Here is a 102590-nt window from a genome sequence, read left to right as displayed (position 1 = left end):
TTAACTTTTTATGAGCCAAAAAAGCCCAGTAGATTGTACCATTATCCAATAGGCTGTATTTTTCGTCGCTGTCTACATACCACCACAGACCGATGCTGGTACTAAGACCCCAATCAATGAGCTGTGTACGGCCATAGGCAAACAGAAAAACGCTCATCCAGAGGCGGAACTCCTAGTGGCCGGGGACTTTAATGCAGGGAAACTTAAATACATTTCTAGCAGCATGTTAAATGTGCAACCAGAGGTAAAAAAAAGAAAACTCCAGTCCACCTTCACTCAACACACAGAGACGCATACAAAGGTCTCCCTCGCCCTCCATTTGGCAAATCTGACCATAATTCTATCCTCCTGATTCCTGCTTACAAGCTAAAATTAAAGCAGGAAGCACCAGTGACTCGGTCTATAAAAAAGTGGTCAGATAAAGCAGATGCTAAACTACAGGACCGTTTTGTACGCACGTAAACTCAGCAAAAAAATAAAGGTTCCTTTCTCAGGACCCTGTCTTTCAAAGATGGTAGGCAATTAAGGTCGCAGTTCTGAAAACTTAGGACACTAAAGAGGCCTTTCTACTGACTCTCTACTGAAAAAGTGCTCTTAACTGACGAGTCAGGGTTTTGTCTCACCAGGGGTGATGGTAGGATTAGCATTTATCGTCGAAGGAATGAGCGTTACACCGAGGCCTCTACTCTGGAGCTGGATCGATTTGGAGGTGGAGGGTCCGTCATGCTCTGGGGCGGTGTTTCACAGCATCATCGAACTGACCTTGTTGTCATTGCAGACAATCTCAACCCTGTGCATTACTGGGAAGACATCCTCCTCTCTCATGTGGTACCCTTCCTGCAGGCTCATCCTGACATGACCCTCCAGCAAATGCTCGTTCTGTGCTTGATTTCCTGCAAGACAGGAATGTCAGTGTTCTGCCATGGCCATTGAGCATGTCTGGGAACTGACAAACTGACAAATCTGGTGCAGTCCATCAGGAGGAGATGCACTGCAGTACTTAATGTGGCCACACCAGATACTGACTGTTACTTTTGATTTGGACCCCCCCCCTTTGTTCAGGGATACGTTATTCCATTTCTGTTAGTCAAATGTCTGTGGAACTTGTTCAGTTTATATCCCAGTTGTTGAATCTTATGTTCATATAAATATTTACACATGTTAAGTTTGCTAAAAAATAAACGCAGTTGACATTGAGAGGATGTTTCTTTCATTGCTGATTTTATATACCCCAATCACTTTGATGCAAGTAACATTGAAACATGCATGAGAGCATCAGCTGTTCCGGACGAATGTGTAATCACACTCTCTGCAGTCGATGTGGGTAAGACCTTTAAACAGGTCAACATTCACAAGGCCGCAGGGCCAGATGGATTACCAGGATGTGTACTCCGAGCATGCGCTGACCAACTGGCAAGTGTCTTCACTGACATTTTACATTTACATTTAAGTCATTTAGCAGACGCTCTTATCCAGAGCGACTTACAAATTGGTGCGTTCACCTTAAGACATCCAGTGGAACAGCCACTTTACAATAGTGCATCTAAATCTTTTAAGGGGGGTGACTTTATCCTATCCTAGGTATTTCTTCAACCTCTCCCTGTCTGAGTCTGTAATACCAACATGTTTCAAGCAGACCACCATAGTCCCTGTGCCCAAGAACACTAAGATAACCTGCCTAAATGACTACCGACCAGCAGCACTCAAGTCTGTAGCCATGAAGTGCTTTGAAAGGCCGGTCATGGCTCACATGAACACCATTATCCTAGAAACCCTAGACCCACCCCAACAGATCCACGGATGATTCAATCTCAATCGCACTCCACACTGCCCTTTCCCACCTGGACAAAAATAACACCTATGTGAGAATGCTATTCATTGACTACAGTTCAGCATTCAACACCATAGTGTCCTCTAAGCTCATCACTAAGCTAAGAACCCTGGGACTAAACACCTCCCTCTACAACTGGATCCTGGACTTCCTAATGGGCAAGAACACAATTGCCAAGCTGATCCTCAACACGGGGGCCCCTCAGGGGTGCGTGCTCAGTCCCCTCTTGTACTCACTGTTCAATCATGACTGCATGGCCAGGCACGACTCCAACACCATCATTAAGTTTGCCGATGACACAACAGAAAAACATAACATTCCATAGATGTACCTAGCTATATGCTCTCTTAAGTAAATAGATGAAACTAGCTCCAGTAGGCTAATATTTTTGAGTGGGAACTGTATTACTGTATCATATGGACTGAAATTACACACCTCATTCAAACCTGAAAAAAGCTGAGAGAACATGCAATTCTGTTTCAGCACATGCTCCCTACAAAGTTACAGGTATAGGCTAGCGAATTTGATTTAAATATAAAAAGGCCTTGTATAATTAGTAAGCTGACACACAAAGTATATAGGTCTACCTTTCATAAGTTCCACTAATGTTATTAGCCTACCTCCTCTATCTTTCTCTTGTTGATTAATGAGGGGTCACTACAGTTCCTGGTTCGTCATTGTAAATAAGAATTTGTTCTTAACTGACTTGCCTAGTTAAATAAGGGTTCAATATTATTATTTTTTAAATAAACATTTTTAAAAAATGGTGGTCTACAGCTTTTCATGAGATACTCATCCTCAGGCAAGCAAAACTTCAAGGCTTCCTTAGATTTCGTGCACCAGCTGTTGTTTACAAATATACATAGACCACCAACCCTTGTCTTACCAGAGGCTGCTGTACTATCCTGCTGAAAATGCGTAAAACCCGCCAGCTGTATGTTATTCATGTCGTTGTTCATCCACAACTCGGTGAAACACAAGATATTACAGTTTTTAATATCCCATTGGTAGAATATACGTGATCGTAGTTCATCTAATTATTATCCAATGATTGTACGTTAGCTAATAGGACCGATGGTAAAGGCAGATTACCTGCTCGCCATCGGATCCTAACAAGGCACCCCGACCTACGTCCCGATATCTCCGTCTCTCTCTCCTGCGAATGATGGGGATGAGGGCCTTGTCGGGTGTCTGAAATAAATCCTTCACGTCCGACTCGTTAAAGAAAAAAAATCTAATTCCATTCCGAGGTGAGTAATCGCTGTTCTGATATCTAGAAGCTCTAGAAGCTCTTTCTGGCCATAAGAGACGGTGACAGAAACATTCTGTACAAAATAAGTTACAAATAACGCGTAAAAAACACACAATAGCAAAATTGGTTTGGGGACCGTAAAACGTCAGCCATCTCCTCCAGCGCCATTAGAAATTAAATGGAGGATAGAGAGAGTTCTGTTGATGCTGAAAACAGTATGCATTTTTAAATAAATAACATTCTCTGAATCTTACTAAAGTTTTCGTGTGGTTTTTATGGACATTTTTCTTAACGATCTCTGAACTATTTGAGAAAATGACTTTAAATAGAACCATGAAGAAACCTGTAGGAAACGTTATGTTGAAGTACTGACATTCCCATAGACGAACATTGTTTCTTAGCATTCTTAGAACAATTTGAGAACATTACTTTAAATAGAACTATGAGGAAAGTTGTAGGGGAGAGAGGATTGGTCTGCCAGAAGGCTTCTTTCTATTTGAGCTGGTCAGTCTGAGTTGGTAATCCTGTCGAACTGAGCTTTTTTTTTATGTATCGTGGAGTTGCATACATTTTGCTCTCCATTTTCTGGAGGATCAAGTTTTTAAATCAGTGGAATTAGAGTATGATAGCTAAAGAGATGGAGAAAACACCTGTCTCTGGATTACATCTTCAAATTTAAGGGCAACCGTGGCATGGCATCTGTGACAGCTTCCTGTCACGGATGCCATGCCACATTTGCCCTTAGTTTGAAGATGTATTCCGGAGACAGGTATTTTCTCCATGTGTCAATCATGCATGATGATGTATACAGGTAAGATTGTCTAGCGTTAGCTAGCTACATTTTAGGATATTACAAGTTTCTAATTTTGACAAAGTAGGTTTCATTTCAAGCTAAAGTGTACGTTAGCTGGCTGGCTCCCTAGCTGATGTTATTATTCATTTCCCAGAGCCGTTTGCTTTTCTAGCAGGGTAGTGCCGACGTGATTTGGCACTATTTTCATTGTTGTTTAACTAGCTAACGGTAGCTGACTGGCTCGTTAGCTAACGTTACGTGACGAGTGTGTTCTTACATGTTGTTTACCTAGCTAGCTGAATATGACCGGTGTCAGTAAACGTCAGAGAAAAAAAAGCGTAATGAAATTGTTGCCAGCAGTGCTGGTTAGGCTGTTTTCATGTTGTCCAGAGGTAAACAAATCTTCAGCCACAGCGTCAAGTGTGCACTCCGAGAGCGAAACGAGATGGGTGGGGCTAAAGCTTAAGAGGGTGTGAACGATGCTGAATGGGTGTAGACAAAGAAGAGCTCTTCACTAGATACCAAAACATTTTCTCAAAAGTGAGTTGACAAGTTTATCAACTTTCAAAGCAGAATTACTTTCCCATTGTTCCTCAAAGATGCAGTGTATGATATACAATTTTGTAGCTCTGAGTCTCTACTTTTATCCAATGTAAAACACACCATTTCAAATGTCGCTACATAAGACCGAATCCAGGTGGTGAGTCACAAATGTGCTGAGAATGTTCCAAAGCCAAGCAACTGTCCTGCACCATTCCCAGAAAGTTGTGGAAGGTTTTATGCAAAATAACCATAGGACAACCACGTTCTCACCAAGCTCTAAGAAAAATGTGGTTCTCTTTGTGTGCTGGGGGGAGGAGCAATGCAAATAGTCTGGCTAGACATTTGATTAGCTGTTCAGGAGTCTTATGGCTTGGGGGTAGAAGCTGTTGAGAAGCCTTTTTGTCCTAGACGTGGCACTTCGGTACCGCTTGCCATGCAGTAGTAGAGAGAACAGTCTATGACTGGGGTGGCTGGGGTCTTTGACAATTTGTAGGGCCTTCCTCTGACACCTCTTGGTATAGAGGTCCTGGATGGCAGGAAGCTTTGCCCCAGTGATGTACTGGGCATTAGAGGGTTACCCTCTGTAGTGCCTTGTGGTCAGAGGCTGAGTAATTGCCATACCAGGTAGTGATGCAACCAGTCAAGATGCTCTCGATGGTGTTGTTATTGTTGTTAAGAAGGCAGAGCAGCGCTTTATTATGGACAGACTTCTCCCCATCTTAGCTACTGTTGTATCAGTATGTTTTGACCATGACAGTTTACAATCCAGGGTTACCCCAAGCAGTTTAGTCATCTCAACTTGCTCAATTTCCACATGATTCATTACGAGATGTAGTTGAGGTTTAGGGTTTAGTGAATGATTAGTTCATATGATTTAGTTCATATTTAGGACTAACTTATTCCTTGCTACCCATTCCAAAACTAACTGTAGCTCTTTGAGTGTTGCAGTCATTATAGTAGCTGACGTGTATAGTGTTGAGTCATCCGCATACATAGACACACTGGCCTTACATGTTGTTAGTAAATATTGAAAAAAGCATGGAGCCTAAATGGCTACCCTGGGGAATTCCAGCTACCTGGACTGTTTGAGAGGCTTCCATCAAAGAACACCCTCTGTTCTGTCAGACCCTCTGTTCTGTCAGACATGTAACTCTTCATCCATCCACATTATAGCAGGGGGTGTAAAGCCATAACACAAACATTTTTCCAGCAGCAGGCTATGATTGATCATGTCAAAAGCTGCACTGAAGTCTGACAAGACAGCCCCACAATCATTTTATCATCAATTTCTCTCAGCCAAGCATCAGTATTTTGTGTAAGTGCTGTGCTTGTTGAGTGTCCTTCCCTATAAGCATCCTGAAATTCTGTTGTCAATTTGTTTACTGTGAAATAGCATTGTATCTGGTCAAACACAAGTTTACTAAGGGTTGGTAACAGGCTGATTGGTCAGCTATTTGAGCCAGTAAAAGGGGCTTTACTATTCTTGGGTAGCGGAATGACTTTAGCTTCCCTCCAGGCCTGAGGGGGCACACTTTACAGTAGGCTTAAATTGAAAATATGGCAAATAGGAGTGGCAATATTATCTGCTATTATTATTCTGCCCTTGAGTTGCGTTCCCATGCAAAACTAGACAGATAGCTAACAACTAAGTCTTCAATAAAACTCCCAAGGCGTGACTTTTCTTGAATGAATATATTGAAAACGTTTATGTTGTGAAACTGCAAAATACAGAAAAGAATATACTTTAGTATTCAATTCACACCGACATACTGTAGCTGTACATTAAACATTTGAAGTTGCATAAATACAAAGCACGCGCTAAGGTACCATGCATCTGGCATGATGCCAAACCATATAGCTAATTGTTACTCATATGGTAATTGGCTCCTTTCATTACTCTAATAATGTACAACCATCTATGTAGAATAACAAAGCATATTACACTAGCAACAGTAACAAAACTACAGTATTGTATATTTTACAATTAATTTGCATGACGCATAAGCAAAGTAATACAGCTAACGACATACATTAAAGGCATTGCAATTTGTGAGTAAATGCAACCAACATTGATATGTAAGCAACTCTATCAATAACAAGATTATCATCATTAGCTAAATGCTTGAATCGAACTTACAAACAAATATTTTCCAAGGCTGAAGCGTGACAAGAAATAACTACATTGAAAGACCTGCACCGTAGCGTTGTTTGTAGCTGCTTCTATGCGTGCAGAACAAATTCTGTACTTCCTGTTTGCGTCGTCTTTCTAAGTACCAGAAAGCTCCACTAGGGGGCAAATAACACCATTGAACACAATGAAAATCCAATTAAACATTGTAATAAAATAATCTGTTACCTTCTAACAGGATGGCAGCACAATTATCCTCAGTAATTTTCCATCCAGATTGTCAGACCCCGGTGGCTTGTCATTGTCGATAGAAAACAATACTTGTTTCTAATTCTTTTAGTCACATTCAATTCAGTTTAGTCACATGATTTCTCAATAGCAGTACGTTTTCCAATCGGTTGTGCAGCCAGACTTAATTGCGTTTTGTGCGTTTTGTTGCCAACCTTACTTTGCTACCTGACAACTTTACGGTTTTTACTTTTTAATTACCGTTTATATTTTTAGTTTTCCCTCACTCAACATTTTTTCATTCAACTTTTTCACTCTGGACGCTTTATCTGGACGTGGATTGTCCAACAGCCAAAGCTAAGTAGTAACATTAACATGATGCCTTCTAATTCCAGTCGCTGTACTCATAATATACAGGAGAACGATCGCCTTACGGCGAGGATAGCTGTGTTGCAAGCCCAGCTTCAGACGCAATCGTTAGGCAAGGGTCATTTCAGTGTAGGAAAGGATGACCACCAGTAACCACCAGTAAGTACAGATAGTAACGTTAGTATAAATCCCCTCGCACGGTCCCCGCTGCCGGACAACTTTCTTATGGCTTCTGGAGGGAAATGCTGTAGGAATGCTCAACCGGTGTTGCTCATTCAGCCGACAGAAACTTTCAACCGGTTTTCCCCATTAAGCAGCGAGTCGGAGTCAGAGGTCGAGCCTTCTCTTGTCTCTACTCCTCCCGTTACGGGTCTGAGACACCGACGCTTCCCACCATTAGCGCTGACAAATTGAAAACTCTAGTCATTGGCGACTCCATTACCCGCAGTATTAGACTTAAAACTAATCATCCAGCGATCATACACTGTTTACCAGGGGGCAGGGCTACCGACATTAATTAAGGCTAATCTGAAGATGGTGCTGGCTAAAGCTAAAACTGGCGAGTGTAGAGAGTATAGAGATATTGTTATCCACGTCGGCACCAACGATGTTAGGATGAAACAGTCAGAGGTCACCAAGCTCAACATAGCTTCAGCGTGTAAATCAGCTAGAAAGATGTGTCGGCATCGAGTAATTGCCCCTCCTAAAAGATAGAATATGTAGAAAATTGGCCCTCTTTCTGGGACTCACCCACAAACAGGACCAAGCCTGGCCTGTTGAGGAGTGACGGACTCCATCCTAGCTGTTAGATCCCTTACTTCAAAGGCAGTTATAGTCAATGAACTAATCACTGATCATAATCTTGATATGATTGGCCTGACTGAAACATGGCTTAAGCCTGATGAATTTACTGTGTTAAATGAGGCCTCAACTCCTGCTTACACTAGTGACCCCCCCCATACATCCCGCAAAGGCGGAGGTGTTGCTAACATTTACGATAGCAAATTTCAATTTACAAAAAAAAAGACGTATGTCTACTGAGCTTCTAGTCATGAAATCGATGCAGCCTACTTAATCACTTTTTATAGCTACTGTTTGCAGGCCTCCTGGGCCATATTCCTCATTGAGTTCCCTGAATTCCTATCGGACCTTGTTGTCATAGCAGATAATATTCAAATTTTTGGAGACCCACTCCAAAAGGCTTTCAGAGCCATCATCGACTCAGTGGGTTTTGTCCAACATGTCTCTGGACCTACTCACTGTCACAGTCATACTCTGGACCTAGTTTTGTCCCATGGAATAAATGTTGTGGATCTTAATGTTTTTCCTCATAATCCTGGACTATCGGACCACATTTTATTACGCTTGCATTTGCAACAAATAATCTGATCAGACCCCAACCAAGGAGCATCAAAAGTCATGCTATAAATTCACAGAAAACACGAAGATTCCTTGATGCCCTTCCAGACTCCCTCTGCCTACCCAAGGACGTCAGAGGACAAAAATCAGTTAACCACCTAACTGAGGAACTCAATTTAACCTTGCGCAATACCCTAGATGCAGTTGCACCCCTAAAAACTAAAAATATTTCTCATAAGAAACTAGCTCCCTGGTACACAGAAAATACCCGAGCTCTGAAGCAAGCTTCCGAAGCAAGCTTCCAGAAAATTGGAACGGAAATGGCGCCACACCAAACTGGAAGTCTTCCGAAAGCTTGGAAAGAGAGTACCGTGCAGTATCAAAGAGCCCTCACTGCTGCTCGATCATCCTTCTTTGAGGAAAAGATCATGATTATTAGAAAGCAAATTACGGACTCCTCTTTAAATCTGTGTATTCCTTCAAAGCTCAGTTGTCCTGAGTCTGCACAACTCTGCCAGGATCTAGGATCAAGAGAGACACTCAAGTGTTTTAGTACTATATCTCTTGACACAATGATGAAAATAATCATGGCCTCTAAACCTTCAAGCTGTATACTGGACCCTAATTCCAACTAAACTACTGAAAGAGCTGCTTCCTGTGCTTAGCCCTCCTATGTTGAACATAATAAACGGCTCTCTATCCACCGGATGTGTACCAAACACAGTAAAAGTGGCCGTAATAAAGCCTCTCTTGAAAAAGCCAAACCTTGACCCAGAAAATATAAAAAACTATCGGCCTATTTCGAATCTTCCATTCCTCTCAAACATTTTAGAAAAAGCTGTTGCGCAGCAAATCTCTGCCTTCCTGAAGAGAAACAATGTATACAAAATGCTTGAGTTATGTTTTAGACCCCATCATAGCACTGAGACTGCACTTGTGAAGGTGGTAAATGACCTTTTAATGGCATCAGACCGAGGCTCTGCATTTGTCCTCGTGCTCCTAGACCTTAGTGCTGCTTTTGATACCATCAATCACCACATACTTTTGGAGACATTGGAAACCCAAATTGGTCTAAACCGACAAGTTATGGCCTGGTTTAGATCTTATCTGTCGGAAAGATATCAGTTTGTCTCTGTGAATGGTTTGTCCTCTGACAAATCAACTGTACATTTTGGTGTTCCTCATGGTTCCGTTTTAGGACCACTATTGTTTTCACTATATATTTTACCTCTTGGGGATGTCATTCGAAAACATAATGTTAACTATCACTGCTATGCAGATGACACACAGCTGTACATTTCAATGAAACATGGTGAAGCCCCAAAATTGCCCTCGCTAGAAGCCTGTGTTTCAGACATAAGGGAAGTGGATGGCTGCAAACTTTCTACGTTTAAACTCAGACCAAACAGAGATGCTTGTTCTAGGTCCCAAGAAACAAAGAGATCTTCTGTTGAATCTGACAATTAATCTTAATGGTTGTACAGTCGTCTCAAATAAAACTGTGAAGGACCTCGGCGTTACTCTGGACCCTGATCTCTCTTTTGACAAACATATCAAGACTGTTTCAAGGACAGCTTTTTCCATCTACGTAACATTGCAAAAATCAGAAACTTTCTGTCCAAAAATGATGCAGAAAAATGAATCCATGCTGTTGTTACTTCTATGTTAGACTACTGCAATGCTCTACTTTCCGGCTACCCGGATAAAGCACTAAATAAACTTCAGTTAGTGCTAAATACGGCTGCTAGAATCCTGACTAGAACCCCAAAAATGTAACATATTACTCCAGTGCTAGCCTCCCTACACTGGCTTCCTGTTAAGGCAAGGGCTGATTTCAAGGTTTTACTGCTAACCTACAAAGCATTACATGGGCTTGCTCCTACCTATCTCTCTGATTTGGTCCTGCCATACATACCAACACGTACGCTACGGTCACAAGACGCAGGCCTCCTAATTGTCCCTAGAATTTCTAAGCAAACAGCTGGAGGCAGGGCTTTCTCCTATAGAGCTCCATTTTTATGGAACGGTCTGCCTACCCATGTCAGAGACGCAAACTCGGTCTCAACCTTTAAGTCTTTACTGAAGACTCATCTCTTCAGTGGGTCATATGATTGAGTGTAGTCTGGCCCAGGAGTGGGAAGGTGAACGGAAAGGCTCTGGCGCAACGAACCACCCTTGCTGTCTCTGCCTGGCCGGTTCCCCTCTTTCCACTGGGATTCTCTGCCTCTAACCCTATTACAGGGGCTGAGTCACTGGCTTACTGGGGCTCTCTTATGCCGTCCCTGGAAGGGGTGCGTCACCTGAGTGGGTTGATTCACTGATGTGGTCATCCTGTCTGGGTTGGCGCCCCCCCCCCTTGGGTTGTGCCATGGCGGAGATCTTTGTGGGCTATACTCAGCCTTGTCTCAGGATGGTAAGTTGGTGGTTGAAGATATCCCTCTAGTGGTGTGGGGGCTGTGCTTTGGCAAAGTGGGTGGGGTTATATCCTTCCTGTTTGGCCCTGTCCGGGGGTGTCCTCGGATGGGGCCACAGTGTCTCCTGACCCCTCCTGTCTCAGCCTCCAGTATTTATGCTGCAGTAGTTTATGTGTCGGGGGGCTAGGGTCAGTTTGTTATATCTGGAGTACTTCTCCTGTCCTATTCGGTGTCCTGTGTGAATCTAAGTGTGGGTTCTCTAATTCTCTCCTTCTCTCTTTCTTTCTCTCTCTCGGAGGACCTGAGCCCTAGGACCATGCCCCAGGACTACCTGACATGATGACTCCTTGCTGTCCCCAGTCCAACTGGCCGTGCTGATGCTCCAGTTTCAACTGTTCTGCCTTATTATTATTCGACCATGCTGGTCATTTATGAACATTTGAACATCTTGGCCATGTTCTGTTATAATCTCCACCCGGCACAGCCAGAAGAGGACTGGCCACCCACATAGCCTGGTTCCTCTCTAGGTTTCTCCTTAGGTTTTGGCCTTTCTAGGGAGTTTTTCCAAGCCACCGTGCTTCTACACCTGCATTGCTTGCTGTTTGGGGTTTTAGGCTGGGTTTCTGTACAGCACTTTGAGATATCAGCTGATGTACGAAGGGCTATATACAGTGCCTTGCGAAAGTATTCGGCCCCTTTGAACTTTGCGACCTTTTGCCACATTTCAGGCTTTAAACATAAAGATATAAAACTGTATTTTTTGGAAGAATCAACAACAAGTGGGACACAATCATGAAGTGGAACGACATTTATTGGATATTTCAAACTTTTTTAACAAATCAAAAACGGAAAAATTGGGCAGGGGAGGTTTCGGTCCTTTCTCGGAATGATAGTTTATTACCAGCAGTTCATTGAGGGGTGCTCCACCATCGCTAAGCCGCTGCATGGGATGACAACTGGGACGAAGGCACCACGCCATGGGAAAGGCAAGAGGAAAAGAGGAATACATAGAAAACTCACAGCAGCTGACTGGACTGGTGAGTGCAAACATGCCTTTAGTCAGTTGAAACAAGCTCTCCTCGATCAGGTCATGCTAGCCCACCCTGATTTTAGTAGACCTTTCTTGCTGTCTGTAGACGCATCTAGTAATGGATTAGGTGCTGTCCTCTCCCAAGTGCCAGAGGATGGGTCTGCAGCCAGGCCCGTAGCATTCGCTAGCAAATCTCTTACTTATGCATAGTCAAAGTATCCTGCCCATAGGTTAGAGTTTTTTTGCTTTACGCTGGGCCATCTGTGAGAAGTTTAGTCATTGGCTAAGGGGCAAGCCTTTTACTGTATGGACAGACAACAACCCATTAACGTACATTCTGTCCAAGCTCAAATTGGACGCCTGTGAACAGAGATGGGTTGCTAAACTTGCTCAATTCGAGTTTGACATAAAGTACATCCTCGGTCCCAAAAATGTCATTGCTGATGCACTCAGTAGACAGCCATTTGTGCAGCCGAGCGCTCTCCACCGTATCACAAGGGTTCCATACAAGGCCTTGCTGGAAGAAGCTGCGGGAGTACGTACTGAGAAGGTGCACGATGTGTTCCGCTGGTCGAACCACCCATTCAACTTCGAAAGCTGCTCACTGTCAATTGAGGCAGATGCCTGTGAAATTGTCATGGACTGCCAAACTACCTCCTATCCTTCTCCTGGTTCTCTGTCAAAGGAAGCGGTGTCAGCAGTCCTGAGGTCGCAAGAGGAGGCTGGTCTACAGAACTGTGCGCTGCTACTGCCTCAGCTCACTCAGTCACTGGTGCCATCTGAGATGTCAGATGTGAGAGTGCTGTCCCGTGACGACCTGATATCAAAGCAGCCGCCAGGATGATGCACTCGCCAGAGTTGTCTTCTACGTGGAAAGGGGACGTAGACCTTCTAGGAGGGAACGTGGCCATGAACCAATCGAGGCTCTGCGGATTCTGAAGACCTGGGAGAAGCTCACTCTGAAAATGGGTGTACTATATCGCGTTACCAAACGTTTGCTGTCAAAGAAGAAGACGTACCAGTATGTAGTTCCCACCTCCATGAGGGCGACAGTTTTGAAGGGTGTCCACGATGAAGCCGGTCATCAGGGGCAATAGCGGACATTGTACTTGACAAGACAGAGGTTCTTCTGGTATGGTCTGGAGTCGGATGTGAGAGAGTATGTCAAGACCTGCAAGAGGTGTGTTCAGTAAGGCCCCCGAGCCAGAGGCCAGAGCTCCACTGTAGAACATCATCACGACTGAGCCCCTCGAGTTGGTGTGTGTGGACTTCTGGTCTGCTGAAGACTCCAACAACAAGTCATTGGATGTTCTGGTCGTCACTGATCATTTTACTAAGATGGCCCATGCCTTCTTGTGTCCGAACCAATCAGCTAAAGCAGTGGCCCTTCAGCTGTGGAACAACATCTTCTGTGTGTATGGTTTCGTCGTATCCACTCTGACCAAGGAAATGTCCGAACTCTCTGAAGAAGAAAGGCATTCTGAAGATGCCGCTGGTGGCACAAGTTCCAGCAACAGTCACAGAACCCTTGACCTTGACTACCCATCGACTGTGGATAGTGACCCACCAATGTTGGTTGTAGTTGAACAGGTTAAACGTAATGATAACTCTGTTAGGCCAGGGGCTGGTCGGGTTAGGAAACGCCCAGTGAGACTCATTGAGACTATGCAGACACAGAGGGTTTTTCATACAGAATTCATTACAGTACCTGTGTGGGTGTAGTATTAGAATCCAAGTCTGTAGCCCCCCCCAACATTCTTTTTAACTTAACTTTCAAGAGACCCTATTGAGGTAATGGGTCAGAGGTCATGTAGGCCAAGGTTTTTCTGTCTGAGGTTCTTATTGTCACTGAGTGTACTGAACATGTAACAGGCATGTTTTCCTACGGGGTCTTTGAATTCCCCTAATTCTCTTTAGAGAATAGTCTTTGCACTGGAATGTTTGGTGAGATATGTATTGCAAGGTATTGCATACCTCATTTTGTTTCTTTATAGTATACAATTGTAATTCAGCAGGGGAGAATGTAACAGGGTTGGTTATGTTTCCACTTGCCTCTAAAGAAATGTGTATTTAATGTTCAAGCATTCTTATTGGTTAGTTCAACTCTGATGACAATAAGGTGTGTTGTGATTGGCCCCGCTTGCAGATAGGGGGAGATCGGGAACGTCAGGTCTCCCCAGTATGAAAATGTGATGCAAGGGGTAGTTCACGTTCTGAATACTGTTTTCTATTTTCTATTTTACAATGTGTACAAGTTTGCTGTACGTTACTGATTTATACATGTGTGGGTATATGGTACCTGTTAGGGATTGAGGGGCTTTCTGGGATGTGCTTTGGCATATGATTGCTGTAAATCAGTGTGTTAGCTAGCATACACCGATGTAATGGTCACATAAGCCACTGCTAACACAGTTGTCTTCATGCTACAGATTTTGCCATCGACAGCCATCAATAGCGTTAATCCCTGCACAACTAACGTGCTGTTTCCCATTTAACAACAGGTATTTACACATGTTATATTTTGTTTTGTATTTTTGTATTTTGTTCGCCCAGTATGAAAATGTGATGCAAGGGATTTTGCCATCTACAGCCATCAATACCGTTAAGCCCTGCACAACTAACGTGCTGTTTCCCATTGAACAGAAATAAATGCTCAACTGGGACCACTGGCCGAAGTGATTTATTTTGAGAAAACACAACGCATGGAGAGTACATTATACATCTGTTACATTTACACATCAGCAAAAGTGTGTCCCCCTACTCTACAGTCATAATACATGTTTACTGCTAATTAGAGTTTACGCAGTTCCAACATAATCCAAAGGATGGTAGCCTAAAATCCCAATCCTACTATATTGCACTACCCATAACATTATTTCATGCAAAACATTAATTTGTGGTCTAGGCTGCCATCCTTTGGATTATTTTGAAACTGCACAGTGTTCACGGCATGACAAGATCACATTAGTTAGCAGCAATATGACCAATATCAACAAAAGGCTCTTTATTGTCAATCAAATAGTGTAAATGGTTTATGAAAACATTGCAACAAAATAATGATTAAAAATACTTTGCCAACAATTTAGTTAATCTAGTTAAGCATTTGCAATTTGTACTTGCTAATAGATTTGTATAAACGTTATTATAACAGCAGTTACGCAATTACCTAACACCATATTATATGGGTTTATTGACCACAATCTACTGAGTTTTTCCAGGTAGAATAGTTCTCTCTACAACCCAATCTGTATCCCATGTACTGTATTGCATTTGGGCTGAAAATTTGCTGGGTTGAATCCCTGAGCAGACAAGGTAAAAATCTGTCGATCTGCCCTTTAAGTAAGGCAGTTAACACCCATACAATTGAGGCGCCCCCCTGCACCTCTCAGATTCAGAGGGTTTTGGATTAAATGCAGAAGACACATTAAAGTTGAATGAAATTCACATGGCAGTTTTGAAATGCAGGCTTTTATTTTGAAGGATTCCTTATTACCATACAAATACACGTCATAATTTGCGTTGCTGGCAGAATACTAGTGGATTGGAGAATATTCCTACTACGGTGTCTCGAGTCGGTCAGTTCCCCATTGTTAGGCGTTTTCATTATTTCCCTTTTCCTCAATGACGATGGGTGATATGATATATGAAGAACTGGAGGATTTGATGCATTTTTCAGTCCACGATTTACCAGGTCGTGGATATGCTGTTATGGAGGAGATCAGAAGGCAAGGGAAACTCTGCGATGTCACCCTGAAGGTATGTGTGGAGTTAGCCTAGTAGCTCGCCAAGCGCACTACAGTAACTTAATTTGAGAAAATAGCCAGCCGGCTAACTAGCTATCAATAGAATTGAGGCAAGCTAGCTAAATAACTTTAGCTAGCTAGCTGCAGAGGCTTCTATTTGTACATATAAAGCTCTAGCCTAGGTAAGTTATTGGCTAAGCAGCATAGCTAACTACTGACTGTAAATATATGAATGTATAAATCGCGATTATCGTGCCAATTAAGTAACGTTAGTTATCTAACACATTTAGCCCTTCCCTTTCAAATGTCATAGTAGTTTTATCCACGATTTGGCCGCCCAACTTGCTAGCAGACTCACCCTACGTCCGGAAGAACCAATAAAAGCTTTAGCCAGAGGGAGTTTTACTTCGTTAGTTATTGGGTTGTAGAGAGAACTACTGTTAGCACCTACTGAAGTCTACGTTAACGTTACTGCCAATGCTGCAAGTTAAACATTTTGTTTGTTTGTTGCTGTGATGGCGAAGCAGCACACTAATTGGGTGTACGTTTACCTAAAACGTAAAGGTCATCTTCACTTGACTGTTTGTTTTTTGGGAAACTCACCCCTGGTACCTAAGCTAGCTATAGTAATGGCCTCTCAAGCAAGACTTGGCCAACTGCTTACTAACGTATACAATACACAGCCCTGCTGAATTAGAATAATATAACGTAGCTAGTCAAGTATGCCTTGTTTTCAGACAACTATGGACTACTGACCATTGTTATCTCAGATTGCGGTATTCTTGAATCAAATTAACATGACTAACCAGCCATTGCCCGTATCTTCACAAACCTCGAGCTGACTGTTAATTGTCCTCAAATCTGTGGCTTTAACACCTGCAGCATCACCTAAACGTTCACATTGCATGTGGTCAGTTGGACCTTTGTCAGGGAACATGGAAACAGCAGTTATATATTCGCTCTTCAGGCCCTCCCACGTGATGCACCTGCCCTATTAATAAGCACCATCATTATGATAAGCTGCTGTGTACTGTCCTGTAGCCTAGATATCTACTGGACCATATTCTGAAGCCCTTGGGAATTTCATCTTTATCTGTAACGCATCACCTCCAGCGAGCGTTCACTCTGGCTTCCATTAGTGCACTTTCTCTTTAACAAGACCTGCACTGCATGCCCTACATGAAGGCGACTTCATGCCTTGACCTTGGTATTGGTTAGGCATAACAGTCAGTGCACCCACCTCATGCAAGATGTCTCTTTTGATTTGATAGTTTTTCATATAAAATAAACACACATTTCTCAAATAAGTAGCCCAATGAACAGTGTTAGGAAAAGTACCCAATTGTCATACTTGAGTAAAAGTATATATACACCTTAATACAAAGTTACTAATGTCAGTAAAATACTACTTAAGTAAATGTCTAAAAGTATTTGGTTCTAAATATACTTAAGTATCAAAAGTAAATGTAATTGCAAACATTTCGTAAAAGTGTAAATCATTTCAAATTCCTTATATTAACCAAAGCAGGCGGCACCATTTTCTTGTTTTTAAAATGTATGGATAGCCAGGGGCACTCTCCAACACTCAGACATCATTTACACAAGGTGCATTTGTGTTTAGTGAGTCCGCCAAATCAGAGGCAGAAGGGATAACCATATGTTGTCTTGATAAGTGCGCGAATTGGACCATTTCCCTGTCCTGCTAAGCATTCACAATGTAACGAGTATTTTTAGGTGTCACGCAAAATGTATGGAGTAAAAAGTACATTATTTCCTTTAGGAATGTAGTGAAGTAAAAGTTGAAAAATATAAATAGTAAAGTACAGATACCACAAAAAATTACTTAAGTAGTACTTTAAAGTATTTTTACTTAAGTACTTCATACCACTGATAATGAATACAATAGGCTATAGTCTTATGTTGGTGTCGCAAGGGGAAAGCAATGGTTAAAGGTGACATTAAGTTCTGAATACAGTTGAAGTCGGAAGTTTACATACACCTTAGCCAAATACATTTAAACTCAGTTTTTCACAATTCCTGACATTAAATCAGAGTAAAAATTCCCTGTCTTAGGTCAGTTAGGGTCACCACTTTATTTTAAGAATGTGACGTGTCACATAGTAGAGAGAATGATTTATTTCAGCTTTTATTTCTTTCCTCATTCCCAGTGGTTCAGAAGTTTACATACACTCAATTAGTATTTGGTAGCATTGCCTTTAAATGGTTTAACTTGGGTCAAACATTTCAGGTAGCCTTCCACAAGCTTCCACAATAAGTTGGTGTAACTGAGTCTTTTTTTTTTAGGCCTCCTTGCTCGCACACGCTGTTTCAGTTCTGCTCACACATTTTCTATGGGATTGCGGTCAGGACTTAGTGATGGCCACTCCAATACCTTGACTTTGTTGTCCTTAAGCCATTTTGCCACAACTTTGGAAGTATGCTTGGGGTCGTTGATTTTGAAGACCTATTTGCGACCAAGCTTTAACTTCCTGACTGACATCTTGAGATGTTGCTTCACTATATCCACGTAATTTTCCTGCCTCATGATGCCATCTATTTTGTGAAGTGCACCAGTCCCTCCTGCAGCAAAGCACCCCCACACCATGATGCTGCCATCCCCGTGCTCCACGTTTGGGATGGTGTTCTTTGGCTTGCAAGCCTCCCCTTTTTCCTCCAAACATAACGATGGTCATTATGGCCAAACAGTTCTATTTTAGTTGCATCAAACCTGAGGACATTTCTCCAAAAGGTACGATCTTTGTCCCCATGTGCAGTTGCAAACCGTAGTCTGGCTTTTTTTTATGGGGGTTTTGGAGCAGTGGCTTCTTCCTTGCTGAGCGGATTTTCAGGTTATGTCGATATAGGACTCGTTTTACTCTGGATATAGATACTTTTGTACCTGTTTCCTCCAACATCTTCACGTGGTCCTTTGCTGTTGTTCTGGGATTGATTTGCACTTTTCGCACCAAAGTACGTTCATCTCTAAGAGACGGAACGCGTCTCCTTCCCTAGCGGTATGACCGCTGCGTGGTCCCATGGTGTTTATAATTGCGTACTATTGTTTGTACAGATGAACGTGGTACCTTCAGGCGTTTAGAAATTGCTCCCAAGGATGAACCAGACTTGTGGAGGTCTACAATTGTTTTTATGAGGTCTTGGCTGATTTCTTTTGATTTTCCCATGATGTCAAGCACTGAGTTTGAAGGTAGGCCTTGAAATACATACACAGGTACACCTCCAATTGACTCCAATGATGTCAATTAGTCTATCAGAACTTCTAAAGCCATGACATCATTTTCTGGAATTTTCCAAGCTGTTTCAAGGCACAGTCAATTTAGTGTATGTAAACTTCTGACCAACTGGAATTGTTATTCAGTTAATTGTAAGTTAAATAATCTGTCTGTAAACAATTGTTAGAAAAATTACTTGTCATGCATAAAGTAGATGTCCTAATCAACTTGCCGAAACTATAGTTTGTCAACACGAAATTTGTAGAGTGGTTGAAAAATTAGTTTTAATGACTCCATAAGTGTATGTAAACTTCCGACTTAAACTGTATTACAATTCTCTCAAATGAATGCACTTAAGTGGGCTTGATTTAGCTCGGAGTATGCACCCTTTTGATGCTATTCTGTTTGTTCCATTCTACCGTATGGAACATTTATTTGAGCCATGTCTGGACTAAATCACTTGCTTGTATCGTCCTTTCAGGTTGGAGACCACAAGTTCAGCGCCCACAGGATTGTTCTGGCTGCCTCCATCCCTTACTTCCATGCCATGTTTACGAATGACATGGTAGAGTGCAAGCAAGATGAGATTGTAATGCAAGGGATGGACCCTAGGTAAGGCCTCTATAGCCTACTCACTCAGCAGCACTGAGAGTGGAGGCTGTTATAGCAGCAAAGGTGAAACATCTCCTCCATATTAATTAATGCCCATTTGGAATGAGATGTTCGAGGGGCAGGTGTATTGGCTGGACCAGAAACAACCCATCAACTTAGCCAATATTAATCATTCTAATAACACATTTAAAATCAGTTACAACGTTATTATCGCCTTTTGAAAATGAATCGCTGAAGTTGTGCACACAGGATGTTTCAAGTTATGTAAGTGCGTTATTTTGACAATTCACACATGTTCTGCTGATCACCTAACAATGCAAACCATGTTCCAAAATGTTCAACAAAGTAGGCTAAGTGCTTTTTCTGTAAAATGGACCTGTTTTAAAGATGCACTATGCAGAAATTGCTCCGCCATTTCCTGGTTGCAAAAATTCTAATAGTTCACCTAATTTCAGTCAGTGACAAAACAAGCTAGTATTATGTAGAGAATCATTGCACAATCTAAACCGCTGTGAAATATTGTGTTTTCAGCTGAATATTGTGTTTTCAGCTGTTTGAAGCTGGTGTACAAAACCGAAAGTAAAAGATGCAAAAACTAAAAGGAAGAACTGGAAGCATAGAAATAGAACATACCTACCACTTTTTAAACTTGCTTTCAATGTGAATGACAGATCTAACTTTAAATTTGGTCGGGTCACCCAAAAGTTACATATTGCAGCATTAAGTTGATTCGCTCCGCGAAGCACCTGCAACCCAATGAAAATGGATGCGTACCTGTATGAAACAAATAAAATCAAATAAAATTGTATTTGTCACCAGTGAAATGCTTACTTACAAGCCCTTAACCAACAATGCAGTTCAAGAAATAGAGTTAAGAAAATATTAACTAAATATGCTAAAGTTAAAAAAAATCAGATCTATCAAAAAGTAACATGACATTTACATAACAATAACGAGGCTATATACAGTGGGTACCGGTACCGAGTCAATGTGCCAGGGTACAAGGTAATTTGTAAAGTGACTATGCATAGATAATATACAGCGAGTAGCAGCAGTGTAAAAACAAAGGGGGGTGGGGGGTTCAATGTAAATAGTCCGTGTGGCCATTTGATTAGTTTAGTTGTTCAGCACTCTTATGGATTGGGGGAAGAAGCTGTTAAGGAGCCTTTTGGTCCTAGACTTGGTGCTCTGGTATCGCTTGCCGTGCGGTAGCAGAGAGAACAGTCTATGACTTGGGTGACTGGAGTCTTTGACCCAATTTTTAGGTCTTGGATGTCAGGAAGCTTGTCCTCAGTGATGTACTGGGCTGTACGCACTACCCTCTGTATTGCCTTCCGTTCAGATGCCGAGCAGTTGCTACCATGCGGTAATGCAACCGGTCAGGAAGCTCTCGATGGTGCAGCTGTAGAACTTCGGGGGACCCATGCCAAATCTTTTCAGTTTCCTGAGGGGGAATAGGCTCATCATTGTAGGTGATCAGGCCTACCATTGTTGTGTCGTCAGCAAATTTAATGATGGTGTTGGAGTTGTGCTTGGCCAACCAGTCGTAAGTGAACATGGAGTACAGGAGGGGACTAAGCACGCACCCCTGAGGGGCCCCAGTGTTGAGAATCAGCGTGGCAGATGTGTTGTTTCCTACCCTTACCACCAGGATCCAGTTGCAGATGGAGGTGTTTAGTTCCAGGGTCCTTAGCTTTGTGGTCCACTATGTTCTAGTCAATGAATACCATTCTCACATAGGTGTTCCTTTTGTCCAGGTTGAAAAGGGCAGTGTGGAGTGTGACTCCGTCATCTGTGGATCTGTTGAGGTGGTATGCGAATTGGAGTGGGTCTAGGGTTTCTGTCATGATGGTGTTGTGAGCCATCAAAGCACTTCATGGCTACTGACGTGAGTGCTACGGGGAATTAATCATTAATGCAGGTTACCTTCATTATCTTGGGAACAGGGACTATGGTGGTCTGCTTGAAACATGTAGGTATTACAGACTCTGCCAGGGAGAGGTTGAAAATGTCAGTGAAGACACATGCCAGTTGGTCCGTGCATGCTTTGGGTACACGTCCTGGTAATCTGTCTGGCCCTGCAGGTTTTTGAATATTGACCTGTTTAAAGGTCTTGCTCACATTGACTATGGAGACCGAGATCAGCCAGTCGTCCAGAAAAGCTTGTGCTCTCATGCATGCTTCAGTGTTGCTTGCCTCAAAGCGAGAATACAAGGGAATTAGCTCGTCCGGTAGGCTCGCGTCACTGGGCAGCTCGTGACTGGGTTTCCCTTTGTAGTCTGTAATAGTTTTCAAGCCCAGCCACATCCGACGAGCATCAGAGCCGGTGTAGTAGGATTCAACCTTAGTCCTGTATTGACGCTTTGCCTGTGAGGGTTCGTCTGAGGGCATACCGGGATTTCTTATAGGTGTCCGCATTAGTGTCCCGCTCCTTGAAAGCCGAAACTCTAGCCTTTAGCTCGGTGCGGATCTTGTCTGTAATCCATGGCTTCTGGTTGGGGTATGTACGTACAGTCACTGTGGGGACGACGTCGTCGTCGATGCATTTATTGATGAAGCCGGTGACTGAGGGCTGCATGGTCAATGCAGCACATGCAACAATGTTGATGACAACGTTGTTGCTTCTTAATGTAAGTCCACAAGTGTTCTATAATTACACTATTAGTTTGTTTCTTATGTTTGCAAACAGTTAGTTTGTCTTTTCTCAGCAAGTTTTAGCTAAATAGTGATAGCCGCTAGCTAATAAGTGGACTGAGTCAGAGCAAATGTAGCTAGATGTACAGCCTGATACCAGTGATGGTGTAGGCCTAAATCAGCATGTTGTTTGTGCAACAGTATCTTCTAAATGAAAGAGGAATAGGTGAAGCTTGAATATGTTGGCTACATGAAAAAACATTGACTGTAGCCAAACATTGTAGGGTCCCCTAGGAAACAATGAGCAACACTTTGGTACCTACCCTGTCACAATAACTCATCCGTGGCATTTTAATTAGTTGTCTTGTCAACTATTTGATTTATTAATCAAATGGCCTCCGGACAATTACTTTACATTTGTTTTGTACACTGCTGCTACTTGCTGTTATTATCTATGCATAGTCACTTCACCCCTACCTACATGTACAAATTACCTCAACTAACCTGTACCCCCGCACACTGACTCGGTACCAGTACTCCCTGTATATAGCCTTGTTATTATTTTTTACTTTAGTTAATATTTTCTTAACTCTTCTTTAGGGTTGCACATTTTGGGGAATATTCCGAGGTGGAAACTATTAATACCATTTAAATGTCGATGTTTTTTGCATTGGATAGATTTACAATATCATATGGAGACCAACATAAACCTTTTACCTTATCATGAGTAGACATAATTACAAATGATTAAATCCTTCCAATAGAAATAAAAAAAAGATTTAGTTATGAATTTAACTTGAATTACATGAATTGACTTTCACATGAGATGATTTCACTGAACAACAAAAGAAAGGGAATATTGAATGATCCTCATTGATCCATCGCATCTCCCAAAAACATTTTCAACATACATCTGTAAAATAATAGTCGAGGAACTATAGCTTTGTTTGTCTTCAGGCTTCCTTGTCTTCTCCCTGGACCTCCTCAATGTTCACTTCTTGAACATCAGACTCTGAGGCCTCATCTTCACTGTCACTTTCCAACCTGGATGGCTTGTTGTCAGGCTAAATTTGCCCGGATGGCCACCAATCTTTCAACCTTTGTATTGGTCAGCCTGTTGCGTGCTTTGGTGTGTGTGTTCCCAAACAAGGACCGGTTGCACTCTGAGGCGGCTCATGTTGGTGTGATTTGGAGGATGATGGAGGCAACAGGGGAAAGAACCTCAGCTCCACAAAGTCCCTTCCACCAGGTGGCTGATGAGATATGTTGGCATTACTGCTATATTGCATCTCCAAATCCCTTGCTTGGAAGTGTACAACGCCAGACTGCCAAGAACCTTGCCCTCATCGAGACCAAGGTGGTGAGACACGGTATTGATGACACCATAGGCCTTGTTGATCTCTGCACCAGACCTGATGCTCTTGCCAGCATACTTGGGGTCCAACATGTACGCTGTGGCATGTATGGGCTTCAGGCAGAAGTCTTCACACTTTTTGATGTATTTCAAACGGCTGTTTCCTCTGCTTGGAGTAACGGTGAAGTGGGCAGGGCAGTATGGATTTCTTCTCTTACATCTGCAAGCAGAGTCTGAACTTCATACAGGATGGCATTTTCTCCCTCAATCCGTGCAATGGCTACTGCTATAGATTTCAGGAGTTTTAAGCTGCTTACCACTCTCTCCCAAAATACATCATCCAGGAGGATCCTCTTGATGGGGCTGTCCATATCGGCAGACTGTGATATGGCCATGACCCCTCCCCCTCCAGGAGACTGTCAAACATGATGACAACACCACTCCAACGGGTGACCTGTTGCACCCTCTACAACCACTGTGATCATTATTATTTGACCCTGCTGGTCATCTATGAACATTTGAACATCTTGTTAATGTTCTGTTATAATCTCTACCCCGCACAGCTAGAAGAGGACTGGCCACCCCTCATAGCCTGCTTCCTCTCTTGGTTTCTTCTAGGTTCCGGCCTTTCTAGGGAGTTTTTCCTAGCCACTGTGCTTCTACACCTGCATTGCTTGCTGTTTGGGGTTTTAGGCTTGGTTTCTGTACAGCATTTTGTGACATCAGCTGATGTAAGAAGGGCTTTATAAATACATTTGATTGATTGTTGAACTCTTCATCCAGCAAATTAGTAAATAAAGCATGTCTGGTTGGAGGGGTGTATGCTAGGCGAAGAACATTCAGAAATCTCTTCCAATACACATTGTCTGTGAGCATCAGAGTTGAACCAGTTGCATACACAGCTCGAGCAAGACCTTCATCAGCATTTCTCTGACTACGTGAGCGCTGAGGAAACTTTATGCACTTGGCCAGATGATTCTGCATCTTTGTTGCATTCTTCACATATGATTTGGCACAATATTTGCAAATGTACACAGCTTTTCCTTCTACATTAGCTGCAGTGCAATGTCTCCACACATCAGATAGTGCCTGTGGCATTTTCCTGTAAAGATTAGAAGAAAAAAATATAAATTCCATGTACAGATATATAGTTAAGCAGTTAGATTAAACAACTACTTTGTAAGATACATTTAAAAAAAAAAAAAGAAACATGTATGGAAACAGGTGAATTAACACTCCTCAGTTTGCAGGCTCAAGCAAGCTAAAACCCACATGGTAGCAAAAAACAACTAGCAGAAATTGGTAACAAGTTAGAAATGATTTAAACACACTTTACTGTAGGCTACTATTTCCTAGTTAACCTGTAGTGACGCCCAGCCCGTGAACGGGACCGTTATCATCATCTGACACTAATTAGCACAACGCAACGGACATAAATCTTCCTTGAAAATCTTCCTATTCATGAAAATCACAAGTGAAATATATTGGAACACAGCTTAGCCTTTTGTTAATCACCCTGTCATCTCAGATTTTCAAAATATGCTTTGCAGCCACCGCTAGACAAGCATTTGTGTAAGTTTATCATAGCATTATGCCTTGCTAGCAGCAGGCAACCTTGTCACGGAAATCAGAAAAGCAATCAAATTAAATAGTTTACCTTTGAGTTTCGGATGTTTTCACTCACGAGACTCCCAGGTAGACAGCCAAAGTTCATTTTTTCGCCTGCAACATCAGTTCTTTTATACTCACAGACAATATCTTTACAGTTTTGGAAACGTTAGTGTTTTCTATCCAAATCTGTCAATTATATGCATATTCTAGCATCTTTTCCTGACAAAATATCCCGTTTAAAACGGGAATGTTTTTTTTCCAAAAATGAAAATACTGCCTCCTAACACCAAGAGGTTAATTAACAAAAAATCATGTATGTCATATCAAATATATTCACCCCACCCTGTATTGTAACCAAAACTTACCAGAAAGCATGTAGTCCTTGGCTCAGACAGTGTAGTAGTGTGGGCTCAATAGCATCTCATTAGTGTGCAAGATCTTGAGAATCAGCTGTGCGTGTGATGGAAGAATGCACTGTGCATGCAGAGGGTTGCAATTCCATTGAATTGGGGATTGTTTAACTAAAATATGCCACAAGACCTAGAATTGCCTTGTGTATCCCACAAAAAAGGTTCACTGTTATAAGCTAACTTTTTGATGAATTTCAGCAAAATTCCCGGGCTTAACTTCCCATGGAAAATTTGAGGTAAATTTCATGAAATTTACCGGCAGGTTTCCGACCCTTTGCACCCTTACTCTTCTTGAACTGCGCTGTTGGTTAAGTGCTTGTAAGTAAGCATTTTATGGTAAGGTCTACACTTGCCCACTTATTTATATTATTTTATGTATTATATAATTTACGTATTTACGAGTGTACTATAGAATTAGAATAACATTCCATTTCCATGATTCCAACAGTTCACCCAAGTGTTTTGATATAAATCGCAAGTCAAATTGCAAGTTGTACATTTGGTTAAAAATAAGGCCTTTTTTTGCCCATATTGTGCAACCCTACGTAGCAGTGTAGAAATTCTCAAATGAGTGCAGAAATGCAGGAAATTATTTTTCTTTGAAGTTGAATTGAACAGTATAAAACAATCAGAATGGAGAAAGGCTCATTGAAATCACTTACAATATATGTTGCCTCGCTAGGGTCACGCACTACTCATAAATAGTGCCCCTGTCACGAGTTGAAAAGTGTTTCCTCTGACACATTGGTGCTGCTGGCTTCCTGGTTAAGCTGGTGGGTGTTAAGGAGCGCGGTTTGAAGGTTCATGTTTCAGAGGACGCATGACTCCACCTTCACCTCTCCGGAGCCCGTTGGGAAGTTGCAGCGACGAGAGAAAAGGGGGGTAAAAGACAACAAAAAAACATGCCTATTTACTCTTTCATCTGACTGCTCATTCCACTGTCTAATAAGCCCAGCTAGGCAATTTATAAACTTGATCTCCACTATAAAAAGCAGACATTATCTCACATTTCTTTTAAACTAACATTTAGTTTTCAACAGCGGAAATATGTATAAACCCTGCTGTCTGTCTCCGACAATTGAAACATTGTTTCAATATTCAAATTCCATAGTAATGAAAGTGTCCTGGGAGTCGGGATGAGACTGACAGGAAGGCAGCTTTTCTCAGCCCATCAAAATCATGAATCAGTCAAATCTTTATGGTTATACATGGTTGAAGTCGGAAGTTGACATACACTTAGGTTGGAGTCATTAAAATTCGATTTTCAACCACTCCACACATTTCTTGTCAACAAACTATAGTTTTGGCAAGTCTGGTAGGACATCTACTTTGTGCATGACACAAGTCATTTTTCCAACAATTGTTTACAGACAGATTATTTCACTTAGAATTCACTGTATCATAATTCCAGTGGGTCAGAAGTTTACATACACTAAGTTGACTGTGCCTTGAAACAGCTTGGAAAATTCCAGAAAATGATGTCATAGCATTAGAAGTTCTGATAGACTAATTGACATCATTGGAGTCAATTGGAGGTGTACCTGTGTATGTATTTCAAGGCCTACCTTCAAACTCAGTGCTTGACATCATGGGACATTTTTTTTTAAATCAGCCAAGACCTCATAAAAACAATTGTAGACCTCCACAAGTCTGGTTCATCCTTGGGAGCAATTTCTAAACGCCTGAAGGTACCACGTTCATCTGTACAAACAATAGTACACAAGTATAAACACCATAGGAGCATGCAGCCGTCATATCGCTCTGGAAGGAGCTGTCTCCTAGAGATGAACGTACCTTGGTGCAAAAAGTGCAACTCAATCCCTGAACAACAGCAAAGGACCATGTGAAGATGTTGGAGGAAACCGGTACAAAAGTATCTGTATCCACAGTAAAACGCGTCCTATATCGACATAACCTGACCGCTCAGCAAGGAAGAAGCCACTGCTCCAAAACCGGCATAAAAAAGCCAGACTACGGTTTGCAACTGCACATGGGGACAAAGATGGTACTTTTTGGAGAAATGTCCTCTGGTCTGATGAAACAAAAATAGAACTGTTTGTCCATAATGACCATCATTATGTTTGGAATAAAATGGGGGAGGCTTGCAAGCCGTGAAGCACAGGGTTGGCAGCATCATGTTGTGGGGGTGCTTTGCTGCAGGAGGGACTGGGGCACTCCACAAAATAGATGGCTTCATGAGGTAAGTATGTGGATATATTGACGCAAATTCTCAAGACCATCAGTCAGGAAGTTAAAGCTTGGTCGCAATGGTTCTTCCAATTGGACAATGACCCCAAGCATACTTCCAAGGTTGTGGCAAAATGGCTTAAGGACAACAAAGTCAAGGTATTGGAGTGGCCATCACAAAGCCCTGACCTCAATCCCATGGAAAATTTGTTGGCAGAACTGAAAAAGCTGGTCTGAGCAAGGAGGCCTACAAACCTGACTTACACCAGCTCTGCCAGGAGGAATGGGCCAAAATTCACCCAACTTATTGTGGGAAGCTTGTGGAAGGCTACCCAAAACGTTTAACCCAAGTTAAACAATTTAAAAGCAGTGCTACCAAATACTAATTGGGTGTGTGTTAACTTCTGACCCAGTGGGAATGTGATGAAAATAAATAATTCTCTCTACTATTATTCTGACATTTCACGTTCTTGAAATAACGTGGTGATCCAAACTTACCTAAAACAGGGAATTTGTACTAGGATTAAATATCAGGAGTTGTGAAAAACTGAGTTTAAATGTATTTTGCTAAGTTGTATGTAAACTTCCGTCTTCAACTATATATACAAAATGATCAATAGAAAACAACAGGTAAAACAAAACAAAGTGCAGCTAGTGTGCAGTCTTTCCAGCTTCAGTTTGAAGTTGTTTTGTTGGCTAGCTCTCGAACAACAGTGTCCTGACGAGAGCACATTTTCTACACCAGGTGAAATCACGCCTCTTTAGCTCATTGTTATGGATGTATCCAAATATAATTAGAAAACAAATGCCAATGCAGCTACTTTGTTGTTATTCTGACTGCACTGTTTGACGTAATTGTCAGTTAGCTGTAGTTGGCTCGCTAGCAATCGAGGGATAAGAATGTTGCCAGCCAGTATGGCAATGGAATATTTAGAACAAACGACTTGGTTGCGTCCATAGATACAGATCAAAAAGACTGAACAACCTGGTTGCATCTTTGGCAACCAAACCAATAGAACGAACGACTAGCCGACTTTGGAAGCAACCCTTGATTTGTGTCGGGACTGTTTCTTCTGGAAGGAAGAACTTGTATTAATAACCTGTTGTATAAAAGTGATAATGCCCTCAAAGCTGGTGTTTGGAGGATATTTTGGTACGGTATGTCGGCCCTCGACATCGTCTCGAGCCTAACACCCATGCCAATATATCCTCCAAACACCGGCTTTTGGCATTATCACTTCATTATTCTATGGCTGCTTGTGACACCTACATAAGTGTCAACCCACATTTATTCAAATTCGTTTTTTCCTTGCCAAGAAATGTCCTTTCGTTTTGAAAGTTTGTTTCTTAAATCCTTTTTTATTGTTGTAATGATTTCATGTTTTTTTTTCATCAATATTTGAAATAACTTGTTAAATACACTTCGACACTTTCGTAAAGCACTGTCACCATCCTGTCACTTTACTTGGACTAAGAAAATACACTTTATGACCATGAAGTATTATGACCATGTAAGCCAGACAGGCCTAGAACATACAAACCTTGTATCAATCAAAAAGAGGGTGTCTTGCTGCGTTCAGCCCAGTCATCAGCAACAGAACATTGGGGTCGGGGCATGTCTGACATCAATGTGTGTGCAATTATAATGATGTATGAAGATTATATACACTGCTCAAAAAATAAAGGGAACACTTAAACAACACAATGTAACTCCAAGTCAATCACACTTCTGTGAAATCAAACTGTCCACTTAGGAAGCAACACTGATTGACAATAAATTTCACATGCTGTTGTGCAAATGGAATAGACAACAGGTGGAAATTATAGGCAATTAGCAAGACACCCCCAATAAAGGAGTGGTTCTGCAGGTGGGGACCACAGACCACTTCTCAGTTCCCATGCTTCCTGGCTGATGTTTTGGTCACTTTTGAATGCTGGCGGTGCTTTCACTCTAGTGGTAGCATGAGACGGAGTCTACGACCCACACAAGTGGCTCAGGTAGTGCAGCTCATCCAGGATGGCACATCAATGCGAGCTGTGGCAAGGTTTGCTGTGTCTGTCAGCGTAGTGTCCAGAGCATGGAGGCGCTACCAGGAGACAGGCCATAGGATGGCAACAACCCAGCAGCAGGACCGCTACCTCTGCCTTTGTGCAAGGAGGAGCAGGAGAAGCACTGCCAGAGCCCTGTAAAATGACCTCCAGCAGGCCAAAAATGTGCATGTCTGCTCAAACGGTCAGAAACAGACTCCATGGGGGTGGTATGACGTCCACAGGTGGGGGTTGTGCTTACAGCCCAACACCGTGCAGGATGTTTGGCATTTGCCAGAGAACACCAAGATTGGCAAATTCGCCACTGGCGCCCTGTGCTCTTCGCAGGTTCACACTGAGCACATGTGATAGACGTGACAGTCTGGAGACGCCGTGGAGAACGTTCTGCTGCCTGCAACATCCTCCAGCATGACCGGTTTGGCGGTGGGTCAGTCATGGTGTGGGGTGGCATTTCTTTGGGGGGCCGCACAGATTTTGTTGTCAGCACATTCAACTATGTAAAGATTTTTATTTATTTAATAAGAATATTTCATTCAGATCTAGGATGTGTTATTTTAGTGTTCCCTTAATTTTTTTGAGCATTGTATAATATAAACATACTGTTGACACTCAAGCTATGGTGTAATGGAATGTGTTGCCTTGTGTGGTAGGTTTTGGCATTCTAATATAGGTATCATAACCAGCCATAAATTAACGCAATATATATGTCACAAGTCTAAATATGTCAAGACCATGTTATGACCATATAACAGCTAGTGACAAGTAATGTCAGCTGTTATGACATGGTTATGCCAGTTATGACACGGTGTCAAGTAAAGTGTTACCAAAGTAACTAATGGGGGTGGGGTGTTTCTGTACTGGGCCACAGTGCTGCTCCCTTACGTCAGGTGTCCTTTCTTTTTCCCCCTTGGCAGTGCACTTGAAGCTTTGATCAATTTTGCGTATAATGGCCATGTGGCCATCGACCAGCAGAACGTCCAGTCCCTGCTGATTGGAGCCAGCTTTTTGCAGCTGCAGAATGTCAAGGATGCCTGCTGCTCCTTCCTCCAGGAAAGGTGTGTTCTCACATACGCATTATACACGCACACACGTTTAATTGGTCCTTGAAAAATGTAAATGCATGTGCCATGTGTTGGCTGATTTATATTGATTGATCAAGAGAGAACCTTGTTTAACTTTTTCTCCCTCACTTCATGTTTGGGCTGTTCAAACCACTGAGGCATTTAATCTCTCTGGGAAATGTGGGATGGTAGCGTCCCACCCCGCCAAAAGTGCAGGGCGCCAAATTCAAAACAACAAAAATCTCACAATTAAAATTTCTCAAGCATGCAAGTATTTTACACCATTTTAAAGATAGAATTCTCATTAATCCAGCCACAGTATCTGATTTAAAAAATGCTTTACAGCAAAAGCACCACATACGATTATGTTAGGTCACCACCTAGTCACAGAAAAACACAGCCATTTTCCCAGCCAAAGAGAGGAGTCACAAAAAGCAGAAATATAGATAAAATTTATCACCAACCTTTGATGATCTTCATCAGATGACACTCATAGGACTTCATCTTACACAATACATGTATGTTTTCTTCGATAAAGTGCATATTTATATCCAAAAATCTAATTTTACATTGGCGTGTTATGTTCAGTAGTTCCAAAACATGCAGGGATTTTTCAGAGAGCCACATCAATTTTAAGAAATACTCAAAACAAACATTGATAAGAGATACAACTATTATATAACTTTAGATAAACTTCTCCTTAATGCAACCGCTGTGTCAGATTTAAAAACAACTTTACGGAAAAAGCATACCATACAATAATCTGAGTACAGCGCTCAGAGCCCAAACAAGCCATAAAGATATCCGCCATGTTGTGTAGTCAACAGTCAGAAATAGCATTATAAATATTCACTTGCCTTTGATAATATTCATCAGAATGCACTCCCAGGAATCCCAGTTCGACAATAAATGTTTGATTTGTTCCATAAAGTTCATAATTTATGTCCAAACACCTTTTGTTAGCGCGTCCAAACTCATGACGCGCGTGCGTCCAGCGGAAAGGTCGGACGAAAAGTCCAAAGTTCCGTTACAGTCCGTAGAAACAAACAAAGTATAGAATCAATCTTTAGGATGTTTTTATTATAAATCTTCAGTAATGTTTCAACCGCAAAATGACTCTACAGACATTGAAAATTGGAATGGCAATGAGTTGAAAAACTACAAACCTCAGATTTCCCACTTCCTGGTTGGATTTTTCTCAGGTTTTCGCCTGCCATATGAGTTCTGTTATACTCACAGACATCATTCAAACAGTTTTAGAAACTTCAGAGTGTTTTCTATCCAAATCTACTATTATATCCATAATAGCAGGCAGTTTACTCTGGGCACCTTATTCATCCAAGCTACTCAATACTGCTCTCCAGTCACCAAGAGGTAAAAGCAGGCCTTAAGACTCACCTCTATCAGCTGGCCTGCCCTTCCTCTTATATTTGATTGTTGTGTTTTTTATATATATATATATATATATATAACACTAAACATTCTAAGCTGTGGAGGGATTTCCACCCTCCTACAATTTTTGCGCCAGTTTTTGGGCTCAAAAGAAGTGCGTCGTTCTCTTACGTCGGCTGGCCACTTCATAATCTGCTGTGTTTTGTCTTTTTGTTTACTGCACCCAATGTTCCCGGACAAAATAATTTGGCTTTATTTAGCCTACAGATATATATTTGATATACATCTTGATGAGGAATGCTTTTCCAACTGTCTTGCAGGAGTTCCCACATGTGACCGACCGACCGCCTTGATTCAGTCTTATGTAGTAAATTTTGAAGTTGTGTTACGGTTTGCAACTGCACATGGGGACAAAGATCATACTTTTTGGAGAAATGTCCTCTGGTCTGATGAAACAAAAATAGAACTGTTTGGCCATAATGACCATCGTTATGTTTGGAGGAAAAAGGGGGAGGCTTGCAAGCCGAAGAACACCATCCCAACCGTGAAGCACAGGGGTGGCAGCATCATGTTGTGGGGGTGCTTTGCTGCAGGAGGGACTGGTGCACTTCACAAAATAGATGGCATCATGAGGTAGGATAAGTATGTGGATATATTGAAGCAACATCTCAAGACATCAGTCAGGAAGTTAAAGCTTGGTTGCAGTCTTCCAAATGGACAATGACCCCAAGCATACTCCCAAAGTTGTGGCAAATTGGCTTAAGGACAACAAAGTCCAGGTATTGGAGTGGCCATCACAAAGCCCTGACCTCAATCCCATGGAAAAGGTGTGGGTGGAACTGAAAAAGTATGTGCGAGCAAGGATGCCTACAAACCTGACTCAGTTACACCAGCTCTGTCAGGAGGAATGGGCCAAAATTCACCCAACTTATTGTGGGAAGCTTGTGGAAGGCTAACCAAAACATTTAACCCAAGTTAAACAATTTAAAGGCAATGCTACCAATTATTACTAATTAAGTGTATGTGGCTGCTGTCCCTGTACAGGGATCAACATCAGCGGAAATTTCAGAGTGCCAACTAATAGTACTCGATACAACTCAAACTTTCATTAAAACACACATGCAGGGTACTCAATTAAAGCTACACTCGTTGTGAATCTAGCCAACATGTCAGATTTTTTTTTTTTTTTTTCGGTGAAAGCATGAGAAGTTATCTGATAGCATGCAACCCCCGAAATACCCAAAGGGGACATAAACAAAATAATTAGCGTAGCCGGCGCTACACAAAACGCAGAAATAAAATATAAAACATTCATTACCTTTGACGAGCTTCTTTGTTGGCACTCCTATATGTCCCATAAACATCACAATTGGGTCTTTTTTTCCAATTAAATCCGTCCATGTATACCCAAAATGTCCATTTATGAAGCCCGTCTGATCCAGGAAAAAACTGCTTTCCAAAACGCAACGTCATTTTTTTAATTAAAAAAGTTGCCTATAAACTTTGACAAAACACTTCAAACTACTTTTGTAATCCAACTTTAGGTATTAGTAAACGTTAATAATTGATCATGGGGCGATCTGTATTCAATAGCAGCAAGTCTTGAAATCATGGTCCATATTCTCCCTTTCATAACTTCCTCCGGTGTACCCTCTGACAGGAAGTGCCTATTTCTCATTTCACCAAGGATAAACTTCAACCCAATTGCCAAGACTGGCGACATCGTGTGGAAGCTGTAGGAACTGTAAACTGGACGCTATCTATTTTCCCTTGCCATAGACAACACAGAGACTGGCGGAGGGATATTTTTTGTGTGTTTTTTGTGAACAGTTTTCCTTGGGATTTTGCCTCCTACACACGTTCTGTTATAGTCACAGACATGATTTAACCAGTTTTATAAACTTCAGAGTTTTCTATCCACACATACTAATCATATGCATATACTATATTCCTGGCATGAGTAGCAGGACGTTGAAATTTTGCGCTATTTTTAACAAAAAGCTGAAAAAATGTGCAGCCTCTTTAAGATTAACTTCTGACCCACTGGGATTGTGATGAAAGAAATAAAAGCTGAAATAAATCATTGACTCAACTATTATTCTGACATTTGACATTCTTAAAATAAAATGGTGATCCTAACTGACCTAAGACAGGGAATTTTTACTAGGATTAAATATCAGGAGTTCTGAGTTTAAAAGAATCTGAGAAAATCTGAGTTTAAATGTATTTGGATAAGGTGTATGTAACCTTCCGACTTCAACTGTATACGCTACCGTATACGCTACCGTTCAAGTTTGTCACTTAAATGTCCTTGTTTTTTTTAAAGAAAGCTAATTTTTTTGTCCATTAAAATAACATTACATTTTTCACATTTGATTAATTACATGCGTCAAATACAACAGGTGTAGACCTTACAGTGAAATTCTTACTTACGATCCCCTAACCAACAACGCAGTAATTAAAGAGCAGCAGTTAAATAACAATAGCGAGTCTTATGGCTTGGGGGTATTAGCTGTTTAGAAACCTCTAGGACCTAGACTTGGCACTCCGGTACCGCTTCTCGTGCGGTAGCAGAGAGAACAGTCTATGACTACGGTGGCTGGAGTCTTTGACAATTTTTAGGGCCAGAAATTCAGTCTAGACATTAATATTGTAAATGACTATTGTAGCTGGAAACGGCTGATTTAAAAAATAATTATAATTTTTATTGGAATATCTACCTGGGCGTACAGAGGCCCATTATCAGCAACCATCACTCCTGTGTTCCAGTGGAACTTTGTGTTAGCTAATCCAAGGTTAATTGATCATTAGAAAACCCTTTTGCAACTATGTTAGCATAGCTGAAAACTGTTATGCTGATTTAAAGAAGCAATAAAACTGTCTGCCTTTAGACTTTGTTGAGTACCTGGAGCATCAGCATTAAGACACTGGACAGAGGAACTCTGCCTAGAAGGCCAGCATCCCGGAGTTGCCTTTTCACTGTTGACTTTGAGACTGGTGTTTTGTGGGTACTATTTAATGAAGCTGCCAATTGAGGACTTGTGAGCCGTCTGATCAATTTGATGTTATTTTAATGGACAAAAAATGTGCTTTTCTTTCAAAAACAATGACATTTCATTGACCCTAAGTGACCCCAAACTTTTGAACAGTAGTGTATATGAACAAAATGACCAAGTAGGAGACCTGGAAGGCAGGAAAAATAACATTCATGTACGAAATGGTCTGATATAAAACTCTTGGTTCAGATCTTTAGGAGACATGGTGCATAAACGGTGAATCCAATAAAGTTCTCTTCATAAAATATTATCTGGATCTTACCCCCTCCTAGGAGTCTTAACATGTTCAATACCGTTGTATCTTAGAGAGCTGATGTTTTGACGAGCCTCCATGAAATGCGCAGCCACAGGGTTTCTCTGGTCAAGAATCCTGATATTACTCCTGTGTTCTGCTATTCTTCTTTTCAGAGCTCGTTTAGTTTTTCCTACATAGCATAGACCACAAATACACTTGATCAGATATATCACAATTTTTTGTGTAACGGGTAAAGAATCCCTTAATCTTTTCAGCCTCTTGAGGGGGAAGAGATGTTGTCATGCCCTCTTCACTACTGTGTTGGTTTGTGTGAACCCAATGATAGATCCTTAGTGATGTGGACATAGAGGAACTTGAAACTCTCAACCTGTTCCACCACAGCCACGCCGATGTAAATGGAGGCGTGCTCGGCCCTCCGATTCCTGTAGTCCACGATCAGCTCCTTTGTCTTTATCACTGAGGGAGAGGATGTTGTCCTGGCACCACACTACCAGGTCTCTGACATCCTCCCTATAGGCTGTCTCATTGTCGTCGGTGATCAGGCCTACCACTGTCTTGTCATCTGCAAATGTAATGCATGTAGGATTTATGTAAATGTAGTGTAGGATTTATGGGTGAACAGGGAGTACAGGAGGGGACTCAGCATGCTATCCTGAGGGGCCCACGTGTTGATGGTCAGCGTGGTGGATGTGTTACCTACACTCACCACCAGGGGGCGGCCCATCAGGAAGTCCAGGATCCAGTTGCAGAGAGAGGTGTTCAGTCCCAGACTCCTTAGCTTAGTTATGAGCTTGGGGGCACTATGGTGTTGAATGCTGAGCTGTAGTAAATGAACAGCATTCTCACATAGGTGTTCCTCTTGTCCAGGTGGGAAAGGGCATTGTGAAGTGCAGTATATGTTCCCTTGGTGTTCTGCTTGAAACATGTAGGTATTTACAGACTGGGTCAAAGAGAGTTTGAAAATGTCAGTGAAGACACTTGCCAGCTCATCTGGTAGGCTCACTGGGCAGGTTGCGGCTGTGATTACCTTTGTAATCCGTGATAGTTTGCAAACTCTGCCACGAGTGTCGGAGCCAGTGTAGTAGGATTTGATCTTAGTCCTGTATTGACTCTTTGCTTGTTTGATGGTTCGTCGAAGGGCATAGCGGGATTTCTTATAACAGTCCGGATTAGTTTGCCACACGTTTACATTTTTTAAATAATAATACAATATATATATTTTATTTAAACATGCACCATACATTGAAACTGAATCTGGAAAGCTAACCTTTGTCAAGGTTTTATATGGACTATATAATTGGTTTCTCTCTTTTCATTGTCAGTATCCTTTTTCAGCATTATAACATCCATAGTATCTTAGCTTCAGAAGCTTGTGCATTCACCACATTTTGTGTGCTTGTTCTGGGGTGTAGGCTATTCTTCAGACTTTCTTTTTCAAGATATCAACAATTGCTTCAGTATGAGTTCTAGCTAAGATACTCTTGGGAAAAAATATGCTGAAATGCAGTATTTTATTTTTAGATGGAAAGATGAAAAGCGTGCTTATCATCAATCTCTGAATAGTCCTGAAGTGTCTTTTCCAATTGAAAGCCCACCACTGACTTCATCCAGTGTCCAGAAAAGTGGATTGGCAGTAAAGGCACATGTCATTTGCATATTTTCTTACAATAATTATTACAAATTGTAATACAAAAAATATTGTATTTGTGTCTAAATTCAACGTATGCATGTATGTATGTATGTACACTGCTCAAAAAACACTAAAATAACACATCCTAGATCTGAATGAAATATTCTTCAATACTTTTTTCTTTACATAGTTGAATGTGCTGACAACAAAATCACACAAATGATCAATTGAAATCAAATTGATCAACCCATGGAGGTCTGGATTTGGAGTCACACTCAAAATTAAAGTGGAAAACCACACTACAGGCTGATTCCAACTTTGATGTAATGTCCTTAAAACAAGTCAAAATGAGGCTCAGTAGTGTGTGTGGCCTCCATGTGCCTGTATGACCTCCCTACAATGCCTGTGCATGAGACCTGGACTAAAGCATCCGCCAACTCCTGGACAGTCTGTGGTGGAGCGAGACATGATGTCCCAGATGTGCTCAATTGGATTCAGGTCTGGGGAACGGGCGGGCCAGTCCATGGCATCAATACCTTCCTCTTGCAGGAACTGCTGACACACTCCAGCCACATGAGGTCTAGCATTGTCTTGCATTAGGAGGAACCCAGGGCCAACCGCACCAGCATATGGTCTCACAAGGGGTCTGAGGATCTCATCTCGGTACCTAATGGCAGTCAGGCTACCTCTGGCGAGCACATGGAGGGCTGTGCGGCCCCCCCAAAGAAATGCCACCCCACACCATGACTGACCCACCGCCAAACCAGTCATGCTGGAGGATGTTACAGGCAGTAGAACGTTCTCCATGGCGTCTCCAGACTGTCACGTCTGTCACATGTGCTCAGTGTGAACCTGCTTTCATCTGTGAAGAGCACAGGGCGCCAGTGGCGAATTTGCCAATCTTGGTGTTCTCTGGCAAATGCCAAACGTCCTGCACGGTGTTGGGCTACAAGCACAACCCCCACCTGTTGACGTCGGGCCCTCATACCACCCTCATGGAGTGTGTTTCTGACCGTTTGAGCAGACACATGTACATTTGTGGCCTGCAGGAGGTCATTTTGCATGGCTCTGGCAGTGCTTCTCCTGCTCCTCCTTGCACAAAGGCGGAGGTAGCGGTCCTGCTGCTGGGTTGTTGCCCTCCTACGGCCTCCTCCACGTCTCCTGATGTACTGGCCTGTCTCCTGGTTGCGCCTCCATGCTCTGGACACTACGCTGACAGACACAGCAAACCTTGCCACAGCTCGCATTGATGTACCATCCTGGATGAGCTGCACAACCTGAGCCACTTGTGTGGGTTGTAGACTCCGTCTCATGCTACCACTAGAGTGAAAACACCGCCATCATTCAAAAGTGACCAAAACATCAGCCAAGAAGCATAGGAACTGAGAAGTGGTCTGTGGTCACCACCTGCAGAACCACTCCTTTATTGGGGGTGTCTTGCTAATTGCCTATAATTTCCACCTGTTGTCTATTCCATTTGCACAACAGCATGTGGAATTTATTGTCATTCAGTGTTGCTTCCTAAGTGGACAGTTTGATTTCACAGAAGTGTGATTGACTTGGAGTTACATTGTGTTTTTTAAGTGTTCCCCTTATTTTTTTGAGCTGTGTGTGTGTGTGTGTGTGTGTAGTGCCTTGCGAAAGTATTCGGCCCCCTTGAACTTTGCAACCTTTTGCCACATTTCAGGCTTCAAACATAAAGATATAAAACTGTATTTTTTTGTGAAGAATCAACAAGTGGGACACAATCATGAAGTGGAACGACATTTATTGGATATTTCAAACTTTTTTAACAAATCAAAAACTGAATAATTGGGCGTGCAAAATTATTCAGCCCCTTTACTTTCAGTGCAGCAAACTCTCTCCAGAAGTTCAGTGAGGATCTCTGAATGATCCAATGTTGACCTAAATGACTAATGATGATAAATACAATCCACCTGTGTGTAATCAAGTCTCCGTATAAATGCATCTGCACTGTGATAGTCTCAGAGGTCCGTTAAAAGCGCAGAGAGCATCATGAAGAACAAGGAACACACCAGGCAGGTCCGAGATACTGTTGTGAAGAAGTTTAAAGCCGGATTTGGATACAAAAAGATTTCCCAAGCTTTAAACATCCCAAGGAGCACTGTGCAAGCGATAATATTGAAATGGAAGGAGTATCAGACCACTGCAAATCTACCAAGACCTGGCCGTCCCTCTAAACTTTCAGCTCATGCAAGGAGAAGACTGATCAGAGATGCAGCCAAGAGGCCCATGATCACTCTGGATGAACTGCAGAGATCTACAACTGAGGTGGGAGACTCTGTCCATAGGACAACAATCAGTCGTATATTGCACAAATCTGGCCTTTATGGAAGAGTGGCAAGAAGAAAGCCATTTCTTAAAGATATCCATAAAAAGTGTTGTTTAAAGTTTGCCACAAGCCACCTGGGAGACACACCAAACATGTGGAAGAAGGTGCTCTGGTCAGATGAAACCAAAATTGAACTTTTTGGCAACAATGCAAAACGTTATGTTTGGCGTAAAAGCAACACAGCTCATCACCCTGAACACACCATCCCCACTGTCAAACATGGTGGTGGCAGCATCATGGTTTGGGCCTGCTTTTCTTCAGCGGGGACAGGGAAGATGGTTAAAATTGATGGGAAGATGGATGGAGCCAAATACAGGACCATTCTGGAAGAAAACCTGATGGAGTCCGCAAAAGACCTGAGACTGGGACGGAGATTTGTCTTCCAACAAGACAATGATCCAAAACATAAAGCAAAATCTACAATGGAATGGTTCAAAAATAAACATATCCAGGTGTTAGAATGGCCAAGTCAAAGTCCAGACCTGAATCCAATCGAGAATCTGTGGAAAGAACTGAAAACTGCTGTTCACAAATGCTCTCCATCCAATCTCACTGAGCTCGAGCTGTTTTGCAAGGAGGAATGGGAAAAATTTCAGTCTCTCGATGTGCAAAACTGATAGAGACATACCCCAAGCGACTTACAGCTGTAATCGCAGCAAAAGGTGGCGCTACAAAGTATTAACTTAAGGGGGCTGAATAATTTTGCACGCCCAATTTTTCAGTTTTTGATTTGTTAAAAAAGTTTGAAATATCCAATAAATGTCGTTTCTCTTCATGATTGTGTCCCACTTGTTGTTGATTCTTCACAAAAAAATACAGTTTTATATCTTTATGTTTGAAGCCTGAAATGTGGCAAAAGGTTGCAAAGTTCAAGGGGGCCGAATACTTTCGCAAGGCACTGTATGTGTGTATATATATATATATATACACAGCAAAAAAAGGACAGTCTTTAAAAGATACTTTGATTTTTACGAATAATCTTCACAGATCTTCATTGTAAAGGGTTTAAACACTGTGTCCCATGCTTGTTCAATGAACCATAAACAATTAATGAACATGCACCTGTGGAACGGTCGCTAAGACGTAAAACAGCTTACAAACGGTATGCAATTAAGGTCACAGTTATGAAAACTTAGGACACTAAAGAGTCCTTTCTACTGACTCTGGAAAAACACCAAAAGAAAGATGCCAAGGGTCCCTGCTCATCTGCGTGAACGTGCCTTAGGCATGCTGCAAGAGGCATGAGGACTGCAGATGTGGCCAGGGCGATAAATTGCAATGTCCGTACTGTGAGTCGCCTAAGACAGCGCTACAGGGAGACAGGACGGACAGCTGATCGTCCTCACCATGGCAGACCACGTATAACAACACCTGCACAGGACCGGTCCATCTGAACATCACACCTACGGGACAGGTACAGGATGGCAACAACAACTGCCGAGTTACACCAGGAACGCACAGTCCCTTCCATCAGTGCTCAGACTGTCTGCAATAGGGCTTGTAGGCCGGTTGTAAGGCAGGTCCTCACCAGACATCACCGGCAACAACGTCGCCTATGGGCACAAACTCACCTTCGCTGGACCAGACAGGACTGGCAGAAAGTGCTGTTCACGGACGAGTCGCGGTTTTGTCTCACCAGGGGTGATGATCGGATTTCTGTTTATTGTTTAAGGAATGAGCGTTACACCGAGGCCTGTACTCTGGAGCGGGATCGATTTGGAGGTGGAGGGTCCGTCGTCTGGGGCGGTGTCACAGCATCATCGGACTGAGCTTGTTGTCACTGCAGGCAATCTCAACTCTGTGCGTTACAGGGAAGACATCCTCCTTCCTCATGTGGTACCCTTCCCGCAGGCTCATCCTGACATGACCCTCCAGCATGACAATGCCACCAGCCACACTGCTCGTTCCGTGCACAATTTCCTGCAAGACAGGAATGTCGGTGTTCTTCCATGGCCAGCGAAGAGCCCGGATCTCAACATCTGGGCCTGTTTGATCGGGGCTGTGTCCTCCCCCCAGAAATGTCCGGGACCTTGCAGGTGCTTTGGTGGAAGAGGGGGGTAACATCTCACAGCAAGAACTGGCAGACATATCAGTGTGGATGACGGATCACCACCTCAAGCTGAACCTCGGCAAGACGGAGCTGCTCTTCCTCCCGGGGAAGGACTGCCCGTTCCATGATCTCGCCATCACGGTTGACAACTCCATTGTGTCCTCCTCCCAGAGCGCTAAGAACCTTGCCGTGATCCTGGACAACACCCTGTCGTTCTCAACTAACATCAAGGCGGTGGCCCGTTCTTGTAGGTTCATGCTCTACAACATCCGCAGAGTACGACCCTGCCTCACACAGGAAGCAGCGCAGGTCCTAATCCAGGCACTTGTCATCTCCCGTCTGGATTACTGCAACTCGCTGTTGGCTGGGCTCCCTGCCTGTGCCATTAAACCCCTACAACTCATCCAGAACGCCGCAGCCCGTCTGGTGTTCAACCTTCCCAAGTTCTCTCACGTCACCCCGCTCCTCCGCTCTCTCCACTGGCTTCCAGTTGAAGCTCGCATCCGCTACAAGACCATGGTGCTTGCCTACGGAGCTGTGAGGGGAACGGCATCTCAGTACCTCCAGGCTCTGATCAGGCCCTACACCCAAACAAGGGCACTGCGTTCATCCACCTCTGGCCTGCTCGCCTCCCTACCACTGAGGAAGTACAGTTCCCGCGCAGCCCAGTCAAAACTGTTCGCTGCTCTGGCCCCCCAATGGTGGAACAACCTCCCTCACGACGCCAGGACAGCGGAGTCAATCACCACCTTCCGGAGACACCTGAAACCCCACCTCTTTCAGGAATACCTAGGATAGGATAAAGTAATCCTTCTCACCCCCCTTAAAAGATTTAGATGCACTATTGTAAAGTGGCTGTTCCACTGGATGGCTTAAGGTGAACGCACCAATTTGTAAGTCGCTCTGGATAAGAGCGTCTGCTAAATGACTTAAATGTAAATGTAAACTGGAAAATCTGGTGCAAGTCCATGCGGAGGAGATGTACTGCAGTACTTAATGCAGCTGGAGGCCACGCCAGACACTGACTGTTACTTTTCTAATTTTGATGTACTTTGAGATAATTTTTGTAATAAACATTTTCAAATGTAATAAATAATTATGTCCAAAGAGGGGCAGCACCACCTTGTTTAACATTCCTGGGGAGAACCCTATTACTAGCAGCACCACCTTGTTTAACATTCCTGGGGAGAACCCTATTACTAGCAGCACCAACCCTTGTGGGTGGTCAATCATTGACAATTTAATCATTTGATTCCTCATTTCTGCAAATCAAAAGTGTTTTTTTGTTAATCTTATTGTCTCTTTATATGCCAATAATATTCTCAACACTGGAGCATTTATAAAACTCCCTAAAGTCCTTGGAACTAAAACCAAATTATTTTATAACATTGCACAGAGCAAACATTTGCGTGAGCAAAATAACCATGTAATTTAAAAGTAACTGGAAGTTGTGAATAACTCATTTGAACTTTTTCTCACTCTCTCTCTTTCTCTTTTTTTTTTTCTCCCCCCCCCCACACCACCTCTATTTCACCCCAGACTTCACCCTAAGAACTGTCTGGGTGTGCGACAGTTTGCAGAGACCATGATGTGCACAACACTGTACGACGCGGCCAACAGTTTTGTCCACCAGCACTTTGTGGAGGTGTCCGTGTCTGAGGAGTTCCTCAGTCTCAGGCCAGAGGAAGTACTGGAGCTGGTGGGTTGTGACGAACTCAACATCAAAGCGGAGGAGCAGGTCTGTGGCTTTTATTGTCGTTAGGGGTTCAAGCAGTGATTAAGCTATACCAAGGGTCTTAGTATGCAAATTTGGAAAGCTCAAACCCCGCACCCTGTTTGAGATGGTCACACATTTGGTCAAATCCATTCAATTTAAATACATTGAAAAATAATTTCTCCAACTTCTTAAGAATATTTGCCATGATGAATTTTCCTTCATTTTGACTTTTGTGAGCAACACTTGAACATTTTTATCACTCGAAATCTGTATACAGTGCCTTCGGAAAGTATTCAGACCCCTTGACTTTTTCCACATTTTGTTACTTTACAGCCTTATTCTAAAACTGATTAAATATACTTTTTTTCTCAGCAATCTAAACACTATACCCCATAATGACTAAGCAAAAACACATTTTTAGATTTTTTTTGTGCAAATTTTGATATCTCTATATATATATATATACTGCTCAAAAAAATAAAGGGAACACTTAAACAACACAATGTAACTCCAAGTCAATCACACTTCTGTGAAATCAAACTGTCCACTTAGGAAGCAACACTGATTGACAATAAATTGCACATGCTGTTGTGCAAATGGAATAAACAGGTGGAAATTATAGGCCTTTAGCATGAAATGACTAACGTGCCTGAAGTAAACTGCCTGTTGCTCAAGCCCTGAAGCCCTAACCCCTAACCCTCACCCTAACCCTAAACCTGACCTATAACCCTAAGCATATCTCCAGTCCAGTCCCTTGCCATGAACGATAGTCAGTGTTACTAGCTGGCTAACACCTGATACTCTACCCTTCACCTTAGAGTCTGCTGCCTTCAAATGTTGACAAACTATGAGGCCATTTCTTTATATTATAAGTGCAGCAATGTGAACTTGGCTATCAGCGCAAATGTTCCATTAGCAGGAAAACACCACAGTAAATGCAATTATTAATGCTTTTATTATAAAGGTGCATTTTTACGGTGAAAATGATCTTCCCCAAGCTTGAAACTCACCTGCTGTGTATGAATGCCAGTTTAGTAATATTGCGCAACATGAGCTCGTGGGCTATCATGAAATACCTGATTAGATTTTCTAATACATTTTCATTGATGTCAGAGTGATTAAAGGGACAATAGAGAGCTGAGTACCAGGCAGTTAGCAAGTTTGGTAGGCTACTAATGACCATCAGCAGCATCAGAGCTTCAAGAAGCCTAATTACCGACTAAACGGTCACATGGAATTTGACTGTCATCATGACTCGTGACCTCCGATGTGGCGGTAATACGGTCACTGTAAGAGCCCTAGTAACACGGTCTAAAAAACACAGCTCTAAGCTCTAAGTCTGTCACCTTTCATTGCTGATGCAGAAGTGCAACATAGACGGATGCAGTATATTGAGGTAAATCCAATGCAAAAAAAAATCAGATATCTCTATAACATTAAATTTACATATTTATATGTGGATTTTTTACTATGCTAATTTCATTTCTTCTAGGGTTAATACATCAACCTTAGGGGTTTAAACGGTCCTTCCCATTACAAGTCAAAATACGATAGGTTCATTCCACTGTCACTCCAAAAATCTGCATCATCAGGCAAAAGCAGGGAGGGTGTAGCACCATTCTCAAATCGAACAGTAATCTGTGCCCTCTATCATTTTGGTGAATCTCATATCTCATGGTGAATTGTCTAAAAACATGTTTGAATTTCAGAACCAGTTTTCTTTGGAAAGGCAGATAAAGCATTTTTATTAAAAGCATCACTTTTACATGGGAAAACACAGAATCCTACTAATTACTACTATTACTGCTTAATTACGTCACTGTTTTGAATCGACTTTGCCATGGGCTTTGAACGGTGCACCTGACTCAAGCCCGAGAGTTAGCCCGGTTCAAAATCGAATGCCATCCACTTTCAGCCAATGCAAAACACGCCTACACATGTGCCCGGTGACTATTAATCGAACCCCTTCAATGGCAGAGGCCTTCTGTCCAGCTGTCCAGGTGGGACCACAGACCACTTCTCAGTTCCTATGCTTCCTGGCTGATGTTTTGGTCACTTTTGAATGCTGGTGGTGCTTTCACTCTAGTGGTAGCATGAGACGGAGTCTACAACCCACACAACTGGCTCAGGTAGTGTAGCTCATCCAGGATGGCACATCAATGTGAGATGTGGCTAGAAGGTTTGCTGTGTCTGTCAGCGTAGTGTCCAGAGCATGGAGGCGCTACCAGGAGACGTGGAGGAGGCCGTAGGAGGGCAACAACCCAGCAGCAGGACCGCTACCTCCGCCTTTGTGCAAGGAGGAGCAGGAGGAGCACTGCCAGAGCCCTGCAAAATGACCTCCTCCAGCAGGCCACAAATGTGCATGTGTCTGCTCAAATGGTCAGAAACAGACTTCATGAGGGTGGTATGAGGGCCCGACGTCAACAGGTGGGGGTTGTGCTTACAGCCCAACACCGTGCAGGACGTTTGGCATTTGCCCGAGAACACCAAGATTGGCAAATTCGCCACTGGTGCCCTGTGCTCTTCACAGATGAACGCAGGTTCACAATGAGCACATGTGACAGTCTGGAGATGCTGTGGAGAACGTTCTGCTGCCTGCAACATCCTCCAGCATGACCGTTTTGGCGGTGGGTCAGTCATGGTGTGGGGTGGCATTTCTTTGGGGGGCCGCACAGCCCTCCATGTGCTCGCCAGAGGTAGCCTGACTGCCATTAGTTACCGAGATGACATCCTCAGACCCCTTGTGAGACCATATGCTGGTGCCTTTGGCCCTGGGTTCCTCCTAATGCAAGACCATGCTAGACCTCATGTGGCTGGAGTGTGTCAGCAGTTCCTGCAAGAGGAAGGCATTACTGCTATGGACTGGCCCGCCCGTTCCCCAGACCCGAATCCAATTGAGCACATCTGGGACATCATGTCTCGCTCCATCCACCAACGCCATGTTGCACCACAGACTGTCCAGGAGTCGGCGGATGCTTTAGTCCAGGTCTGGGAGGAGATGCCTCAGGAGACCATCCGCCACCTCATCAGGAGCATGCCCAGGTGTTGTAGGGAGGTCATACAGGCACGTGGAGGCCACACACACTACTGAGCCTCATTTTTACTTGTTTTAAGGACATTACATCAAAGTTGGATCAGCCTGTAGTGTGGTTTTCCACTTTAATTTTGAGTATGACTCCAAATCCAGACCTCCATGGGTTGACAAATTAGATTTCCATCAATAATTTTCGTGTGATTTTGTTGTCAGCTCATTCAACTATGTAAAGAAAAAAGTATTTCATAAGAATATTTCATTTATTCAGATCTAGGATGTGTTATTTTAGTGTTCCCTTTATTTTTTTGAGCAGTATATATGTGTTGTCTGAATACTTTCCGAAGGTACTCTGTGTGTGTATATACTGTACCAGTCAAATGTTTTTTTAACACTTACTCATTTATGTTTTTTTTATTTGTAATATTTTCTACATTGTATAATAATAGTGTAGACATCAAAACAATGAAATAACATATATGGAATCATTTAGTAACTGAAAAAGTGTTTGCCTTGATGACAGCTTTGCACACTCTTGGCATTCTCCCGAGTGGCACGGTGGTCTAAGGCACTGCATCTCAGTGCTAGAGGCGCCACTACAGTCCCTGGTTCGAATCCAAGCTGTGATTTGGAGTCCCGTAACGCGGCGCACAATTGGCCCAGCGTCGCCCTCGGATTTGGCATCATTGTTCTTAATTTGTTCTTAACTGACTTGCCTAGTTAAATAAAGATTACATTTCAAAACATTCTCTCAACCATGCATTCCAATTAACAGGTGTGCCTTGTTAAAAGTTAATTTGTTGAATTTCTTTCCTCAATGCGTTTGAGACAATCAGTTGTGTTGTGACAAGATAGGGGTGGTATACAGAAGATATCCCTATTTGGTAAAATACCAAGTTCATATTTTTACAAGAACAGCTCATATAAGCAAAGAGAAACGACAGTCCATCATTACTTTAAGACATGAAAGTCAGTCAATTAAGAACATTTAAAAAAAACTTTGAAAGTTTGTTCATGTGGAGTCGCAAAAACGAACAAGCGCTATGATGAAACTGGCTCTCATGAGGACCGTCACAGGAAAGGAATTTTTGGTCACAACCAAAAATTCAGAGTAGGTGAACAGATGATCTCCACATGTTATTTCATAGTTTTACTGTCTTTACTATTATTCTACAATGTTGAAAATAGTACAAATAAAGAAACTGTTGAATGAGTAGGTGTTTACAAACTTTTTGCTGATACTGTATGTGTATAAATAAAAATATATATAATGCGCACAAAACAAATTTAGGCAAGAGGGGATTGGTAGTCTGCTGTAACCAAGAAGCTTGAGACGTATGTGTGTGTGTGTGTATAGTGCGTATGTTATTGTGTGTATGCATGTGTCTGTGCCTATGTTTGTTGCTTCACAGTTTGCTCTGTTCTGTAAATGCGTTTTTTCCCTGTGTTTTAAATGTGTAATGTGTAATAGAGTTCCATGTATTCAGAAAACAATTTTTCTGTGCCGCCTTGATATTCCCAAACCAGCAGGTCAAGCAGTAGGACAGAATGCTTTCAATTAATGATTTATAAGAGTGCAGTATCCGTAGGCCAACAGACTGTATTTCCTTTCTTAAAAATAGTGTCAGTACACTGATCCCAGGACAGCTTGTTGTCAATGACTAGCCCAAGGTATTTGTACTCCTCCACTATTTCAACGGGCTCACCTTTTATCAGTGATGGTGTGTGCATGGTAGTGTTCCTTCGAAAGTCAATCTCCATGTCCTTTGTTTTTATGTATTTAATATTAGATGGGATGACAACACCAGATAGTAAAGTCATTCAGAGCCTGTCCGTGCTCAGTCTTATCCGCTTTGAGAAGACTGACCTAAGCAGTATTTTCAGCATATTTGATCAGGTGGCGCCTTGGGAACCACTCCGGCAGCTGTCTGTATACAGTATGTATAGTATTGGTGAAAGAACACTGCCCTGTGGGGTTCCAACTGAAGTAGTGCGCACCTCAGTGTGTTGCCAACTCGTACCTGCTGAGACCTATCAGTTAGGAAGTTGGTGATCCGTGTGATAAGCATCAAGTCTGAAGTCTCCTCTGTCTGTCTGCGAGGACCAACGTAATAATTGTGTTAAATGCTGAGGTGAAATCTGCAAACATGATACGCACATGTTTTTACTGCCCTTTAAATGCATGTACAGCAGATATAAGAGTGAAAGGATGGCATCATCTGTCCCTCTCTCTGACCGGTATGCAGATTGGAGGGGGTCAAGAAGGTGTCTGGTGGTGTTGATGATGTATGCCTTGATGATTTTTTTCAAGAGATTTATTCATGAGAGAGGTAAGAGCGACAGGTCTGTAATCATTTGATGCAGATGGATGAGAGGTTTTTGGGACTGGTAAATCAATAGATTGTTTCCAATGTATTCAGGGACCGCTGAAAGAGAGAGCAGAAGACACCGCTCAGCCGAGTGGAACAGTATTTCAAGACACGACCACTTATGTTATCAGGTTTTTTCATGCTTCAGTGCTTTTGAACAATCGTTGTACGATCCCCTAATTGATGACATCCTGCTCCAGAGAGGCCGGGAGAGCGGGGGCGACCCCTGTTTCAAAATGGGTGAAAAATGTGTTTAGTTCATTAACCTCTAGCGTCGAGCAATCCCGTATCCGGGAGCGTAATTATATCCTCAAGCTCATTACCATAACGCAACGTTAACTATTCATGAAAATCGCAAATGAAATGAAAGAAAAATATTCATTCACAAGCTTAGCCTTTTGTTACAACACTCATCTCAGATTTTCTAAATATGCTTTTCAACCATAGCTACACAAGCATTTGTGTAAGAGTATTGATAGCCTAGCATAGCATTAAGCCTAGCATTCAGCAGGCAACATTTTCACAAAAACAAGAAAAGCATTCAAATAAAATAATTTACCTTTGAAGAACTTCGGATGTTTTCAATGAGGAGACTCTGTTTGATCGCAAATGTTCAGTTTTTCCCAAAATATTATTTGTGTAGGAGAAATCGCTCCGTTTTGTTCATCACGTTTGGCTAAGAAATAAATCCAAAAATGCAGTCTCTACAACGCCGAACTTCTTACCAAATTAACTCCATAATATCGACAAACATGGCAAACGTTGTTTAGAATCAATCCTCAAGGTGTTTTTCACATATCTATTCGATGATAAATCATTCGTGGCAGCTGTGTTTCTCCTCGAAGCAAACGAAAAATACATGCAGCTGGAGATTACACAATAATTGCAACGGAGGACACCAAGCGGCCACCTGGTAGATGTAGTCCCTTATGGTCAATCTTCCAATGATTTGCCTACAAGTACGTCACAATGCTGTCGACACCTTGGGGAAATGACAAAGTCTAAGCTCATTAGTGACCCATACACAGCCATATAAGGAGACATTGGAACACAGCGCATTCAAAATCTGGGGCACTTCCTGTATGAAATTTCATCTTGGTTTCGCCTGTAGCATTAGTTCTGTGGCACTTACAGACAATATCTTTGCAGTTTTGGAAACGTCAGTGTTTTCTTTCCAAAGCTGTCAATTATATGCATAGTCGAGCTTTTCGTGACAAAATATCTTGTTTAAAACGGGAACGTTTTTTTATCCATAAATTAAAAGAGCGCCCCCTATATCCAAGAAGTTAACTGAAGAGAGGCACACCCTCTTATCCAGGCAGGGATCGATACGTTTCCTCCCTTAGAATGGTGAGTTTGCCATATTCTTAATTCCCAACCAGGCAGACCGAGAGTCTCCCTGTGACATTATCTGTTGCACCTTATCCTTGTACTGACAACATGCCTTTTTTATCTCTTTGTCCACCTCTCTCTGTACCTCTTTTCTTTCCAGTGGACTCCCGGAGGCGAACACACTTTCTTATTATTTAGCACCACTTTCAATTCTTTGGTCACCCATGGTTTGTTGTTGGAAAATACCAAATCAAATGTTACTGCTCACATACACATGGTTGGCAGATGTTAATGCAAGTGTAGCGAAATGCTTGTGCTTCTAGTTTCGACTATGAAGTAATAACCAACAAGTAATCTAACCTAACAATTCCACAACTACTACCTTATCGACACAAGTGTAAAGGGATAAAGAATATGTACATAAAGATATATGAATGAGTGATGGTACAGAACGGCATAGGCCAGATGCAGTAGAGTACAGTATATACATATGAGATGAGTAATGTAGGGTATGTTAACAAAGTGGCATAGTTTAAAGTGGCTAGTGATACATGCATTACATAAAGATGCAGCAGATGATATAGAGTTCAGTATATACACATACATATGAGATGAGTAATGTCGGGTATGTAAACCATATTAAGTGGCATTGTTTAAAGTGGCTAGTGATACAGTTGAAGATTGATGTAAAAAATGTAAGTGGGCTTCAGAGATATAATGAATATTAATTTGGTGGGTTGAGATTATAAAATATATAAGCACTAAACCTCTAAAACCTTTACTTATTCAAACATCTTACTTGAACCCTAAATGGTTCTCAAGTAGATTACTAAAACAAGCTCATCCATTGCCATGTCTCATTTTCGGATTAATTGAAAATGATACTTTTTCAAACAAGCATTGCAGAGCTGGCTACAATTTCAATTTCATCCCCCTGAAAAGATGGAACAAATTATTATGGCTGAACTCAAATGTGCTGGTTGATAAAATACCTGTATTTATGGGAAAGGTGTTTGAAAATTGTATTTTATTCCTAAATCATATTGTAAATTAGAATGGTAGAGTTATGTCCTTCATGGAGTTATCAGAATTGTACGGGAAGGTTTGCTCAATCCAAGAGTACAACTAAATCATTACAGCATTACCCCATAAGTGGAGGAGGCACACACACATTTAGTTGATTCCCTGCTAAGATCAATACATTTTTTGAATATTGTTGATGCCTGGATTCTGTGATGGCCCTAATTATCATTTTTGGACCAGAATGAGGCTCTCATTACCTATTGTTCTTGCAGTGATGATTCGCCATCTTCATCGATTTTTTTTTTATAGTTTATCTGCAGATAAGCATCAATAAGCCTACCAGTAGCCTCTGTAAATTAGGGAGCCAAATTAATGTACACGTGTTTACATGGATATGCTTCTTAATAAAAACCTATTTGAAACGAGCCATTACACTTCTTTATCATGGCATTTCATTATTATTATTCAGGTTATTACTTAAATATTAATCAACTAATTATGAAATGCCAGATCGGAGAGGATCTGTCACATTTTTGGATTGGCACATTAATGGAGTCAGTGTCTACCTTGTCTGTTGACTTTTCTGCATTTTTTTTTTAATACAGTTTCTATTTCGATGCACAAATCCATTCAAACCAAGTCGGAGGGGTTTTCTCTCACTTTTCCCAAAATATTCCCATAACGTCACAAACCCTGCTGCTACAGTCATTCGACCATTCTTCAAATAGGGGACGCGGTAATGAGAGAAATAATGTAGCTTAAGCTATTTCTGCTTACCTGACCTGTGTCTGATTACCTGGCTTCCAGCTAACGTCACCCGTATCTTGCCCTGCTTCCCCGTTGAGTAGCAGTGTGGAGTAGCTAGCCGTCATGGCAGGGGGAGGGAAAGCAGCGGAAGCCTAGCAAGGCTTTCCCCTGCAGTTGCGGCCATTTCGTGTCCCAGTCTGATTCACATTGTGTTCAGCTGGGACCCGGTGTAGAGCATGGTAGGCCTCGTTCTTGCTCGAGGAAGACGTTGCAAACAAAGTCTCAGAAGAGGGACAGCCATCTTCACCTCAAGCTCCCAGCATATTCGGAGGACGCCTATCTGTCCCGGGGGGCGGACCTTAAAGATGAATCACGAAGTGAGGATGACTGCATGTCTCTTGCTGCATCAGGCAGCGCGCTCTCTGACCATGGGAGGTATTATGCCCCTGAGGAAGAGTTCATCTCCTCTGCTCAGCTTATGCTGCCCAGCCAAACTGAGAAGGGAGGACAGGAGTCAATGGCTGATCTCCCCTTCTTCAAACCAATCAGACGCGCTGCCTCCAAACTCAATCCCGAGTATTCTACGTCTCCCACACCTACAGTACCAGTCAAAAGTTTGGACACACCTACTCATTCAAGGATTTTTCTTTATTTGGACTATTTTCTACATTGTAGAATAATAGTGAAGACATCAAAACTATGAAATAATCATGTAGTAACCAAAAAAAAGTGTTAAATATCAATATATTTTATATTTGAGGTTCTTCAATGTAGCCACCCTTTGCCTTTGACAGCTTTGCACACTCTTGACATTCTCTCAAGCAGCTTCATAAGGTAGTCACCTGGAATGCATTTAAATTAACAGGTGTGCCTTGTTAAAAGTTCATTTGTGGAATTTCTTTACTGTTTAATGTGTTTGAGCCAATAAGTTGTTGTGACAAGGTACAGAAGATAGCCCCTTTTGGTAGAAGGCCAGCTCAAATAAGCAAAACGAAATGACAGTCCATTATTTTAAGACATGAAGGTCAGTCAATCTGTAAAATGTCAAGGTCTTTGAAAGTTTCAAGTGCAGTTGCAAAAACTATCAAGCGTTTTGATCAAGCGCTATGATGTCTCTCATGAGGACCGCCACAGGAAAGGAAGACCCAGAGTTACCTTTGCTGCAGAGGGTAAGTTCATTCGAGTTACCAGCCTCAGAAATTGTAGCCCAAATAAATGCTTCAGAGTTCGTGACAGACACATCTCAACACCAACTGTTCAGAGGAGACTGTGTCTCAGGCCTTCATGGAAATCTGTCCTTTGAGATTTTTTGTTCCAACTGCCGTGTCTTTGTGAGACGCAGAGTCGGTGGACGGATGAGCTCCGTGTGTGTGGTTCCCACCGTGAAGCATGGAGGAAGTGGTGTTGTGGTGCTTTGCTGGTGACACTGTCAGTGATTTATTTAGAATTCAAGACACACTTTACCAGCATGGCTACCACAGCATTCTGCGGTGATACGCCATCCCATCTGGTTTGGGTTTAGTGGGATGATCATTTGCTTTTCAACAGGGCAATGACCCAACACACCTCCAGGCTGTGTAAGGGCTATTTGACCAAGAAGGAGAGTGATGGAGTGCTGCGTCAGATGACCTGGCCTTCACAATCAACCAACCTCAACCCAATTGAAATTGTTTGGGATGAGCCACTGACGTCACCAGTGCCAGGCTACGCCCACTTGGATATGAATGGCATGGAGTTGTTGGGATAGTTCAGAGCCCCCCACCTCAAGACCTATAGCCCTCTTTGGGGTGGGTCAAAAACCACTGTTACCCCAGTTTAGTTCTTTAAAGAGTTCCCATCATATCCATGCCCAGGGGCAGAGGGTGATGGTTCCACATTTTAGCCTTTTTAACCATCAACCTCTCAAGGCCAACCTTGTCTGGCCACAGGCCTGACAGGTCCCCTGTCCCTTCCATGATGCAGGTTGCCCAAATGCGCAGTTGCCCCACCTATCTGTTCCCCTGCTCTTCACAGAAGTCTCCCCCTGGGTCCTGCGTTTCATGGGAGTAGTGCAGTCCACTGCACAGGGTGAAGGGGCCGTGCCCTCAAAGATGAGGTTGGCCAAGGGAGTGGTTCCTAAGGAGGAAGCTCACCAAGGCTTCTTCAGGGGGAGGGGTACGCCCCGTCCTAGATTTATGGTCTGAGGGTCTACGGATTTTGAATGCTAACGCATCGCATGTTGTTAGATTCTATTCGGCCAAACGAGTATTTCACTACTGTTGACCTCAAGGATGCTTAATTCCACATAAGTTTGTTCTGCACACAGGTGATATGATGTTCACCTTTGAGAGAATAGCCACTGCTTCTCTGCGTTTTGCCACTGCTTCTCGGTGTTTTGCCACTGCTTCTCTGTGTTTTGCCACTGCTTCTGTGTTTTGCCACTGCTTCTCTGTGTTTTGCCACTGCTTCTCTGCGTTTTGCCACTGCTTCTCGGTATTTTGCCACTGCTTCTCTTTGCCACTGTTTTCGCCACTGCTTCTCTGTTTTGCCACTGCTTTCTGCCAGTTTTGCCACTGCTTCTCTGAGTTTTGCCACTGCTTCTCTGAGTTTTGCCACTGCTTCTCTGAGTTTTGCCACTGCTTCTCTGAGTTTTGCCACTGCTTCTCTGAGTTTTGCCACTGCTTCTCTGAGTTTTGCCACTTTTGTTTTGCCACTGCTTCTCTGTGTTTTGCCACTGCTTCTCTGTGTTTTGCCACTGCTTCTCTGTGTTTTGCCACTGCTTCTCTGCGTTTTGCCACTGCTTCTCGGCTTCTCGGTGTTTTGCCACTGCTTCTCGGTGTTTTGCCACTGCTTCTCTGTGTTTTGCCACTGCTTCTCTGAGTTTTGCCACTGCTTCTCTGCGTTTTGCCACTGCTTCTCGGTGTTTTGCCACTGCTTCTCTGTTTTGCCACTGCTTCTCTGAGTTTTGCCACTGCTTCTCTGAGTTTTGCCACTGCTTCTCTGAGTTTTGCCACTGCTTCTCTGAGTTTTGCCACTGCTTCTCTGAGTTTTGCCACTGCTTCTCGGCGTTTTGCCACTGCTTCTCTGCGTTTTGCCACTGCTTTTCGGCGTTTTGCCACTGCTTCTCGCCGTTTTGCCACTGCTTCTCGGCAGTGGCAAAATACTTTTTTGCCCCACTGTAACCTTTTATTTAAGGGAGTCCCATTGAGACAAAGGTCTCTTTTGCAATGGAGCCCTGCATCACAAGACCAGCAACAATTACTAATTTAAAGTTAGATACTTCAAAGCGGGAGCACAGGAAACTTCAAAATGCAAAAACATTGTGAAAAAACATGCACATTCCTCTCTAAAGAGGATTTCGACTAAGTCTCTGAACTGCCCGAATGGCACCAATGCATCGAACTGTAGGGTATTCTGAAGATTGTTCCAAAAGTGATATGCAAAGAAACAAAAAGCCATCCCTGTGAGCGGGTATGGTATCTCATACTTGTATAGGTTAGTAATGATTTAAGGTAATGCAGGAGTTTTTGCGCAAGAGCTTTATAAATGATCAGACCAATGTTTTGACCTACGCGATATCAATGAGGGCCAGCCCACTTTCTGATAGAGAATGCAGTGATGAATTCAAAATCGTTCGCCTGTGATAAAACTGTGCTGTGGTAAACAACGTCTAACATGACTGGATTTGAATTCCTAAGCTTTTTCCTAATCCCTCTGACATTCTGTGTCCCCTCATTCTAGGTGTTTGAAGCAGTTCTTGCGTGGGTGCGGCATGAACGTGAGGAGCGGGAACCTCGGCTCCCTGAGTTACTCTCCAAGACCCGTCTGCCCCTTTGTCGACCCCAGTTCTTGGCAGACCGCGTTCAACAGGATGAACTGGTGCGCTTTTGCCACAAATGCAGGTGACTGACTCTTGTTTGTTGCATCTATTTTCATTATCTTTCATGTTTTAATGTATGGTTGCTTCAGAAAGTATTCACACCTCTTGACATTTCCACATTTTGAAATGGATTAAATTGGGAGAGAAAAAATGTCCCTGGCCTATAAACAATACCCCATAATGTCAAAGTGGAATTGTTTTTCGAAATGTTTACAAATTATTATGAAATGAAAAGCTGAAATGTCTTGAGTCATTAAGTATTCAAACCCTTTCTTATGGTAAGCTTAAATAAGTTCAGGAGTAAACATTTGCTTAACAAGTCACGTAATATGTTGCATGGACTTACTCTGTGTGCAATAATAGTGTTTAATATACTTTCTGAATGACTACCTCATCTCTGTACCCCACACAAACAATTATCTGTAATGTCCATCAGTCGAGTAGTGAATTTCAGACACAGATTCAACCACAAAGACAAGGGAGGTTTTCCAGTCCCTCGAAAAAGGGCCATCTATAGGTTGATAGGTAAATGTAAAAGAAAAAAACAAAAGCAGACATTGAACATCCCTTTGAGCATGGTAAAGTTATTAATTATACTTTGGATGGGGTATCAATACACCCAGTCACTACAAAGATACAGGCGTCCTTCCTAACTCAGTTGCCGGAGAGGAAGGAAACCGCTCAGGGATTTCAACATGAGGCCAAAGGTGACTTTCAAACAGTTAGAGTTTAATGGCTGTGATAGGAGAAAACTGAAGATGGATCAACAACATTGTAGTTACTCCACAATTACTAACCTAAATGACAGTGTGAAAAGAAGGAAGCCTGTACAGAATACAAATATTTGAAAACATGCTTGTTTGCAACAAGGCACTAAAGTAATAATGCAAAAAAATGTGGCAAAGCAATTAACTTTTTGTCCAAAGTCTGGAGCAAATCTGATACAACACATAACTGAGTACCACTCTCCATATTTTCAAGCATAGTGGCATATCTCATCATGTTATGGGTATGCTTGTAATCGTTAAGGACTGGGGAGTAAGACTAAAAAAGAAATGGAATGGAGCTAAGCAAAGGCAAAATCCTACAGGAAACCTGGTTGTCTGCTTTCCACCAGACACTAGGAGATGAATTAACCTTTTAGCAGGACAATAACCTAAGACACAAGGCCAAATATTCACTGGAGTTGCTTACCAAGAAGACAGTGAATGTTCCTGAGTGGCCAAGTTACAGTTTTGACTTAAATTTACTTGAAAATGTATGGCAAGACTTGAAAAGGGTTGTCTCGCAATGATCAACAACCACCTTGACAGAGCTTGAAGAATTAAAACAAAATGTATAATAGACAGATATTGTACAATCCAGGTGTGCAAAGCTCTTAGACTCACCCAGGAAGACTCACAGGTAATTCTAACATGTTTTCAAATCAAATGTATTTATATAGCCCTTCGTACATCAGCTTATATCTCAAAGTGCTGTACAGAAACACAGCCTAAAACCCCAAACAGCAAGCAATGCAGGTGTAGAAGCACAGTGGCTAGGAAAAACTCCCAAGAAAGGCCAAAACCTAGGAAGAAACCTAGAGAGGAACCAGGCTATGTGGGGTGGCCAGTCCTCTTCTGGCTGTGCCGGGTGTATTGACTCAGGGGTTCAAATACTTATTTAAATTAGATATTTCTGTGTTTCATTTTCAATAAATTTGCAACAATTTCTAAAAACATGTTTTCGCTTTGTCGTTATGGGGTATTGTGTATAAATGGGTGAGACAAAAATATATTTCAAACTTTTTATTCAGGCTGTAGCACAAAATGTGAAATAAGTTGAGGGGTATGAATACCTTCTGAAGGCACTGTACTAGCAGAACCAATTTTATTTTGGTCTACTTTAATAAAAACAAATGGCATGGACAAAATGATTGGCACCCCGGAGCTAGTACTTGTTTGCACAGCCTTTGGCCAAGATAACTGCAGACAAAATCATTTGCAACACTTTCTTACTGGCAATTTGGCCCACTCTTTAGTAGCACATTGCTCTAATACTTAAATGTTTGCGGGGTGCCTTCCACCAACGGCTGTTTCCAGCTCTTGCCATAGTTATGGATGTGATTCAGATCTCGACTCTTCACTGGCCATTCCAGAGTTTTCTTCTCGAACCATTCCAGGTTGCTTTTGATGTTTGGGGTCGTTGTCCTGCTGGAAGACTTCCAACCTACAACAGATGCACAGTTGGACACTGGGTTGAACATTGCACTTCAAAACACCTTGATAATCTGTTGATTTCATGATGTCTTGCACACGTTCAAGGCCCCCAGTACCTGATGCAGCAAAGTAATCCCACAGCATTATCGAACCTCCCCCATGTTTGATTGTAGGGAGGGTGTTATTTTGTTTGAATGTTTCATTTCGTTGTTGGTAAACAGGAAGGCCCCTCTGCTGAAGGAGACACGTGGTTTGATTCTGTGGTTTCCAAGGCGCAGAGATGGCAGCCTTGGATGATTACTTTTATATATTTATTCATTATTCACTCTTGTTTTTTTATGATAAAAAAAAAAACAAGTATTAGATTTAGGAAGCTGATTAAGAAAGTGTTACATTAATTTATAAATGTTGGACATGGATGAATGGTAGATTTGAGGATAATACAGTCCTAATACAGTCCTTTTAATTTAATGTTTTGATTCGAATTCGCTAAACAATGTCAACCTGCATCCACTATTCAAGAGGATTCTTTAAATCGCTCTCCCTCGAACGGTAGACCCAATTTTAAAAGCGTTTCTGCCCTTGAGAAGCAGGGAAGTAGAGGAAGATTTTATGCCAAACTATGTTTGTGTAACTGTTTGTTTAGTGGTCAAAATGATAGTTGTTTGGGAAAGTAATGGGAAAAATGAAAATACTGCCCCCTAGATTCAAGAGGTTTTAATGGTCATCAGCAGGTCAAGACTACCCTGAGTAAGCAGCTTGAAGACATAGAAAAACCATAGATGCGACAGATTGGTAGAAAACGCATACACCGACAGAATATGTTAGTTTGTCCTCTTGTCCGCAGAGACAATATTTTTCCTTATATTCTACACATTTTGCCATGGGAGAGAGAACATTTCAGTTTTAAAGCTAGTTCCCTGCATTTTTACACATTCTGGCATGGGGCTGAAAGAAAAAAAAATCAGTTTTAAAGCTTATTTACTGCTTTTCTACACCTTTTGCCATGGGGCTGAGAGAAAATGTGCAGCTTTAAAATACATTTTCTGCAGTTCTACACATTTTGCCATGGCTTACACTGTGTTCTTATGTTATCTGAGTGGCTCAAACATTATTTAAAAAATCAATGAGTGTCCCATGCCATGCCATTTCTTGAATTTTAGATTCTCCCCGACTGTCAAGTTTTTATTTTTGTGATTTGTTAGTTCTCAAATAATCATATTTAAAAAATAAATAAAAAAATGTAGATCCATTATCTTTTCTACATTAGCTTTTTCATTTTTGGAGTGGCTGCAACGATATGAGTATGTGGCACAGTTGGTAGAGCATGGCACTTTCAACACCAGGTTTGTGGGTTCGATACCCATGGGGGACCAGTAAGAATAAATATGAAAATGTATGCACACAGACCAAAACGGCATTGCCGCCCTGGATCCAGAGGTTCCGGCGCCTTCGTCCTTGGTTCTGTCTCCCTCTCCGGTGGCTTCTACCTCTGGTTCAGATCCTCGGAGCTCCCAGCCTCACCAGACTGGTGAGGCTGCCTGGCTAAAAGACTACTGTTGCTCTGCTGGAGTCACTTTTATTGATAACTTTGACACCTTCTGGAAACAGAAGATACTCTACAGGAATGATGGAGTCTATCCAAATCATCTTGGCTCCTGGACTCTGTCCACGCATTTTAAGGCTGCGTTGAAACAATGACTGGTATATGATCCAAGACCAGTCCCTACTATTGTGACAATGAGTCGTCATAATGCTGCATCAAATGTACATGATCTTAGGGGCATTGGCAAACACAATGTAAGTAATTTAATTTATGTACCCCTAATTGCACCGAATACATCTGTTTATCCTACAGCTATTGTAAGCAGTAATCATGAGCCTATAAACCAGAATTACACTGTTAGCACTGAGGCGGTGTGCAATAGTAGAAAGACCACTTTATGCAACTCACCCTGCACTATCAAGTCTACCTCTAAGCTTCCCAGTAAAGCATGAAAAACAATCAAGCAAACCAGAAAAGTGCTAGAAACAGCCCATATTAACATATGTAGCCTAAGAAACATTGTCCATGAAGTCAATAACTTGCTTGTAACAGATGGCATTCATATTCTGACTATCGCAGAAACACACTTAGATAATACCTTTGATGATAGTGGTAGCAATACATGGTTATAACATCTACCGAATAGACAAATGCCAACGGAGGTGGTGTTGCGGCCTATATTCAGAACCACATTCCTGTAAAGCTTAGAGAAGATCTCATGTTAAATACTGTTGAAGTAATATGGCTACAGGTTCATCTGCGTCACCTAAAGCCCATTCTTGTGGGAAGCTGCTATAGACCACCAAGTGCTAACAGTCAGTATCTGGATAATATGTGTGTGAAATGCTTGATAATGTATGTGATATCAACAGAGAAGTATATTTTCTGGCTGATTTAAATATTGACTGGCTATCATCAAGCTGCCCACTCAGGAAAAAACTTCAAGCTGTAACCAGTGCCTGCAACCTGGATCAGGTTGTCAGTCAACCTATCAGGGTAGTTACAAACAGCACAGGAATTAAATCATCTACATGTATCGATCACATCTTTACTAACACTGCAGAAATTTGCTTTAAAACAGTATCCAAATCTACAGGATGTAGTGATCACAATATAATGGCCATATCTAGGAAAACCAAAGTTCCAAAGGCTGGGCCTAATATAGTGTATAAGAGGTCATACAATACGTTTTGTAGTGATTCATATGTTGTTGATGTAAAGAATATTTGCTGGTCTGTGGTGTGTAATGAGGAGCAACCAGACGCTGCAGTTGATGCATTTATGAACCGACTTATTCCAGTTACTAATAAGCACTCACCCAATATGAAAATGACTGTAAAAACTGTTAAATCCCCTTGGATTGATGAGGAATTGATAAATTGGATGGTTGAGAGGGATGAGGCAAAAGGTATGGCAAATAAGTCTGGCAGCCCAACTGATTGGCAATAGTACTGCAAATTAAGAAAGCATGTGACTGAACTAAAGGAAAAGAAACTACACTATGAAACAAAGATGATAAATTATATAAAGAATGATAGTAAAAATCTTTGGGGCACCTTAAATTAAATTTTGGGGGAAAAAAGCCAACTTGGCTCCTTCATTCATTGAATAAGATGGCTCATTCATCACAAAGCCCACTGATATTGCAAACTACTTTTAATGACTTTTTCATTGGGAAGATAAGCTAACTTAGGGATGACATGCCAGCAACAAACACTGACACTACACATCCAAGTATATCTGACCAAATTATGACAGATTTGTACTTTTGAAGTGTGGAAGAGGTGAACAAATGATTGTTGCTTATCAACAATGACAAGCCACCGTGGTCTGACAATCTGGATGGAAAATTACTGAGGATAATAGCAGATGATATTGCCACGCCTATTTACCACATCTTCAATTTAAGCCTACTAGAGAGCGTGGAGGGAAGCTAAAGTCATTCCGCTACCCAATAATATAAAGCCTGCTTTACTGGCTCAAGTAGCCGACCAATCAGCCTGTTACCAACCCTTAGTAAACTTCTGGATTATTTTTTTTGAGCAGATACAATGCTATTTCACAGTAAACAAATTGACAACAGAATTTCAGGATGCTTATAGGGAAGGACACTCAACAAGCACAGCACTTACACAAAATACTGATGCTTGGCTGAGAGAAATTGATGATAAAATGATTGTGGGGCTGTCTTGTCAGACTTCAGCGCAGCTTTTGACATTATTGATCATAGTCTTCTGCACAAAAAACTTGTGTTATGGCTTTCCATCCCCTGCTTACTTACTGACTATTGTGCCCATGGGGAAATTTTGTTGCAGTGTCATGTACATGTTTAAAGTGGTGTTTAAATACAAATTTGACATTACTACTTTCATAAGTTACATACCAATAAAACTTATTTTCTTTTTTAAAGACAAGCCTGCTGGCCTTACTGAGTCGATAGGAACATTAGCCCGAGCTATTTAGGAGGGATATCACACCTGGCACAAATTATTGTCTAGTTCTGTTTTTCCTGCTGAGGGGTGCCCTATACCTGCACCAAGAGGGGAGTAGTTCAAAGTCTGGGTACAGGGGGTGGCTTGGGGCTAAAATGAATTTGTGAGCCTTGCGGAGGGCTCTGGCCTTAAAGATCTCATCCGGGCCTGTCTGGTAAACTCCCAGTACCTTGCTTGCTGTGGTGATAATCCTTCTCAACATATTTCTCTGGCTGACAGTGGCATTGCCAAACCAACAAACAATACAAAAAGTTAAAATACTCTCAAAACAGAGTCAGTATAGTACAGTCTACATTAAAAGATCCCAGCTTTTTGAGAAAGTACAGTCTGTTGGCTCTTTTTGTAGATCAGGTCTGTACATTTACTCCACTGAAGCTTACTGTCCAAAAGGACACCCAGGTATTTGTATTCCTCCAAAATCTCTATATTCTTACCTCTGATAGATGTTGCAGAGGCAGGTGTTGTACACTTCCTGAAGTCTATGCACATCTCTTTGGTCTTGTTGGTGTTGAGGACCAAGTATGATTCCTCACACCACTCTACAAAGTAATCTAGGACCGAGCCATGATGTTCCTCATCATCATGCACATGCTGATCAAGGCAGTGTCATCAGCGAACTTAACGAGGTGTCTGTCAGGATGGGAACTCGTATAATGCTATAATGTGGATAACGAGTTACTTGTCTAACAGAACACAGAGGGAGTTCTTTAACTTCTTGCGACGAGCAATCCCGTATCCAGGAGTGTAATCATAGCCTCAAGCTCATTACCATAACGCAACGTTAACTATTCATGAAAATCGCAAATGAAATGAAAAATATATTCACTCACAAGATTAGCCTTTTGTTAACAACACTGTCATCTCAGATTTTCAAAATATGCTTTTCAACCATAGCTACACAAGCATTTGTGTAAGAGTATTGATAGCTATAGCATAGCATTAAGCCTAGCATTCAGCAGGCAACATTTTCACAAAAACAAGAAAATCATTCAAATAAAATAATTGACCTTTGAAGAACTTTGGATGTTTTCAATGAGGAGATTCTGTTAGATAGCAAATGTTCATTTTTTCCAAAAATATTATTTGTGTAGGAGAAATCGCTCCGTTTTGTTCACGTTTGGCTAACAAAAAAAAAAATTCTGTCATTACAACGCCAAACTTTTTTCCAAATTAACTCCATAATATCGACAGAAACATGGCAAACGTTTAGAATCAATCCTCAAGGTGTTTTTCACACATCTATTCGATGATAAATCATTCGTGGCAGTTGGGTTTCTCCTCAGTAGCAAACGGAAAAGTACTGCAGCTGGAGATTACGCAATAATTGCGACGGAGGACACCAAGCGACCACCTGGTAAATGTAGTCTCTTATGGTCAATCTTCCAATGATATGCCTACAAATACGTTCACAATGCTGCAGACGCCTTGGGGAAACGACGGAAAGTGTAAGCTCATTCGTGGCCCATACACAGCCATATAAGGAGTCATTGAAACACCGCACCTTCAAAATCTGGGGCACTTCCTGTTTGAAATTCCATCTTGGTTTCGCCTGTAGCATCAGTTCTGTGGCACTCACAGACAATATCTTTGCAGTTTTGGAGACGTCAGAGTTGTGTCTTTCCAAAGCTGTCAATTATATGCATAGTCGAGCATCTTTTCGTGACAAAATATCGCGCTTAAAACAGGAACGTTTTTTTTATCCAATGAAATACCGCCCCAGAGTTCCAAGAAGCCTCTCAAATATAATCCATTTAGAATCAAGAATTCCCTGGGGTAGCTGTTTAGGCCCCTTGCTTTTTTCAGTTTTTACTAACGACATGCCACTGACTGAGTAAAGCCAGAGTTTCTATGTATGTGGATGACTCAACACTATACACATCAGCTAGTACAGCGACTGAAATGACTGCAACACTCAGCAAAGAGCTGCAGTTAGTTTCAGAGTGGGTGGTAAGGAATAAGTTAGCCCTAAATATTTCTAAAACTAAAAGCATTGTATTTGGAACAAAATACTCACTAAACCCTAAACCTCAACTATATCTCGTAATGAATAATGTGGAAATTGAGCAAGTTGAGGTGACTAAACTGCTTGGAGTAACCCTAGATTGTAAACTGTCATGGTCAAAACATGTTGATCCAGTAGCTAAAATGGGGAGAAGTGTGTCTATAATAAAGCGCTGCTCTGCTTTCTTAACAACACTATCAACAAGGCAGGTCCTGCAGGCCCTAGTTTTGTCCAACCTTGACTTCTGTTCAGTCGTGTGGTCAGGTGCCACAAAAAAGGACTTAGGAAAATTGCAATTGTCTCAAAACAGGGCAGCACGGCGGGTCCTTGGATGTACACAGAAAGATAATATTAATAATATACATGCCAATCTATCCTGGCTCAAAGTGGTTTGGCCGGGGTAGGCCGTCATTGTAAATAAGAATTTGTTCTTAACTGACTTGCCTAGATAAAAAAAAAACTTTATTTGTATTTTTTTTTTAAATCACAGTAGTCACTCTTACCTGGTCTTCTGTTGTTTGCTGCATGACCCAGTCTATTGCCAGGTTGAAGAGTACGGCTGACATCTCACAGCCTTGACAAACTCCAGACTTCACAGCAAAGCTCATGTTGCTCGTTCCCACAGTGCATGAAAAGTTGCTATAGAACTGTTTTATGATAACGTGTGGGGATTCCATAAATTCTTAAGATCTTCCATAGGCTTTCGTGGTGGATGCTGTCAAAAGTCTTCTGGCAGTCAATACAGTTGATATAGAGTTTTTGTTGCCAGTTTACATTGCTCAATGATGTTCCAGAGAAGAATTCAGGTCTCTGTCAGATTGGAGGGTGTTATAGAACAGGTATTTTTCTTCATCTTTGGCATCATTTGTGAGAGCATAACATTGGATTATTGTTTGTTTCGTATGTTGTCCGTCGCGGCTGGCTTTTATCAGTCTGCTGCTGATTGGTTTCCATTCCATCAGGGGTTTCTCAACACCATTCTGTTGGATGAGGGTGAGACCTTCACGATGTTGTCTGTCCTGCCGTCCAGAGTGTAGTACTGTTTCTCCAGTGCTGGTTCTCATGGATCCAGAGCTAGTCCCAACTGGCATCCCTCACCCCCAGGATCTGTAGCTTGGGATCTCCTCATTTTGTTGGTAACCTGTGCCAGATTTTAGACTCAAACATTGTTTGAACATTCAATAAGCCAACATGCAGTTTGTTTTTGGTGTAAAGTGCTCCTGTCTTGTCACCGGATTCCCGTAGGCTTTCACTGATGGTGGTCATATAAGTCTGGGACTCTGGGAGATCCTCGCATCCACCTGTAGAATTGACATTTGTTGCTGTTTTTGTAGCACAAAGGTTTTACGGGATGGGGTTGCTAGTCCCATGGCCAACCATCCACCATTTTTTGTTTCTGGAGATTTAGGAGTTGATTTGTTAGTCCTCTCCCCTAGCCTTTTGTCTTTCTGGTGATAGATTAGTCTCATGATACCAAACGGGCTTTGGGTTGTGTACCTGCCTCGTCAGGCCAAACCAATTTCTGCTGCTGTGTAGTGAAAGCCAACAGAATAGGTTGGCTTTGGTTTTAGCAGTTTATACAAGCAGTGCAAGGCAGGCTCCTTTTTGTTATGTTAATCAAATTAGACTGAACTCCATCAGCAGCCATACTTTGACTTCTGTTGTGCAGGTAGTTTTTCAACCAGCTGCGGGCTGCCTGGTTTAGACCAATTTCAGCCTCCACAGCAGGAGTGCATGATCAACCATATCAAATGCTTTCGAATGATCAATATAAAGTGCAGCACCGGATGTTGACAAATGATCCCGCTAAAGAGATCTGTGTGCCAAGAGGTTAATATCAATCGAACCCACATGTATTACCAGAGAGAGTCAGCCTTAGGTAGCTGCTGCTTGATTGTGGGAAGCATCACTAGAATGTCATGGATTTTCGCTCCAGGAAAGCACCAAGGAGTGGAACCGGTCGGTATCTCCCAGCTCGCCTCTCCTACGTCCGATAGAGAGATTTAGCACCAAGATGTGCTGTGGCAACGTCGGCGAACTTGGTGGGCTGTGGCAACATCAGTGAACTTGGTGACGAGGCTCTCCTTTTGCTTTAGCTCCCCGATGTCATCCATCATGTCCCCAGTCCACCTGGCCGTGCTGCTGCTCCAGTTTCAACTGTTCTGCCTTATTATTATTGGACCATGCTGGTCATTTATGAACATTTGAACATCTTGGCCATGTTCTGTTAAAATCTCCACCCGGCACAGCCAGAAGAGGACTGGCCACCCCACATAGCCTGGTTCCTCTCTAGGTTTCTTCCTAGGTTTTGGCCTTTCTAGGGCAGGCTAGCCTTTCTTAAAGTTAGAAAGTCCAGTAAAGCTTCAGTAAAAGTGACTTCCAAAGTTGTGAAGTAAATAGAGATGTTAGTACCAACTGCACACTGTAGACGAGTGTGCCATGTGCAATTTATAGGCGGAGTAAAAATACAAAATTAACGGATATATTTTTCCGGACTCATACAGGCCGTCTATAAATACACCCGATACAAAAAATGTAATTAAATGAAAGTAGACTCTAGCCTGTTTTAAATGTTACTTTCTGCAACAATTCATCCTCGACAGACAGCTCATTAGACTGAACCCCCGATTCTAAACCTGAGAAGCCCACTGCATGCGACAGAACATTACCAAAAGCAAAAAGGATACTCAAAAGCAGAGAGGTCATGGTATGTCTAAGTCATTTTTCCAATAAGCATAGCATAGGCCTACTGTATGTACTGCCGCAGCATGACCCCTCTTCCTTTTGATTGTTTCCATCTCCGGACACAAAGCGCTTGGCGTGACATTCCAAGCCAACCTAAAATGGGACTTGCACATCTCTGACATTACCAAAGGCTCTAGACTTTCTCCAACCTGTGCTCGAGTACAGCGCTCTGGTCTGGCACCCAGGTCTCACAGCCCACCAACACAACCAACTTGAGAAGGTCAAACGACATGGGCCCCCTTATCGCCAGTAATAGGGCCCACATCGTAATTGGCTACAAGAAGCATTTGTCAGTAGTTATCTTGGCTAAAAGCTGTGCAACCATATACTAAATTATAAACTTTTGAACATCCAATAACTAGGTGTGGAGATTGAAGAAGAAATTGTGAAATATTTAAGGTAAGTGCAAGGGTGCCAATATATTTGGCCACAACTGTATATCTGGCATCTGTATCTAAAATGGTTATTGCGAAATAGTTCATCTAAGTTTGGATAAATGTGTATATATCTGCTATTTTTGGAGGCCAAGTAGCTATCATGTAATATTACTGTCATACATTGCCAACATACGTTGTGTGTTCCTTCCAACAGGGATCTTGTTGATGAAGCGAAGGATTTCCACCTCATGCCAGAGCGCCGTCCTCACCTGCCCGCTTTTAAGACTCGACAAAGATGCTGTACTTCAATCGCAGGGCTAATATATGCAGTCGGTGGACTAAATAGTGCAGGTACCCTTTTAACATCGCCTCTATTTGTCCCAATAGTTTAAAAATGTTGGTACACATCCACAACTTTTTCCACCTCATATCCAGTATCTCCAGCACAATATCAGTGTCAACATATGCGAACACAATCGTTTCTCCATTCTGTACTTAAAAAGGTCCTAAGGAAGTGCCACCTTTTTTTTTCAACAGTGATTTTCTCCGACAACGAAATTTGCAGTTTTGCCGGAAACTCCTTGCAGATTTTGAAGGTGACTGTGTTTTTTGATGACATCAGCTGGCACTTTCAAAGGACCTTTTTCTTTTAATCTATTTAACTACGGAAAGTATAAATGTGCCTTTTATGGTGTGGTGCTGGAGATAATGAGGTTAAAAAATTGTGAATTTACTCTTTTACAATGAAATTGCTAGAGGGTCTGTGAGATGTCCTTAAATACCTTAATGAGATGTAAAGATCTAATGCGGAAACACTGCCACTGTTTGCCTCCCCCCCCCAACGCCTTTGCAATTCTTGTGGTGTTGATGAAAAAATATATTTTTTGCAGTACATATTCTGCTGTTCTATCGCCTGTGCAATGTCTGAGGAAAACAAACGATGTTAGTTGTTTGCAGTAATTCTTTGTTGTTGTAATAACCCAAATGGACATTGCAGTTTTACCAATTAAGGATTCTCACTTTAACGGTTTTACTTAAAGGCCCAGTGCACTCAATGTATGTTTTTACTGTGTTTTGTATCATATTGTACAACAGCTGATGAAATTAACACTGTAGAAGTGTGAAAAAATATGATAGTTGCTGGTTGAAAATACAATCTGAATCTATACTTCTAATCAGCAGATTTTGCATGGGTGAAGTTTAATAGACCAATAACAGCTAGTTTCCAGTTAGACCACTCCCAGACAGTCTTAGAAAAATTATTGCTTTCTTTTTGACCATTTTAATGGAAAACTATTACAGTAAGGTACTTAAAGGAGAAGTTTATCCAAAACCTGGAAACTCCCAAATGATTGCATATATTGAAACTAGTTAAGTGGAATTTGCCCTCACTCTCCCTGTTAGTGCTATACTGAAACAGTTGCAAAAATGGGTCAGGTGACTCATTCGGTCAGACGCTTTCAACAAAACAACATTTGTCCAGACTTCGCGGATTTCTGAATCTTGAATTCACTGGCGACTGAGCAGATTAATGCCTGCATCCAGCAACGTCAGGAGTCACCTGACCATTTTTGCAGCTGTTTCAGTACAACACTACAGGGAGTGCAGGCAAACTCCACTAAACTAGTCTCAATGTATGAAATCACTTGTGAATTTTGTGTAATCTTCTCCTTTAATTGTTACCCAGAAATGTGATATTAATATAATAATGTATTTTATTTAGTTAGCACTGTGTGATTGATTGACTCTACATACAGTAATGAGAGAAAATTGACAGGGTTACTCAGTGCTTGGAAAGGAAACATTGTCTGCCAGAGGGCACATGAGACATGGCTTCAGCTTCAGTTCATGTCAAAGTGTTGACACTGGTAGTGGAGACGTCCTGCTCCTTGCTGACTTTTCCTAAATGTTTGTATTTTACACTGCTCATTTGTCAGAATTTTTATATTTCACCTCCCGGAATGTATTTAGTGCCTTTTTACTTGTTTTTTTCACACATATTCCCAACTTAGCCAAGACAAGGGGCTGTAGGATGAGACAGATGTTTTGTATTGAAGTCAAAGTACCCAGAGGAGGATGGATAATAGCTTACCTCCAGCTACACGTTGGTGCTACCCTAGAAGGTGCAGTTGAGATTACCTTAGACCATTGCAAAACAGTGTGTTTTAACCACGTATTTGGTGATGTGAATATATTTAGTATAGTTTTATCTAAAAAGGATAACATTTTATGTTGGTTCACTTGTTATGCTCAACGGGCTCAGTTTTCCACCAGCTCAACTGCTTTTACGCTATGATTTGACTAATATATATTCAATGTTTGGGGGGAAAAAAGTAGTTCAGTTCACGTAACGGGGTTGACCTTAAAATGAGGGACAGACGTTTAGGATTAAATGTCAGGAATTGTGAAAAACTGAGTTTAAATGTAGTTGGCTAAGGTGTATGTAAACTTCCGACTTCAACTGTATGTATATAATATATATATATATATATATATATATATACAGTTGAAGTTGGAAGTTTACATACACCTTAGCCAAATACATTTAAACACAGTTTTCTACAATTCCTGATATTTAATCCGAGTAAAAATTCCCTGTCTTAGGTCAGTTAGGGTCACCACTTTATTTTAAGAATGTGAAATGTCAGAATAATGGTAGAGTGATTTCTTTCAGCTTTTATTTCTTTCATCACATTCCCAGTGGGGCAGAAGTTTACATACACTCAATTAGTATTTGGTAGCATTGCCTTTAAATTGTTTAACTTGGGTCAAACGTTTTGGGTAGCCTTCCACAAGCTTCCCACAATAAGTTGGGTGAGTTTTGGCCCATTCCTCCTGACAGAGCTGGTGTAACTGAGTCAGGTTTATAGGCCTCCTTGCTCGCACACGCTTTTTCAGTTCTGCCCACACATTTTCTATAGGATTGAGGTCAGGGCTTTGTGATGCCCACTCCAATACCTTGACTTTGGTGTCCTTAAGCAATTTTGTCACAACTTTGGAAGTATGCTTGGGGTCATTGTCCATTTGGAACACCCATTTGCAACCAAGCTTTAACTTCCTGACTGATGTCTTGAGATGTTGCTTCAATATATCCACATACTTATCCTACCTCATGATGCCATCTATTTTGTGAAGTGCACCAGTCCCTCCTGCAGCAAAGCACCCCCACAACATGATGCTGCCACCCCTGTGCTTCACGGTTGGGATGGTGTTCTTCGGCTTGCAAGCCTCCCCCTTTTTCTTCCAAACATAACGATGTTCATTATGGCCAAACAGTTCTATTTTTGTTTCATCAGAGGACATTTCTCCAAACAGTACAATCTTTGTCCCCATGTGCAGTTGCAAAATGTAGTCTGGCTTTTTATGGCGGTTTTGGAGCAGTGAATTCTTCCTTGCTGAGCGGCCTTTCAGGTTATGTCGATATAGGTCTCGTTTTACTGTAGATATAGATACTTTTGTACCTGTTTCCTCCAGCATCTTCACAAGGTCCTTTGCTGTTGTTCTGGGAATAATTTGCACTTTTCACACCAAAGTACGCTCATCTCTAGGAGACAGAACGCGTCTCCTTCCTGAGCGGTATGATGGCTGCGTGGTCCTATGGTGTTTATACTTGCATACTATTGTTTGTACAGATGAACGTGGTACCTTCAGGCGTTTGGAAATTGCTCCCACGGATGAACCAGACTTGTGGAGGTCTCCAATTTTTTTTGATATCTTGGCTGATTTATTTTGATTTTCCCATGATGCCAAGCAAAGAGGCACTGAGTTTGAAGGTATTCCTTGAAATGCATCCACAGGTACACCTCCAATTGACTCAAATGTTGTCAATTAGCCTATCGGAAGCTTCTAAAGCCGTGACATAATTTTCTGGATTTTCCAAGCTGTTTAAAGTCAGTCAACGTAAACTTCTGACCCACTGGAATTGTGATACAATTCTTTGAAAAATGACTTGTCATGCACAAAGTAGATGTCATAACCGACTTGCCAAAACTATAGTTTAACAATACATTTGTGGAGTGGTTAAAAAACGAGGTTTAATGACACCAACCTAAGTGTATGTAAACTTCCGACTTCAACTCTATGTATGTGTGTTACAGTGCCTTGCGAAAGTATTCGGCCCCCTTGAACTTTGCGACCTTTTGCCACATTTCAGGCTTCAAACATAAAGATGTAAAACTGTATTTTTTTGTGAAGAATCAACAACAAGTGGGACACAATCATGAAGTGGAACAACATTTATTGGATATTTCAAACTTTTTTAACAAATCAAAAACTGAAAAATTGGGGGTGCAAAATTATTCAGCCCCCTTAAGTTAATACTTTGTAGCGCCACCTTTTGCGGCGATTACAGCTGTAAGTCGCTTGGGGTATGTCTCTATCAGTTTTGCACATCGAGAGACTGACATTTTTTTCCATTCCTCCTTGCAAAACAGCTCGAGCTCAGTGAGGTTGGATGGAGAGCATTTGTGAACAGCAGTTTTCAGTTCTTTCCACAGATTCTCGATTGGATTCAGGTCTGGACTTTGACTTGGCCATTCTAACACCTGGATATGTTTATTTTTGAACCATTCCATTGTAGATTTTGCATTATGTTTTGGATCATTGTCTTGTTGGAAGACAAATCTCCGTCCCAGTCTCAGGTCTTTTGCAGACTCCATCAGGTTTGCTTCCAGAATGGTCCTGTATTTGGCTCCATCCATCTTCCCATCAATTTTAACCATCTTCCCTGTCCCTGCTGAAGAAAATCAGGCCCAAACCATGATGCTGCCACCACCATGTTTGACGGTGGGGATGGTGTATTCAGGGTGATGAGCTGTGTTGCTTTTAAGCCAAACATAACGTTTTGCATTGTTGCCAAAAAGTTCAATTTTGGTTTCATCTGACCAGAGCACCTTCTTCCACATGTTTGGTGTGTCTCCCAGGTGGCTTGTGGCAAACTTTAAACAACACTTTCTATGGATATCTTTAAGAGATGGCTTTCTTCTTGCCACTCTTCCATAAAGGCCAGATTTGTGCAATATACGACTGATTGTTGTCCTATGGACAGAGTCTCTCACCTCAGCTGTAGATCTCTGCAGTTCATCCAGAGTGATCATGGGCCTCTTGGCTGCATCTCTGATCAGTCTTCTCCTTGTATGAGCTGAAAGTTTAGAGGGACGGCCAGGTCTTGGTAGATTTGCAGTGGTCTGATACTCCTTCCATTTCAATATTATCGCTTGCACAGTGCTCCTTGGGATGTTTAAAGCTTGGGAAATCTTTTTGTATCCAAATCCGGCTTTAAACTTCTTCACAACAGTATCTCGGACCTGCCTGGTGTGTTCCTTGTTCTTCATGATGCTCTCTGCGCTTTTAACGGACCTCTGAGACTATCACAGTGCAGGTGCATTTATACGGAGACTTGATTACACACAGGTGGATTGTATTTATGATCATTAGTCATTTAGGTCAACATTGGATCATTCAGAGATCCTCACTGAACTTCTGGAGAGAGTTTGCTGCACTGAAGGTAAAGGGGCTGAATAATTTTGCACGCCCAATTATTCAGTTTTTGATTTGTTAAAAAAGTTTGAAATATCCAATAAATGTCGTTCCACTTCATGATTGTGTCCCACTTGTTATTGATTCTTCACAAAAAAATACAGTTTTATATCTTTGTTTGAAGCCTTAAATGTGGCAAAAGGTCGCAAAGTTCAAGGGGGCCGAATACTTTCGCAAGGCACTGTATATTGTCTTTCTAGTGGATAGACCGTATGGTTAAAGAGAAAATAGGCTAATTTAATGGAGAGAGAAAATCAACATTGCCATTATTTTTCAATAAACTCTTCCGACTATAGACTTTTTTCACAACTACCACCAGTTTGTTTCCAAAAAATGTACAAGAAATACATAGTAAAAACATGTGTATAAAAAATTATATAAAAGATATTTCAAGCTGAAACCCTCTTATTAAACATTTGTGGTATTCGCTAAGTTGGTTTATATTTAGGATCATGTTTTACAGCTGTCATTCTATTTTTTATTTGAAAAAATATATATTTTACATGTGTTAAGGCCACACAGAGGGCCAGAGATAATTACAGACATCTGTGATATAAGGTATTCAAAAGGGCTACTAGATGTCTTGTTATAAATAACATAAAATCCTTAAGTTACAAAAACTCAGATAGTTTACTGGTAAACTTTGAAAGTCTTTTAAAATGTAATGTTGGTGCACAATTTCTACTTAAAATATCAAAGGGACTCAAAAGGCACTCTTTGTGGAATGACCCAAATATCAGTACACAAGCCATTGGAAGTTATTGAAACTGTGACCCAAAAACTGAGGTTCAAATCAAATCATGGACTAAGTTAATCGTTACACCCGAACTTGTTTATTTTTGTTAAAATGTTGTGCATGTTTTTTTTTTATCCAGGTGACTCATTGACTGTAGTTGAAGTATTTGACCCAATTGGAAATTGCTGGGAACGCTGTCAGCCAATGAGTACAGCTCGAAGTCGAGTGGGTGTGGCAGTTGTCAATGGGTTACTTTACGCAATCGGTGGATATGATGGACAATCACGGCTAAGCACAGTGGAGGTCTATAACCCAGAAACGGATACTTGGACATGTGTTGCTAGCATGAACAGTCAACGCAGGTGAGAATGTCTTTCTAATTATGCACTTTAGGGTTGTTTTATATTAATTCAATCACTTTGACTGCACCCCTTTTGATTTAAATGAAACTTTCCATAAATGTTTGTCCATGGTAGAAGTAGTCAGTAATTGACTTTTTGAACCTGAATACCAAAACATTCAGGAGATAGGTGCTCAAAGGTTATTCAAAATTGAAAATTCCTACACATACATTAAACTTGAATAACAAAAGACAGAAATAAACAAACAAAGAAAAATGTGTTTACAAAAAAGGAGAGAGCTGTTCATTCAGACATTTTGGCTCCATGTAATCTAAGCATTCGATCCAAAGTGCCTCTCTTAACAATTTCCTCACCATATTGCCACCTCTGGAGGAAAGAAACTTTCTCAATTTCCCAGAATTTCAAGGTAGAGGCTGAGCCATGATTGGCCTTCGTGTAATGCCGCACGATTGCATAGGGTTGTCAAACTATTTGATAGTTTCTCGTTAATTTTGAAAAACATTTAAAAAATGTACCTTTTAACGTCCATGATAATTTTGAATGTACCTTTAACGTCCATGTTAATAATTATGAGCATGCCATTTTGTTTCTTTTCCAAATAAAAAATTTGGTAACTTAAGTACAATTTATTTTTAAATAATTCTGTAATGTTGAAGATCTAATACTGTGTGGGGGACAAGGATTTATAAATTTCAATTTAAGAAAAATGCAAGGTTTCCAATATATTTGGCCGCAACTGTATGTGAAAATAACAAAAATATTTTACATAATTGATTTTTCAAGGGCAGAAATAAAAGATTCCAGAAATGTTCCATACACACAAAAGGCTATTTCTCTTGGACGGCTGGCATTCTGACTGCAGGGATGTACACCAGAGCTGTTGCAAGAGAATTGATTGTTAATTTCTCTGCCATAAGCTACCTCCAATGTCGTTTAGAGTATTTGGCATTACATCCAACCGGCCTATGCCCACCACATGTAGTAACCACGCCAGCCCAGGACCTCCACAGCCGGGCTTCTTCACCTGCAGGATTGTCTGAGACCAGCCACCCAGACAACTGAGGAGAATTTCTGTCTGTAATAAAGCCATTTTGTTGGGAAAAACTCATTCTGATTGGCTGGGCCTTGCTCCCCAGTGGCTGGGCCTTGCTCCCCAGTGGCTGGGCCTTGCTCTCCAGTGGCTGGGCCTTGCTCCCCAGTGGCTGGGCCTTGCTCCCCAGTGGCTGGGCCTTGCTCCCCAGTGGCTGAGCCTTGCTCCCCAGTGGCTGAGCCTTGCTCCCCAGTGGCTGGGCCTTGCTCCCCAGTGGCTGGGCCTTGCTCCCCAGTGGCTGGGCCTTGCTCCCCAGTGGCTGGGCCTTGCTCCCCAGTGGCTGGGCCTTGCTCCCCAGTGGGTGGGCCTTGCTCCCCAGTGGCTGGGCCTATGCCCTCCAAGGCCCATCCATGGCTATGCTCCGGCTTATTCAAGTGAAATCGATAGATTAGGGCTTAATGAATTTATTTCAATTGACTGATTTCCTCATAAGAACTGTAACTCAGTAAAATCATTGAAATTGTTGCATGTTGCGTTTATATTTTTTCTAGATATTATAAAACAGTTTTGAAACCCTGTTTTATAAGCTTTCATATAAAATCTGAACTATTCATATTTTTCATTGATGCTGCCATGGATGTCTCATGGTAGGGTGGGGTATACAAAATTGGTCACATTTAAGCACCTCTATCTCATGAATGTTTTTGCATTCCGGTCCAAAATTTCTACCATCAGCAACCATGTATGGAAGGTTTCAGTCAAAGCAAAATGGGTGTGGTCGAAAAGTGATTGAATTCCTTATTAAGTAGATACAGTATACTGATTACTTGTAGATGTACTGATTACCTGTAGATTTTGATAAGTTGTTTAGTAGGCTCCAAATTTACCCTATGTTATCTACCTAGTAGCTGATCGAGACATTCTAAAATGCTTAACGGAGGATTGTTCACATGTTTTACTTTGTACTAAAGTGCTGTGGTCGTTGTAAATTAATAGGTTTAAAATTATTTGGAGAGGAATCAGGCATGCAATTTAAAACATGATAAATAGTAGTAATTGACTGGGATTTTGGTCCCTGAATGCAATTTATTAGTATATGTTGGCATTGGCTAGTTTATCAAAACCAAATTGCTGTCACTCTTTGTCCATAGACTGCATTCAAACAAGTAAATTAATTATCCCCCAAACCAAACAATGATAGTTGTGGAACAGTTACTATTGTGACAAGTTCTACGAGTACCCACCCTATTTAAGTCATGTAACCTACAACTCAACTTGGTGTACTTGAACGTCATCTCATACATGAATCAAATAAGCCCTGGGGAAAGCATAGACATACAGTACCAGTCAAAAGTTTGCTACACATATACTCATTCCAGGGTTTTTATTTATTTGGACTATTTTCTACATTGTAGAATAATAGTGAAGACATGAAAACTATGAAATAACACCTGGAGTCATGTAGGAGTCAAAAAAAGAGTTAAACAAATCAAAATATATGTTATATTTGAGATTCTTCAAAGTAGCCACCCTTTGCACACTCTTGGTATTCGCTCAACCAGCTTCATGAGGTAGTCGCCTGGAATGCATTTCAATTAACAGGTGTGCCTTGTTAAGTTTATTTGTGGAATTTCTTTCCTTTTTTTAATGCTTTTGAGCCAATCAGTTGTGTTTTGACACGGTCCATATTATGACAAGAACAGCTCAAATAAGCAAAGAGAAATGACAGCCCATCATTAGTTTGAGACATGATGGTCAGTCAATCCGGAAATTGTCAAGAACTTTGAAAGTTCATGCGCTATGAAGAAACTGGCTCTCATGAAGACCGCCGCAGGAACGGAAGACAGAGTTACCTATGCTGCAGAGGATAAGTTCATTAGCGTTACCAGCCTCAGAAATTGCAGCCAAAATAAATGCTTCACAGAGTTGAAGTAACAGACATCTCAACATCAACTGTTCAGGGGAGATTGCGTGAATCAGGCTTTCGTGGTCGAATTGCTGCAAAGAAACCAGTATTAAAGGACACCAATAAGAAGGGCCAAGAAAAATGAGCAAATGTAAATTAGTCGGGTGAAAATCTGTCCTTTGGTCTGCAGTCCAAATGTGAGATTTTTGGTTCCAACTGCCATGTCTTTGTGAGACGCAGAGTAGGTGAACGGATGATCTCTGTATCTGTGGTTCCCAGCGTGAAGCATGGAGGAGGAGGTGTGATGGTTCTTTGCTGGCGATACTGTAACTGATTTATTTAGATTTCAAGGCACACTTACCCAGCATGGCTACCACAGCATTCTGCAGCGATACGCCATCCCATCTGCACTTAGAGGGCTATGATTTGTTTTTCAACAGGACAATGGCCCAGGCTGTGTACGGGCTATTTTGACCAAGGAGGAGAGTGATGGAGTGCTGTGTCAGATGACTTGGCTTCCACAATCACCTGACCTCAACCCAATTGAGATGTTTTGGGATTAATTTTACCTCAGAGTGATGGAAAAGCAGCCAACAAACAAGTGCTCATCATATGTGGGAACTCCTTCAAGACTGTTGGAAAAGCATTCCTGGTGAAGCTGGTTGAGAGACTGCCAAGAGTGTCTAAAGCTGTCATCAAGGCAAAGGGTGGCTGTTTGAAGAATCTCAAATATATTTTGATTTGTTTAACACTATTTTGGTTACTACATCATAGTTTGATGTCTTCACTATTATTCTATAATGTAGAAAATGGTAAAAATAAAGAAAAAGCCTTGAATGAGTAGGTGTGTCCAAACTTTTGACTGTTACTGTATATTCTATGGTTTTTATACACCATTGGCGAAAACCCTAGTTAAATAGACAGGAGCTTCTTGATCCAGATGATGGGTCTGCAAAAACACGTTATTGTGTGTTTATCCTCGTTTCCCTTTCTCCATCTCTCCGAATGCAGTGCAATGGGAACAGTGGTGGTTGACGGACATATCTATGTGTGCGGGGGCTATGATGGCAAATCCTCACTCAACTCAGTAGAGTGCTACTCTCCAGAAGCCAACAGGTTCTGTACATTTCCTATGTGATTTACTTTACTTTGACTCCCTGAATTCCCAGTCAAGCTAGACCAGAGGGTATACTACGTACCTGGTTTGAGGAGTTAGTGAGGTAACTTTGGTCAACTCTGTGTTCCACTCGGGATAACCGGTACCATGAAAGTGGCTCACCTTTTAGCCAGGTATATTTCTATGGCAACAAATGTTTCAGAACTAACCTGCTCCGGGGCAGGCTAGCTCAGTTTATCCTGGATGATTTTTGAGCTGTGAGTTGAGGACCAATTAAATCAGATTCCCTCTCTCTCGCAAACATTGCGTCATCATCCCCTTCATTTGAGGAAGACGATCAATTCAAGTATTTTATTAATTCAATGTTTTTTGTGTTAAAAAAATTGTAATTAAAATACCTATCGCATTGCATATTTAGTAATGACAGAATGCATTTGAAAGTTCACACACAGTAATACTTTTGTATGACATTCTAAAATTATTTTAATAGGCTGCCATTTACGTATCACTGACCTAGCCCCTACTCCCATTGTACTTGTGGAGATATGTGAGGATTGGATTTTTAAATGTAAGCTTTACTTAACTAGGCAAGTCAGATTCTTATTTACAATTACGGCCTACACCGGCTAAATCCGGACGACGCTGGGCCAATTGTGCGCCGCCCTATGGGACACCCAATCACGACTGGATGTGATGCAGCCTGGATTCGCACTGAGATGCGGTGTCTTAGACTACTGCGCCACTCCGGATAGGTGTCTGCCGTACAGCAACAATTCCCCCTTGAAGGAGAAGATGGAGCTACTTCCACATTTGACCCTTAATTGACATTGATGTAATCTACACTGAGTGAACAAAACATTAGGAATGCTTAATATTAGTAACACCTAATATTGCATTGCAACCCCTTTTTGTCCTCAGAACAGCCTCAATTCGTCAGGGCATGGACTCTACAAGGTGTTGAAAGCACTCCACAGGGATGCTGGATCATGTTGACTCCAATGCTTCCCACAGTTTGTGTCAAGTTGGCTGGATGTCCTTTGGGTGGTGGACCATTCTTCATGCACATGGGAAACTGTTGAGCGTGAAAAACCCAGCAGCGCTGCAGTTCTTGACAAACCGGTGCGCCTGGCACCTACTAACATATCCCGTTTGTTTTGCCCATTCACCCTTTGAATGGCACACATACACAATCCATGTCTCAATTATCTGAAGGTTTAAGAATCCTTCTTGAACCTGTCTCCCCTTCATCTACACAGATTGAAGTGGATTTAACAACTGCCATTAATAAGGGATCATAGCTTTGACCTGGATTCACCTGGTCAGTCTGTCATGGAAAGAGCAGGTGGCCTTAATGTTTTGTACACTCAGTGTATATACATGCTCCTACCTCCACATGAACTGTTGTGGAAGTTGGCCTGATACTGCTGATTACTTAATGCATTTAAAACACATTTTATTATTATTTAAACCTTTATTTAACTAGGCAAGTCTTATTTACAATGACGGCCAAACCCGGACGATGCTGGGCCAATTGTGCGCCTCCCTATGGGACTCCCAATCATGGCTGGATTCGAACCAGGGACTGTAGTGACACCTCTTGCACTGAGATGCAGTGCCTTGCGCCACTCGGGAGCCCTGACGAAGTTTTTTTATATATACATTTTTATTGCTAATGTCATATTTTGTAACATTCATTTTGAGTATTTCTGCTGTGTTTTACTTGCTTACACTTATCCAGTTCTATCCAAAACCATTACTTTAGATCATATCACATCACACATATCAAGTATGTAAAACTATTTTTCAAATGTATCCAGGAAATAGAATTGCTTCATTTAAATTTTTGGTCTTCAATAATTAGTTGTTGCAAATCAATATGTTGTTACAGTGTGACTTATATTAAGTGAAAAGGTGTAGCCCATCTGTATCAACATTAAAACCTGCTTTTCCTTATACACTCGTGCAGGTGGACAGTAATGACAGAGATGAGTGCAAGTCGCAGTGCAGCTGGGGTGACTGTTTTTGATGGAAGGATTTTTGTATCTGGTGGTCATGACGGTTTACAGATCTTCAATACGGTAAGGATGCCATTTGACATACAACCTGCACATTGCTGACAGGACTAAGGTAGATGAACAGGAGAGGATTAGGTTTATTAGGCACTATTTTCAGGTGGGAAATGTGCCATGTATGGCCCCTTTAAATCTAAAAAAGGATGAGATATTTTTCTTCAGATCAACACAACCTACTTGAAAATGAAATTAGAATTTTTGATTACATAATATAGGCCTTCGAACTCCTTGCTGTGGTACATCTTAAGATCAGGAACAAACATTTTCACAAAATATGTCTAGTCTCAGCCCTGAGAGCGGCAGGGTAGCCTTGTGGTAAGAGCGTTGGACTAGTAACCGGAAGGTTGCAAGTTCAAATCCTCAAGCTGACAAGGTACAAATCTGTCGTTCTGCCCCTGAACAGGCAGTTAACCCACTGTTCCTAGGCCGTCATTGAAAATAAGAATTTGTTCTTAACTGACTTGCCTAGTTAAATAAAAATGTAAAACTGGTTGAAAATCAAAGACAATACTAACATATTGCAGTCCATCAATGATTCCCGACCAATTTGACTGAGATTGAGCTATTTTGCTGAGAATGATGGATAGATGTTGCCCCAAAAGTTGTGCAATATTGGTGGAAACAAATAACAATTATTCACAGCTGTATTTGCTGCCGAAGGTGCTTCCACTAAGTATCAACTATAGGGTGTGAAGATGCTACGCCATCAATATAATACACAATTATACCTTTTTTGTGGAACTTTTAAAGTGTGCAGTAGGTTGCGGTGATCAGTGGGGAAAAATCACAATTTATGCATTTCTAGATATTAAAGGAAGGGAGCAACATGTGAAAACTGTGCAAAAGATGTGAAGACTTTCAGTAGGTACTGTATACAGTGGGGCAAAAAAGTACACTGCTCAAAAAAATAAAGGGAACACTTAAACAACACAATGTAACTCCAAGTCAATCACACTTCTGTGATATCAAACTGTCCACTTTGGAAGCACCACTGATTGACAATAAATTTCACATGCTGTTGTGAAAATGGAATAGACAACCGGTGGAAATTATAGGCAATTAGCAAGACACCCCCAATAAAGGAGTGGTTCTGCAGGTGGTGACCACAGACCACTTCTCAGTTCCTATGCTTCCTGGCTGATGTTTTGGTCACTTTTGAATGCTGGCGGTGCTTTCACTCTAGTGGTAGCATGAGACTGAGTCTACAACCCACACAAGTGGCTCAGGTAGTGCAGCTCATCCAGGATGGCACATCAATGCGAGCTGTGGCTAGAAGGTTTGCTGTGTCTGTCAGCGTAGTGTCCAGAGCATGGAGGCGCTACCAGGAGACAGGCCAGTACATCAGGAGATGTGGAGGAGGCCGTAGGAGAGCAACAACCCAGCAGCAGGACCGCTACCTCCACCTTTGTGCAAGGAGGAGCAGGAGGAACACTGCCAGAGCACTGCAAAATGACCTCCAGCAGGCCACAAATGTGCATGTGTCTGCTCAAACGGTCAGAAACAGACTCCATGAGGGTGGTATGAGGGCCCGACGTCCACAGGTGGGGGTTGTGCTTATAGCCCAACACCGTGCAGGATGTTTGGCATTTGCCAGAGAACACCAAGATTGGCAAATTCGCCACTGGCGCCCTGTGCTCTTCACAGATGAAAGCAGGTTCACACTAGGCACATGTGACCGACGTGACAGAGTCTGGAGACGCCGTGGAGAACGTTCTGCTGCCTGCAACATCCTCCAGCATGACCGGTTTGGCGGTGGGTCAGTCATGGTGTGGGGTGGCATTTCTTTGGGGGGGCGCGTAGCCCGACTGCCATTAAGTACCGAGATGAGATCCTCAGACCCCTTGTGAGACCATATGCTGGTGCGGTTGGCCCTGGGTTCCTCCTAATGCAAGACAATGCTAGACCTCATGTGGCTGGAGTGTGTCAGCAGTTCCTGCAAGAGGAAGGCATTGATGCTATGGACCGCCTGTTCCCCAGACCTAAATCCAATTGAGCACATCTGGAACATCATGTCTCGCTCCATCCACCAACTCCACGTTGCACCACAGACTGTCCAGGAGTTGGCGGATGCTTTAGTCCAGGTCCGGGAGGAGATCCCTCAGGAGACCATCCGCCATACAGGCACGTGGAGGCTACACACACTACTGAGCCTCATTTTGACTTGTTTTAAGGGCATTACATCAAAGTTGGATCAGCCTGTAGTGTGGTTTTCCACTTTAATTTTGTGTGACTCCAAATCCAGACCTCCATGGGTTGATAAATTTGATTTCCATTGATCATTTTTGTGTGATTTTGTTGTCAGCACATTCAACTATGTAAAGAAACAAGTATTTAATAAGAATATTTCATTCATTCAGATCTAGGATGTGTTATTTTAGTGTTCCCTTTTATTTTTTTGAGCAGTGTATTTAGTCAGACACCAATTGTGCATATTCTCCCACTTAAAAAGATGAGAGGCCTGTAATTTTCATCATAGGTACACTTCAACTATGACAGACAAAATGAGGGGAAAACAAATCCAGAAAATCACATTGTAGGATTTTTAATGAATTTATTTCAATGGTAAAAAGTCCTTAATCTCTTAAATCGTGAACATACCCTTTAAAATGCATTAGACACTGAAAGAGAATGACTAATGACCCCTCCCATCCTGTAGGTGGAGTACTACAACCAGCACACAGCTCTTTGGCACCCCGTTGCTGGCATGATGAACAAGCGCTGTCGCCACGGCGCTGCAGCCCTTGGCAGCCAGCTCTATGTGGCGGGGGGTTATGATGGTTCCGGGTTCCTCAGCGGGGCCGAGGTGTACAGCTCAGTGGCAGACCAATGGAGCCACCTGGTGGCCATGAACACACGGCGCAGCAGAGTCTCACTGGTGGCAAACTGTGGCAGGCTTTACTCCGTGGGTGGCTATGACGGACAATCCAACCTGAGCTCTGTAGAGATGTACGACGCTGAGACCAACCGCTGGACATTCATGGCACCCATGGTGTGCCACGAGGGTGGGGTGGGTGTTGGTTGTATACCCCTTCAGCCTGCTTAACCCCTACCATCCCCAAAAGCCCAAAGACTTTTAGATTTTTGTAAATTAATTTTTAAATCAATTAACAAGAAAAAGGTATAAATGTATGTTTCTGTATACCGGGTACCACAGTTCAAACCATTTGATTTATTTAAGTCTAGTTTAGCTATTGTACCATTGAAAGGTTTATAATGAGAATGTTCATAGGGCATTGGTACATGAGTAAACATATGTTGGGATTCAGTTGCGTAATTTGTAGGGATACAGAGGCTGGGGTTTTGGGATGGCCGGAGGTAACTGCCCTGACCATTAGGCTCTAAGCTCCTATTTGGGAGGAGCGACAATAAATGAACTTGTAGTGAACAAGTAGATTAAGAGAGCGATGAATGAATAGCAGGACAAGTGTGGACTTGTATCGTATGATATGTGCATCAGAATGTACAACCTTGAAGTAATACTTCATACCAGAATCTGTCCCGAATGTTACTATCAATGTCTGCACCATTGTACTGAGGATTGAGTTGCACTATCTGATCTGGAAGCCTTGTCATGGTTTCATAATATGGTACAGGTTTCACAATGTTGGTGAATTTCTTTGTGTTTTGGGAAAATAGGTATTATTTTGATTGGGATCATTTGCTTATGAATATTATTATAAAGTAACTGACCACCATAACTCCTTGCCCTTTGGTTGTGGGAACTGTTTTCCCAACAAGGATCTAAAAAGGGAACTGAAGAACTGTCTTCCGGTTGATTGCATTACGATGCCACAACACCAAGTTGTATAGCAACTTGATAACCCTTTAAACAATTTGAACAAAATGAACAACACATGAGGTGTGTTCAACAGAGGAAATAGTTTGCTAACGTATTCCATTTGTCTTCTGTTAGCTGCGAAAGTTCGCTAACAGTGTGAGAAGGTGGTAGTGTGCTGCGAACGTAAAATATCTGTTTCGGGTCTAAACTGCCACCACCTAGGCTTTCTATTACATGTAGTAGGAATAGGAAAGTCATTTTCAGTTTGATTCTCATTGTTAAACTGTCATGGTAATCCTTGCAAACATTTAGCTTTTTAATGTTTCACCATAACTTTCATTCAAAATCGTTCAACTGAAATTGTTACTAAGTTCATCACAAACAGAACCCTTGTTGAACGCACCTCTGCTCAAAGTGCAATTTCATATTTTATTATAAAATAGTGTGGGAGAACTTAAGTGGCTAAAATATGATGAAGTGTGCTTTGAAGAGTGGAGACGATGCATAGCGACGATCTAGCTGCAAATGTTATGCTTTATTACCCAAAATATTGAATATGTCAAAAGCAGACTGTGCAGCACATTTAGGGAGCATTCCAGTAACATTTAGATGATTCTTTTTTGCATCTGCCACTGGTAACGTTGTGTGGGAGCTTGCCATTCCCTGAACAACGGTGGCAAACTATTTTAAGAATGAGGTATTGTGTAATGTAATTGAAAATAGATTGTACAGTGAGATGTAGTATTGCTTTATAGACTTGTTTGTCAGACTTTATCTGCTGCATTTGTCACGATTTAAATAACTTTCATTTGGGATTAATTACTGTGAACTTTTGACATGTTGATGTTTAGCTTATTTCTGCTGATGTTCTGGTAATATATTACACACACATTTTATATATATATATTTTTTGGCATTATTATGTTTGCAGTATTCTTACTGCTCTTCACTTGGTACTGTCTGGTCCCAGGCTACAAATTGTATTTATTAGTGCGTTTGTTTGTTTCTTGATTCTTAACTTTACGATTAGTACTACTATCACACATATGTAAGCTTGAAGGGATAGTGATTTTTTTTTAATGACTTCCCTAGGGTGTTCTTTCCTCCAAACTGTTTATGAATTTGTTAGCAGTTCATTTAGCAACGGCGAGAATAATCTGACTAGCATTTTGGGAGAATGTAGGATTCTATCCATTAGTAGGGCATTCAAAACCATTACAATTAGTGCAAGTTGAGTTGCAGACATTTAAAAAAAATATATAAACAGGGACATCCCATTGAGTCCATGGCCTCTTTATAAGGGAGCACTGCACACAATCATGTAAATTCCTAATATTTACAATTGCAACGCAATAAAAACATACCAAATTTACAAGTAACTTACAAAACACGATCATGGAAAAACAAACACATTCCTCAGTAAAAAGGTAAATCAACCAGTCGTCTGAACTGCTCTAGTGGCACCAAAACATCCAACCTTAGAGAGTTCTGGAGATCATCCCACAAGTAAGGTGCAAATAAACTAAATGCAGATCTACCTAACTTAGTGGACACCGAAGGGCTCTCCAGAGTTAGCCATATCTGAGACTGGGTCTGGTAGCTCGTACATCTTTAGGTTACGATGAAGTAAGGTACGGCGGATGTTTGTGTAAGAGAGCTTTATAAACAAAAATATTGCAATGCGTTGATCTGAGTATTCAAAGAGGGCCAGCTTACTTTCTGATACAGAAAGCAGTGATATGTACTGAACCTGTCACCTGTAAATAAAGCGCAGTGCGCTATGAGTAACTGCGTCCAATGGTTTCAATACAGTGCGAGCCGCATTCATATAGACCAGGGGTGTCAAAGTCAAATGGACGGAGGGCCAAATAAAAAAATCAGCTACAAGACGAGGGCCGGACTGTTCGAATGTTCATTGAAAAATTTTTAAATGACGCATATAGTCTAGTGAACCTAATTGAACCTACTGAAAACCTAACAAATATATTACAATATGATCAGATAAATAAAGCAATATTTTCTTATGGCTCTGTCAGTAATCTTTAATTTTCAACAGACACAAAAGACAAATTTCCTTTATATAAATATCCCCATAACATGAACATTAAATGAAAGAAACCGGTATTCAAGGCACCATCAGTAGACTATATTTTCTATTTTAGCAAAAAGTGGGCTAAATTTACTTCAAAGAAAAAACAATAATAGCAATTTTCTATCATCCACTGTGAAATATTTTTAAAATATAATTGGATTGAAATACAAAAAAATAAAGTGCAAAAATCTATTAATCAAAAACTACACTTTGTTTAAGGAGAAGTAACATGCAGTGAAAACAAATATTAAATTTTAACTTTTAAACTTGAACTGAGTAAAACTCTAAATATGTGATTGCACAGTAATGTTCACTTGTTTGAGGTTGAGGGTGATACTTGGTGGTGTCCCATCTTTTCCACAAGTTCATCAATGTTCGGGGTAAGGCTCTGAGCTGAAGAAATCCTCAGAATTGAGTGGAGGTGTTCAGCAGTAAGTCTTCTGTGTGATGTTTTGTTCAGGTTCATCAAAGAAAACAGTTGTTCACACAGGTATGTGCTGCCAAACATAGACAACGTTTGAGCAGCCTGGAAGCTGGGGCATTGTGCAATTTTGCCCTCAGTGCATCATTGCATTGAGGTCAATCAACTCCATTTGGAGGTTTGGTGGTGAGCTTTCCACGTCAACAGCAAATGGGTTACCGAGCAGTTCCAACCTGCTTTTTTGTGCTTCAAAGTCAGCAAATCGGCGTCGAAAGTCAGCGGCAAGCATACCTATTTTATCAGCCAACTGTGTGCTCGGGAACGCACTGGTAGAGAGCTTCTCTTTCATGGTCTGGCAGCTGGGAAAGTGGCTCAAATTTTCTTTCCGCATCTGCGTCTCCTTCAGTTTGGTTTTAAATGCCTTCACTGTACTGTACATATCAGAGATGACACGATCCCGAATGCAGCTGCAAGTTTATTGCATTCAGATGACTCGTAATGTCACACAGAAAAGCCATTTCACACAGAAACATTTCTGTCTCGGAGTTGTGTTGTGTCTTTCCCTTTGCTGTCCAAGAACAGACAAATCTCCTCACGAAGCTCGAAACATCTTTGAAGCACCTTTCCCTGGCTTAGCCATCGCACCTTTGTGTGATAAGGCAAATCACCATGCTCCGTTTCTAACTCCGTCAGAAATGCCTTGAACTGGCGGTGATTCAAACCTTTGGCTCTGATAAAGTTAACTGTGCGCGTGATGATGCTCATTACATGCTCCATTTTCAAGGCTTTACCGCACAACGCTTCCTGGTGTATGATACAATGATAAGCTGTCAGCTCACCTGTCGCGTTTTCCTCTTGCATCTTTTCCCGTATTTCGCCACCAGTCCGCTCCTGTGTCCACACATCGCAGGTGCTCCGTCGGTTGTCAAACCCACGAGTTTTTCCCAAGGCAGCTCCATCTCATTTACACATCTTGACACCTCTTCATACAAATCATGCCCCGTAGTTGTGCCATGCATAGGACGTAAAGCCAAAAACTCCTCTGTCACGCTTTAGGTTGGAGTCCACTTCATGAAAATTGACAACTGGGCAATGTCAGAAATGTCTGCTTCATCCACAGCCAAGGAATATGCAATAAAATCTTTTCCCTTTTTCACAAGCTGCTCTTTTAGATTGATGGACAACTGGTCACTCTCTCCGGCAATGGTGTTTCTGCTCAGACTCACATTTAAAAAGAGTTGCCTTTTTCTGGGCAAACTTTCATCTGCCACAAACTTTAATCATGCAGTTTTTGATGAAATCCCCTCCGTAAATGGCCGGGCTGATTTAGCGATCTCTTCTGCCAAAATAAAACTGGCCTTGACAGCAGCCTGGCCTTGTGATTTGGCTTTTTTGAACAGAGCCTGTCGAGATTTGAGGCCTCGTTTTAATTCCTCTGCCTTTTTGTAGCCTTTGTTCCATGTCCATATTCTTGTTTTTGTCCGCGTGTTTCGTTTCATAATGTCGTCTCAGATTATACTCTTTCAGTACCGCCACACTTTCTCCACACAGAAGACACACAGGTTTTCCAGCTACCTTCGTGAACATATACTCCGACTCCCACCTTGTTTGAAACCCCGGTTCTCAGTATCCACCTTCCGTTTTGCCATTTTTGATGGGTATCTGAAAGTTAATTTTACTGTGATGCTGACGACTGCTGTGCCAATAAATATTGAAATGAAGCAAACATATGTGATATAGACGATATCACCATAATCTATAACCGGTATGAATGTCAACTGAATGTTTTGTCTTCCGCTATTAAAACCTCTTGGCGCACAGATCCCTTTAGCGGGATCATTTTCGTCAACGTCCTGTGAATTGCAGAGCGCCAAATTCAAATTAAATTACAAAAAATATTTAATGTTCATGAAATCACAAGTGCGACACCACAAAAACACAGTTTAGCTTGTTAATCCACCTGGTGTGTCAGATTTCAAAAAGGCTTTATGGTGAAAGCAAACCATGCGATTATGTGAGGACAGTTCTCAGCAGACAAAACATTACAAACATTACAAACAGCTAGCAGCAAAGTAGATTGCTTTTCTGACTTTCGTGACCAATCAAATTAATCGCTTACCTTTGATGATCTCCGTATGTTTGCACTCACGAGATTCCCAGTTACACAAATGTTCATTTTCTTCGATAAAGATTCTCTTTATATCCAAAAACCTCCATTTGGTTGGCGCGTTTTGTTTAGTAATCCAGTCTCGTGTGGTCAGGACGGATAGACGAATTCCAAATAGTATCCGTAAAGTTCGTAGAAACTTGTCAAACGTTTTTTTACAATAAATAATGTTTTTACAATAAATTATTGATAATATTTCAACCGGACAGGAGCCTTTTCAATAGAAGAGAGAAAGAAAAGGTCTCGCTCCAGTGGCGCATGCATGCACAAATCTGAGGACGTCTGGCTATCCACTGACGCGATGTGATCATTCCCGCTAATTTTTTCAGAATAATAGCCTGAAACCATGTCTAAAGACTGTTCACACCATGTGGAAGCCATAGGGAAATTATCCTGGTTGATATCCCTTTAAATGGAGGACAGGCTTGCAATGGAAAAGAAAGGTTTCAGAAAAACAGCACTTCCTGGATGGATTTTCCTCAGGTTTTCACTTGCAATATCAGTTCTGTTATACTCACAGACAATATTTTGACAGTTTTGGAAACTTTGAGTGTTTTCTATCCTAATCTGCCAATTATATGCATATTCTAGCTTCTGGGCCTGAGAAATAGGCCGTTTACTTTGGGCACGTTTTTCATCAAAACATCAAAATACTGCCCCCTAGCCTCAAGAGGTTTTAATGAAAGGCATGCCCTATTCCTATAAAGGAAGCAGCCCATTTTGAAATTCTTAACTACCTCATCAATATGCTTTTTGAAAGATGGCTTTGTATCAATCCAGATACCCAGACACGATCAATGTGGGCACCATCCAATGCATAAATAATCAGTTCAATTTTTAAGCTTTTTGGAAAATAACATGTGCTTACTTTTACCTGGATGAAGTACCAATTTCAGCTCAACAAAGGGAAGCAAAAAAGGCAGATTAGTTCTGAAAGAGTACACAACAGTATTGACTGCATACAAGTGGAGGTTATTATTTCGTACAGACAAACCAATATTGTTTATATAGAAAGAAATCAACCCTTGGGTGACCTCTTTAGTAACATTAAGGAAACGCCATCAGAAGAAACACGTTATGTCCTCTCAGATAGTTTTCAGGCCAATTTCAGACAGTCTACAAATTAGTAGTGAATGGTCAACAGTTTTGAAAGCCTTCACAATCAAATTGTATTTGTCACATGTGCTGAATACAACAGGTAGAGCAGCAGTACAGGGGGTACCAGTACAGAGTCAATGTGGAGGCTATATACAGGGGGTACTGGTACAGAGTCAATGCGGAGGCTATATACAGGGGGTACCGGTACGGAGTCAATGTGGAGGATATATACAGGGGGTACTTTTACAGAGTCAATGTGGAGGCTAAATGAAGAGGGTACCGGTACAGAGTCAATGTGCGGCGGCACCGGTTAGTCGAGGAATTGAGGTAATATGTACACATAGGTAGAGTTATATATTGACTATGCATAGATAATAACAAAGTAGCAGCAGTGTAAAAAAAGGGGGGGTGGATGCAAATAGTCTGGGTAGCCATTTGATTACATGTTCAGGAGTCTTATGGCTTGGGGGTAGAAGCTATTTAGAAGTCTCTTGGACCTAGACACCGCGCTCCGGTACAGCTTGACATGCGGTAGCAGAGAGAACAGTCTATGACTAGGGTGGCTGGAGTCTTTGACAATTTTTAGGGCCTTCCTCGGACACCTCCTGGTATAGAGGTCCTGGATGGCAGGAAGCTTTGCCCCAGTGATGTACTGGGCCGTACGCACTACACCAAACTCACTAAAAGTGGCAGTAATAAAGCCTCTCTTGAAAAAGCTAAACCTTGACCCAGAAAATATAAACTATTGGCCGAAATCGAATCTCCTCAAAAAAATGAAAAGGCTGTTGCATGGCAACTCACTGCCTTCCTGAAGACAAACAATGTATACGAAATGCTTCAGTCTGGTTTTAGACCCCATCATAGCACTGAGACTGCACTTGTGAAGGTGGTAAATGACCTTTTAATGGTGTCAGACCGAGGCTCTGCATCTGTCCTCGTGCTCCTAGACCTTAGTGCTGCTTTTGATACCATCGATCACATTCTTTTGGAGAGATTGGAAACCCAAATGGGTCTACACAGACAAGTTCTGGCCTAGTGTAGATCTTATCTGTCGGAAAGATATCAGTTTGTCTCTGTGAATGGTTTGTCCTGACAAATCAACTGTAAATTTCGGTGTTCCTCAAGGTTCCATTTTAGGACCACTATTGTTTTCACTATATATTTTCCCTCTTGGGGATGTCATTCAAAAACAATGTTAACTTTCACTAATATGCAGATGACACACAGCTGTACATTTCAATGAAACATGGTGAAGTCCCAAAATTGCCCTCGCTGGAAGCCTGTTTCAGACATAAGGAAGTGGATGGCAGCAAACGTTCTACTTTTAAACTCGGACAATACAGAGATGTTTGTTCTAGGTCCCAAGAAACAAAGAGATCTTCTGTTGAATCTGACAATTAATCTTAATGGTTGTACATTCGTCTCAAATAAAACTGTGAAGGACCTCGGCGTTACTCTGGACCCTGAGCTCTCTTTTTACGAACACATCAAGACTGTTTCCCTAGGAGGGGTGCGTCACTTGAGTGGGTTAAGTCACTGACGTGGTCTTCCTGTCTGGGTTGTGCTGTGGCAGAGATCTTCGTGGGCTATACTCTGCCTTGTCTCAAGGTAGTAAGTTGGTGGTTGAAGATATCCCTCTAGTGGCGTGGAGGCTGTGCTTTGTAAAAGTGGATGGGCTTATATCCTGCCTGGTTGGCCCTGTCCTGGGGTATCGTCAGACGGGGCCACAGTGTCTCCCGACCCCTCCTCTCTCAGCCTCCAGTATTTATGCTGCAATAGTTTGTGTCGGGGGCTAGGGTCAGTCTGTTATATCTGGAATATTTCTTCTGTCTTATCCGGTGTCCTTTGTGAATTTAAGTATGCCTCTAATTCTCTCTTTCTCTCGGAGGAGGACCTGAGCCCTAGGACCAAGCCGCAGGACTACCTGGCCTGATGACTACTTGCTGGCCGTCCACCCGGTCGTGCTGCTCCTCCAATTTCAACTGTTCTACCTGCGTCTATGGAACCATGACCTGTTCCCTTGTCCCGGACCTGCTGTTTTCGACTCTCTACCGCACCTGCTGTCTCTAACTCTGACTGATCGGCTATGAAAAGCCAACTGACATTTACTCCTGAGGTGCTGACCTGTTGCACCCTCTACAACCACTGTTATTATTATTTTACCCTGCTGGTCACCTATGAATGTTTGAACAACTTGGCCATGTACTGTTATAATCTCCACCCGGCACAGTCAGAAAAGGACTGGCCACCCCTTAGAGCCTGATTCCTCTCTAGGTTTCTTCCTAGGTTCTGGCCTTTTTAGGTAGTTTTTCCTAACCACCGTGCTTCTACACCTGCATTGCTTGCTTTTTGGAGTTTTAGGCTGGATTTCTGTATAGCACTTTGTGACATCGGCTGATGTAAAAAGGTCTTTATAACGTATGTTTAACTAGTCAAGTCAGTTTCTTGGCCCAAGCAAGGCTTTTCTTCTTATTGATGTCCTTTAGTGTTTTTTTGTTGTTGCAGCAATTCAACCACGAAGGTCTCCTCTGAACAGTTGATGTTGAGATGTGTCTATTACTTGATCTCTGAAGCATTTATTTGGTCTGCAATTTCTGAGGCTGGTAACTAATTAACTTAGAGTGGTTCCTCCTTTTAAAAAGTTGCAAGCTTACACCGCAGGACTTAGAGGTACCCAGTGTCACGGCTTCATTGCTCCAGACCACCACAAGGGGGAGTTAGAGCACTCACTATGCATTTGGTTCCCAAGGGTTTTAGAGACAAAACGATTGTGCATATTTTTTGGTCATAAATTTTAATTACGAAAATCGCTATTTAGCAAGTTAGCTGACATGAGTATGAAATTGTAATTCATGTTTAATGTTTTAGGGACTCCTGGGAAAACCAGCAAACCAGGCTGTCGTCTTGTGAAACAGTCGATATGAAGAATCTAGCTAGCTAATCCATCTACTGCTAAAGGAATGTACAATTGTGAAAGCTTGCCTTGCTTATATTTGCCATGCAATGCAGCTGAAGTAACTTCACTACACAATAAGCAAATAAATTGTTAGCAGAGGATAAAAATAACTATGCCTATGGATGTGTAGCTAGCTACAGTATGTGTATGTGCCGATCTGTGTATGGACCCTAAAACTGTTGGTTCTGAACTAATATTTATACTAATCTATGAACCTCAGCTATCATAGTTGTTGAATTGACGTCAAGTCTGAATGGCATTAATGAAGCCTATTGAACCAAGTATGCAAGTCCTATGTACTGTAGTTATTACCACGCATGAGATCCCCACATTGTAGTCTGTACATTGAATATATTCACTGATCATTTACTCTTCCTTAGCAAATAAAGGTGCGGTTCAGGTATGAATCTCTGAGACACTTTTTCAGTCATATCAAATTCCATTATTTTAATGATGTTGTGTCTGCATTATAATTACACACTTCAGCAGTATTTACCTCTCACGGGACGTCAATGATTACACATTAACTATGCAATAGACTAGAAACATGATTTAAGTAAAGGCTGATTTGTAATTCATATACACTGCTCAAAAAAATAAAGGGAACACTTAAACAACACAATGTAACACGAAGTCAATCACACTTCTGTGAAATCAAACTGTCCACTTAGGAAGCAACACTGATTGACAATAAATTTCACATGCTGTTGTGCAAATGGAATAGACAACAGGTGGAAATTATAGGCAATTAGCAAGACACCCCCAATAAAGGAGTGGTTCTGCAGGTGGGGACCACAGACCACTTCTCAGTTCCCATGCTTCCTGGCTGATGTTTTGGTCACTTTTGAATGCTGGCGGTGCTTTCACTCTAGTGGTAGCATGAGACGGAGTGTACAACCCACACAAGTGGCTCAGGTAGTGCAGCTCATCCAGGATGGCACATCAATGCGAGCTGTGGCAAGAAGGTTTGCTGTGTCTGTTAGTGTAGTGTCCAGAGCATGGAGGCGCTACCAGGAGACAGGCCAATACATCAGGAGACGTGGAGGAGGCCGTAGGAGGGCAACAACCCAGCAGCAGGACCGCTACCTCCGCCTTTGTGCAAGGAGGAGCACTGCCAGAGCCCTGCAAAATGACCTCCAGCAGGCCACAAATGTGCATGTGTCTGCTCAAACGAGGCCACACACACTACTGAGCCTCATTTTGACTTGTTTTAAGGACATTACATCAAAGTTGGATCAGCCTGTAGTGTGGTTTTCCACTTTAATTTTGAGTGTGACTCCAAATCCAGACCTCCATGGGTTGATAAATTTGATTTCCATTGATAAGTTGTGTGATTTTGTTGTCAGCACATTCAACTATGTAAAGAAAAAAGTATTTAATAAGAATATTTCATTCATTCAGATCTAGGATGTGTTATTTTAGTGTTCCCTTTATTTTTAGTATACCCCTTCATCTGCATTAATCTGAGGACACAGGATAGGTGTAGTATTCCAATGAGAGAATTTCACTGATGTTCAAGCTCAGCAAGATTCTCAGTAGACAGGGGGCATGGGTAGACGGGGCATGACCCCATTGTCAGTTTCCAGATTATCCTGCTGAATCTGGAATGCTCAAAAGACACAAATCTGTATTAGTGACGATAAATTCCCAGGAAGATCTGTTAAGGCATTCACATATCACAGACACATACCTCTGCATAGTCTGGCTCAGACACAGGTGTTTGGAGCATTCCGATATGCCACAGTTGGTGAGGTGTCAGGTCCGCCTCTGTATTTAAAGGGTGATTCTTCCAACGCTCTGTGAAATACTGCAGATCTCCGCGCAGACGAGGTAGGAACACATATCCCACACAGAAGAGGTGGATAGAATGACAGGTCAAGGTAGCCTTCTTCCTCAACTGTGTAGCAAGTTGTAGTACTGAAAATGTCACAGCACTCCACACCTCTCTATAAGCGTTCTGCTCTAACAGAGAGAAAGAAAAAGTTGTGGGAGAGAGGAACCTAACATGAGGAGGACGACTTGGGGAAGGCTGTGCTGCTTGAAGGCAGTGGGAATGGCAAACAGGGCTCCAACCCAGGATGGCGCTTGTGGTCCAGTCAATCTCAGGATTGTTGTTTTGTAGCCAGGAAAATCCCAACACACCCGGAATATGGGGAGATGCAATGAGGAGGAACTGTATGGTCTCACTGTGGTTACCAGAAACCCATAATTGAACAGGCACAGTACCATGGGGCACTTCCCCTATAGAGTGGCCGTCCAGTGCCCTAGCATCCATGGGCACAGAGAGAGGCTGAGTGAGAATACCAAGCTCCGAAGCTATTGTGGCATCCATAACACATTCATCAGCCCGAGTCAATGAGCACTCAGAGACTTAGATTGGTCTCCCCACAGCACAAGAGCAGAAAGGAACGTGTGCGGGTGATGGGAATTAGGGAACTCCCAGTCTGACTCACCATAGTACTGGTACCCACTAGAGACAATGGTTTCCTGCCCCTCCACAGTACAGACAACCGTTATTATTCGTCCTCCGTCAACGCTCCCAAACTGATAGCCTAGTTCTTCCCAACTGCATAGGCTCAGGAGTATCCAACTCACCCGTCGTAGATTCACGAGAGAGCTCGGGTGACTGTGACTCCTCTCGGAAGAGCTGCTTTCGGAAACTTCCAGATTCCATAGGACGTGAACACAGCATATCGGGTGCATGCGTGTGCCCGAGACCAGACCTCTCACTCTTGCGTTCCCTTAGGCATCCAATTTGAATGGTTAAGCCGATAAGAGTTGAGCTCCATCGGAAGTTCCCAAGCAGCTAGCTCATCCTTTACCTCAGATAATCCGTGCATAAAAGTAAAGAAAGTCCACCACGTAGTCTGCCACACTACGGGAGATTCGACGTAAGGCAAGCAGGTTTCTGGCCGCCTTTCTCCCGGATACCGGAGACTCAAACTTCTCACCTCTGCCATGAATTTGGGATTGGCTGTACAAACTCACCAGAGATAGGGGAAAAAAATACTGGGTGATTGGGTTTTTTCCAGAGGTGGCAGACAGTCTGAGCTAATGCCCTAATTTGCTCCATAGCAGCTTTTAACCCATGGTTGTGGCATTCCATCAAGGAGCTAAGCCCTTCCAAAAGGCCCTGTAGCAACTCCTGATGTCTCCCAATGGTGGCTCCCTGCAGGGAGACAGCTTGGCGGACCTGGTCAAAGTCTGCTGGGTCTGTCATTACCAGTTCTCACTATCAGGGCACAAGGCGAGACCAAAATGCAGACACAGGAGGCAGATGGTTGGAGTCTTAATGTTTATTATTTTAACCAAAGGGGTAGGCAAGGGAATGGTCGTGGACAGGCAAAAAGGTCAAAACCAGATCAGAGTCCAGCAGGTACAGAGTGGCAGACAGGCTCATGGTCAAGGCAGGCAGAATGGTCAGGTAGACAGATACAAAGTCCAGAAACAGGCAAGGGTCAAAACCGGGAGGACTAGAAAAAGGAGAATGCAAAAAGCAGGCAAACGGAAAAACCGCTGGTTGACTTGGAAACATACAAGACGAACTGGCACAGAGAGACAGGAAACACAGGGATAAAAACACTGGAGAAAATAAGCGACACCTGGAGGGGGTGGAGACAATCACAAGGACAGGTGAAACAGATCAGGGTGTGACATCCATGGCCTGTTCCTCAGACAGTGAACATCTGGCAATATCTACATTTTCGACCCCTTGATCACCTCGCACTCGAGTCTTAGATTTGATGGAGACATTATACATCTTACTACCTTATCAATTTATGATTTGTATCAATGTGGACGAGAAACGGGAGCAGGAACAGATTATTTTTGCCGAGCAATGCAACGAAGCAGAATCATTCTGGCAATGATACCTGCACCATCTACACGCTGCAAAGACTCCCTAACTCTTCTCCATTGTACACGATGGCCCACTGCTCTGAGACTTCCTTTGACCATTCTAAAGCCTGCATGGGGCACCATCTACACGCTGCAAAGACTCCCTAACTCGTCTCCATTGTACACGATGGCCCACTGCTCTGAGACTTCCTTTGACCATTCTAAAGCCTGCATGGGGCACCATCTACACGCTGCAAAGACTCCCTAACTCTTCTCCATTGTACACGATGGCCCACTGCTCTGAGACTTCCTTTGACCATTCTAAAGCCTACATGGGGCACCATCTACACGCTGCAAAGACTCCCTAACTCTTCTCCATTGTACACGATGGCCCACTGCTCTGAGACTTCCTTTGACCATTCTAAAGCCTGCATGGGGCACCATCTACACGCTGCAAAGACTCCCTAACTCTTCTTCATTGTACACGATGGCCCACTGCTCTGAGACTTCCTTTGACCATTCTAAAGCCTGCATGGGGCACCATCTACACGCTGCAAAGACTCCCTAACTCTTCTCCATTGTACACGATGGCCCACTGCTCTGAGACTTCCTTTGACCATTCTAAAGCCTGCATGGGGCACCATCTACACGCTGTAAAGACTCCCTAACTCTTCTCCATTGTACACGATGGCCCACTGCTCTGAGACTTCCTTTGACCATTCTAAAGCCTGCATGGGGCATCCCTGCCTTAATGGCCCTGACTTTCTGGTCTTCATCTGACATATCAGAATAGCATTCCCTGACAGACATATTCTGTTCTTTCATCCGTCTTTATACAAAGCTAACCATTACACTGTCATGAAATATGATTATATGTCGACTATGAAACAAATAGGACATGGCCTGCTTATGAGTTGCCATGAAAGAAAGATTCGATTAATTCAACTGAAAATGGCGAGAACAGGCATTTGTAGCTAAATTCTTTTGGTTAGCTTGGGAATGATAATTGCATGATATATCATTCTATGGTATGTATATGTAATATAGTAGAATGTTATGAACCGACACTGAATCGCTAACTACTAGCTATGTAAAAGTTGGATAGAAGAACACCCAGTGCTGCTTACCTGAGATGCCATCATCACACAGTCCTTCTTTGTAGGTGTCCACTATGACTTCCTTTGTGTCGGAAAGAAAGGCTGAACAGTATTGGTTGTAGTCAAACTGACACTCAAAAAATGACCAAAATGGAGGGTGGTTGATAGCGAAATTAAATTGGAATTTTGTTTTCAAATACATTTTTTGGGTAATAAAATGCATAAAGTTTTGTGCTCTATTACAACATATTTGATTGAATTTTTTTGTTTTTTACTTTGAAGCCTTGCATTTTCTTCCAGAACAATTTTTTTTTGATTGAAAAGAAAGGTGTTGCTCTCGACAAAAAGACACCAATGTACCTCCATAGCATATAACAATTTGCCTGTAAATAACCAGACCTTTATACAAATTTGCTATGCAGAATACTTGACGCACAACCGAAGGTGTTGCCATATCCTGCCAGCACGCATACAAAAGAGCCACTCAGGCGGAGAATGACGCATGGAAGAGGGCGAGGAACGAGATGGGAGTAGCAACAATTTGTTGCATGTTGGGGATGACAATAGACTATTCAACAATAGAACAATAGACTATTCAACCTTTACTAAAGAATAGCCTAAAAGCTGAGCTATGTGTAAAAAAAACTCCTATCACAGACCATATTTTCCCTAACGATGAAGGGGGACGGTGGACCAAAAACATGCTCAAGCCGCAGAGTCGATAGAGCGCGTCCTCGCGGTAGCATGCTACTCAATGTCATCACATAATGACTTTTCAAATAAGCTACCTTACACGTTACGTTCGCTACCAATGTGTTAGCTATGCTGTCCTTACGAACCACATAGCATATCATTACAGCAGTATGTACCGGTATGTTAGCTATCTACCTAACATAGTTAAACATCAAACTTGACTGTTTATTAACTATAGGCTATCTAACTACCCAATGTTTGACTTGATTATTCCCGTCATTCTTAGCTTAGCTAAATGGTATAGTCGTTGTGCGTTCTCAATAGACATTCGGGTGCTTTCGTAAATTCGCTCTGGCTATCTAGTCTGAGTGTACCAGAGCGCAGAATAATTCATTTACAAGCGCTCAACACCTGCCAAATATGGCCGGTGTCAGATAACGTCGGCAAAAAAAGCGTAATTAAATTGTTTCCAGCAGCACAGTTACAGTCACCAATGCTCTGGTTAACCAGCTCTGCTAGGTCGAGTAAAATGGTCAGAGTAGTCTCATTTATGTCTGGAAGTAGCTAGCAAGCTAGCCAACGTTAGCTTGGGTGCTTGACTGCCGTTGTAAGGCCAGAACGTTCAAATCAACCCTACTCCTTGGCCTGAACATCCAGTGTGAGCTCCAAGAGCAAAACAGTCTGAATTTACAAATTGACAATCTGACAACGCTCTGAATTTATGAGCGCAGAACTCCAGATTTAATTTAAGAACACAACCTAAGTCGAGAAATGTCTAACTAGTCATTTGTTATGCTAACTTGCTAGCAAGAGGTTGCATAGCAACAGCATCAACTTCCGGTAGAGAAGGCACAGAGCAGGTACGCTCAACTGAACGTTTGGTTACACTACAATTAGGGTGTGGAAATGTTATGCCCCTTAGATATTAATTTAGAATCCTCCAATCTTATGCTGTAGCCTACTCCCGACCGTCATGTTGTACAGCGCCGTATTTTCCATTCCATCCTTTAGTTTTTCTCAGAATAGAAGCACCATAATATTAATCAAATTAATTAACCCAAATTTCTTAATCAATCCCATAAACTATGTTATTACAAAGGTTTTAAATTCTCTGGTAATGCCGATATGGAAGACTATCAAATGCTTCTCAAAGATTCCCTCTGGTGGTCAAACTAGCATTAACAGAAAAAAAATGACTGACAATTAGATAATGTGCCACAGAATGCTGCAGCAGCCCGCAAGGTGTGCTGCAGTATGACACAACTTTTAAAGGAGGAACCACTGTATCCTCTGCAGCAGAGAACTCTGGGTCTTCCTTTCCTGTGGCGGTCCTCAGGAGAGCTAGTTTCATCATAGCGCTTGATGGTTTTTCCGACAGCACTTGAAGAAACTTTCAAGGTCCTTGAAAGTTTCAAAATTGACTGACCATGTCTTAAAGTAATGATAGACTGTCATTTATTTTTGCTTATTTGACCTATTCTTGCCATAATATGGACTTGGTCTTTTACCAAATAGATCTTCTCTATGCCATCCCTACCTTGTCACAACACAACTGATTGGCTCAAAAGCATCAAGAAGGAAAGAAATTCCACAGATTTTCTTTTAACACCTGTTAATTGGAATGCATTCCAGGTGTTAGGGGTACTGCAGTCACACATTTTGTGACAGTCAAATTGAATAAAAAAACATGTAAGGAAAAGATGTTAATGACAAATAAACTTGGATTAAATTTGATTTAGTGTGTTTACCAGAGACGGTAATGTGAACAACATGACCTGCAACAAAAACAGATTAGGATATAGGCCAAGAACTAGATAAAGTATTTCTGCTATTACTTTCACCACTTTTAGTCTTAATCCTTGGTTGTTTACTACACTACTCTCTCTGTTTAGCACATGGCCTCACATGTGAATCCTTAAAGAGATGGGTGGGGCTAAGGCGTAGAGGGTGTAGACAAAGAAGAGCTCTCCAGTAGGTATACCAAAACATTCACAGGCCATTTTCTCAAAAGTGGGGTTACAAGTTTATCAACTTTCAAAGCAGAATTACTTCCTCATTGTTCCTCAATTGCAGTGTATCGTTTTATAGCTTGGAGTCTCTACTTTTATCAAATGTAAAAAATAAAAAAAACATTTCAAATTTTGCTAAATAGGACTGAATCCAAGTGGTGGGTCACATATATCAATACTGCAGGAACTAATTTGGGTTTCACAATCTCAGAATCGTTTCAGCAGAGGATCAGTGTGAAGCCAAAGTCAACTGAGAAGCAGAATTGGACAGCCCATGTCTTAGAGCTAGCCCTCAGCGCTGACGAAGGAACCAGAGTGGTGATGAATTCCAGTATCTTGTCATTGGCTGCCAGCATCAATGTTGAACAGAGGTTCGCCAGGTGAGGCCCGTGCTCAGCATGCAGGCAGCATAACATGAGAGGACAAAGCAGTGTTAGTTCTGGTGATGACTAATGATGTTCCACGCTAATTTTGTTAAGGGGTATATGAGTGTACGTTTAACATGTGAGAGTCCATAATGCAAACAGAACTTAAGAGATCATGCAAAATTAAAGGAAAATAGCATTTAGTGCTTCTGGAAAACGCCTAATGTAATCCCAACCTTTTGCTACTGAGAGAGGAGAGCTACTCTTTGAGATACTCTTTGATATGCACGTTCGTTGCTTCTCCGTAGGTCATGAACAGTAGGAAGATGGATTCCTGAGCAGACTGCATGCTGAAGTGTCCTGAGGCTGCATTTGCCTGACTGAATTTGGAATAGAAAAGACCATGTATGTTATATAAACAGAAGACATGTATAGAGACAAGACCATACAGTAGACTGCTACAGAGCAGCACAGCTTAGCCATGATATACCATACAGTAGACTGCTGCAGAGCAGAGCAGCACAGCTCAGCCATGACATACCATCACACAGCATAAAACATACAGCAACTAAACGTTAGCTACGGAACCATCATGACTATTTAAATAGCCTAATGTCCTACTAAAATGCTCAGCAGTATCTTATGCATATGCAGCATGCACAGCGAGAGTGACATTATAATCAAATTTAGATCTACAATATAGTCTATCTGAGCTGAAACTCATGTCTAACGCTGTACCCGATTCAGGAAACTATGCATATGTCACAAGTCACGACTTCACAGGAGAGCTGTTGGAACATAAAATGTTTTTTTATCAAAGTGCGTTTTTTGGCAGAAATGCCTTCTCGAACATATGAACTTTCATGTTCCTTAAAATCAAACTTGTATGCCATCTGTAAATAGGAATAAAATTGTTAAATTACGAGCCTATTTGGTTTAGCCACAGAAAGAGAGCAACCTTCCCGCTAGCCATGATTGACTGAGATAATGAGTGGGCTGGACATGCCGAGAGATGAGTTTGGATTGGTCTGCCATATAGCACGCGTCTGTCTATTGGAGCTGGTCAGTATGTCTAGGTAACTTTTTTTTTTTAAGTATTGTGTAGTAAAACTGCATAAACCTAATGTCAAGGTAGAGTGTACTGTTAGCTAGCTAACATTAGCTGGCTGGCTCACTAGCTAATGTTATGTGTATGCTCTCCACTTTCTGGAGGACCGAGTTTTGAAATCAGTGGAATTCGAGTATGATAGCTAGCCTAAGGAGATGGAGAAAACACCAGTCTGGATTACATTGTGCATGGCATCAGACAGTCAGGAGACGCATCCAACAATGATGTATACTGGTAAGATAGTCTAGCTAGCTACATCTCCAGATATTACATGTTTCTAATTTTGACAAAGTGGTTTCATTTCAAGTGTACTGTTAGTGAGCTAACGTTAGCTGGCTGGGTCATTAGCTAATGTTGTGTGTATGATCTTATTCTATAGTATCTCAGACACATTTGCTTAACTAGTTATAACAATGAGACCTGGTTGGTTAGCTCCCTGCAGATTCATGCAAGGTAGTAACGTCATGAGTTGTGATTATGGTCCATTGTTTAGCTAGCTAGCTAGATTTCTTAAAATACCCTCATCTTAGTGTGCCAGAGCCCAGAATAACTGATGAATTTTTGAATGCTCACCACCTGTTGAATATGTCTGGTGTCAGTAAACGTTGACAACAAAGCGAAATTCAATTGTTGCCAGCAGCACTGTTACAGTCACCAACACTCTGGATAACATAAACTGCCTTATCAGCTCTGCTAGGGATGTAAAATGGTCAGAGAGGGGTGTTCTCTCATTATGTGTCTGGAAGTAGCCAGTCAATGTTAGCTTGGGTGCTTGATTGTCGTTGTGAGGTCAAAACGCTTGGAACAACCCAACTTATTGGCCAGAGCGTCCAGCTTGTGTTCTGAACACGAAACGCTCTGAATGACGATCTGACAGCACAGTTGCAGTCACCAATGCTCTGGATAACATACTGTAACAGCCTAACCAACTCTGCTAGGGCGAGTAATGTTCAGTGAGCTGTTCTCTCTCTTAGATGTCTGGAAGTAGCTGACAAGTTAGTACAGAACACACAGATCAACCCTTAAGGAGATGGGTGGGACTAAGGCTTAAGATAAGGTGACCAGATTTCTGAAATGAAAACCGGCGGTCAGTTCGGCGGTCAATATATAATTAAAATATCCAATGTTATTATCTATGAAATAAAAAAGGGCGACAATTCCGGTTTCATGTATTTAGTCTAACAGCCACACTGTG

General features: G+C 41.9%; 1 protein-coding gene across 2 annotated transcripts; it reads left to right on the top strand.

The window, feature by feature from the left end:
- Positions 1 to 15488: 15488 nt before the first annotated feature.
- klhl18 (kelch-like family member 18) lies at positions 15489 to 85336 on the top strand. Of its 2 annotated transcripts, XM_029642268.2 has the most exons (10): positions 15490 to 15703; positions 19402 to 19532; positions 30692 to 30832; positions 43115 to 43313; positions 55515 to 55675; positions 67228 to 67364; positions 73427 to 73649; positions 77597 to 77701; positions 79669 to 79780; positions 82431 to 85336. In XM_029642268.2, exons 1-10 carry the CDS (start codon positions 15569 to 15571, stop codon positions 82815 to 82817), a joined length of 1731 nt encoding a protein of 576 aa, XP_029498128.2. In that variant the 5' UTR covers positions 15490 to 15568; the 3' UTR covers positions 82818 to 85336. The 2 variants fall into 2 exon arrangements, with proteins under 2 accessions (XP_064869392.1, XP_029498128.2); XM_065013320.1 differs by lacking the exon at positions 77597 to 77701 and having other exon boundaries at positions 15489 to 15703.
- The last annotated feature ends 17254 nt before the right edge of the window (positions 85337 to 102590 follow it).

Source organism: Oncorhynchus nerka, linkage group LG9b, assembly GCF_034236695.1.
Source record: "Oncorhynchus nerka isolate Pitt River linkage group LG9b, Oner_Uvic_2.0, whole genome shotgun sequence".
In the NCBI taxonomy this organism is placed as follows: Eukaryota; Metazoa; Chordata; class Actinopteri; order Salmoniformes; family Salmonidae; genus Oncorhynchus; species Oncorhynchus nerka.
This window is presented reverse-complemented; position numbering and strand designations above follow the sequence as displayed.

Excerpts from the sequence above, each read along its gene's own strand:
- klhl18 (XM_029642268.2), top strand. The coding sequence starts at position 15,569 with ATGACGATGGGTGATATGATATATGAAGAACTGGAGGATTTGATGCAT. Across the intron at positions 15,704-19,401 it reads TCTGCGATGTCACCCTGAAG|GTTGGAGACCACAAGTTCAG; the intron begins GTATGTGTGGAG and ends TCGTCCTTTCAG. Across the intron at positions 55,676-67,227 it reads CGCTTTTGCCACAAATGCAG|GGATCTTGTTGATGAAGCGA; the intron begins GTGACTGACTCT and ends TCCTTCCAACAG.